Source organism: Papio anubis, chromosome 16, assembly GCF_008728515.1.
Source record: "Papio anubis isolate 15944 chromosome 16, Panubis1.0, whole genome shotgun sequence".
In the NCBI taxonomy this organism is placed as follows: domain Eukaryota; kingdom Metazoa; phylum Chordata; class Mammalia; order Primates; family Cercopithecidae; genus Papio; species Papio anubis.
Window position 1 is genome coordinate 12205388 of NC_044991.1, and position 127668 is coordinate 12333055.

At 51.6% G+C, this 127668-nt stretch overlaps 3 protein-coding genes across 7 annotated transcripts; 2 read left to right on the plus strand and 1 right to left on the minus strand.

Moving 5' to 3' along the window:
• Nucleotides 1-3323: 3323 nt before the first annotated feature.
• Nucleotides 3324-28276, plus strand: DDX17 (DEAD-box helicase 17). Of its 4 annotated transcripts, none has more exons than XM_009217279.4 (13): nucleotides 3324-3388; nucleotides 9861-10011; nucleotides 12223-12322; nucleotides 13146-13279; nucleotides 13582-13647; nucleotides 16207-16348; nucleotides 16788-16948; nucleotides 17032-17204; nucleotides 17721-17831; nucleotides 18081-18142; nucleotides 19742-19801; nucleotides 23708-23950; nucleotides 25248-28276. In XM_009217279.4, the coding sequence occupies exons 1-13, from the start codon at nucleotides 3363-3365 to the stop codon at nucleotides 25751-25753; spliced, it is 1935 nt and encodes a 644-aa protein (XP_009215543.1). In that variant the 5' UTR covers nucleotides 3324-3362; the 3' UTR covers nucleotides 25754-28276. The 4 variants fall into 4 exon arrangements, with proteins under 4 accessions (XP_009215543.1, XP_009215544.1, XP_003905591.1 ...); XM_009217280.2 differs by having other exon boundaries at nucleotides 3325-3388; nucleotides 23708-23944; nucleotides 25248-25753; XM_003905542.4 differs by lacking the exon at nucleotides 3324-3388 and adding an exon at nucleotides 4657-5041 and having other exon boundaries at nucleotides 25248-26038.
• KDELR3 (KDEL endoplasmic reticulum protein retention receptor 3) lies at nucleotides 27452-46589 on the minus strand. 2 transcript variants are annotated; one of them, XM_031656309.1, is made up of 5 exons: nucleotides 46552-46589; nucleotides 37197-37297; nucleotides 31961-32119; nucleotides 30254-30506; nucleotides 27452-29238 (listed from the first exon to the last, which is right to left on the minus strand). In XM_031656309.1, exons 2-5 carry the CDS (start codon nucleotides 37200-37202, stop codon nucleotides 29198-29200), a joined length of 459 nt encoding a protein of 152 aa, XP_031512169.1. In that variant the 5' UTR covers nucleotides 37203-37297; nucleotides 46552-46589; the 3' UTR covers nucleotides 27452-29197. The 2 variants fall into 2 exon arrangements, with proteins under 2 accessions (XP_031512169.1, XP_031512168.1); XM_031656308.1 differs by lacking the exon at nucleotides 46552-46589 and adding an exon at nucleotides 43472-43730.
• A 10809-nt stretch (nucleotides 46590-57398) lies between these two features.
• On the plus strand, nucleotides 57399-86103 carry KCNJ4 (potassium inwardly rectifying channel subfamily J member 4). The gene is made up of 2 exons (XM_003905540.5): nucleotides 57399-57614; nucleotides 84262-86103. Exon 2 carries the CDS (start codon nucleotides 84301-84303, stop codon nucleotides 85636-85638), a length of 1338 nt encoding a protein of 445 aa, XP_003905589.1. The 5' UTR covers nucleotides 57399-57614; nucleotides 84262-84300; the 3' UTR covers nucleotides 85639-86103.
• The last annotated feature ends 41565 nt before the right edge of the window (nucleotides 86104-127668 follow it).

Sequence of the window (127668 nt, forward strand, 5' to 3'; positions counted from 1 at the left end):
TCAATTTATTTATGTATTTATTTATTTTTGAGATGGAGTTTCGCCCGGGCTGGAGTGCAATGGCGTGGTCTCAGCTCACTGCAATCTCCACCTCCCGGGTTCAAGCAACTCTCCTACCTCAGCCTCCTGAGTAGCTGGAAATACAGGCGCATGTCACCACGCCCGGCTACTTTTCTTGTATTTTTAGTACAGATGGGGTTTCATCAGGTTAGCCAGACTATTTCTATTAGGCCCGGCCTATTTTTATTATTATTACACCGTAATATATAATGATGGCCAGGTGTGGTGGCCATGTAATCCCAGCACTTTGGGAGGCCAAGGTGGGTGGATCACTTGAGGTCAGCAGTTTGAAACCAGCCTGGTCAGTAATGGCAAAAGCCAGTCTTTACTAAAAATATAAAAATTAACTTTGTGTCGCGTGCTTGTAATCCCAGCTACTCAGAAGGCTGAGGCAGGAGAATTGCTTGAATCCAGGAGGCGGAAGTTGCAGTGAACCGAGATCGCACCATTGCAGCCTGGGCGACAGTGAGACTGTCTCTAAAAAAAAAAAAGCTACATAGGCCTCTCACAATTTGCCCACAAAGAAATTCCTTGTGGGCCTCCAAGATCTTTACACCAAAACAGTTATGTGGAATTTCACCCTGACAATGTACATGGATGGTTTATCATCACAAGCACAGGACAAAGGACAAAACTAAAAAGTCATCCCTCTGCTCGCCTGAGACAAACACATATCTGACTGCTGCCCTCTGCTCTATGATTATTTTATCTTATGTGAAAATGCAAATTAACTGAGCATGAGCAGAAAGCATCCGTGAAGACTAATCAAAGACTCAGAAGAGGATACATGGACACATGGAGCAGGGAAACAACACACACGGGAACCTGTTGGGGGTTGGGGGAGGGAGAGCATCAGGAAGAATAGCTAATGGATGCTGGGCCTAATACCTAGGCAAGGGGTTGATCTGTGCAACAAACCACCATGACACATGTTTTCTCGTGTAACAAACCTGCATATCTTGCACATGTACCCCAGAACTTAAAATAAAGGTTGATGATAAAGGCCAGGTGTGGTGGCTCAAGCCTGTAATCCCAGCACTTTGAGAGGCTGAGGCGGGTGGATCACCTGAGGTTGGGAGTTTGAGACCAGCCTGGCCAACATGCTGAAATCTCATCTCTACTAAAAATACAAAAATTAGCAGGGCGTGGTGGTGGGCGCCTGTAATCCCAGGTACTCAGGAGGCTGAGGCAGGAGAATCACTTGAACCTGGGAGGCAGAGGTTGCAATGAGCCCAGATCATGCTACTGAACGCCAGTCTGGCCAACAGAGCAAGATTTTGTCTCAAAAAAACAAAACAAAACAAAACAAACAAAACAAACAAAACACCTTGATGAAAGAAATCAACATCATCAACAAAAAAAGACTCAGAAGAATGCAACTGCTTGCCTCTTTTATCTACCCTCCCTATACCTGCTTTTTTTCCTTTCTTCCCTTTAAAAATTGAGGTTCCCCAGACTCTTCTCAGAAAAGAAACATGGACCGCTGCTTTTTCTGTGGTTCTGTGTTCTTTTTCCCCAAGTGCGTTCTTAACCTTGGCAAATGAACCTCTTAAAGTGATTGAGACTTGCCTGGGTCATATTCTTTTTTTTTCTTTTTCTTTGGCTGGAGTGCAGTGTCACGATCTCGGCTCACTGCAACCTCTGCCGCCCGGGTTCAAGCAATTCTCCTGCCTCAGCCTCCCGTGTAGCTGGGATCACAGGTGCTTGCTCCCGCATTTGCCTAATTTTTGTAGTTTAGATGGGGTTTCACCATCTTGGCCAGGCTGGTCTTGAACTCCTGACCTCATGATCCACCCACCTCGACCTCCCAAAGTGCTGGGATTACAGGCATGAGCCACCGCACCCGCCCTGGGTCATGTTCTTTTATTTACCCTATTAACCCTTCGCAATCCTCATCATCTCTTGCCTGGATGACTGCACTTGCCTCTTTTTAATCTGCCTGCTCCTGCCCTCCCTCACTCTGAATTTATTCACACTGCAGTCATAGGGGTCCTTTTATTATGTCACTTTGCTTAAAATTTTCCAGAGGTTTCCACCTTACTGGAAAGAAAAGACAAAGGCCTTACAGCCGCCTACAAGCCCTTCAGGATACAGTCCTCTTCAGTCTTTCCTCCTTGTCCTACTTCAGCCACACTTGGCCTCACGGCCTTCGCACTTGCTCTTTCCTCTGTCAGCAAGGCTAGATACCTCACTTTAGGTCTGTGCTTTGATGTCACTGGATCAGGGAGGCCTCCCGAGACCCCAATGCAACACTGTGTAACCTGCATACTCTGCTCCTTCACATGCACACATGCATTCTCTCTTTTCCCTTTTTCTTTGCTTTCATTTTAGTTAGCAACTGCTTGACATAAACACTTTTTGTCTCCCTCCTAGAGCGTAAAATCTGTGAGTGCAGGAACTTGTTCACCACCTTGACCCAGTGCCTACTTGGCACAGTGCCTGGCCTTTTAGTCATTCCACCCTTGACCAGTGAGTCCGTGACTGTCTCTTTGTGTTTCCGGGGCAACTGACATCTCAACGGCTTTTGTTTTTTGAGACAGAGTCTCGCTCTGTCGCCCAGGCTGGAGTGCAGTTGGCTCGCTGCAACCTCCTGGTTTCAAGCGATTCTCATGCCTCAGCCTCCTGAGTAGCTGGGATTACAGGCATACGCCACCACGCCTGGCTACTTTCTGCATTTTTAGTAGAGACGGGGTTTCACCGTGTTGGCCAGACTGGTCTCGAACTCCTGACTTCAGGTGATCTGCCTGTCTCGGCCTCCCTAAGTGCTGGGATTACAGGCGTGAGCCACCTTGCCTGGCCTCAAGGGCCTTTTTGAAGCTCCTTTTTTAATTCTATTTGCTAAATAATCTGGCAAAGCCTCTCAAGCGGGAGTGCGGTGGCCGGATCTCAGCTCACTGCAAGCTCCGCCTCCCGGGTTCACGCCATTCTCCTGCCTCAGCCTCCCGAGTAGCTGGGACTACAGGCGCCCGCCACTGCGCCCGGCTAGTTTTTTGTATTTATTAGTAGAGACGGGGTTTCACCGTGTTAGCCAGGATGGTCTCGATCTCCTGACCTTGTGATCCGCCCGTCTCGGCCTCCCAAAGTGCTGGGATTACAGGCTTGAGCCACCGCGCCCGGCTGAAGCTCCTTTTTTAATGCTATGTTCCCAATAATCTGGGAAACACTCAGCACCCACACTGAGAGGCCACATCTCCCCGCTTCTAGCCATCTGTTGAATTGAGACGTTAGATGGGCTCGTCTCGAGGGCCCTAACAGCTCAACAGTTGTGTGACGCCATTTGGCCAAGCTTGCGGGGCTTTAAAATGCAGTTTGAGAGGACAGGAAGCAGGTAAGGAGAGGGAAGCCAGTCTGGAAGGAATTGAGCGGAGAATGTGGGCTAGCCTGGTTAAACACTTGTCCTTAGCTTTCACTTTTTATGCATCTAAAGACCATTACTCTGAAACCTTGTTCTCCCGAGAGTGCTGGGGTCTTCTCCGCACCTTCTGAGGAGCGCCGTTTAACGGCAGCAAAGTGCCCACGGAGTCCACTGGGGCTCCAACCAATTTTTTTTTTTTTTTTTTTTTTTGAGACATGGTCTCGCCCCGTCGTCCAGGCTGGAGTGCAGTGGCAGGATCTCGGCTTACTGCGACCTCCGACTCCCGGGTTCAAGCGATTCTCCTGCCTCAGCCTCCCAAGTATCTGGGACTACAGGCGCCCGCCACCATGCCCTGCTAATTTTTGTATTTTTCGTAGAAACAGGGTTGTCCCATTTTGCCCAGGCTGGTCTCGAACTCCGGACCTCAGGTGATCCTCCCGCCTCGGCCTCCCAAAGTGCTGGTATTACAAGCTTGAGCCACCGTGCCCGGCCTCCAAGCACATTTTGTTTCTGTATTAGCAACAGCTGTGCTCGGCCAGAGACGGTGAAAATACACGGTTCAGAAAATGCACCTCGGTGTGAACCAAGTGTGGCTGAGGACCCTTTAACCTGGAGCGGACATCGCCACCTCATAAACTCCCGAAAGAAAGGGACAGGGCGCATCCATCATGGCTGCCGGAGACAGAACAGCGAGAGGCAACGGAAAGGAAATGGCGCCGGGGCCCGCCGCCATTCTCAGCGGGCCGAGGGCTGCGGGGCGAGAGGGCTGCCGGCCCCATGTAGGAAGGCCAGCCAGGGAACTTAAGACCCTCCCGACTTCTGGCACCAGGAGACCCTGAAACTTGATAACAATATGGAGGACGGTTATTGTCTCTGCAAAGCAACTGCCACAAGCCGGCCGCGGGGTCTGTCCCGAGATCGGAATCAGGCAAAATCCTCTATTCTCTAAACAGAATGCGTTACGCATACTGCGCATCTTCGCAACAGCGGGCCGGCTAACGACGCAAAGAATGTTACGTCGCACCAGAGGCGCTTCCTCCCACCGCACCCCACGTTCTAGTTCAGGTGGCGCGAGAACTCTACGCTCGCTCCGTACTTTGTTTTTCTTGTACAGACCGCAAAATACGCCGATCGTCGCAACTGACGTAAAGCGCTTCCAAGAATACCCGTAGTTCCCCGCGGAGCCCTCGGGCTATTCCGAGACGCTGTTTACGTATCGTCTCCGCCGTACGTAGCGTTAAGTTGGAGCCGACTCAGCTGCGGCCGCCATTTTGTGCAGTCGCTGGGAAGGAAGGAGACGCCTAAACCGCGGCACTGCCGGGTTTGAGCGTAGCCAAACCTGCCCACCGGCTTTGTAGCCCCGATTCTCTGTGTTTTGCTCCCGTCTCCGACGAGAGAGGCGGCGACGGTGGCGTCTGCGACGGGAGACAGCGCGTCGGAGCGAGAGAGCGCTGCGCCTGCCGCCGCCCCAACAGCGGAGGCGCCGCCGCCATCGGTCGTCACCAGACCGGAGCCGCAGGCCCTCCCGAGCCCGGCCATCCGTGCCCCGCTCCCAGATCTCTATCCTTTTGGGACCATGCGCGGAGGAGGCTTTGGGGACCGGGACCGGGATCGTGACCGTGGAGGGTAAGGGTGGGGGAGGAGAGGAGAGGAGAGGCCTGGCGTGGGGGTGGGGGTGGGGGAGTTGCTTTCTGGGGAGGCCCAGCGGACTGCGGGCCTGGGAGTCCTGCTCCTGACCCCGGGAGGCGAGGCGACTCGAGGCCAGACAGCGGTTTCGTGCGCGGGCCTCGGCTCCAGGGTCACTCGGGACCCAAGGAGGGCGGCGGCTTGGCGACGCTGGGCCGCTCTTTGCGAAAGGCAGTCGTGGCGCGGCCCGGCTTCGTCTCAGCCCCGCGGGGGGTCGGGAGGGGCGGCCTGGCCGCAGCAGCCCCGGCCCGGGCTTAGGCGCCTCGCCTGGCGTCCCGGCTCTCGGGCCTGGCCGCTTGGAGCGGGCTGTTTGATGTCTTCAGGCCTCGGCGTTCATCTGGAAAAACACGGATCTTCCTAAGAGAAGACTTCAGCCCAGGAAAGCTTTACACGAAATGGCAGCCTTGACGTTCTCTCCCCAGAATTCACTGTTTAAGACACGAGACGAAAAGACCAGCTTCTCATTTTTAAAAATAGGTTTTAATCCTCTTCAGTCGTATTTTAAGTCGAAGGAAATGCATTGGGATGTAAAGCAATGGAGTTGCTTGCCATCTAAATGACCGTGTTTGGGGGAAGGATGTTTTTTTGGGTCGTTAATTTAGTTTTAATATTCCGGCGTTTTTTCTCTAATTGGACTGCAGCATCAACTATTCTGCCTCGCTAGAAAGTTCTTGGTATTGTGGGCCGGGCGCAGGCCTCAGGCCCGTAATCCCAACACCTTGGGAGGCCGAGGCGGGCGGATCAACAGAGGTCGGGAGTTCGAGACCAGCCTGGCCAACATGGAGAAACCCTGTCTCTACTGAAAATACAAAATTAACCTGGCTTGGTGGCGCATGCCTGTAATCCCAGCTGCTCGGGAGGCTGAGGCACGAGAATCGCTTGAACTCGGGAGGCAGAGGTTGCAGTGAGTGGAGATAGCGCCACTGCACTCCAGCCTGGGCAGCAGAGCGAAACTCCGATCGCCCGCTCCCTGCTTCCAAAAAGAGTAATGTGACGCCACTTTATATGTGTGTGTGACCTTGGTCAAGATCCGTAACTTTTGTGAGCTTGTTTCCTCTGAGGAAGGTGATAATAATTGCCTTTACTTTGGTGTGTTGTCAGGAATTAAGAGATAATGGATGTAATAGTCTCGCTGTAGTAGGCACTCTATTAACCATACTTTCCCCAAACGTTTTTGTCTTTTGTGGTTCAGATGCACAACTACTGGATTTACTAGTCACAAGCACTTTAGTTACCAGTTTTTACAAAATTATTTTGATTTATACCTTATTAGGAAGGAAAATATTTGATCTCATTGTTTAAAGGACGAGAGATGGAATGTTTGCTTGTGTTTGACAGTATTGCTGAGTTTAGAAGTGAATTTCAGTACAACCACTTAGAAAAAGAATTTAAGATTATCTAGGAAGATTGAAAACAGCCCAGTAATTCCTCCCTAAGCTTTACACCCTAGACTAATGCCTAGAGAAATCCTTGCACACGTGCCTCAGGATCCTTGTACAGAAAAGTTTATACACCAGCATTCCTGCTAACGGGATATTGGAAACAACTCAAATGTCTCCATAAATTGTGGGTATTCGTGCAATTGAATACAATTTAGTCAGCCGTGAAAAAGAGAAAAGAACTTGGATTAATGTGGATAAGTCACAGACATGTTGAGTTAAAAAGCAAGTTGTGGTAGGGTGACACATTTAAGGATATGTGCAAATATAACAGGAAAGGGAATGGTTAACAAAATTCAAGGTAGTGGTTATTAGGATGAAAGTTGTGAACTTGAAATAGGCACATAGAGGGGATACAAGGTACTAATAGTGTTCTGTTTCTTTACCATGGCTGTTTGGTTTAGTATTTCCTTTCACCATATATATGCTTTAATAAGTTATTTGAAAGGAAAAAAGTGAATTACTGATCCATACTTTAACTCTTTGTATCAGATGACATTTTTTAAAAATTTCAAACGAACTGGCCTTCTTTCATAAGATCTTTGTCACAACTCTCCCTTTCCCAAGAAATGTTCTTGATTATTTGAATTGCTGTTTTACTCTTAAACGAATGCTACACAGTTGAAATGGTGGTTACTTTGAAAAAGGAATAGGTGAGGTCAGTTCATGTGTTTCACGTGTGTGATGCAAAAATGATATGCATTGTACATGTGATGGTTTTTAATGTTTAATATATGAATGTTAATATGTGGTTTTTAATGTTAATATATGAATCTTCAAAGGTGAATTTTTTTTTTTGCAAAGCCAAATTAAACTTATTACTGACTGGATAAAAACATTTGAGCAGCATAGTGTACCAGAGAGTATGATGTGCGTATTTAAAGATGGTATGGATAAGCTCAAAAGTAAGGTTTTCTTGAATTTTGAGGTCATTAATTATGTCAGCATTAATTATAAACATGGAAGACGGCATATTTTCCAAGAACCCCATGTTTCAAATTATATATTTAGTGTAGAATAGTATGTCTTGAATAAATAGCCAGGAAAATAAGGAGAGAGGGAAAAAAATACATAAATGATAATCAGTTTAAAGCCTTAACAGGAATCTTTCAAAAGTTTTAGTTTTTCCTAAATCAGTAAGGTTTGGGTAGCATTGCAGTGCAGCAGTAACAATGAAGTATTTTATAATTTGCAAGAGTGATAATCCAAAGACTTTCTACCTCTTGAAAAGTACCTTATTTATCTGCTTCATTTGCAAGTGTGTTAGGAGTGGCAATTGAGGTGGCCTTTTGGTCTGTTCAGTAATGAGCCTTAAGCTGAGGATCATATTAAAGATGTCCCTGACACGTGTATCCCTGTGCTGTGTGCTCTTCCTGTTCTGATTCTTAATTTGTCTTACTCAGTAGTGGTATAAATGGAATTAGCCAAGTTCTGCCTGTTGAGTGTAGGTATCCAGTGATCCCAATAAAATCTCCTGCCATCAATTTTTGTTACGTGTGTTTTTAGAGGAATGTCTAGCTGGTTAAACCAGACTTCTAAAGGCTTTGAATTTCAGGAAATGAGGCCCTGTAGAATAATACACCTACTTGCCTATCAATGATAAAGTGGAACTTTATATAAGATGAAGTTACAAGTGGGTTAGAGTGGGAAAAGGAAACTAAATTCAGTACAATATTTTACACGGAGTAAAGAAACTGAGTGAAGAAATGGCTATACAGTTTGTGTATGCTGAAGACCTGTACTTCACAAGAAAGAAATAGGGAAAATGAAGGCCATCTTAGTGTTAAGATTCTTCTAGGAAAAGTAGCTTGTGATTTCTTAAATTTTAGCTTTGGCCAGTGGTCATATTTGTATTCCCCTTGGGCTTGTCTGTTGTGAAAGTTTTATAAAAAGCCAGAAGTTGATCTTAAGTAATTAGTTGAGTGTTAAAGCCTTAAGTAAGTCTTGTTAGTGTTTTTTTCCTGCAAAAAAGTAAGTAAAGTAAGTAAAGCCTTAAGTAAGTCTTGTTAGTGTTTTTTTTTTTCCTGCATTTGGGAACAAGAAGGAGATAGAAGGTAAAAGTAGAAACCAAAGAAGGAAGGGTCATAAATCTATGTTCAGCTCTTTTGTTTTTTCTTTTTTTTTTTTTTTTTTCTTTTCTTTCTTTCTTTTTCTGTCTTCCTTTCTTTCCTGTCTTTCTGTCTGTCTGTCTTGACGGAGCCTCTCTCTGTCTACCAGGCTGGAGTGCTGTGGTGCCATCTCAGCTTACTGCAACCTCCACCTCCCGAGTTCCAGCAGTTCTCCCGCCTCAGCCTCCCAAGTAGCTAGGGATTACAGGCGTGCGCCACCACGCCCAGCTACTTTTTTGTGTTTTTAGTAAGAGATGGGTTTTCACCATGTTGGCCAGGCTGATCTCAAGTTCCTGACCTCAAGTGATCCGCCGGCCTCCGCCTCCCAGAGTGCTGGGATTACAGGCATGAGCCACTGACCCCGGCAGGCTCAGCTCTTTTATTAGCGTAAGCTAAATATGAAGACCAGTCTACCAAGTCCTTTCCAGGACCCAGTTTTGCTTTGCAGATTAGCAGACAAGTGGAGTGCTTATCACACGGAGGAGTGGGCCCAAGAAGCTATTCTAAGATTGAGGGACTTGCTTGGAGTATATTTTCCTGCTTGTCCACAATCTTGCCTTTAATTGAAACTTAAACTAATGTCATCCTTTGCCTACATGTCTGTTACCCAAGAGCAAAGACTTGTTTCTGTTTTATTTAGTAACTCCAGCACAGCACCACTTAAAACAGTAAACTGATACATACTTGGTTCCTAATAACTTGGTACCTAATAACTATTTGTTGAATGAAATGATGCTAAATTGTACTGGGTGCTGGCTATGCCAGATAGTTTTATAGCACATTGCACATTATTAGGTCATTTTCTCAGCAGCCTCTGAAATAGGTGGTATTATTTCTGCTTTGCATAGGAAACTAAGGTGTGTAGAAGTTAAATAATTAGCTTCAAATTACACAGTAAGTGGCAGAATCAAAACTCAGAACCATGTCTGGATCCAGAATCTGTGATTGTAATCCCTAGGATGTATTTCTCTCAATAAAGGAGTTTTTAATTTTTCACCTATTGTAGACATACTCATAAAACAGTATTGTTGGGTAGTAAAGGAAGTTTTATACAGTTCTCCATACCTTTAAATAGGAGTAAATAAAATGGTCTTTTTGGAGGTAGGCTGATAGTATCCTTAGAACTCCATCCTTTTTGAATGTTTTTATGGCATGTACGATACATTGCTTTGAAAATACTGATGAACTAACTAAAAATTCTGTTGTTCCTAGATTTGGAGCAAGAGGTGGTGGTGGCCTTCCCCCGAAGAAATTTGGTAATCCTGGGGAGCGTTTGCGTAAAAAAAAGTGGGATTTGAGTGAGCTCCCCAAGTTTGAGAAAAATTTTTATGTGGAACATCCGGAAGTAGCAAGACTGACACCAGTAAGCTTACATGTGTATTTTAATGTACAGATTATTGAACCAAGTAGATACATTGGTTAGAGTTTATTCATACGCTACTGTTGCTGTTTTACATTTTATTCCAGTGTGGTGGTATTTTTCTTACAAAAAACTTGGTTAATTTTTTTTTTTCCTTTTTGTAGAGACTGGGTTTTGCCATGTTCCCCAGGCTGGTCTCGAACTCCCTATCTCAAGCAAACTACCCGCCTCAGCTTTTCTTTTTTTTTTTTTTTGAGACGGAGTCTTGCTTTGTCACCCAGGCTGGAGTGCAGTGGCCGGATCTCAGCTCACTGCAAGCTCCGCCTCCCGGGTTCACGCCATTCTCCTGCCTCAGCCTCCCGAGTAGCTGGGACTATAGGCGCCCGCCACCTCGCCCGGCTAGTTTTTTGTATTTTTTAGTAGAGACGGGGTTTCACCGTGTTAGCCAGGATGGTCTCGATCTCCTGACCTCGTGATCCGCCCGTCTCGGCCTCCCAAAGTGCTGGGATTACAGGCGTGAGCCACCGCGCCCGGCCGCCGCCTCAGCTTTTCAAAGTGCTGGGATTACAGGCATGAGCCACTGCACCCAGATGATTTTTTTTTTTTTTTTTTTTTGAGACAGTTTCACTCTTGTTGCCCAGGCTAGACTGCAATGGCATGATCTTGGCTCACTGCAACCTCAGCCTCGTGCGTTCAAGCGATCCTGCTGCCTCACGAGTAGCTGGGATTACAGGCACCCGCCACCATGCCTGGCTAACTTTTTGTAGTTTTAGTAGAGACGGAGTTTCACTATGTTGGGCAGGCTGGTCTTGAACTCCAGACCTTGGACCTCAGGCGATTAACCTGCCATGGCCTCTCAAAGTGTTGGGATTACACACGCCCAGCCTTTTTTTTTTTTTTTTTTTTTGGAGACAGAATCTTGCTCTGTCACCCAGGCTGGAGTGCAAGAGACAGGGTTTCACCATATTGGTCAGACTGGTCTCCATCTCACGATCACCTAGTGATCCACCCACCTCCACCTCCCAAAGTGCTGGGATTACAGGTGTGAGCCACTGCACCCGGCCTTTCTTACATTCTTAACTAAGACCCCAATACTCATAAAAGGGGACCAGTTTCAATATGCATTGAATTTGTTCTCATTTGTTGATAATGCTTACTAATCTGTTTATTATATATGATTGAAACTATTGTATGTTAGGTCATGTCTTTTCATCTGCTAGTGAAAAATACCATATATTGGCCTTGTCTTTTTTTTTTTGAGATGAAGTCTCGCTGTGTTCCACAGGCTAGAGTGCTGTGGCGTGATCTTGGATTGCTGCAACCTCTGCCTCCCAGGTTCAAGCAATTCCCCTGCCTTAGCCTCCCGAGTAGCTGGGATTACAGACACGTGCCACCACGCCTGTCTAATTTTATTTTTATTTTTTTGTTTTTTTCAGTAGAGGCGGGGTTTCACCATGTTGGCCAGGCTGGTCTCAAACTCCTGACCTCAAGTGATCCACCCACCTCAGCCTCCCAAAGTGCTGGGATTATAGGTGGGAGCCACCGTGCCCAGCCAATATTGTCTATTCTTGTACCTCATTATCATTGTTTTTTGGACTCTACACATGAAATGGTTACTCTTTCAGAAGAAAGTGTAATGGAAAGAGTACTTGGGTCCAAGTTCCACTTTTTTCCTCCTCGTTCTGACCTTGGGCAAGTTACTTACCTGTTTTCTCCTGTAGAAAGTGGAACTCTTGGCCGGGCGCGGTGGCTCACGCCTGTAATCCCAGCACTTTGGGAGGCCGAGGCGGGCGGATCACAAGGTCAGGAGATCGAGACCACGGTGAAACCCTGTCTCTACTAAAAATACAAAAAATTAGCCGGGCGTGGTGGCGGGCGCCTGTAGTCCCAGCTACTCGGGAGGCTGAGGCAGGAGAATGGCGTGAACCCAGGAGGCGGAGCTTGCAATGAGCCGAGATTGCGCCACTGCACTCCAGCCTGGGGGGCAGTGCCAGACTCTGTCTCAAAAAAAAAAGAAAGTGGAACTCTTAATCACCTACATCGTTAATTAACTTGCAAAATTAAAGTGATACACATGAAAGTACCATGTAAACTATTAAACATTTGCCATCGTAGCTGTGGACTGGATAATTGCTCAGCTAGCTTGGAACATAAATTCTGAATGTTTAGAGTAACTAGTTTACTAACTTGTGTTATTTAATTTTTTTTCCGTAGTATGAGGTTGATGAGCTACGCCGAAAGAAAGAGATTACAGTGAGAGGGGGAGATGTTTGTCCTAAACCCGTGTTTGCCTTCCATCATGCTAACTTCCCACGTAAGTATTCTTAAGTCTAGAGCCTTAATTTGTTAAATTGGGTTGAATGGGAGACATGGGTATTAGGTTAAACTCTTTGAGCCAGGCTTGGGGTTCTGTTGAAAGGACAAGAGATTGTTTTTATGGTTTTATGGTCATCAGTTCTTTTGTTCTTGTATTTAGACTGAGAATTTTTTTTTTTTAAGGTTTTTATCTTTTTCTAGGGTTTTGCCCTCTGCCTTTTAGAAAACAGCAGAATGAAATTGCTTTCTAGCTGGACATAATGTGAATTTGGTAAACAATAAATGACTACCATGTTCCCATGTCCTGTTAGATGCTTTAGGGTAACGGTTTTTCAAATTTCTGAGAGAGGTAGACTATTATAGCAGCTTTTTTTTTTTTTTTTTTAACGGAGTCACAACTTTGTCACCCAGTTTGAAGTGCAGTGGCGTGATCTCAGCTCACTGCCTCCTCCGCCTCCTGGGTTCATGCGATTCTGCTTCACCTTCCCGAGTAGCTGGGTTTACAAGCGCCCGCCACCACTCCTGGCTAATTTTTGTATTTTTAGTAGAGACAGGGTTTCACCATGTTGACCAGACTAGTCAACTCCTGACCTCCACTGGCCTCAGCCTCCCAAAGTGCTAGGATTACAAGCGTGAGCCACCTAGCCTGGCCCAGAGCAGCTTTACGGTAAGCTAGTCGGAGATCCAGTAGATAAAGAAAACACTTTGGAGAGATGAAGCTGGGTAAATCTTACTTTAGTGAGCTTAAAAGTTTTTTTAAAAACTCTTTTGGTTTGTGCCCTTAAACACAATAAAATGTGTAAAATAAAATTCTCTTACAGAATATGTAATGGATGTGTTGATGGATCAGCACTTTACAGAACCAACTCCAATTCAGTGCCAGGGATTTCCGTTGGCTCTTAGTGGCCGGGATATGGTGGGCATTGCTCAGACTGGCTCTGGGAAGACGTTGGCGGTATGTATGAGCAAGAGAAGATCCTTGATATTGTGGTAACTTATTTTGCTATTCTGATTATCATGCGTTCTCAGTTCTTCATAGAAATGCTGTTCAGATAGTGTAGGTACTATTTTAGTTATTAAATATATGAAAGCATTTTATGTTCAAATTTGCATCGCCTGCTGTATGTGGCAATGGTGAAGTTCTGTTTTTCACTTTCCTATTTATGCATTAATTCAGTAATTACTAAGATAGTATTAAGTATCTTAGTAAGATTGTACTTCTAAGTATAAGGTTGTCATTCTTTCCCTCCTCCACAGTATCTCCTGCCTGCGATTGTTCATATTAACCACCAGCCATACTTGGAAAGGGGAGATGGCCCAATCGTAAGTGTGTTTCAGTTTCTTTGTAATTCTAAGAAAAACTACAATTTAGCAACTATTTAGGCATGGTGCTTTACATTATCCATTTGTACTCTTCACCACACCCTCCATACATGGAAATGGTTTCACTCTCATCTTACTTGCAGTTAAATGACTTACCCAAGATCACTCAGCAGTTGAATAGCTGAGCTTACATTTGAACCAAAGTCTTACTCCTAAAGAAACTATGCACGCTATATGGGCACTTACTGTGCAGTAAAGTCAAGTGTTTTCTGGGTGTTTTTTTGTTTGTTTGTTTGTTTGTTTTTTTGGAGTTTCGCTCTTGTTGCCCAGTTGGAGTGCAATGGCGTGATCTTGGCTCACCGCAACCTCCACCTCCTGGGTTCAAGCGATTCTCCTGCCTCAGCCTCCTGAGTAGCTGGGATTACTGGCATGTGCCGCCATGCCCAGCTAATTTTGTATTTTTACTAGAGATCGGTTTCTCCGTGTTGGTCAGGCTGGTCTCAAACTCCTGACCTCAGGTGATCAGCCTACCTCAGCCTCCCAAATTGCTGGAATTACAGGCATGAGCCACTGCATCCAGCTTTTTTTTTTTTTTTTTTTTTCTGGGGCGACATAGTCTCACTCTGTAGCCCAGGCTGGAGTACAGTGGCAAGATCTCAGCTCACTGCAACCTCCACCTCCCAGGTTTAAGCCATTCTCCTGCCTCAGCCTCCTGAGTAGCTGGGATTACAGTGTACACCACTACGCCCGGCTAATGTTTGTATTTTTAGTAGAGATAGGGTTTTGCCATGTTGGCCAGGCTGGTCTGGAACTGTTGACTTCAGGTGATCTACCCGCCTTGGCTTCCCCAGGGTGCTGGGAGCCACCACGCCTGGCATTGAATGTGTACTTTTTTCTTTCTTTCTTTTGAGACGGAGTTTTGCTCTTGGTTGCCCACGCTGGAGTACATTGTTGGCACAATCTCAGCTCATTGCAACCTCTGCCTCCCAGGTTCAAGCGATTATCCTGTCTCAGCTTCCCAAGTAGCTGGGATTACAGGCATGTGCCACCACACGCGGCTAATTTTTGTTTTTTTAGTAGAGACGGGGTTTCACCGTGTTGGCCATACTGGTCTCGAACTCCTGACTTCAGGTGATCCTGCCTCGGCCTTCCAAAATAATGGGATTACAGGTGTGAGCCACCACGCCCGGCCTACTTTTTAACTTTAAGAATTAAGCTTGCATTTGTCGTATGTATTTGTGAACATGTACAGTATGTCTCAAGATATTCGCAAAAAGAAATAATGCAGTACTTTATATAATACGTAGTGTATGTCTGACAGCATTATTAATTAATATCTAATGGATCAGTATACAAAGCAAGTTTCATAATTTGGTATATAATACCTTGATTTTTGTATTATTTGGCCAGATTGTACACAGTTTTGTCAGATTACATGTAAATTTTCATTGTTTTTGCCTTATCTACCTGGTGAAGTGCTTAAACTAGAGGTCAGGAATGTGTCCTTCTGCCAGTTTTGTGACTTCTAGTTTAAGTCAGGTTGACCATCCAAAATTTCAAATTTTAGGCCAGGCACGGTGGCTCACACCTGTAATCCCAGCACTTTGGGAGGCCAAAGTGGGCAGATCATGTGAGGTCAGGAATTCGAGACTAGCCTGGCCAACATGGGGAAACCCCATCTCTATAAAAATACAATAATTAGCTGGGCGTGGTGGCGCATGCCTTCAGTCCCAGCTACTCAGGAGACTGAGGCGCAGGAGAATCATTTGAACCCAGGAGGCAGAGGTTACAATGAGTTGACATTGCACCACTGCCCTCCAGCCTGGGCAATAGAGTGAGACAAAACAAAACAAATCCAAATTTTGAGGACCAATATGATTCTCAAAGTAATGCTGGAACATTTTGGTTTTTCGGGTTTAGGATGCTCAACCTGTAAATGAGAATTGTATACTTAAAATCAGGTAATACAATCTGTATACGCACTTAAATAGTACATATAAACTATAATGATTTGATAATGTGTCATAGTAAAAGTGACGAGGATACCAGTATCATTCCAAATGCTAAATATGAAGTTCTTTTTTTTTTTTTTTTTTTTTTTTGAGACGGAGTTTCGCTCTATCGCCCAGGCTGGAGTGCAGTGGCCAGATCTCAGCTCACTACAAGCTCTGCCTCCCGGGTTCACGCCATTCTCCTGCCTCAGCCTCCCAAGTAGCTGGGACTACAGGCGCCCGCCACCTTGCCCGGCTAGTTTTTTTTTTGTACTTTTTAGTAGAGACGGGGTTTCACCATATTAACCAGGATGGTCTCGATCTCCTGACCACGTGATCCGCCCGTCTCGGCCTCCCAAAGTGCTGGGATTACAGGCTTGAGCCACCGCGCCCGGCCTAAATATGAAGTTCTAATAATTTCTTCTACATTCCATTGTACTAATATTCCCTCCTTCTGATCTTCACCCCATCACTTTTAATGTACTAGATTAGACAACAAAGATTTTTGGTTTTTTTGTTTGTTTTTAAACCTTGGGTGGGGTTTCAAATGTCTTTTTGTTGATTTCAGTGTCTAGTTCTGGCTCCTACCAGAGAGCTTGCCCAGCAAGTACAGCAGGTGGCCGATGACTATGGCAAATGTTCTAGATTGAAGAGTACTTGTATTTATGGAGGTGCTCCTAAAGGTCCCCAGATTCGAGACTTGGAAAGAGGTAATAAAATAATATCGTGTAAAAGAATTGTTTATCTTTACCAATTCCTGTGGATGAAATTGGAGAAAAAAGTGGGTTCTTGTGAAAAACTGAGAATTTCAGCAGCTTAGAAATTCTCACATGTGACCAAAATAACTATTTTGAGAGAGAAAGTTCAACATGACTGGAAACTTTGTGAGGATTGGTGATTGTACATAAATCCCGACATCATGCTTTTGCAGGTACTTTGTTAAAATTTAGCTTCTCTGCAGCATTGAGTACAGCCACCAGGGCTGGTGCTGCTGCGTTTTTGTAGAGTCGGGGTCTTGCTATGTTGACCAGGCTGGTTGTGAACTCCCGGCCTCAAGCTGTCTTCCCGCCTCCACTTCCCAAAGTGCTGGAATACAGGTGTGAGCACTGCACCTAGCTGATTTGCTGGATCATTGGTTTTGTTTTACAGGTGTTGAGATCTGCATAGCCACTCCTGGACGTCTGATAGATTTCCTGGAGTCAGGAAAGACAAATCTTCGCCGATGTACTTACCTTGTGTTGGATGAAGCTGACAGAATGCTTGATATGGGATTTGAACCCCAGATCCGTAAAATTGTTGACCAAATCAGGGTGCGTAAAACTAATAATAAGCAGTCTTTATGCCATTTGTCCAAGCTCCTTAGCCTGAAAGAAAGCCTTTCCTTTTTTGATAGCCTGATAGGCAGACGTTGATGTGGAGCGCAACCTGGCCAAAAGAAGTAAGACAGCTTGCAGAGGATTTCCTTCGTGATTACACCCAGATCAACGTAGGCAATCTGGAGTTGAGTGCCAACCACAACATCCTCCAGATAGTGGATGTCTGCATGGAAAGTGAAAAAGACCACAAGTATGAAAGAGATTTTACTCTCTGATTTGATAATACCAATAAACCTTTTCTATTAATAACCCTCCAAAATCAGTATTACAGAAACCAGTATATTTTGAGGCCTGAAAGCATTAAAAGCATTGCTAACTTTCTGATAATCCATCTTTATGTCATTTGTCAGAGCATTATGGTTAAATGCAAAGATTCTGAATTCTTGAGTTTGAATATCAGCTCTGCTGATTACCAGCTGTATAATTTTGCACAATTTTATGTCTTGGTGCCGCAGTTTCTTCATCTGGGACATGGGAATAATACCACTCATTTGAGACTTGCTGTGAGGATGGTATGAGTGGTATGAATTAGTATTTCTTGAGCACATAGCAGAACCTGACTCAGGACTCTATATTAATGTTTAAAATTTTAAAAACGTAATGTGCAAAGAAAGTACTATAGCTTTGGGAGTTGATATTGTAGACATAATCTTCCACATAATAGATACTTTCTGTGTGATGACTGCATTGTTGGTCTTGTTTTCAGATTGATCCAACTAATGGAAGAAATAATGGCTGAAAAGGAAAACAAAACAATAATATTTGTGGAGACAAAGAGACGCTGTGATGATCTGACTCGAAGGATGCGCAGAGATGGGTGAGTATAGCACCAAGGCAGTTAACCTCTGGTTTTATAGTTAACTGGAAATTTCTAAATTGGTATTCCAAATGCTGTGTAATATTTCAATAATGCCTATCCATGCAGTTTGCTCTTTTAATGAGCACAGTCATCTATTCATGAAGCCTGACAAACCTTACAAAAATTGCATTATAGCATTTGGCTTTAAAGTTTGATTTTCCCCATTTTAAAATATTTTTTAAATATTGTTTGTTATTCTTCTGATAGTTGGCCAGCTATGTGTATCCATGGAGACAAGAGTCAACCAGAAAGAGATTGGGTACTTAATGGTAAGTTTAAGCATTTTTTGTTGATTTTTTTTTCCCACCATAAGTGAATGTCCATGCTCTATTTCAGGGATAGGCAAACTTTCTGTAAAGGGCCAGATAGTAAGTATGCTTGGCTTTGTAAACCAAATGGTGGTCTCTGTTATAGCCACTCAGCGCTGCTGTTTTAGGACAAAAGCTGTAGGCCATAGATAATATGTAAAGAAATGGCCTAGACTGGGCACTGTTGGCGGCTCCTGCCTATAATCCCAACACTTTGGGAGGCCGAGGTGCATGGATCACCTGAGCCCAGGAGTTCAAGACCAGTCTGGGCAACATAGTGAAGTACTGTCTCTAAAAAAAAAAAAAAAAAAAAAAAAAAAAAGCAAAACAAAACTTAGCCAAGCTTGGTGGTGCACGCCTGTAACCCCAGCTACTCCGGAGATTGAGGTGGGAGGATTGCTTGAGTCTAGGAGACAGAGGTTGGAGTGAGCCAAAATCGTGCCACTGTACTCCAACCTGGGTAACAGAGTGGGACCATGTCTCAGAGATAACGTGGCTGTGTTCCAACAATATTTATTTGCAAAAGTGGGTGTTGTGCCAGATGTGGCCCAAAGGCCAGTTTGTGTTGCCCCTGCTGTATAGTTAATTGAATTACTGAGGGCACTTTTAGTATGTGCTCATGGTCCATGATGCTGGCTCTTTCAACTTTGTCACAACTTTCACCACCCTCCCTTTATTAATAAAGTCTTCAATTTTTTCCTTCTGATTGTAAAAATATAACTACCATTTGGGGAGAATTAAACTGTTAGTGAAATATTTTTTTAAAATGCTTCTTAATTATTGAGTCATATTTTAGCATATTTCCTTTCAGTCCTTTTTTTCAGGACTACTCTTAAGGGAAGCCATTGAGAAATGGAAGAGGCCATATCTTACTTAAGAAATAATATGCAGCCGGGCGCGGTGGTTCACGCCTGTAATCCCAGCAGTTTGGGAGGCTGAGGTGGGCGAATCACCTGAGGTTGAGAGTTTGAGACCAGCCTGACCAACAGGGAGAAACCCCATCTCTACTAAAATACAAAATTACCCTGGTGTGGTGGCACATGCCTGTAATCCCAGCTGCTTGGGAGGCTGAGGCAGGAGAATCGCTTGAACCCGGGAGGCGGAGGTTGCTGTGAGCCGAGATTGCGCCACTGCACTCCAGCCTCGGCAATAAGAGCGAAACTCCATCTCAAAAAAAAATAGAGAGAAAAAGAAATAATATGCATACCTCTTGGGGCGAAATTCAGTTCTTTTCATTTCGTATCTTTTAAACTTGTTTCCTACCAAACCCCAGCTTTTGATTGTGTCTCATTTGGGAAATAACTTAAAGGGGAAAAAATGTAGCTCATATTAATTATGTAACAAATTGCCACACTATCTTAACAGTATTTCGTTATTAGTAGAGGTGACTATTGTACTGCTGAAGATGAGTGTGATAAAGGTTTTCAAAAGAATAACTGTCTGTCATTATAAGAGCCTGGGATTTTCTGACACCATTATTTGAAATTTTAACATGATGATGTAAACAGATCAGATAGATAGGAATGCTTATTTGATGATGATTATTGTTTGTTTTTACAGAGTTCCGTTCTGGAAAGGCACCCATCCTTATTGCTACAGATGTAGCCTCCCGTGGGCTAGGTTTGTATAGATAGGCGTCTCTGTCAATGGTATATGTATCTTTTGGTTTAAAGATTTGTCATTTCAAATTCAAACTTCAAGTTTAGAAAGTTGTATACACATGTGGTTAGATAAATATTTGAAAGAAAAGAATACAAAGCGTGATTCTCCCCGTTCCCCGCCCCCCACAATTTTTTTAAAACCTTGGTTTCCCCCACCCCCCTTTTATTTTCAAATTCTCTTCCTGCTCCTAACAAACAGGCTTTGGTCTGCAGCAAGGCCTAGGCATGACTATACAAACAGGGAGAGGAGGCAGTCAGTTGAATGGCTCAACTTCTCTCTGGTGGTGTTTTCTGGCTGGATAGAATAAGCCTGACGAAACCTAGCTATTGTAAGCTAGTTTCTTCAGTTATTCTTTTCCCTATCCCTGTCTAAGTTAGATATATACAGAGGTCCAGTTTTATGAATGCTTATTAGATGGAATGTTATAAGTCTAATGCAGTATCAGAATAGCCCCATTATAACGTCAAATTATCATGGGCACTTGGCTATCCCCTCCTCCTACCCATACGCTTATCTATAGGTGTGTTATCCAACCGATGGTTTTCTGGAGTTTTTGACCCATTACCATTTAAGATATACAGAGAATTTTATGGTAGTTTAGCCCACTATTCTGAGCTAAACAGGTCTAACTCAGAACTTTTATATTTTAAAAAAAGATTATCTGTATTACAAGGAAATCCTTAAATCATTGACAAGTATTTAATTTGCCCAGTAAGGTGAGAAGTACCGTATTATTCCCTTATACTATTTAATATAAAGAGAACAGGTATTCAGACTGGAATACAGACGTAATGAAGCCTTTTTATGCATTGCACTCATCATTCCCTCCTTCAGAGGTGGTGACCTGCAGCCATGATGGAAAGTTCTCTCTGCCCCTCTGCCCTCTGAGGTCATGTCTGGATCTGTGCCATTAGAACTTGGGCCTGTTGGGAGAGGAGGCGGAGGCCTGAAAGCAGTTTACATAAAGCTTTCAGTAATGGTTGGTTTTTAAACAGGCTTGCTATGTGCTGGTAGCTTCTTTGTGCATCTTGCCTAGACAATTAAAAATATTTGCTCTACGTCCCCTTGCATTTCTAAACCAAATTAATTGGCTACCATTAGAATAACTTAGACTCTTCATCCCACCCCCACTCATCCAAGTGAGGGGAGAGGGAAGGTACCCGAGTCTGTTTCTTGTTACTCAACATCAGTGCTTGTTTTGGGCCCCTTTGTTTGCTGCCTTGTAAAAAATCAAAAGAGGGAGAAAACCCACCAAAATGGCAGAATTCTGACCAATGTCCTACAAGATCCTGGAAAGTGAAGGCTTCTACCTCATAGACAGGGGTGCAATTTTCAGCTGAGTCACCAGGCCTTTTTTCACTTCCTGTCAAGCGATGGTCTCTTAAATGTTCCCTTCAGGTAAGTTCTTTGATTCCCATAATTTTATAATAGTCATCCTTAGGCTCCCACTTCCCTTTCCACTGGGATATTTTTTATTTTTCCTTTTTTGTGTTTAAACTACACACTGTTAAACTAAAAGTATTGAATTTATTTTGTTTTGTTTTTTAACAGAAGCTTTGATATCAGCTGCAGATCACTCAATACATGGCCGAGACAAATCTACATTGGCCGGAAGCAGCTCTAGATGAGCCTCTTGGCTAGACTTAGTCCCTCCTAATTAGTGATTGGAGATTCAGGCCATGTCATAGGGCCTTTCAAACAAAAAGTTCCTATCCCAGTCAGCTGGCCAAAACATTAACTTTCGATTTCTTACCCTGCTACAGCATCATCTAGAAAGGCAGCAAGATAATATTGTGGCAGTGCACAGATAACATCAGGGTAGACTTGACTGGAGAAAACCAAATTCTACGCTTGCTCATATGTGCCCCCATCCAGCTGTGTGTGCACACACAGGACACCTTTCTAGTATGAAGAACTTTGCATCATGTCTGCCCTCTATTGAACACCCCCAGAAATACTTCCAAGTATTAGCATGTGAACTGTTGACTCCAGCCCCTGGTGCTTTCTGCTAGGAAAGCACACTTAGGCATCCAGTGTAGTAATTGAACTTGTTCTGCTGCCATGGTCATATGCAGTGGGATTGCATAAGGAGCATTATCTTAGCTCTGAAGATACCATGGAGTAGAATTCCCCACCCCCCTGTCTTACATCCACCCTGGCCCTGTAAATTCTTTTTTCCTTTGTTGCGTCAACGACCCTAGCCGGAGACTCAAGCTGCCCCCTGTGATAAGTGCCTTCTCGTCTTTCTGGTGTGATTCAGGACTTTAGGGGTCAGTAAAGACCGAGGAGCCTTTATTGTAATAAGAAACAGACATAATGCCCCTTCTTCACAAGCCTTGTAACAACAGCTAATTTTTTTTTTTTTTAATCTCCCCTTTCTCCCTTGAAATTAATCCAGTCTGGGCAATAGATGCAGTCTGACCCTTTGGATGTAACTTACATTTTTTTTATTAATTATTTTTTTCTACAATCACCCCAATTATCCTTGGGGGAGGCGTTGGAGGACCTGAAATTTTTACCCGAACCCAGGTTCTCCGGCGCTTGGCAACCAAATGGGGCTACAGAGAAGCATCTAAGCCAGTTCACAGAGCGAGCGTGTGTGGGGACTTCTCACTGCCACGGACCCTTGATGCATGCTCCCCGCGCTCCAGTGGTCCCGTGTCAGAAGGCGGAGTTTTCGAAAGGAGGCCGCCAAAAATAAAAGGCAAAGAGACGGGATCGGCTGCAGCGGTTTCCCAAAGGAGGAGGGAGTGTGCATCGGTCTGGTAACAAACAGAGAATGTTTTTTAATTATTTATATCACAAAAATCTGTGTTTTATCTAGGATATTTTCTGAATATTCTTTGTAAAATGCAGATTTTTTTCCACAAAACAGTAGGATTCTTTGTTATATTCTTAAAATTGTTTGTTTAGGTAAAAATATACATTCAGCTGAAAGCATTACACTAACATTTACATTTTAAGCCTTAGGAGGTTATTCAGCCCAATTCCCAGCAGTGGAGAGAATACTAAACTTGTGTCTCAAGGTTTCATGGTTTTCCCACATTCTTTGGCTATTAATTTAATTTCCTAGGTCACGTAGACAATCATTGATAATTGAAACAAGTCCTGAGTTGAAATAACCTTGAGTTGAGCAAAAATATCCTCATTTTGGCAGAAGCTGGGCTTGGTAGTACAGTAAAATTTTAGTGTAATGTGCTCTTGTAATTGAAAGGGGATAGATAATCTGGATGTTTCTGCAAAGGAAAATAGGTGTGTACTTAACAGCTTTGACTCTACTCAGTTTCTTAAAAATATAAGAGCAAAAAAACAAGTTAAATGTTTTGATTAAGTTTCCTTTAAATTGTAGTAATAAAATATATGAAGCTCCTTTTTTTACTTTGCTCTGTGACTGGTTTAAAGGTAAGTTTGTTATGTTGTTGGTAGATTTTGCCAGGCTTCTCCCAACAGAGTAGAAGTGATTAGGCCTTGTAACTTAACAGTGGTTTACCACTTTGTTCTACATTCCAGTTTTGTAAAGGATAGTATTGGAATTTGCGTCTGAAGACCAATCTTGGTGTAACTCCTGTCAGTATATTGGTAAAATGTAGCAGAGGCAGGAGTTTGGATGTTTGGATGGGATTCCCTTAGGATTCTACAGCCAATAAAGATGCTACTTCCCATGCATGTCCTAGGAATCAGTAATCCTCTTTTACTCTGTTGGGATGAGTCTTTTTTTGTTTCTGTTCAGAGTGGTTACTAACTTCACCTTCTTTCCTCTTGCTGTCATCTGCATTCGTGCTTCCCACCTGTTGTTGGCATGTCCTTTACCTTCTCTTTCCCTGCCACATCAACCTACACACTGACTCATCATTGACGTGGAAGATGTGGAAGATGTCAAGTTTGTGATCAACTATGACTATCCAAACAGCTCAGAGGATTATGTGCACCGTATTGGCCGAACAGCCCGTAGCACCAACAAGGGTACCGCCTATACCTTCTTCACCCCAGGGAACCTAAAACAGGCCAGAGAGCTTATCAAAGTGCTGGAAGAGGCCAATCAGGCTATCAATCCAAAACTGATGCAGCTTGTGGACCACAGAGGCGGCGGCGGAGGCGGGGGTAAGGGTAAGTCCTGGAGTTTTCCAGGTACTGCCAAGGTATCCCTTTATGCTTACTGTGCCTTGTTTTAGTTGCTGTTTTTAACCATGCGAAGGCTTTAAGTGTGTTGCTTCATAACAAAGGACACTGCCTAATGCTTTTTATAACCTTTTTCAACTAAGAAAATGTGAAGTTTGTTGTGATAGTTCTATCAGTTAAGCTAAATTGTGAATTTTTTTTTCCTTAGAGACTGGTCTTTTTTGTTGTTGTTGTGTTTTGGTTTTTGTTGTTGTTGTTTCTTTGAGACGGAGTTTTGCTCTGTCACCCAGGCTAAAGTGCAATGGTGCGATCTCGGCTCACTGCAGCCTCCGCCTCCCAGGTTCAAGTGATTCTCCTGCCTCAGCCTCCCAAGTAGCTGGGATTACAGGCGCCTGCCACCACACCCGGCTAATTTTTGTCTTTTTAGTAGAGATGGGGTTTCACCATGTTGGCCAGGCTGGCCTCAAACTCCTGACCTCAGATGATCCACCTGTCTCGGCCTCCCAAAGTGCTGAGATTGCAGGAGTGAGCCACCACACCCGGCCGAGACTAGTCTGAGTTTTAATGTGGTTGCTTTGGCAGGGCGGGGGGCAGAGACAGAGTCTCTGTGTCTCCCAGACTGGAGTGCAGTGGCACGATCTCGGGTCACTTCAACCTTTGCCTCCTGGGTTCAAGCGATTCTCCTGCCTCAGCCTCCTAAGTAGCTGGTATTGCAGGCGTGTGCCACCATGCCCAGCTAATTTTTGTATTTTTTGTAGAGTACTGACCTCAAGTGATCCTCCTGCCTCAGTCTCCCAAAGTGCTGGGATTACAAGAGTGAGCCAGTGTGCCCCCGGTCATGGTTGCTTTTTTTTAATACTTTCAAAAATGCTTAGTAGTATATTAGGTTTACAGTTTTCCATACGGAGAGATCAGTCATTTTACACTGTTTAGTGGTGGGTAGAAACTGAGACATAGCAGTTGGATGTATAGTTGCAGAATATCCGAGGATCTGGGCTTCCTGACTCAAGGTTTCGTATTGTAACACCATGTTTCTTGATCATCCTCAAGTAAAGGGACTAAAAGGGTGAAAAGGTTTAGTGTCCTTTGATATTTACTGTGCTTTTGAATGCGCCCCATTAAATAATCAAATTATGAGTATATTTTTACAGTACTAACTTGGAGGTTGGCCAGCATAACTAAGTATCAAGGAAACATGCTTAATACTTTTGTACCCAATAGAATTTTTATATTATGTTTAGGTCATACATCTGGCATTAAAAATTCCCTTGTATCTTCCCATTAGGTGGTCGTTCTCGTTACCGGACCACTTCTTCAGCCAACAATCCCAATCTGATGTATCAGGATGAATGTGACCGAAGGCTTCGAGGAGTCAAGGATGGTGGCCGGAGAGACTCTGCAAGCTATCGGGATCGTAGTGAAACCGATAGAGCTGGTTATGCTAATGGCAGTGGCTATGGAAGTCCAAATTCTGCCTTTGGAGCACAAGCAGGCCAATACACCTATGGTCAAGGCACCTATGGGGCAGCTGCTTATGGCACCAGTAGCTATACAGCTCAAGAATATGGTGCTGGCACTTACGGAGCTAGTAGCACCACCTCAACTGGGAGAAGTTCGCAGAGCTCTAGCCAGCAGTTTAGTGGGATAGGCCGGTCTGGGCAGCAGCCACAGCCACTGATGTCACAACAGTTTGCACAGCCTCCGGGAGCTACCAATATGATAGGTTACATGGGGCAGACTGCCTACCAATACCCTCCTCCTCCTCCCCCTCCTCCTCCTTCACGTAAATGAAACCACTCAAGTGGTAGTGACTCCAGCAGACTTAAATTACATTTTAAGGAACACTCTTTCCTTTTTTTTCCTCTTCCCCTTTTCTTTTTTTCTTTTTCTTTTTTTTCCTTTTTCTTTTCTCTTTTTTTTTTTTTTTTAATTAATTTTTCTCCCCAACCATCGTGAGTTGTCTTTTCATGCAGATTAGTTAGAATTCACTGCCAGGTTTCTTCTGCCCGCCAAAATGATCCAGTCTGTAATAACATTTTGTAAAAAAAAAAAAAAAAAAAAAAAAAAATACATATATATATATATATATAGCTGACTGGAAGAGATTAATTTCTTCCCCCAACTTCTTGCATGTTGAAGATATTCGAGCTATTTTTCATCTTAAAGAGTAAGGTATTAGGCCCTTTTGTGGGAGCCCATCTTTTGTTTTTTTCTGAGTTGGTGGGGAGGGAGGGAGGGAGGGGGAGGGCTGAATCGTTTTGCAGAGGAAGATGGCATCTGTGCTTTAAATTTCTCATTACTGGGTTAGAAAACAAACAGGGATTTCCCTGCACATTTTCTTTTGTGCTTTTAAATGTTTCTCAAGTTGGAACAGGTTTCCTCAGGCCTGTTTTGACTGATTGCTTGAGTGCATTTGACAGTTAAAAATCACTAATTGGTTTTATCTCCCTTTACACTCTGCCTTTCCCCCGCCCCCATTACTGAAAAATAACCATTTTAGTGTCAGGTTAGAAATTGAAATGCGGAGTCTTGTGTATCCTTTAAATTAAAAACCACAAGTGTTTATTGCAGTGGTTTAACTGTAGCATCTCAGCATCTGGGTGGAAGCTGCCTATATTTCCCGGTAAAACTGGGGACCATCTGTGAAATTAATTTTCCAGCCAGACAGCTGCTGTGAGCAAATGAACATAAATGCTCACTGGAAACTAACCAGTTTTTATATTGACCTGCAGTGTAAAAAGCACATTTAATTATAAACAATATATTCAAAATGGGCAGATTTTCTTTTGAAATGCAGTGTAGAGCTAGAATAAAAACAACTCTTTGCCAGCTACTCTGCCCTTTTGGCAAAGTTACCTTGAACAAAGAATCTTCAGGGTTTATTAAGAACTCTTATTTTCTTCATACCCTGTTCTCTGCAGTGCTTTCTAACAGCTTCTGGGTGCAGATTTTCTTCGGCATCCTTTTGCACTCAGCTTATTACAGGTAGGTAGTGCTTAAGAAAAGTCATGGAGGACTAAAGCCTAAGTCCTTTTCACTTTTCCTCCATCTGAAGGTAGGTGAGTTCATCCTCTTCATAGTAATGCTGTTTTACCAAGACTTTTTATATAGCAGATGAACCCAGAAGGAATTTTCTGCTATTGTGTTCACTACAACAGGATAGAGACATCAGACAGCCCCAGAAACCCCTTTCAGATCTGATGCGGGACTATTAATTTTTATGCTGTTAATTTGTATTCATTCACAATGCAGTTTAAGGCGGAAGGCTCCACTGCATTCTTTGGCTAAGGCTTGAATGCTTACTGATTTGTAAGATCTATATTCGAGGTTTTTGTTTTCCTTTTAAAATTCTTTAGGGAGAGAGGGATGGTTTCTGAGGGGTTCTGAAAGTATGATTCAATGTGCAACATACAGGTAGGTCTTCAGCATAAGCTGAAATGTATGCATGTAAAAACTTTGACATCTTTTTTTTAATTTTCCACTTTCTTCTTTCTTAACTTTACTTCTCTTTTTGTCCCCCCCATCTTATAGAAGTTGAGGCCAAGGGAGGATGGTAGGCACAGACGAAACGTGGCAAACTGCTCTGTGCTTTCAAACCAAAGTGTTCCCCCCTACCCCAAATTTGTCTAAGCACTGGCCAGTCTGTTGTGGGCATTGTTTTCTACAACCAAATTCTGGGTTTTTTTCTTCTTTCTTTAAACATAGAGGTTCCACCACAAGGGATGCCCTACTCTCTCGCAGCTCTTGAAAGCATCTGTTTGAGGGAAAGGTCTCTGCAAGCAAGTGGTTATTTGGATTGCTTGCTTCCCTTTTTCCACCTGGGACATTGTAATCATAAAATAACAGTAAAACCTTAAAAGCTATTATGGTCTGAGCACAGCTGAAATCTAGCAGAGTTTAACTCTTCTGCCTCCATGTCTGTCACTCATAATTCAGGTTCTGCTGTTGGCTTCAGAACATGAGCAGAAGAATCATTTTATGCTAGTTATTGCATTCATGGTTGAAACTCAACTTAGGGAAAGGGTTTCAATGTATTAAGCAATGGGCTGCTTCTCCCCCAATCCTCCCTAACAATTCGTTGTGTGGACTTCTCATCTAAAAGGTTAGTGGCTTTTGCTTGGGATCAGTGCTCTCTATTCATGTTCTTGCTGGTCTCCAAACATTCCTGTTGCATTAAGACTTGAAAGATTTGTAGATGTGTGATGTTCAGGCACAGGATGCTGAAAGCTATGTTACTATTCTTAGTTTGTAAATTGTCCTTTTGATACCATCTTGTTTTCTTTTTGTAGGTATAAATAAAAACACTGTTGACAATAAGGTGTAAGGTTTTATTGCTTAAAAATTCTCTGAATAGTTCAATGTAGACATCTTAAAACAGTTTTTATTTGTTTCAAGACAAAGGTGGGGAATATTGGATTGACTGATTAGCACCTAAAACTGAAAGGAAAGTAGAATTGATTAAACTTAATACAAGAGTTGGAATCGAAAACCCTAGCAGGATACCTAGTAGGTAAGGGTTTGGATGTATCTGTATCTGCTCATAAGTAAAACAGTGATTGCGCAAATGGTACTCACCTAAGTACCATTAGGTTATTGGTATTAAGGTACTAAGTGCAAGGCAGGTATCAGTCACTGGTTTGAAAAAATTCAAACCGGTAAAAGATGAGGCACAAAACTCTTCCAGCCAAACCTGGTAAATTTGGTTTGCTTCTGTCCTGAAGGCAGTATGAAAGTGAAATACGTTTCACACTTAAAACTAGCTGTCACCTTTATATCTTGACCACCTAAATTTGGTCACCTACCTGGAAAGTGGAAATTCACAAGAGCGTACTCTAATATTTTAACTGGTCTTTAGTTGGGACATTCTTAAGAGGAGGGACATTGTTCCAGATTGGGGTTGACTTCCTCATCATGAGTCTTGCCCTTGGGCCTCGGAGAGCAATCATTTATTTGATCTTTTTCGTCAGTAAGGCACCTTAAGGTTTCTTGTTGCAGTCATTTTGAGGCACCGTATTTGTGCAGTTGGCCCAGGTTTTTATGACCTTACAATGAGTCTTAAGGGCAGTCTATTGATGAGAAGGTCTTCTGGGTGGGATGATCAAGTTTTGCTGAAATCCACACTAAGCATTTTTCTGGTTTTAACATTTGATCCCAAATTATGGATAAGTTGCCAAAGAACATTCAAAATAGTTTCCTTCATGTGCTTGTTAAGGTGTAGACTATCTCAGAGCGTCCTCAGATTGGCATTGGAAGACTTAACTTCTTTCCCTTAAGGACTGGAAGAAAATGGAGATGAAATGAGAATTTACCATCTGATGAAAGGACTGCTTTATAACTTGGTGCATAATCTTATTATCATCTCTTAATGGCCGGCTCACAGTATATGTTCGATTGTTAAAGCAAAGGGGGAGTCTTCATCTCCGGTTGACTATGGACCTGCTGATCCCCGACTTGATTACTGGCACCCTTCCCCACAGCTGTAAACTTAGTAGTTGGCCTCAAATTGTCTGTTGTACATCTCAAAGAGTCCATCAGCAGTCCCTCTCAAGTCCCAGAACTTGTGTCCACATCTCTTTCTACCTAGAGCCTTTTCCCTGAACAACTGCAACTGCCCCATAGCTAGTCACTGTACTTGGACTGCTTTTTACCCTACATAGCAGCTAGTGGGTTGGGTTTTTAATGACACAATAGCCGCCCTTGGCAATCAGAACATAGTGCAAACCCCTTACTCCGGCCTATGAGGTGCTAGGTCAAGCTTGTCCAACCCGTGGCCCAGGATGGCTTTATGGCCCAACACAAATTTGTAAACTTTCTCAAAACATTGAGGTTTTTTTTTTTTGTTCATAAGCTATCATTAGTGTATTTTATGTGTAGCCCTACACAATTATTCCAATGTGGGCCAGGGAAGCCAAAAGTTTGGACACCCCTGCCCTATGTGAACTGGTCTTGGTTGACCTGTTATCTCCAGGTTTATAGATTTTGACAGTGCTAGCCTTTTTGTCCATCACCCCAAGCTGTTGCCTTGGGGCTTGTAATAAGTTCTGGAATGTTTTTCACTACTAACCAAGTATTCTGTCAAATGTCATCTCACAGCTGTCTTGCATAGTACACATAACCTATTGACCATGTTTTGATCACATTTCTTGAAAATATTTGTCTTGCATTAGAACACAAGCACTGTGAATGGCAGAGACTTGACTGTTCATGTCTCTATCTGCTGGAATACTTATTGAATGGATGAGTAACTCGTTAGGCCAGTGCCAGCATCAGTGCTGTTATCCCAGGACCTACCTTTGGTCACATACAAGTAGAAGAAGTCACAGTAGAAGATGGTTTGTACTACTCCAGACACCACTGCGATTTGGTCATAGAAATTCTCAGTCTGGTACCGCCTGATCCAGTTAGCCAGGTAGAGTGCCCGGTACAGACCCAGAAAGAACAGGTAGTGAGTAGTAATGGTCTCAGCCTCTCCAGTCTTGCTGATCATGAAGAGCTGGGGCAGAATAGCCACTGACTCCAGGTAGATAGAGAAAGTCCAGAGGATCTGAGCCAAAGAGAAAGCGGCCAGAGACTGAGCAAGACCAAGAAGAGGCCCATCTCCTTAAAAGAACATAATCACTAAAACAATAGCTTGCTGGGGAAGAGGTACAGTAAGGGGGAAAAAAGTTCTCAATAAAAATTATATTTTAATCAGTTTAATGTACCATCTCTAGGTAAATATAAGGGTTTTTTTTTTCTAATTTTTGAAAGATTATACAGTATACTGCTTTTTTTCACAGTGTGGCATGAGCATTTATATAAAAAACTACTTTTAATTGTTTTTTAAAGATGGGGTCTTGCTGTGTCATCCAGGCTGGAGTGCAGTGGCATGATCATGGCGTCCTGCAGCCTCAACCTCCTAGGCTCAAGCAGTCTTTCCATCTCACCTTCCCTAGTAGCTGGAACTACAGGCATGTGCCACCAAACCTGGCCAAAAATAACTTTTTTTTTTTTTTTTTTTTTGAGATGGAGTCTCCCAGGCTGGAGTGCAGTGGTGCGATCTCAGCTCACTGCAAGCCCCGCCTCCTGGGTTCACACCATTCTCCTGTGTCAGCCTCCCGAGTAGCTGGGACTACAGGCACCCGCCACCACACCCAGCTAATTATTTATTTATTTGTATTTTTTAGTAGAGACGGGGTTTCACCGTGTTAGCCAGGATGGTCTCGATCTCCTGACCTTGTGAGCCACCGTGTCCAGCCAAAAAGAACTTAAATGATAGTTTCATAGTATAAAATCATAAATGAAGCCACAATTTCTTAAAATCTAGTCATGTTGCCAGGCTCACACGTATAATCCCAGAACTTTGGGAGGCCGAGGTGGGTGGATCACTTGAGGTCAGGAGTTGGAGACCAGCCTGACCAACGTGGCGAAACCTTGTCTCAACTAAAAATACAAAAATTAGCTGGGTATGGTGGCTCGCACCTGTAATCCCAGTTACTCGGGAAGCTGAGACAGGAGAATCACCTGAACCCAGGAAGCGGAGGTTGCAGTGAGCTAAGACCGTGCCACTGCACTCCGGCCTGGGCAACAGAACAAGACTCCATCTCAAAAAATAAATAAAAAAAGTCATGTCCATAAACACCAGCATCAGAATCTCCCAAGATGCTTGTTGCCTGCAGATTCATGGGCCACAGTCCAAACTTACTGAGCTGAAATTTCTGAGCCTGGACTATGCTACAGGGATTCAGGGATCTGCTAATCATCTGTTGAAGAGAAGGTCTCAACAGCCAGAAGTAGGGCTGTGATGCCTGCTTGGTTTATGGGCATCATGACTATTTAGATGTGCTCATTTCCAAGTAAAGCATTGTAAATAGCCTGTCAATTTCTTCTCAACTTATAAGTGAAGGATACATGAGTAATGGTCACAGTTGTAAGCAGAAGGCAAGCCCAGGGTCTGGAGGGAAGGATACGGGGGAACATACTTCCCTTTGAGAATTGGTACTCAGTCCCTTCCCTTACCTCCAGCGGAGTGAAACTGTAGTTTTCAAGGAAGGAAAGGCCAATGACTGGGACCAGAAGAAACTCCAGGCGGAATGTGTCATTCTCACTGTCAAAAGTTTTACGAAATTTCCCATATATCATGTACACTGTAACATAGGCGCAGAGGAGAAAAACCACCTAAAAAGGGAGAGAGACATGAGAATCTATGAAGTCATTTCCCTGCGTATTTACTAGGCTCCTAGCCTACCAAACCTAAGGGTCAGTGTTCTGCCATAATGTAACATGAAGAGGTGAAATGTGTTTGCAATTTATCTTGAGTCCAGTTGCCTAGAATTTGAAGTCAATGACCCTTTCATTAAATAACTCCATGCTTCTATACTGGGACTGACAGTGCTACCATGAAGAGTCAAAGGTGCCCTTGTCGTCCCCTTCAGTTGTGGAACACTAGGCGAAACAGGATTGGTGTATTTCAGGGGATTTCCCAGAGGCATTCCAGGGCTGTTGAAACAATTTTAAAACAATTTTCTGGATATGCATCAGTGACTTCTGAGCATTATTCCACAAGGACTAGCATCTTTATTATTTTTTTTAAGGTTGCCCAGTCTGGCCTCTAACTCCTGGGGTCGAGTGATCCTCCTGCTTCAGCCTCCCTAGAATCTGGGACTACTTATGTGCCTGCTAACATTCCTTGAATTAACTGACCATTGCTCCCTCAGAAAAGCTCTCCATCTAATCACAGTAGCTGTCCTCTAGCATATAATGATTTCATTTTGATATAGCCTCTAACCTTCCAGGCCAGCAGTTCTCAAACGAGTATGCATCAAAACAGATGCTGGCCGGGCATGGTGGCTCACACCTATAATCCCAGCACTTTGGGAGGCCGAGGCGGGCGGATCACCTGAGGTCAGGAGTTCGAGACCAGCCTGGCCAACATGGTGAAACCCCATTTCTACTAAAAATACAAAAATTAGCCAGGCGTGGTGGCAGGCACCTGTAATCCCAGCTACTCGGGAGGCTGAGGCAGGAGAATCACTTGAACCTGGGAGGCGGAGGCTGCGGTGAGCCGAGGTCATGCCATTGCACTCCAGCCTGGGAGATAAGAGTAAGACTTTGTCTCAAAAAAAAGAAACAAAAAACAAACAAAAAAACCCACAGATGCTATCTCTTCCCTTGCCCCAAGAGCTTTTGATTTCATAGGTCTGGATGGACGTGAGAGTTTGTATTTCTTTCTTTTTCTTTTTTTTTCTTCTGAGATGGAGTCTTGCTCTGTTGCCCAGGCTGGAGTGCAGTGGTGCAATCTTGGCTCACTGCAACCTCCACCTCCTGGATTCAAGCGATTTTCCTGCCTCAGCCTCCCAAGTAGCTGGGATTACAGGTGCCCGCCACCATGCCTGGCTAATTTTTGTATGTTTAGTTTCACCATGTTGGTCAGGCTGGTCTCGAACTCCTGACCTCGTGATCCGCCCGCCTCGGCCTCCCAAAGTGCTGGGATTACAGGCGTGAGCCACTGCGCCCGGCCTTAAAGTTTGTATTTCTAACAAGTTCCCAAGTGACGCTCATGCTGCCGGAGCAGGACCACACTGGCCTAGAACACTCCTATTTGTAGTCCTATTTGGAGTTATTTCCTCGAAACAATCCTTTTTTCTCTAGAATGAGGCACACATTCTGTCGCCAGAGCTCCATGTGAGCATGTTCATTTTCACCCGTGATCACATGCTTTGTAAATGTCTATGTACAAGTCCATCTTCCCTCTAAGAGAGGACTCCATGGCAGGGTCCACCTCTTAATCCCCAGCTCCTAAGTCAGTCCCTGGCACAAAACAAATGCTGGAATGAGTGAAAGAGGTGATCAATTTTTCATTTCAGAAATATAGAAACTAGCCTGTTTGAGCCTCCGAGAGCTCATTCAGCTATGCCAAGGGCTGAGTCTGCCGTCTCTGCCAGGAATGCCCAAGGCTGACTTAGGCTGAGAAATGAACTAGGCAGGTGATGTTTGATACATGTGTGAACTTAAGTAGATGGTGATTTCCAGTCCTCAGATTCACATTCACTAAATCTGAATGAGTTCAACACCTCACAAGTAACAGCAACCTCCACCCTACCAACTAGTAACAACATGCCTGAAATCCCAAAGGGATGTCTCTGATATGGAAGAGAAGGACAACCCACTTTGGTTAAATATTTTCTAGGTGCTGTATGTTATCTCACGTGATCTTCTCAATAACCCTGCAAGATAGAATTCCCCCATGGAGCCCTTCTTTCTTAGAAATAAGACTCCTAGGCCGGGCGCAGTGGCTCAAGCCTGTAATCCCAGCACTTTGGGAGACCGATCCTGGCTAATCACGGTGAAACCCCGTCTCTACTAAAAAATACAAAAAACTAGCCAGGCGAGGTGGCGGGCGCCTGTAGTCCCAGCTACTCGGGAGGCTGAGGCAGGAGAATGGCGTGTACCCGGGAGGCGGAGCTTGCAGTGAGCTGAGATCCGGCCACCGCACTCCAGCCCAGGCGACAGAGCGAGACTCCGTCTCAGGAAAAAAAAAAAAAAAAAGAAATAAGACTCCTAGGCTGGGCACAGTGGCTCTCACCTGTAATCCCAGCACTTTGGGAGGGCAAGGAGGGCGGATCACAAGGTCAGGAGTTTGAGACCAGCCTGGCCAACATAGTGAAACCCCGCCTCTACTAAAAATACAAAAATTAGGCATGGTGGTGCGTGCCTGTAATCCCAGCTACTCAGGAGGCTGAAGCAGGAGAATCACTTGAACCCGGGAGGCGGAGGTTGCAATGAGCTGAGATCACGCCACTGGCACTCCAGCCTGGGCGACAGAGGGAGACTCTATCTCAAAAAAAAAAAAAAAAAAAAAAGGCTGGGTGTGGTGGCTCATGCCTGTAATCTCAACACTTTGGGAGGCCAAGGTGAGCGGCTCACGAGGTCAGGAGACCATGCTGGCTAATACGGTGAAACCTCGTCTTTATTAAAAATACAAAAAAAAAAAAAAAAATTAGCCGGGCATGGTGGCATGAGTCTGTAATCCCAGCTACTCAGGAGCTGAGGCAGGAGAATCGCTTGAACTTGGGAGGCGGAGGTTGCAGTGAGCCAAGATCATGCCATTGCACTCCAGCCTGGGCGACAGAGCTAGATTCCATTAAAAAAAAAAAAAAAGCCAGGCATGGTGGCAGGTACATGCCTGTAATCTACTCAGGTGGCTAAGACATGAGAATAACTTGAACCCGGGAGGCGGAGGCTGCAGTGGAGCAAAGATTTCGCCACACCGCACACCAACCTGGGTGACAGAGGGAGACTCTGTCTCAAAAAAAAAAAAAAAAAAGTGGGGGCAGTGGGGGCTGGGTGTGGTGGCTGCGGTGGGGTGGCTTACGCCTGTAATCCCAGCACTTTGGAAGGCCGAGGTAGGCGGATCACGAGGTCAGGAGTTTGAGACCAGCCTGGCCAACATAGTGAAACCCCGTCTCTATTAAAAAAATACAAAAAATTAGCCAGGTGTGGTGGCAGGCGCCTGTAATCCCAGCTACTTGGGAGGCTGAGTTAGAAGAATTGCTTGAACCCGGGAGGCAGAGGTTGCAGTGAGCTGAGATTGCGCCACTGCACTCCAGCCTAAGCGACAGTGCAAGACTCCATCTCAACAACAAAAAAGACTCCTAGCTGAGCATGATAATTCCAGAACTTGGGGAGGCTGACACAGGCAGATTGCTTGAGCCCAGGGGTTTTAGACCAGCCTGGGCAACATGGCGAAACCTTGTCTCTATTAAAAATACAAAACAATTAGCCAGGCATGGTGGTGTGTGACTGTAGTCCCAGCTATTCAGGAGTCTGAGGTGGGAGGATCCCTTGAGCCTGGGAAGTTGAGGCTGCAGTGAGCCATGACCACACCACTGCACAAGAAATAAGATTCCTATTAGACATTATCTAATAGGAATCAACTAAAATCTACATTTTGGCTGGACACGGTAGCTCACACCTGTAACCCCAGCCCTTTGGGAGGTCGAGGTGGGCGCACCACTTGAGGTCAGGAGTGTGAGACCAGCCTGGTCAACATGGAGAAACCCCATCTCTCCTAAAAACACAAAAATTAGCTGGGCGTGGTGGCAGGCGCCTGTAGTCCTCGCTACTTCGGAGGCTGAGGCACAAGGCAAGCTCCCGGCTTGAAACCAGGAAGTGGAGGTTGCAGTGAGCTGAGACTGCGCTGCTGCACTCCAGCCTGGGCAACAGGCAACAGTGAGACTCTGTCTTAAAAAAAAGAAAAAAGGTGTGTCCTTTGATCTTTACACGGCTAGTTCCTTGTCACTAAGCTGTCAGCTTATATGTCATCTCTTTGAAGAAGCCCTGGCCACACTCCCTAAAGTAGCTCTCTAATCCTTCTCTATCACCTAAACCATTTTTTTTTTTGAGACAGGGTCTCGCTCTGTTGCCCAGACTGCAGTGGCATGATCGTGGCTCACTGCAGCCTTGACCTATCAGGATCAGGTGATTGTCCCACCTCAGCCTCCTCAGTAGCTGGGACCACAGATGAGCACTACGCCCAGCTAAATTTCTTAAATTTTTTGTAGAGGCAGGGTCTCACTACATTGCCCAGGCTGGTCTCAGACTCCTGAGCTCAAGCGGTCCTCTCGCCTCAGCCTCCCAAAGTGCTGGGATTACAGGTGTGACCCTTTATTGAATGTTTAATATATGGCAGGGTTTTTTACATTTACATTTATTATCTCGTTTAATGTTCCCAACCAAACCCTCTGAGCTAATGGTATTGTCCTTTTATTTTATTTATTTTATTTTATTTTATTGTTTTGAGACAGAGTCTCACTCTGCCACCCAGGGTGGAATGCAGTGGTGTGATCTCAGCTCACTGCAACCTCTGCCTCCCGGGTTCAAGCAATTCTCCTGCCTCAGCCTCCTGAGTAGCTGGGACTACAGGCATGTGCCACCACACCCGGCTAATTTTTTGTATTTTCAGTAGAGACAGGGTTTCACCATGTTAGCCAGGATGGTCTCCATCCACCCGACTCGGCCTCCCAAAGTGCTGGGATTACAGGCATGACCCACCATGCCCGGCTCTGTCCTAATTTTTGCATGAGGACACTGATATACAAAGAGGCCCAAGATGAGGTCATGCAGCCACTAAGCAGCAAAGTCAGGATTCAAACCCTGGTCGGCCTGGCTCCACACACTGAGTTTCCAAGCAGGCCACCTCACAGTTTGTGAGGGCTTGGTGGCCTCCCCCGACCATCATCACCCAGCCCCTCACCTTCATTACTGTGTTGTAGATGGAGATGAAGTTGGTGAACAGGTCCAGGTATCTGGTGGTGAAGACGAGAGCAAAAAGGATCTGGCTCTTCCCAGAGATGCCTGTGGCCAAGGGTAGACAGGAGACAATGAGGACACAGACTCCTAAGCCTTCCCACCCTCAAGAAGTGCACAGCCTGGAGCTGGGGAGGCCTTCAGAGTGTCCACTCCCACTCACAGATCTCCTGTCCAGGGCACTGTCGCTCCCTAAGGGCCAGGAAACTCACCCTTCCCATCAGATCACTTGAGTCCTTGTTCCTCTCATTAAGCTGTAATCTGTCTCCCAGTCTCCAAATAAAGACACGAACACCGAGTTCCCAGTCCCCCTGCGTGTGCCTGCCTGGGCTCTTGCTCTGGGGAGGATGTCGGGGGTGGTGTGAGTCGGGCTTGGTGGGGGTTGTTGAGGCTTCTCTTCACTCCACCCCCAGAGTTCCACTGACAATCCCCAAAGCTCAGTCTTAGGGAGAACAACTCACTGACTTTACAAGGTGTTGATTCACCAGGAAGACCACAGCAAGCAGAGGAAGGTTCAGGGCCAGGGGAGTATTCTATTTTATTTTTCAAACTGTAAGATTTTAAAAGCCTTTTCTTTTTTCTTTCTTTTTTCTTTCTTTTTTTTTTTTTGAGATGGAGTCTCACTCTGTTGCCCAGGCTGGAGTGCAGTGACGTGATCTTGGCTCACCACAACCTCTGCCTCCCAGCTTCAAGTGATTCTCCTGCCTCAGCCTCCCAAGTAGCTGGGATTACATGCGCCCACCACCACGCCTGGCTAATTTTTGAATTTTTAGTAGAGATGGAGTTTCGCCAGGTTGGCCATGGCTGGTCTCGAACTTCTGACTTCAGGTGATCTGCCCACCTTGGCCTCCCAAAGTGCTGGGATTACAGGCATGACCCACTGCACCCGGCCAAAAAGCCTTTTTTCTAGTTACAAAAGTTATGCCTATATTTACTCTTTGCAAAACAAAAATCAGACAATATATAAAGATGCAAAGACAGAAATATCCCAAAGCCCTAGGTTCATCCTTCCAGATCTTTGTGAACATGTACACACATGACACCTATGTGTACACATATGATGCACATGGATGCACTGAGTTGACAAAAAAGGTTTCATAATCTCCATGCAGTTTCTTCCTTTTTTATTTTTTCTTTTTAGAGACAGGGTCTTACTCTGTCTCCCAGGCTGGGGTGCAGTGGTGCAATCATAGCTCACTGCAGCCTCGATCTCCTGGACTCAAACAATTCTACCTCAGCTGGGAACTATAGACACAAACCATCAGACTGGCTAATTTTGTTGTTGTTATTATTATTATTATTATTGAGACGGAGTTTCACTATGTTGCCCAGCCTGGTCTCAAACTCCTGGGCCCAAGTGATCCTCTTACCTCATTCTGCCAGTGTTGGAATTATAGGTGTGAGCCACCGCGCCCAGTCTAAATGCTGTTTCTTAACCTACTTTGGTCTCTTTCTTTTTTAACTTTTTATTTTGAAAGAATGTTAGATTTACAACAGAGTTGTAAGGACAATACAGAGAGTCCCATATATCCAGCTTCCTCTAATGTTAACATCGTATTTGGGCTAGGGGTAGTGGCTCATGCCTGTAATACCAACACTTTGGAAGGCCTAGGCGGGTGGATCACCTGAGGTTGGGAGTTTGAGACCAGGCTGACCAACATGGAGAAACCCTGTCTCTACTAAAAATACAAAATTAGCTGGGCGTGGTGACGCATGCCTATAATCCCAGCTACTTGGGAGGCTGAAGCAGGAGAATCGCTTGAACCCAGGCTGGAGTGCATTGGGGGAATCTCGGCTCACTGCAACGTCTGCCTCCCGAGTTCACGCCATTCTCCTGCCTTAGCCTCCCGAGTAGCTGGGACTACAGGCACCCGCCACCATGCCCGGCTAATTTTTGTGTTTTTAGTAGAGATGGGTTTTCACCACGTTGCCTAGGCTGGTCTCGAATTCTCGAACTCCTGACCTCAAGTGATCTGCCCGCCTCAGCCTCCCAAAGTGCTGGAATTACAGGTGTGAGCCACTGCACCCGACCAGCAGTCTTGGTTATCAGATGGAAGAAACAGTATATATATAGGGTTTGGTTTAACCTGTGGTTTCAGGCATCCACTGGCAGTCTTGGAACATATCCTCTGTGGATAAGAGGCAACTACTATGGTGTCTGATTCAGGTCTGGTTCCCCTGTACCCCTGAACTGTGCCTTCTCTAACCACTCCTCTGGTTCCAGACATTTGGGGTGGGAGAACTTTTTTTTTTCTTTTTTTGTGAGACAGGGTCTCACTTTGTCACCCAGGCTGGAGTACAGTGACACAATCACAGATCACTGCAGCCTCAACCTCCCCAGGCTTGGATGACTGTCCTACCTTAGCCTCCTGAGTAGCTGGGATTACAGGCAAATGCTACCATGCCCGGTTAATTTTTATATTTTTTCTAGAGACAAGATTTTTGCCATGTTGCCCAGGCTCGTCTCAAATTCCTGGGCTCAGGTGATCCTCCTCCTTCCCAAAGTGCTGGGATTACATGCGTGAGCCACTGCACCCAGCCTGGGGGAACATTTTTAATGAGCAAGAAGGAACACCCCTGAAGTCCCTAACATTCTGGAGAATGTGCTGGCTTGAGGGCGAGCCTGGGTCTCACATTCCTCACCTGCCAAACAGCCCCTCATGCAGAGTGGCAGGACTGAGGTGAGGAATACACAACGCTCAGTGAGAATCTGAGTCCCTTTGGGGGGTCTGGCTCGTGTGCACGTGCACTTGCCAGGCTGAGGGGGACAGTGGGGCTGGCAGCGGGTAATGAACCCCACTGGGGGAGGCCATACTGACCCGAGGCCAGCTCTGGGATGGCCTGATGTTCATCTCACTGAGCCCTCACACAGACTTTGCCAGAGAAGCCCTTGGCCCCACGTAGGACAGTCTGGGAGGTAGCCCTAGTAGGGGATGCTTGGCCACCTGCATGGGCCTTCCCCTACCCCTCTTTTCTCTTCATCCTCAGCCTGCCAGCCTCTTGGGTTTCACTCACATTTTCCTTAGCGCTTTGGGAACCCTGGTGATCTTTTGTTTTGTTTTGTTTTGTTTGTTTGTTTGAGACAGAGTTTCTCTCTTGTTACCCAGACTGGAGTGCAATGGCGTGATCTCGGCTCACTGCAGCCTCTGCCTCCCAGGTTCAAGCGATTCTCCTGCCTCAGCCTCACGAGTAGCTGGGATTACAGGCACCCATCACTATACCCAGCTAATTTTTTGTATTTTTAGTAGAGACAGGGTTTTGCCATGTGCCAGGCTGGTCTTGAACTCCTGACCTCAGGTGATCCACCTGCCTTGGCCTCCCAAAGTGCTGGGATTACAGGTGTGAGTCACCGCGCCCGGCCCTCTGGTGATCTTGAGCACGATAGTTTTCATACTTTTGAAAACAATCATTTCCACCAGGAAGCTGCACATGGAGACCCGGGACACAGAGGACAATGTGAGCCTGGACTGGCCAGAGTCCCTCCGGGGTCCACTGAGCACAGGTGGACCCCACTGCCGGGGCAGCCCTCACTCCCATTTGACAAATGGGAAAACAGAGTCCCAGGGTCACACAGCAAGTCAAGGAGAGGAGCAAGAGTGAAGCTCAAGTCTCTGGCCTTTGGGACTGGCTCTGTTGAGGTCACCCCAGGCCCTGCCTCCATCCAGGCACCTCACCTCTGATTTCTCTCTGCGCACGCACAGGCCCATCCCTGCCACCCAGCTGCCCTTTTTTTGTTCCCATAGTATTCACTATGGCCTCTAACAAACCATGTCATTTGCTCAGTTTCCTAGGACTATTGTTTTTGTTTTTGTTTTTATTTTTTTTGAGACGGAGTCTCGCTCTGTCGCCCAGGCTGGAGTGCAGTGGCCAGATCTCAGCTCACTGCAAGCTCCGCCTCCCGGGTTCACACCATTCTCCTGCCTCAGCCTCCCAAGTAGCTGGGACTACAGGCGCCCGCCACCTCGCCCGGCTAGTTTTTTGTATTTTTTAGTAGCGACGGGGTTTCACCGTATTAACCAGGATGGTCTCGATCTCCTGACCTCATGATCCGCCCGTCTCGGCCTCCCAAAGTGCTGGCATTACAGGCTTGAGCCACTGCGCCCGGCCTCCTAGGACTATTGTTTATCGATGGCTTCCTACCACTAGAAAGTCAGCTCCACCATTTGGCCGGGCATGGTGGCTCACACCTGTAACTTGAGCCCAGGAGTTCGAGACCAGCCTGGCCAATTTTAGTAGAGAGGCGAAACCCCGTCTCTACTAAAAATACAAAAATTAGCTGAGTGTGGTGGCGGGCATCTGTAATCCCAGCCACTCGGGAGGCTAAGGCAGGAGAATAGCTTGAACCCGGGAAGCAGATGTTGCAGTGAGCCGAGATTGCGCCACTGCACTCCAGCCTAGGGGATAGAACAAAACTCGGTCTCAAAAATGGTGGGTGCAGTGGCTCACGCCTATAATCCCAGCAATCTGAGAGGCCGAGGTGGGTGAATCACCTAAGGTCAAGAGTTCAAGACCAGCCTGGCCAACATGGCGAAACCCCGTCTCTACTAAAAATACAAAAATTAGCCGGGTGTGGTGGTGGGTCCCTGTAATTCCAACTACTCAGGAGGCTGAGGCAGGAGAATCGCTTGAACCTGGGAGGTGGGGGTTGCAGTGAGCCGAGATCGCGCCACAGCACTTCAGCTTCAGGGACAAAGCAAAACTCTGTCTCAAAAAAAATAAAAATAAAAAATAAAAGAAAGTCAACTCCACCAGGGCTGGGCCTCTGCTGTCCGGGCTGTATTCCAGGTGCCCAGCAGTGTCTGGCAGACAGCGGCCAGGTACCAGTGTCCCTTCTTGGTTATGGTTGCTCACTCCGTTCGGCCCTCAGCGAAAGTGCAGGGATAGGTCAGAGCTGATTCTCCCCTCACCAGGGCCTGCTGCTCCGGGTCCCCCACTCAGCATTCCTGGCCACCTCCCCTGAGGAAGAACCTGAAGAGACACCGTCTCTGTACCTGTCTCTCCAGAGACCCCAAACCCAAATGGCCTACAGGCCTAGAACCACTTCCTCCGCACCCTACTATTGTTCATGTCTGCACCCACCCCCACCCTGCCAGGCTTCCCCCAGCTCTCTGTGCCTTCTCTCTCAAAGCTTCCAAAGCGACCTGCTTCAGGCCCCCTTCCAGGCCCCTTTCCTGCTCCCAAACCGTGAAGGCTCCCCAGACCCAACTCCCTGGCCTGACAGAAAAGGCCCTTTCACATCTGGACCAGCCTCCCTCCTTTACTCATCTCCCTCCAGACCACCTCAAATCTGGCTGCCCACCCTTCCGGGGGGATGCCCAGTGCTTGGTGACCTCCGTGCCTCTGCATCCCTAGAGCCCTCCACAGCACACACTTCCTGGATGGACACCTGCTCGTCCTCCAGGACCAGCACCGAGCTGCTTCTTCCACAGGGCCTTCCAGGCCCACTCTCGGCCTCCTCAGCCCCGTGAGGAGCCTGAGTTCATTCCTGCATCCGCACACCCAGTGCCAGGCACAGGGCAGGCACCACGAGGACGCCGGTGGACTAAGATGGCTGCAGGAAGCTCTGGCAGCCTTTGGTGGCTCTGGATCTGTTTGGCGACTGTGAGTCCAGCCTCAACGTTTCTCCAAAGTCCCAGCAGGGCAGCCAGAATGCAAACAGGGTACCCCTCCAGCCCTCCCCAGCTTCCGTTCAGGGGCTGCTCTACACCCACCTAAGCCAGGCTGGTGCCCTCCTGCCACATCACAGCCACCGATACCACACATGTAGGCAGGAGAGGGACGAGGGCTCAGTGTGGGGGCGGGGTGGGGGGGGTCTGGGAAGGGGCAGGAAAGAGAAGACCTTGAGAATCGTGGGCCGTTTCCTGAGTGCATACCAACTTCTCCCCTCAATCGAGGGTGGAGGGAACAATGGGTGTAACTGGTGGGAAGGAGGGGTTGTGACCTCCCTCATACCCCTCCTCTTCCAACCATCAGTGACACTGCCAACCTGAGGGGGCGTCTGTGCAGGAACAAACCCACCCTCCTCCCATCATCTCGAGGGGTCCTCCTTTGATTTTATACAACTTTACATTATTTTTGGAAGTGGAGCTCTGCAAAGTTTCAAGGATCCCCATGCCGGAGTCCCCACCCTGAGCAGACACCGTGGAGCGCCCTACCCTGCACGCAGGAGCATGAGGCTGGCCAGAGAGGGGGTCCCGCACCTCCCTGCCCGGCGTCCCTCACCCGTGCAGCACTTGGACCTCCAGATCTTCCCCAGCAGCAAGATCATGGCCAGGAGGTGGCTCAGGTCGCCGAGGATTCGGAACACGTTCATGGTCCGGCCCTTCGGTCGTGCGCCCGCGCCCAGCAAACTTCTAGGAAACTTTCTAGCGGGCAGGGCGGCTGCCACGTCCCCGGCCCTGGTCTCTAGGTGCCCTAGAGCCCTGCTTGCGCCTCACAGCTCCGCGTTCGCACCCGCCGTGCCGCCGCCCACACACTCTTGGCGGGGCGGTGACGTGGCCAGGGCGGCCGCCGGCGCAGGGTGGGGAGCCAGGAAGCGCCGCGGCCTGGAGTTCCCGCCTCCCGCCCATCCCAGCGCCCGGCTCCCGGGCGGGGCGGGGCGGGGCGGGGCGGCCCGGTGACGCGGGGGGCTTCTGACCTGCGCCCGGCTGCCATGTGCGCCGGGTGCCCGCCACGACCCATGCCGCCCATGCCCCAAGTGTCCTCTGCCTTCCCTCCGCAGAAACCGGAGGCCTGCCACCAAGCCCCTGTCTCTGCCTCAGTTTCCTCATCTGTACACAGGCCCCATAACACTGGTGCCAGCGCTTGGCAGGAGCCAGCACGGGGAAGTGCCCTGTGGGGCGATCCCTGCTATTGTCCTCATTTTCCCAGAGCTGGAGCTCCCTCCTTGGGAGCGTGGGGTGGGGCGGGGCGAGCCGAAGGGGAGTCCCCACTTCTGTCTGTTAATTTGGATGTCCACACAGTCGGAACCCGACCTTGCTGCAGGTGGACAATGGTAATGGCACACCACTCAGCAGCGGAATCAGACTGACCTCAGCTGCAGCCTGGGTCGGTGGGCCTTCCCCTCTCTAGGTCCCAATTTTCTCACCTGTAAAATGGGGTTGTTGTGAGTAGGAAGGAGGTCAAGTTGGTCAGGGAGATCCAGGGCCCTCTCTTCTTGGTGTTACTAGGATATTAAACAGGGATGCACAGGCCAGGAGAGACCCGGGAGGGCTGAGCGGCAGAAAGGGTGGGGAGTGAAGGGCCCCCTGGTGGGAGGGAGTCCTCCACCTTCTCTGGACATAAGTCTCTGCATCTGAAAGAGTGGGCCAGGTGAGCTAAGGGCCCTTAGCCTCCCCTCCTTGACCTGAGTAAGCCCTCCTCCCACTCAGGGCCCTCATCTCTCTCTAAATAACAGACCTCCTCCTTTCACTCCCACCTCCTGCCACAGATAACCAGAGAGGCTTTTCCATGACAAATGTAGTTAAACAGAGATGGGGTCTCACTATGTTGCCCAGGCTAGTCTCAAACTCTTGTGCTCAAGTCATCTGCCTGCCTCAGCCTTCCAAAGTGCTGGGATTACAGGCATAAGCCACTATGGCCAGCCCCTTTTCTGTGATAAAAATCTGTCACTCCAGTGGTCAAGACCCTTCTATGGCCCCCTATGTCCCCTAGTTTCCCTACTTTGACTCCCAGGGAAAGGCAGTCCTTTTTTTTCCTTTTTCTTTTTTTTTTTTTTTTTTTTTTTGAGACAGAGTCTCACTCTGTGGCCCAGGCTGGAGTGCAGTGGCACAGTCTTGGCTCACTGCAATCTCTGCCTCCCGGGTTCAGGGGATTCTCATGCCTCAGCCTCCCAGGTAGCTGGGATTACAGGTGCCCACCACCACGCCAGGCTAATTTTGTATTTTTAGTAGAGATAGGGTTTCACCACGTTGGCCAGGCTGGTCTCGAACTCCTGACCTCAGCTGATTCGCCTGCCTCAGCCTCCCAAAGTGCTGGGATTACAGGCGTGAGCCACCGCGCCCAGCCAAGGCAGTCCTTTGAGACCCCAAATGCAGTCCAAAGACCAGTAGCATTGCTACTGTTTGTTGGGAATGCAGAATCTCAGTTCCTCCCCAGGCATTCCGGGGTGAATCGGACTCTGATGTGCACACGAATGCCCTGGGGACCTTGTTTAACTATAAAGTTCCAAAGGCACTCATCTAAGCAACACTGTGAGGAAGCCCTGGCCTCATTCTCATTTTACACATGGTGAAAGCAAGGCAGGGAGGCGAAATAACTTGCTTGAGGTCACACAGACACTAAGTAGCCCAGATTCCAACACATGGTCTGCCACGAAATCACTACCTTACACTGTGGGTTGCCATGGCAGGTGATGAACACCCTGTCACGAGAGGTGGGTGAGCAGCGGGTGGGAGCTCATTTGTCGGAGATTCAGCAGCGGGCCCTCCTGCCCTGGCAGGGAGGTGGTGATCATAATAGCCATCAAGTATTGAGCATGGGTGCCAGGCATGGGTCAGGCCTGTTACTCAGGTTCTTTCCATCAATAGGCACGCGGTTCCTTGGCCTTCAGAGACTCGCTTTGCAGGGGATGGACCTTGAGGTCCAGGGAGGTGAGATGCCTGGACCAGGTCCCTCTGGGAGGAGGAGCCAGGCGCTCATCCCTGGGCTGTGGCAGGTTCCAAACGGCCCTTCTGTTCCCTGCTCCCCTCCAACCCTGCCCAGATGCCTCCCCCTCAGCCGGTGCCCAGAGAAGGCGGAGGCTATTTAAATCCCTCAGGTGTGGCTGCGGTCCTCTCTGCCCAACCAGCTGGCATTTCCTTCTCAGCGCCCACCTCCTCCCCAAGCCAGGGAAAAGCACGTGCAAGTGCCATTTGGTGAAAACATCTGTCCTCCTGGGAAGCAGCCCCCACTGTGTGTGTTGGGGGGGAGGTGCGGTTGGAATGAGGCTGGATCCTCCCTTTCCCTTTATTTCCTCAAGACCACAGGGAACCTGGCCAAGGCCAGGGATGATTTGAGGAGGGACAGTGGTGCTGGAGGGGAAGAAACCCAAGCTGGATGGCTCCAGGGGCTAGACCTTGTCCCAGGCCTGCCACTGTGGCCTTGAGCCTGCCATGTCCCCTCTCTGGGCCTCAGCTTTTTCATCTGCTAAATGGGAAAAATAAAGACAGAAGTAGGCCAGTCACTTTAGGAGGCAGAGGCAGGGGGATCGCTTGAGGCCAGGAGTACAAGACCAGGCAAGGCAACACAGCAAGACTCGTCTCTACGAAAAATTTAAAAAACAGAAAATAAAGCAAAGAATAACCAGGCATGGTGACACAAACCTGTGGCTCCAGCTACTTGAGACGCTGAAGCAGGAGGATCGCTTGAGCCCAGGAGTCGAATGCTGCAGGGAGCTATGATCACATCACCGTATTCCAAACTAAATGACAGAGCAAAACAAAAACAAAAAAACAAAAACAAAAAAATAAAAAACAAAAACAAAAAAATAAAAAGAGGACAGGCGCAGTGGCTCATGCCTGTAATCTCAGCACTCTGGGAGACCAGGCGGGCAAATCTCTTGAACCCAGGAGTTTGAGACAAACCTGGGTGACCTGGTGAAACTATTGCTACAAAAAAGAAGATAAAAATTATGGCCAGGAACAGTGGCTCATGCCTGTAATCTTAGCACTTTGGGAGGCTGAGGTGAGCGGATCACCTGAGGTCAGGAGTTTGAGACCAGCCTGACCAACATGGTGAAACCCCATCTCTACTAAAAAGACAAAAATTAGCTGGACTTAGTGGCGTGCACCTGTAATCCAAGCTACTTGGGAGGCTGAGGCAGGAGAATTGCTTGAACCCAGGAGGCAGAGGTTGCAGTGAGCCAACATCAGGCCCTGCACTCCAGCCTGGGTGACAGAGCGGGACTCCATCTCCAAAAAAAAAAAAAAAGACAAAAATTAGCCAGGCGTGGTAGCACGTGCCTACAGTTCCAGCTTCCTGAGAGGCTGAGGTGGGAGGATCACCTGAGCCTGGGAGGTCAAGGCTGCAGTGAACTGAGATCACGCTACTCTACTTGAACCTGGGCGTGGGTGACACAGTGAGACCTTGTCTCAAAATGAAATGAAGTATTGCAGGTGCGTAGTCATTGCTTTTTGCATCCAGTTTTCCTGATGTCCCTACTAAATGGATACTATGTCCTCATTTTACAGATGAGGAAATTGGGGCTCAAATTTGTCCATTGCTCCCCAAAGTCACATGGCTCTCCTCTCCCCAAAGTCCAACCGCTCTGTCCTCAGTAATTAGCCCCGCCTCTTTCGTGTCCACTCGGCTCCCAGGTGGAGACTTTTCAAAGCTTCCCATGGAGAAAAGGGGAAACCTTTACTCACGGAAAACATTTGGCTCTAGCCCCTGCCAGCACTCTGGCCACCTGCATGGTTATTCACTATCTGTCCCTGCTGCTGGGTGGATCCCGGCAAGTCCCTCACGTCTCTGAGCTTCAATTTCCCAACATTCAAAAATGTGCCTGCTGCAGAGGAAAGCAAAGAGGGAAATTTCCTTTAGCTCAAAGAGCAAGGACTGTCTTCTTCTAACAAAGCAAATTCTACCTTCAAAGTCAGATGTATGGGAGAGAGAATGGGGGACTTGCTCAAATATTTTTTAAAATAGGTATATATAATCTCGCTCGCTCGCTCTCTTTTTCTGGTCCCAGCCCTTTCTTATATTTCACCAGTTTGGAATATCCTGCAAACTGCCTCCAATTCTGTGTGGAAGGAAATAGGGGTGTAAAGTGAAAATCACTCCACTTAATCGGCTGTCTCTCACCGGGCAGGGGCCTGGAAGGAAAGCTATGTCCCGGGTTTCCGGGGCTCCCCTGGAGCTTCCTCTAGGCCGCTAAGTCTTCCTCTGGCCTAAGCGAGTGGACGCTCCCCGTAGAAGGAATGACCTCTTCCCAGGCAGCCCCTGAGGTCCCGCCCGCCCGGAGGCGCGGACGAGTCCATTTCCTAATCGAGCGCGGGGTGGGCCCAGCCTTCCTCTCCCTGCGGTTCCACCCCAGGTGTTCCGGAAGCTCTTTCCCCGGCTCAATATCTTTGGAGTGACAGGAGGCAGGGGCAGCGCGGGCTGCATTTTACTGAGACACCAAGGTTACAAACACCAAGGGTCAAAACCTCTCTTTTAGTTCCAAGCACATTTACCAGAGACCAGCTGGGCACCAGGCGCCTTGCGAGTTGAACTTAGGTGCAGCCTCCAGGAGCCTTTCTGGTGCTGTGGGAGGCGGGTGCCTATGCACGGACTGGACCGCACAGAGGAAAAAGGGCAATCACTCTGGGTTGGAGGGAGTCCCTGGGAGGATTGCTCTTAAGGCAGGCTTTGGGGGAAATGATGCTCTAGTGGGCTTTGGAGGGTGAATAGGAGCTTGCCTCGGAGACAAAACCTGGGGGAAGAGAGGAGAGTCCCCAGTAGAAACTACTAATTGTGGGCTGGGCGCGGTGGCTCACGCCTGTAATCCCAGCACTTTGGGAGGCCGAGGCGGGCGGATCACGAGGTCAGGAGATCGAGACCATCCTGGCTAACACGGTGAAACCCCGTCTCTACTAAAAATGCAAAAAATTAGCCGGGCGAGGCGGCGGGCGCCTGTAGTCCCAGCTACTCGGGAGGCTGAGGCAGGAGAATGGCGTGAACCCGGGAGGCGGAGCTTGCAGTGAGCCGAGATCGCGCCATAGCACTCCAGCCTGGGCGACTAAGCGAGACTCTGTCTCAAAAAAAAAAAAAAAAAAAAAAAAAGAAACTACTAATTGCACAAAGGCGCGGAGATAAGACAAGGCCTGCCCCCGCCCCCAGTGTTTTTTACTTGTACCATTATTTATTTATCATTATTATTATCATTATTATTATTTTCAGACGGAGTCTCACTCTATCACCCAGGTGGAGTGCATTGGCGCCATCACAGTTGACTGCAACCTCCACCTCCCGGGTTCAAGCGATTCTCCTGCCTCAGCCTCCGGAGTAGCTGGGATTATAGGCGCCTGCCACCACGCCCGGCTAATTTTTTGATTTTTAGTAGAGGCGGTGTTTTGCCATGTTGGTCAGGCAGGTCTCTAACTCCTTACATCAGGTGATCCACCTGCCTCGGCCTCCCAAAGTGCTGGGATTACAGGCATGAGCCACTGCGCCCGGTCTGTAGAAGCCAACGAAGGGAAGAAGGAAGAGATGACCGTCAAGGTCTAGACAGATGAGTTAGACCCTCAAACTCCACCATGTAAGAGCTGTCTGAATTTAGAATCTCTCTAAGTTACAGTGTTCAAATCGTTAACCTGGGTATAAACCAACTACTGACCTCATACAACAGTTATGTGGGTTAAAGTTAGCTAAAGATCTTTTTTTTTTTTTTTTTTTTTTTTTTTTTTGAGACGGAGTCTTGCTCTGTCGCCCAGGCTGGAGTGTAGTGGCGCGATCTCTGTTCACTGCAAGCTCCGCATCCCGGGTACGCGCCATTCTCCTGCCTCAGCCTCCAGAGTAGCTGAGACTACAGGCACCTGCCACCACGCCAGGCTAATTTTTTGTATTTTTAGTAGAGACGGGGTTTCACTGTGTTAGCCACGATGGTCTCGATCTCCGGATCTGGTGATCCACCTGCCTCAGCCTCCCAAAGTGCTGAGATTATGGGCGTGAGCTACCACGCCCGGCCAAAGTTAGCTAAATATGTAAAGCGATTTGCAAGATATAAACCACGCAATGCATGTCACCTCAGCTCCTTGTTTGCCTTGAGAGCCAACTGAGGCCCAAAGAGGGTCTGCCAGAGCAGAGGGGGGCAAAAACCGACAACTCCAGGGTTTCAGATGGTGACCTCTCCCTCACCGGTTTATTCCTGAAGATGTGAGACTTCTAGGGCCTGGAAGTCTTCTGTCTTGATCACGGTGGTGGTAACACGAGTTTTGAGTATGTCTGAAAAATTAATCGGGCTGTATCTTTTTTTTTTTTTTTTTTTTGAGATGGAGTGTCGCTGTGTCTCCCAGGCTGGAGTGCAGTGGCTGATCTCGGCTCACTGCAAGCTCCGCCTCCCGGGTTCACGCCATTCTCCCGCCTCAGCCTCCCAAGTAGCTGGGACTACAGGCGCCCGCCACCACGCCCGGCTAGTTTTTTGTATTTTTAGTAGAGACGGGGTTTCACCATGTTAGCCAGGATAGTCTCGATCTCCTGACCTCGTGATCCACCCGCCTCGGCCTCCCAAAGTGCTGGGATTACAGGCTTGAGCCACCGCGCCCGGCCTTTTTTTTCTTTTTAAGAGGCGGGGTCTGGCTTTGTTGCTCTGGCTGGAGTAGGAGTGCAGTGACAGGAATGATAGCTCACTGCAGCCTCGAACTCCTGGGCTCAAGCCATCCTCCCGGCTCGGCCTCCCGAGTTGCTGGGACTACAGGTGCTCGCCACTACACTGTTATTTTTTTCTAAAAAACAGGGTCTCGCTATGTTGCCCAGGCTGGTCTCGAACTCCTGGGCTCAAGGGAGCCTCCCGCCTCGGCCTCCCAAAGTGCTGGATTACAGGCGTGCGCCCCCGCGCCCCGCAGAGCTGTACTCTTAAGATATTCGCTGTACTGTTTGTAAGTTACACCTCAATTAAAAAGAAAAGCATAATAACCCGGGCCGCGACGCCCCTACCCCTCGCCGCTGGCGACAGGTGTCTCTCGGTGACCGAAACGCGGCTCTCAGCGCTTGGAGTCGTGCGCCGAGCGGAGGCCCTGGCGAGGTTCCTACGGCAACCGCAAGCGGCTCGCAGCGTCTCCAGAGTGACGAGGCGCGAACGAAGACCCGGAGCCCGGATTTAGGAGTCACAGAGCGAGGCTGGAGAGAGACCGCGGCTGGCCAAACGAGAAGGGAAGCGGCTGGGCCACCCTTCGTCCTTGCGCTGGCATTCTGAGGACTTCCAGCAAACACCACTCCCCAGCCCTGACGGTGGCCACAAGCCGCTGCTTGAAAACACCCCTGGGGATTCATTCTCAGCTTTCCAGGTGGGAAGATGGAGGGCCTGGCTGCCCCCCAGTAACTCCGGGCTCATCAGGGGCAGAGCTAGGCCCTGCACCCGGTGGCCTCCTTCCAAGCTCGTGCAGTGCAGCCAAGTGCAAGGCACTGGGGCTGGGTGCTGGCACCCCCTTGGGTTCCGGGTCCAGCTCTTCTAGTAACTTACTGTGTGGCCGTGGAGTTCTCTCTCCTCTCTGAGACTCAGACATGGGGACACCTCCACCAGTATCTCAGAGTAGCTGTTACCAAGTGTGTGAAATAATGCAGTGTAAAAGCGGCTCACCAACTGGAAAGTGCCTTGCGCATGCCACAGACCATCACAGTTGCCACCCAATTGCCATCTTGTCCTCTTTATCACCCCAGCCCCTGGGGCTCAGAAATCTCCGTGCCCAGAGGTTTCCAGTCTGCAGGTGAGAGTCCACTCCACTTTCCCCTTGGAGAAGTGGGTCCAGGGCAGCTCTCTTGAGCACCAGGCATCATCTGGTCCCCAGACGTAAAGGGGTTCACAGAGACACAACCCTCCATCCACCTGCCTGCCACCTCCTTACCTTCTGCCCTGTGGTTGGATTGTAGAAGTTCCCCACTAAGTGAAGATTTCTGGAAACCCTAAGACACAACACCCGGGACAGAGCCTACTGGGTAACACCACTAACTGCCCTTTAGGTGCCACAGGCTGGGCATGTGTTTGGACAGTTGTGTGTATCTGTGAATATGTGTGTCCATGTGCTGTGAGGGTATATGTACACTGGTGTGTGTGTGTGCCCGTGTGCCTGGCATGCATGTATTGGTGTACGTGTGCATTTGGGATGGGTGTGTGAATATGTGGATATAAAAGCATGTCTTTGCAGCTTCATGGTGTGTGTATGCAGGTGGATGTGGTGTAGTTGTGGCATATGTTTACCCGTGCATCTAAGGCATCTTTGCTGATGTGTGTGTACCCCTCGGTGGGCATGCACGGGACTGTATTCGTGGTGTGTACAGTGGATGTGGAGAACTGTGATAATCTGTAATTGTGTATGTGTGGGAGTGTGCTGGGGGGTCTTGGGTGCCGGGAATTCTGCTCCCCTATCTCCTATCACCTGAGTGACCTTCTTCCCCAGCTGAGGACTGTGACTGAAGTCATAGGCACGCATGGGACAGCTCCTGCCCTTCCACAGACCTGTGGCTGCCCAGGTCTTGGGCCAGGGTGGGCACCAGGGGCCAGGATGGGTGGGTGAGCCTGGGGCGAGGACTCATGTGCCACCTCCTCCCTCCCTGGTCTCCTCCCCTCCCCACAGCAGGAGCAGCAGCGGGAAAGGTTGGCGGAGGGGGGCTATTTTGGGAGCGTCTCCTTAGCAACAGCTGCCACGGCCGTCTGTGGCGGTTTTTCTATAGGTGCTAAAATATTCCACCCTGGTGACTACTGAGTGCTGGGGGGTGGGCGAGGGTGGAGGTGGAGGGCAGGAGAGACCCCTACAGTCCTCTGTCCCCAGGGCACAGCCTGCTGGGATGGGTTCTGGGCCTCTGGCCCCCCAGTGTCCCTTTAATCACCTCTGGACCTCACCCCCTGGGAGCTGCTGGGACTTTAGAGCTCTGAGGCGGGCCAGCTGTGTCCTGATCTGATTTCTAATCTAAGTAGCTAGGCTACCTCAGTTTGCCTCATCTGCAGAATGGGCTGGCTGGACTTTTTTTTTTTTTTTTTTTTTTTGAGATGGAGTCTTGCTCTGTAGCCCAGGCTGGAGTGCAGTGGTGCAATCTCAGCTCACTGCAACCTCCGCCTCCCAGGTTCAAGCCTCAGCCTCTGGAGTAGCTGGGATTACAGGTGCGAGCCACAGTGCCTGGCTAATTTTTATATTTTTAGTAGAGTCAGGGTTTCACCACATTAGCCAGGCTGGCCTTGAACTCATGACCTCAAGTGATCTGCCTGCCTCGGCCTCCCAAAGTGCTGGGATTACAGGCATGAGCCACCGCGCCCAGCCCTGGCTGAACTTTAAGACACTCTAGGCCAAAAACCTCTGGACTCTGTGACTCTAGCATTTTGAAGTAGTCTTTTCCCTCTCCTCCCCAGCTGTCCACCTGCCTGGCCCAAGTTGCCCTCCCTTCCACTCCTCTCAGCCCTTTACACAGGCTCTCAGGGCCCCTGTAGGACCCAGGAGGTGTGAGCAGGCCCCCAGAGTAAATCGGTTAGTGAGTGCTCTGCTAGCCTGGAATGACCTTTCCCCAGAAAGTGGAAGTTGAGCCTGGTTCAAATCCTGGCCCAGACAGTTGCTTACTGCCTGACTGACCCCAGACAAGCCACTTCCCCTCTCTGTGTGTCAGTTCAGAGTCCTCAGCTGTGACGTAAAGACAGGCATAGCCTGTACCCCACAGAGATCTTGTGAGAATCAAAGAAGAGAATGGAGAATGGAGATGGCCAGGACATTCTGCCAAAGTGTATGGATGGACAGAGGTTTTACCAGCATTCTCCTCCAAACTTCAGAGCGAACCTCATTCCTCCAGACCATTGTTCCTGGTCACCCCAGCCATGCCACTCATGGCAGTACTGTCTGTGCCTCAGTTTCCCCATTGGTAACAGGTGCCTAGAGAGATCTTGCAAGAATCAAAGGAGACAATCCCTGCAAAGGTCTGGATAGTGCTGAGCTAGGGGTACAAGCGCAGGGGAAGCGGGTTGTCCTCATTCCATCCGGGGGGCACATCTGTGTTGAATCATGACAAAGCCACTTTCCCTTGGGAGACCTAGTCCACACTGTCCCATTACAGACAAGGCCTCTGAGGTCCAGAGAGGACACGCATCTTGCCCAGGGTCACACAGGTTCTGACACCAAAGCCTTTCCTCAACTCCCTCACACTGCCCCCAGGCCTCTGCATGCCCATTTCCATCTCCACCTCCCACCTCACACAGGACTAGAAGCTACTCATGCATAAGGTGAACAACGTGAAGTCTTCCTTTAGTCTTCGATTATCCTCAAAAGAGCTGCTCGACCACGTGCGGTGGTTCACACCTGTAGTCCTAGCACGTTGGGAGGCCAAGGCAGGTGGATCGCTTGAGCTCAAGAGTTTGAGACCATCCTGGACAACATGACAAAACCCCATCTCTACAAAAAATACAACCTGGCATGGTGGCACACGCCTGTGGTCCTAGCTACTCAGGAGGCTGAGGTGGTAGGATGGCTTAAGCCTGGGAGGTGGAAGTTGCAGTGAGCCGAGATGGTGCCACTGCACTCCAGCCTGGGCCACAGAGCCAGACCCCATCTAAAAACCAAAACAAACAAACACACACACATACAGATGCTCAAAGTGGATATTAGATTTATCACTTTACATATGAGGAAACAAAGGCCCAGAGAGGAGAGTTGAGCTGCCCAGGGTCACACAGGTCTGGAGAGGAAAGGACTCTTTCCTGGGGCTTCCGAACCTCTCCCTGCCTGGAGCTCCTCTGCTTGCCTCTCCCTACCTCCTTCCAGTCCAGTTTCCTTGCAGGATGAGCAGCTGCCCCAGGGTTCGGCCCAGGCCCGGCAAGGTGACCCTCCTTGCCCTAGAACCCCCATGCCATCTTCAAGTTTGTGCCCAGGGACTTGGCATCAGGAGACTGATTCTGTGACAGTAGATGCTTTGGATCATCCGTCTCCATTTTCCCCTCCTGCCTGCCCCTTCCTCCTCTCCCTGCACCCCACACTCCCAGGACAGCCCCCAGGTCAGGCCTGTGGCCAGGCAGGTCATTTGTCTCCCCGCATCCTCCCACTTTCAATCCATGGAAAAGACTGAAAAAGATCAGGCACACATCTGTTGCCGACAGGGCACTCAGGCTGCTTGAGTCTCCTCTGCATCCACGCACTGAGCGTTCATGTGATGGAACATCAGTCCTGGCTGTCTGCCTGTGAAGACACAGCAGGGTAACCAGGGAGAGGCGTGGAACAGGACGTGCGTTCTGGAGGTCTGCACAGTCGGAGAGAGCCGTGAGAAACGATGGCCACATTTATTGAGCGCCTACCATGATCTGTGCATCCACCTCACTTAATCTACCCCTGGGGAATGGAGGACATTAGGGTCCTCAATTTACAGACAGATTAAAAAAAAAGTTGTTCAAGGTCAAGTAGCTCCTAGGTGCTTTTGAGCCTAGGTTAGCCTGACTCCTCATCCCACTAAGCAAGAACCATACTTGTGCCCAGCCCAGGGACTGGTACGTGGTGGGTGCCTAGTGCTGGTTGAATGAATGAGTGGGTGATAAATGCCTTCTGCTGGGGTCATCAGGAGGCCTTCTCAAGGAAGTGGCACTGAGGCTGGACTTGGGGAACAGCAGGAATTCTCTGGGCAAAGAAGGTGGAAGGGCATTTTAGGCAGGAGGAACAGTGCGTGCAGGCAGAGAGGTGTGGAGACCCATGGCATGTTCTGGAATCTGTGGAATCAGGGTGTACCTGTGGATTTATGGGATGTGGGATGCCAGATAAGGTGGGGCCTGACTACACCACACTGAGGATTTGGGACTGGATCCTTTTGAGTAGGGAGAGCCCACGAGGAAGGGAAACAGTTGTGGTGATTTGCATGTTGCTCTTCTTATGCTGACATCCTCAAGGCTCAGGAGAGCCAGAAGGGATTTCAGATTTCATCAGTTCTCCACCTGGCTTTGGGGGCCTCTGCACTGGGGCTAGTTGGTGATGGCCAGACTCCCAGGGAAGTTCTGCTGGCTGTCTAACTGCAGGTGTTCTCTCGTCCTACCACCCTAGAAGGAGGAGCACTTTCCCTCCTGTCTCCTCGGAGGGCTAGAGTGACGTGGTAGGATGGTCAGGAAGTAGCTGATTTGACAGGTGCTGCTGGGGGTTCCCTGACACCCCAGACTGTGGGGCCCAGGCCTGACAGCTTGGGGTAATGGAGAACGACAGAGAACAAGAGACTAGGGTTTGGCCTTGTTCTGTCATCTCTGGGTGACCTTGGCCGAGTTTCTGAGCCTCTCTGGTACCCAGTCTCGCCATCTGTAAAATGGGGCAATGGTGACTGAGTGATCGTGAGGGTCCCTCCAACAGGGCCACCTCGGACTCCCGGAGTGGGGTGCTTCGGGTCCTTAACCGGCGGTACTTCGGGAGAGTACGAGGACCGCCAAGGAGAGGGGCCGGACTCCGTGGGACCCCAGATGGACTAGCTCCCACCCATCCCCTTCCCGGCTCAGAGGAACCCTTTCCACCTGCCCCCTGGGGGGGGGCCCACAAAACCCGGGAGCGGATCCAGGAACGGGTTCTGGGAGGAGCGCTCCTGGGGTGAGGAGGAAAACCCGGGCAGGATCCAGGGCAGGAGCGGGGCCAGCAGCCCCCAGCCCCAGCCCCTGCTCAGCGCCGCTGGCCCCGCAGGAAGGGGCCTGAGGCCGGGTTAGGCCGAGGGGCGGGCAGGGCGGGTCCCCGCGGGCCGCCGGGGCTCCCAGGATGGGGGACGCGCGGCCTCCGCAGTGGGGCGCGGGTCACGTGTGAGGAGGGGCGAAAGTCTCGCAAAGCGGGGCGGCGTGCCGCGAGTTGGGAGTTCTCGGCGCGCCGCGGGCGGCGGGAGCTCGGGCTCCCGGGCGAGCCGGGGACGCGGCCGAGGCGGGGGCCGGGGTCCGAGACAGAGGGGGCCGCACGGAGAGTGGGAGGGGGAGAGACAGAGAAGGACAGAGGCCGCGAGGGAGACGGACAGAGACGCGCAGGGGAGAGAGGCAGCGCGGGCAGAGGGAGGCGGGAGGAGGCCAGGGGGCGACCGCGACGGAGACGGAGACCCCGCGGGCAGAGGGCGAGCGGGGCCGCAGGAGGCAGGGAGGCCGGGAGAGGGACGGGGACGCGAGGGCGGCGGAGACCCCGGCGGCGGGAGAGAGACGCAAGAGCGGTCGGGGAGGTGGCGGCAGAGCCCGGCCGGCGGGGGCGGGGAGGGCGACCCCAGGCCGGGAGGCCGAGGGGTCGCGGGGCCGGGGCCGAGCGCAGCGGGGCCGGGAGCGGAGCGCAGGGCCGGGGCCAGAGCGCGCGACCAGCAGCGGGTAACAGCGAGGGAGCGGCGCGCAGCGGGGGGCGGCGGCGGGGAGGGCGCCTGCGGCGGGGGTGGGGGGCGCGGGCGGTGGGGCGCCCCGGGCCCCCGGACCCCCGCGCTCTGAGCCCGGCCGAGCCCGACGATGCTGACGCCGAGGCGGCGCCTAGGGCGCGGCGCGGGGCAGCGCTGAAAGTTGGGCGGCCCGCGGGGAGCGGCGCGGGACGGCCGGGACGCGCGGAGACCCCAAGACCCACGCGCAGACCGAGCGGCAGCCGGGGAGGGGGGCGCGGGCCGGCCGGCCGAGTTCGGAGGCAGGAGGCACCGGGACTCCCCTCTCCGCGCCCGGGACGCCGCCCGCCGGATCCCGCCGTGGGATGTAGCGCCCGCTCGCCGCCTCCCGGACTCTCGTCGGACCCTCCGCCCAGCGGTAAGCCGCGCTCGCCCACCCCGGGCGCTGTCCGTCAGTCTGTCCGTCAGTCTGTCCCGCCGCGTGCGTGTCTGTGTGTCCCGGGCCCGCCGCTCCGGCCCCTCCCGCTGCGCACCTGATCCCGAGCTGGGTCCCGGCTGCCCGGCGCCGCGCGCGCGGTCCCGTGACTCCCCGGGAACGGGCGGGCTCTGTCCGTCTGGGAGCGTCGCGGTCTGGGTTGTGTACTGGAAAGGGGGAGAGAGGTGGGTGGAAGGGGTCTTGACCTCCTGCCCCGGCCATGACCTTTCCCTGCCTCCACCCACCCCAGTTGTCATGCCGGGGAGCTTCAAGGCAGGTGACTTGTGGCAAGGTGGGGGATGGCGCCTTGCCGCCTCCCCAGCTGCAGCCTCGTTGCAAATGGCCCTGTGATCTGAAGAACGAAATCCCACTTCTCATGTTTTGAGCGCCTGCTTTGCGCCACACGACCCCAGGGCGCAGGGGCAGGGATCGGTAGAGGAGGCACTGCACATTCATAGTGATAGAAACTGCGGCTGGGGAGGGAGGCAGAGGCTGCTTTTTCCTCCGAGTGTAGGGAGCACCCCAAGGCAAGAGAGGTCTCAATGAGCCTCCCGCAGGGAGAACTTCCCCTGCAACCGACCAAATATACCCCCACCAGTGTCAGCCTCCCTGCCCCCTACCCACACTTCTGCCCCCAGTGTCCCCGCTTCAGGATGGAGAGGATGCAGGGAGTTGAGAGGTGGCAAGCTGGGTGGGGTGGAGCGGAGGGTATTAGAGGCAGGGCAGCCTTGCCAGCTGACAGAGCAGGGCCTCAAGAGCAGTAGAATGTTCAGCAGCAGGTTTGGGGGAAGTGGGGAACTCAGGGAGGGAGGCCCAGAGAAGGGCTGGAGCTGTGTGTGTGTGTGTGTGTGTGTGTGTGTTCGTTCTCCCCCACATCGAGTCCCATGACCTCCATGGCTTCAGGCCTTTTGGGGGCAGTTAGCAGGACTTTAGGGGCCCAAGAGCATTGCTGTGGCTCTGGCTTGGCCTGTGATGAGGGGAGCAAAAGGTGGAACAGGGCAGCTAGGGTAAGAGATGGGTGCAGCATAGTGGGAACAGAGACTGTTGGCCACTTAGCTGACCCATATCCCAGCTGGAGTTGGAAGGGCTGAGCCTAGAACATTCCACTCCATTCTCATTGGGAGGAGGGACTCTTTCTGGGGTTTTCCACACTGGGCAGTGGGTCTCATATGTCCTCCATTCAGGTTCCCAGAAATTGGCTCAGCTGGCTGGGAGAGCAGCCCTCTGGGCTGGTCACTCTCCTCCCAACTGTCAGCTTCCATGTCTGTGGCATGGGGACATCACTCCTTGCCCCAGTGACCTCCAAGGCGGGCCCTGGGCTCAATGAGAAGAGGGCTGTTCACAGACTGGGGAAAGCGCTGGGGAGATGGGAGTAAAGACTCACTTTATCTTAAAAGACAGATGAACAGCTAGTGGGTGGAGGTGGACGTGGGGCAGTGGGAATATGGTGGAAATAGAGAACTGACCAAGGAGGAGTGTCCAGGATTAGAGTGGGAATCTGGGGTACTATTCCTCATGGCCCTTTGGGTTACCCTTGAAAAGAAAGCTCTTCTCTCAGAAAATCCTCTGGAGTGGCTGTGACCAGGCAGAGCTGGTTGAGTTTCTGCTGGGTGACCTTGGGTGGGTGGCTTGACCTCTCTGAACCTCAGTTTCTTCAACTGGAGAATAGGGATGATGATACTGACTTCATCAGGGTGTTGAGCACTTTCCAGACTGTGTCAGGTCTGTGAAAGCCGCGTGCGCCAGCCTGGAGCATAGTAGGTTCGTAGACATTTGCGAAAGAGAGAATGAAGTAGCTCTGGGAGATGCTGTGAGAAGATGTCTTAGCTTAGGATAAGAAGGAAGGGGAGGAGGAACAGTGTAGGCTTATAGGGCGGGCTGCTTCTTAATGTGGATCTGGGGGAGGCGGGGGCGAGTGCTAAGGGGGGTGTGAGGAGGAGGGGGCCCCTCTGCGGGGACCACTGAGTCACGAGGACATGTAAGCGACATGACAACCAGCAACATGGTAACCAGGAAACTAGCGGCGGTGGGAAACAGAGCTGGAGCAGTGTGGGGTGGGGGTGGCGGGTAGGCCTGGCAGCGCCGGGCTCAAGGGGTCCCAGGAGCAGCCAGGCTGGTCCCTCAGAGTGAGGAGGGGAGGCCCCAGGGCCAGGCGAGCTGGGGAAGAGATGGGGGCCCTGAGAGGAGGGAGGGGAGGCACCTCGGGGCTGTAGGGCAGGGGGCTCCTCCTGCACCACCCCAGGCTCCTCTCTGCTCCTCCACATCTCCACTTTTCATGCCTCTCCCCCTAGGATGCCAAATTTGGCTCACGCAATCTGTCGTCTCTCTTCTGAGATTGGCACCGGGACGAAAGCCGAGTGCATTACATCACCACCGCCGCCGCTCCCCCTGCACGAGGAGAGCAGGAGGGGAGGGCCAGAGGGCCAGGGGCAAGTGGCCAGCCCTCAACTTTCTTTCCTGTCTTCCTGCTCCCTCTTCCCACGTCAGTCCTAGATGCTGGGGGGCTTCTGGGGGTAGCCAAGCAGGGGCTAGAGGCAGGACGTGGGCTCCAGTCTTAGGGAGATCCCAGGACCAGGGCAGAAAGTCAGGTCATGTTGCCAGCCCCCTGTCTGGGTGGAGCCTGGGGGCAGGGGGGGGTTGGTTCAGGACCCTGGTCTGTCAGTGCCTTGCTGTGTGACCTTGGGCAGCCCTTTGCCCCATGCAGAGTCCACATAAGTATAGAGAATGGCCGGTCATTTAATATCTTGGTGATTCTCCTGAAAGAAGTTGCCCTTAAGTTCTGCGGCTCTCCTGGGCCCAGAGTAGGGAGCCCTGGATTTCAGATCACCCTCTGTGACCTTGAGCAATTGGCTTCACCACCTCATGCCTCCATCTCCCCACCTGTAAAATGGGGATGACAGAATCCTCAAAGGCAACAGCTATGAAAGCAGGAGACAGGGATAGAGATAGAGCCTCTGACCCTGAAACAGACACTCAGGGGCCCGTGGATCTAGCATGCTGGCCAGGGGGTGGACATGGTAGAGTGGGAGGGTGCCTGGATTCAGACAGAAGGTTTGGAGCTTAAATCGCTGGTCTGATGCCTTTGTTTTACAAAAGCGGAAACTGAGGCCTGAGGGGAAAGTGGACCCACCAGGGTCACAATGATGGTTTGAGGGTGGAGGAAGCAGAGCTAGGGCCATCGTTTTACAAAAGTGGAAACTGAGGCCTGAGGGGGAAGTGGACCCACCAGGGTCACAGTGATGGTTTGGGGGTGGAGGAAGCAGGGCCAGGGCCTGAATCCAGGGCTCCTGGCTCCCAGCCCCACCTGGAAGCAGACGGACAGATGTCCCTGTGTAACACTGTGGCAAGCCCAGACAGGACCCAGGAGCTTCGAGGGCCCAGCTCTGACTTCGGCTGCCTCCTTTCTCCCTTCCTTCTCTCCAGATCCCCTCACCCCCACTGTCCTTGGGCACTATTCCCCTCCCTCTATTGGTCTCTTTGAAGAACTCCTTTCAGTCTCATTTTAAAGCCAGTTTCAGGCAGTCCCAGGCAAGGACAGGTTGGATTTGGGGTTAAGCTGGAAGCTTATGCTCCATTCTAGAAAATTCCCAGAGCTGGAGGTGGAGAAAGATGGGAAGCAGCTGTGGATGTTTTGTCAGATAGTGAGCTCCTCAATCCCAGAGGTATTCAAGCAGAGCCAGATGAGCACCTGCCAGGTGATTCTCGCCTTACAGGTGAGGCCGAATAACATCCCCACTTCCAAAATCCTAGGAGCCTTTGGTATTTCCCAAAGAGGAGCTGGGAAGCAGTGCTCATCACTTCCCTGCTTCCCAGTGAGGAAACACATTTGCTCGCCAGGCACTGGGCTAGGAGCTTTTGCAAATTCCCATTTAATTCTCCATGGCAATGTTGATTTGATGTCCCCATGTTGCAGATAGGAGAGCCACCGCTCAGAGAATCTATGTGATTGTCCAAGGTCACACAGCAAGAAAGCAGAGGAGCCTGGGTGTGAGTTCAGACTAGTTTGATTCTCGGGGGCTGTCTCTGGGGCTTCCCTGGGGAAAGAGTGGAAAACGTTCCTCCCCTGGGCTGGGGCTTGGCAGGAGATGGTCTAGTCGCCCCCACAGCGTGACACCCCCTCAGGGATCCTCTGACTCCTCTGGGGGCTCCATTCTGAAGACAGATACCACCATGCATCGTAGGGGAGAACTCATTTCATAGATGGGAAGACTGAGGCTCAGAGACAAGGAATGACCTGCCTCAAGGTGCCCAGAGAGTTAGATTAGGGCCAGGCTGCCTGTCTCCTGGCCCAGGGCTCTGTCCCCTGTGCCAGTGAGTGAGGAGGGGCCTTTGGGCTGACGGTGGTGGCATGAGGTGTGAGGTCGGGGATGCAGAGGGCTGAGAGAGGGCTGGCTGCAGGAGGAAAGTTATCAGCTCAGGGCGCAGGGAGAGGGGAGCAGAAGGGAAATGGCACACGTGTTACAGAGCCTGGTGAGGTCAGTGGGACCTGGCTGGCAGGGGAGGGTCTTGGAGACAGCTTCCTTGGGTGCCTCTCTGTGTGACCTTAGGTCAGTCCTTCACCCTCTCCGAGTAATGTCCCCCATCCATGTGAACCTGGGCTGAACGATCTATTTCCACAGAGTAGCTGTGCTTGGGCTGCTGTTGAAAAGCGCTTCTCCCAATGATGAGAGGACTCTGGGTCCTGGGCAAGGGCAGGCGGGAATCCTGGGGGTTGGCGTAACCTTTAAGCCTCCTCTGCGGACTCAGCCCTCCTTGGGGTGTGGGGGATCGCCAGGCACAGCCCTTCTCCTTTTCATCTTTATTTTTCTCCTGTTCCCTCTTCCCCTTGCTACGTGGGCTGATCGCTGCTCAAACTTTTAATTCAGATGGTAATTGAAATAATAATATGGGCTGAGGCCCCTCTGCTTGTGACGCTGCAGCTGGTGGAGCTCGGCTATGAATAGACCTTGAGTCACACACGCGCGCTCCTGCAGGCGCGCACACGGGCGCTCACGGGGTGGTGGGTGGGGTGCAGCATGGGGAGCAGGGGTGGGCTCACGCTCCGGCTTGCTCTGGTCTTGGCCCCCCACTCCCAAAGGTCTTGACCAGTCCTGGCCCCACAGCCCAACACGGGGTCCCTGTCATGAACCTGGAAGACTTTGGACATAGATGGTACACATTTACAGAAGGGGAAACTGAGGCTCAGCAAGGGGAAGTGGCTGTCTGGAAACAGGCTGGATTTGAATGGATGGGTTTTGCCTGATTCTAAGACCACACAAGCTGGGAAACTGGTGGGGAGGAGTGCTAGGGTGTGGCCCCTGCCCCTCCCTCTGCACCCCTTGCCCCACCTGCTCACAGCCCCCTCTCAGCCTGCGCGTGCATGCTCAGGCACAGACACAGACACAGGCACACGCGCATGCGCAGGCATGAGGGCTGCTCAGATGGCTGGTGCCGGTGCTTGGTGGCTGGGGTGAGAGCAGTGTTCTCGGGGTATTGCTGCAGGAGGGAGGCTGAGTGCCAGGCTCTGCACTGGGCTTCATATTCATGATTTCACTTAATTCTCCACCACCCTGGGAGAACCATCACTCCCACTTCTCAGATGAGAATACTGAGGCTCAGAGAGAAGCAAGGATTGGTTCCAGGCCCCTGGGTAGAAACAGCCATGTATGCTTTGTCCTACTGTGCACCAGCCCCTCCAGGACCCTCATTGGCCACCTGAAGGGAGGCGGGTACATGTCTGCCAGCCTGGGCCTCCCCTTTCCCTCCCTGCAGCAGCTCACCCACTCCTCCCTGTGGCTGCTGGCCGGTCCCTGACCAGCCCTGCTGCCAACAGCTGGGACGTCTGGCTTCGGCAGGCAGGGGAGGGTGAGGTGCTCCAGAGAGACACTGGCAGGTCAAGAGGTCTTTAGGGGCTACCAGGGAAGGGGGTCCTTGGTGTTCCCGACCCCAGCAGGAGCTGTGAAGGGAGAAGGCAGCGTTGTCATGGTGACCTATCAGCTGGGAGCTTTGGTCTAGGCCTGTGCGGGCCCAGTGGGAGGCCCCCAGCAGGGCAGAGGGGAGATGGGGCATGGGAGGTGCAGTTGGGCGGAGGAGCTCCCTGGGACTGGGATGGAGGAGAAGCCCCCACCAAGCTCCACCCAGCGGTTCCTGTCTGCCCCTGCATTGGCCTTATCTCCATTACCTCTCCTGGGAGATGGAGAAACCGAGTCCAGAGACCACCGGGGTTTGCCCAGGGTCACACAGCAATGGTGGCAGAGCCTGTCAACCCGGAGCTGCTCCTGACTCTTCTGTGTCCTGATGGCCCCCAGGGCTGCCGGCCCCTCCTCTCTCTGACACTCCCCAGAGCTATGGGGTTTGGGGGAGGGGAGCAGGGTCTGGGCCTCTTTAAGCGCCCTCTCCCAAGAAAATCCCCAGATGGGAGCGAGGGGAAGGGCAGCAGTCCCTGGTCACAGCAGTAGGAAGGGTGGCCTGAGTCAGGGGCCTGGGATCGAATCCCAGCTCAGCCCTCACTGGCTCCGCATGACCTCGTCTAGGCCACTGTTCATCTGGGGGCCTCTCTTTGCCCCTCTGTGTATCGGGGGCCACCCATGGGGATAGGGGGGCGTGTTCAGCCTTTTCCTGTTTCGCCTGTCCTGGGAGAAGCTCATGCGCCAGCGACCTAGGCTGCAGGGATGGGAGGGGTTTTTTTGTTTTTTGTTTGTTTGTTTGTGATGGAGTCTCACTGTGTCTCTCAGGCTGGAGTGCAGTGGTGCAATCTCGGCTCACTGCAACCTCCGCCTCCCAGATTCAAGTGATTCTTCCGCCTCAGCCTCCTGAGTAACTGGGACTACAGGCGTCTGCCACCACGCCCAGCTAATTTTTGTATTTTTAGTAGAGATGAGGTTTCACCGTGTTGGTCAGGCTGGTCTTGAACTCCTGACCTTGTGATCTGCCTGCCTCAGCCTCCCAAAGTGCTGGAATTACAGGGGTGTGCCACTGCACCCGGCCAGGAGGGTTCTTTGGCTAGGCCATGGGGTCAGGGGTGCGTGTGCTGTGGGGAGCTGACCCCATTTTACTGATGGGGAGATTCAGGCCTAGGTGAAGGGCGTGCCCATCTTCAGGCTGGTGGCAGAGTTAGCCCCTGGGACACTTCAGTGAAGCTTTCCCCACCCCGCTGCAGCTCCTCTTCCAGCCCCTACCCTAGACTCCCCGAGGAGCCTCCCCTCTCCACATAGGCCTGAGAAGCCCAGGACCCTCTGCCCTGTGAGTGTGAAGGTACCATTCAGCCTGGGAGACAGATGGGATGGCGTCGGCAATTAGGGGCTCCTTGGGGCCATACAGGGGAGGTGGTGGGCACGGGCTGGAGGGGCCCTGGCTGGGGGTGAAATGGAGCAGGCAGAGGGGCTTTGGGCATCCTTCAAACCTTGCGCCCATGGATACCCTTCTGCAGTTATCCTGACAAATGGGCCTCAAGTCCCTCCTCACTGTTCCTCACGGGGAGCTCCCCGTCTCCGGGGAAGCCCACTCCCGTCTGGAAGGCTCTGCTGATTGATCCCTGCCTCCCTCTGTCCTTCGCCCTGCCTCTGGGGCAGAGAGACCCAGCCTGCTCTCAGCAAGACAGGAGGAGTGGCCCGCCTCCCCCTCCCCTACCCCAAGGCTCCTCCAGCCTCAGTTGTCCCAGGTAAGGCCCATGACTGGGACACAGAAGATCTGGGTTCCTGTTCAGCTCCACCCCTGAGCAGCTGTGGAATCTGGGGCAGCTTTTTCACCTCTGAGCCTTCATCCCCTGCCCTGTAAGGGTGGACTTTTGCCTCTGTTTCTTTCCTTTGTTTTTTTTTTTGAGATGGAGTCTCGCTCTGTTGCCCTAGCTAGAGTGCAGTGGCGCAATCTCAGCTTACTGCAACCTCCGCCTCCTGGTTCAAGTGATTCCCTTGCCTCAGCCTCCCGAGTAGCTGGGACTACAAGTGCGCACCACCATGCCGGGCTAATTTTTGCATTTTTAGTAGAGACAGGGTTTTACCATGTGGGCCAGGCTGGTCTTGAACTCCTGACCTCGTGTGATCCATCCACCTCAGCCTCCCAAAGCACTGGGATTGTAGGTATGAGCCACCGCGCCTGGCCCTTTGTGTCTGTTTCTGAGGGTGACTGGGAAGATCCTGTGAGCCTGTGAGTGAATGAATGTATCACAGCTTGTTGATATGAACTACTTTGTGGCCCAGCCACTCAAGGGCACTGATGGGCCTGATTTCCAGACCCCCATCACCAGCCACTGCTGTGGGGTATCACTTCTCTGAACAGCCAAGCCTCCCCCGGCCCTCCCTCCCCCAGGCCTCCAGAACTGCTTGGGTGGGGCAGGGCTGGCTGAGTGCCAGCCCCGTCATGAGGCTGCAGAGCCTGAGCCCACTTGACCTTGGAAAGGGCCTCTCTCTGGCTGGGCTCCAAGGCTGCCCCCAAGAGATACCGGGTAGTGGCTGGGCAGCAGAGAGAACTGGGTGGGGCAGAAAGAGAACTGCTTGCCAGAGCTGTCCTGGGTCTCTGAGACAACAGGCTAGAGGACAGAGGAGAACGACCAGCCAGCCACGGGAGGGGCTCCGCTTGGCAGCTACATCAGCAGCCGGGCAGAGCCCACTCCTCACAGTCAAGTAGGCTGCCTGAGAAGAGGGTGAGTGCCCTGTCCTGGGAGATGTGTAAGCAACTGCTCAATGGCCTCTGTTAGGGGGGCAGGCGGGGCTCTAATACAAGACCAGGGGAATAAATTGGACCCAGAACCTAAAGAATCCCTGCTATTTGGGTTGCAGAGTGGCAGTCCTGTGAGCTGGGGGGTCTAACAGACTTTTCCCAGTATTTGCCCGTTACATCCAACAATTGCCCCCATGGTTGTGCGTCACAAAGCCCGGGGTCCAAGCACCTCCAGTCACAGCTTCAAGACACATGCTGGATCCCGTTTCACAGCTCCTAACCCCCACTCAGGCCAGTGCTTTAAAAATTGCACACAGGTCCTGCCCCATTAGTGGGCTGGGAAATTGATTTAGTGAGTTGCACTACTTGTTTTCTGAAAATGAAATTAAAAAGAAAATTTCAAAATACTATGCATGTAGTGAGGGTAAATACTATTTTGTGACGCTCTTACTTCAGCTTTAAATATATAACCGGGTGCAGTGGCTCACGCCTGTAATCCCAGCACGTTGGGAGGCCGAGGCGGGAGGATGGCAAGAGCCCAGAAGGTTGCAATTGAGCTGTGATCGCATCACTGCACTCCAGCCTGGGCATTGGAGCAAGACTCTATATCTAAAAAATAAATATAAAGTACGTTAAAATAACAAACAGGATGTTTGCTTTTACTTCGGATTTTGGTCAAAAAGCTTGAAAGCTACTGTCCTGTATAGAAATCCAGGAGGTGCCCCATAGAGCTCTGACGCACAGGTTCCTATTTCCCTGGATGTTTGGTTCCTAAAGATGTAAGTGCCACGACTTCCAGGATGCTGCTGTCCTGCCCTCAGAAGTAGCCTGTCCCTTGCTCAGTGGACCACCCAGGTCCAGGGCCCCACGCTCCTCCAGAGTCACCACCTTTCCCCAGGGCCTAGATCCCAGGCCGGGCCAAATTCCCTGCTTTCCGCTCAGCCCAGGCCCAGCCCTGCTCTGTCCTTGTGCTCTCCTGCTTGCCCCCATCTTCCTGGGACCTTCTCTCTAGGCCTTTTCACGCACACACACCCATGCATGCACACATGGTTGCATGGAGCTCAGCAAAGCAGGTTTGTGACTTACCTGCTTCCCTTCAGCATACAGTAGGTGCTCAATAAATGTTCACTCAATTATTTACAGAGCGCCCTCCAAGGCAAGGCACTCTGCTGTGTTGACACATCTGGCACCTGGCAGGAAGGCAGATCCTATGCCAGCTCAGGGGACGTTTAGGGTGATGAATGAATGGATGGATGGGGGTTGGCTGGAGCTGGAGATTCTCTGGCCTGAGGAGCCAGTGGGGAGGTGGTCAGAAGTAAAGAGGTGCACGCAGCCCGTGGCCCCCCCATGGCAGGCATTCTGTTTTTTGTTTTTTTTGTTTTTTTTTTTGAGACGGAGTCGCGCTCTGTCGCGTAGGCTGGAGTGCAGTGGCCGGATCTCAGCTCACTGCAAGCTCCGATGGCAGGGATTCTGTTAGTGACAGTCCCTTGGGGCTGTGGCCCAGCACTGGGTCATGGGCAGGGGCTGACTCTTCCTCCTGCTGTCTCTGGTCCTTCTGAGGCCTCTGTCTGCTGTGCCTTCTCCCACTAGGTCCTGTACACATGTCCCTGCCACCCATCCTTGGGTGAAGCCAGGACATCCTCCCCCGAGCCCCTGACACCTGGGGGACACCTGGGAAGAGAAGCCCATGCTCCGTGGAGGGTGAGGCAGAGACTTGAGCCCTCTGACATCTTGTCCTCTCTCCCCTCTGTTCATGGCCACTGTGCTCTTGTACAGTGACACAGAGGGTCTTCTGGTCACTGCTCAGAGGCCACCTCCACTGGGAAGTTCTCCCTGACTACTGTGTCAAAAATAGCTTCTCCTTGATCACGATCTGTCACATGGCCCAGTTAGACCCTTCCCGGGAATTGTGACGGGCTGGGTTATCTTGTCAGTCGTTAGATGTTTATGAAGCAGCTACTCTGTGCCAGGCTCTGGGAGTTGGGGTGAAGTAGGGAGGCAAGGTTCCTGCCCTTAATGAGGTTGCAAATGAAACTGCTTTGGCTGCTGAGGGCTGCCAGGAAGATCTGAGAGCTGGATGGGGAGGGCGGGCCTCGGGGCCTCTTGGGACAGGCAGCCTTTGAGTCAAGATCTGAATGGCAGGAAGGCCCGAGTGGTGGAGTCTTGGAGAAGAGAATTTCAACCAGAAAGAACAGCCAGTGCAAAGGCCCATCGATATGAACAAACTTGGTGCGTTAAAGGGATGGGAAGGAAGGTCTCTTCCGGTGGATGGGGAGTGGAGGAGGTGAGGTCAGAGAGGGCAGGACCTCCCCCGAGGCCAGGCATTCATCCCGAGTGCCCTGGGGAGACCAAGAGCTCTGATCAGGGAGTGATGTGGAGATGGACTGCGGGAGGTGGGTGGAGGCTGTGGGAGGAGGCGGCAGGCAGAGGCTGTGGGCTGCAATAGTGATGTGGTTCTTTGGGATGGATGACTGGGTGAGGGGATGCATCCGGGGCCCCGAGGTTCACCTGCTTTGGGCAAGCTCCCGAGTCCGCTGTGGGATGATGATAATAGCACCTGCCTTGCAGGCGTGGACCAGTGAGTGCTTGGCCCTCAGTGAACACTAAGTGCGTGTTAGTTATTATCCCACTGTTATTGCGGTTGGGCTTAGGGAAGGCTGGAGAATGACGCCCAGATGTCAGGCCTGAGCAACCTCCTGGGAGGAGTCACAGACTGAGATGGGGAAGGCAGGAGAGGGGAGGACGGGGGCATGGCTTGGGCTTGGCAGTACCGGGTTCGCGATGCCTCTTTACTGTCCAGCAGACACAGGGAGCGGGAGCCAAGTGGGCTTGTGGCTGCCTGGGGGGGAGGCGCAGGCCGGGTGGTATTTTAAGCCACAGGACTGGATGAGATCACAGGGAGGACTGGGGAGAAGGGAAGGGAGGTGGGCTGGCTGAGCTGGGTACCGCATGGTGTAGGGGCATGGAGAGGCCAGAGGCAGGAGAGCAAGGGGCGACCTGGAGAGGGACCCTCAGGCCTGGAGGACTCAAGGAGAAAGACGAGGGTCAGTCCAGAGCCTCCATCAGAGCTGCTGAGAGGGAAGGGGGCGCAGAGGAGCCCTGGAGGGGGCTGAGGGGAGACTAGGAGGTGAGGAAGAGTGGAGAGTAAGTCATCCCCTTCAAGAAGGGCTGCAGGCCGGGCACGGTGGCTCACGCCTGTAATCCTAACACTGTGAGAGGCCGAGGCAGGAGGATCACTTGAGCCCAGGAGTTCAAGATGAGCCTGGGTAACAGGGAGGGCCTGTCTCTACAAAAAATTAAAAAATTAGCCAGGCACGACGACACATACCTGAAGTATGTGTCTATTTGGGAGGATCGCTTCAACCTGGGAAATCAAGGCTACAGTGAGCCGTGATAGTGCCACTGCACTCCAGCCTGGGTGACAAAGCGAGACCCTGCCCCAAAAAATAAAAAAAGAAAGTCTTCTGCACTTCACAGTTTACAAACCCCTGCCCACACTGTTCGCCTTGGCAGCATGCCTGTACGCTGGGTGTTATTCCTTCCCATTTTACGGATGTGACTCAGGGAGGTTAAGAAATTTTCCCAAAGCCACGCAGCCCATAGGTGAAGTGTTCTCAGACTTTCGGGGTCACAGTCCTTTTTGACAACCTTATCAATGCTATGACCATTCTCTGGAAAATATGCATGTGTACACATTAATTTTAAAACTCTTCATGTGCATTTCCCCACAGGTAATATATTCATACGGTTCTAAAATTCAAAAAGACACAAACGGGAATACAGTGACAGTTCTTCCTCCCACCCTGTCCCCAGCCACCTGCTTTCCCTCCCTGGAGCCTCCAATGTCACCAGCTTCCTGGGTCACCATCCACAGACAAGCAGAGACAAGCAAATATGTGTATCTATAAATTTCTTCTCTCTCCTTTTTTACACAAATGGTAGCTACTATACTCACCGCTCATCACTGTTGCCTTTTTTGCTTAAAAATACATCTTGAAGACCTACATTGCTCCTCACAGAGCTCCCTCCTGGCTTTTTCTGTCTGTGTGCTGTGCCATTCGTGGATGGGCATTTGGGCCGCTTCCAAGCGGCGCCGCTGAAGGCAAGGCTGCTCGTTCCCCACGTGTGAGTCTCGGGCTGGAGTCCCAGGAGGGCCCAGCAGGCGATACCACCCAGTGGCCTCCGCTGGATAAGCGAGGGAGTGGGGCTCTAACTCAGCCCTGACTGTTCCTCACTGCTCCCTGCTCCCGCGCCACTTCTTTAGGGGGCACCTGCTGGGTCCAGCCGAGCATCCCAGGGAAATCCTGTGTGTGTGTGTGAGTGGGGGACATTAGCCCCCATCCCCCAAGGTGCTGGGAGACACCCCCCACCAGCCAGCAGCCCCAGCTCCTGGAGTCTTGTTTGCTGACAGCTGAGGATGACGCAATGGGATGGGGGAGCAGCAACCACCACCTCACCCCCAGCCCCAGCCCCACCCAGGCTGGAGTGCAGGAATGAGGGCCAGATGATGATCACACCTGGGCTGTGCCGAGGTCACCTCTGCTGCAACTTCCCTGACCCCCGCCCAGCACAGCTCCCGGCCCCTCCCCAGCACCTCCCCTTCTACCCGGCCCAGGAGGAGATTTCGCCCTTTCTGGCTGGGGAGGGAGGGAAGCCAAGTGGAGGAGGGACTTGTGGCTGCCATGCTCAGTCCTCAGGTGCTCCAGGCTGGGCAGGGCCTACCGGGCAACTCTGCTGAGAGCTCCCTGTCCTGGCTGTGAGCCCCCTCCCCTGCTGCTCCTGCTCTCTGGCCAATCCCCCTCATCCGCTCCTCAGCTTCTCTCCCATCTGTAGGGCTGCTGGGGCCAGGGCTGAGACCCTCTCTCCTTTTCCATGCCCTTGGCCCAGGCGGTCTTGCCCACCCTCACAACTCAACCTGTCACCAGCGTTCACCGTCTCATGCACCCAGCTCTGCCCGCTCTCTGTCTGGAGACTCAGGATCTGATGTGGGGTAGACATCTGCATTTGGACGTTCAAAGCCACTGCACACGGTAAACCGTCGCTCCCAAAACCTGGCCCCGTTTCAGTCTTCCACCACTACTGGCCACTCGACAACCCCCTTCCACCCCCAAACCCTGCGGACTCTTCACCCAGAATGCGTGTGTCCCAAATTCATCTCCTCTTGAGCTCCATGGCCGCCATCCTGGTAGCTCCAAGCTACCATCATGGTCTTCTCACCAGCCTAATACACTTCATCACAGCGACTGGCGCTGCGCTCTGGACAGTGCAGGCTTTAAAAGCCGGCTGAGACAAGGGCCAGGGTGCCACTGGGATTATATTGGGAATGTTTACCTTTTATTCTTATTCATTATTATTATTATTATTATTATTATTATTATTATTATTTGAGATAGAGTCTCATTCTGTTGCCCAGGCTGGAGTGCAGTGGCGAGATCTTGGCTCATTGCAACCTCTGCCTCCTGGGTTCAAGCGATTCTCCTGCCTTAGCTTCCTGAGTAGCTGGGATTACAGGCAGGTGCCACCATGCCTGGCTAATTTTTGCATTTTCAGTAGACACGGTGTTTTACCATGTTGGCCAGGCTGGTCTCAAATTCCTGACCTCAGGTGATTTACCTGCGTCAGCCTCTCAAGGTGCTGGGATTACAGGTGTGAGCCACCATGCCCAGCCCATTTTTTACGTTTTAGGGAAAAAGTTTCACTATGTTGCCAAGGCTGATCTGAAACTCCTGGGCTCAGGCAATCCACCTGCCTCAGCCTCCCAAAGTGTTGGAATTACAGGCATGAGCCAATACACCTGGCTAGAAATGTATTTCCTTTTTTTTTTTTTTGAGACGGAGTCTCGCTCTGTTGCCCAGGCTGGAGTGCAGTGGCACGATCTCAGCTCACTGCAAGCTCCGCCTCCCGGGTTCACGCCATTCTTCTGCCTTAGCCTCCCAAGTAGCTGGGACTACAGGCACCCACCACCAGGCCTGACTAATTTTTTGTATTTTTTAGTAGAGACGGGGTTTCACCATGTTAGCCAGGATGGTCTCAATCTCTTGACCTTGTGATCTGCCCGTCTTGGCCTCCCAAAGTGCTGGGATTAAAGGCATGAGCCACTGCGCCCACCCATAATGTTGTATTTCTTAAGCCTGGTGGTAGATACACAAGGCTTTATTTTATTTTATTTTATTTATTTATTTGAGACGGAGTCTTACTCTGTCACCCAGGCTCGAGTGCAATGGCATGACCTTTGCTCACTGTAACCTCCGCCTCCTGGGTTTAAGTGATTCTCCTGCCTCAGCCTCCTGAATAATTGAGATTACAGATGCCCACCACCGTGCCTGGCTGGTTTTTGTATTTTTAGTAGAGATGGGGTTTCACCATGTTGGCCAGGCTGGTCTCGATCTCCTGACTTCATGATCTGCACGATCTCGGCCTCCCATAGTGCAGCCATCTGCACCTCACTGGGTTCCAAGCGATTCTCTCTGCCTCAGCCTCCCAAATAGCTGGGAGTACAGACGCCCACCAGCATGCCCAGCTAATTTTTTGTATTTTTAGTAGAGACAGGGTTTCACCATGTTAGCCAGGATGGTCTCGATCTCCTGACCTCATGATCTGCCCGCCTCGGCCTTCCAAAGTGCTGGGATTACAGGCGTGAGCCACTGCACCTGGCCCCCCTTTCTTTCTTTGCCTTTCTTTCTTTCTTTCTTCCTTCCTTCCTTCCTTCCTTCCTTCCTTCCTTCCTTCCTTCTTCCTTTCTTCCCTTTCTTTCCTTTCTTTCCTTTCTTTCTTACAGTCTTGCTCTGTCACGCAGGCTGGAGTGTAGTGGCACGATCTCGACCTCCGCCTCCCAGGTTCAAGCAATTCTCCTGCCTCAGCCTCCCAGGTAACTGGGATTACAGCCACCACACCTGGCTAATTTTTTTTTTTTTTTTTTGAGACGGAGTATGGCTCTGTCGCCCAGGCTGGAATGCAGTGGCGTGATCTCGGCTCACTGCAACCTCCCCATCCCAGGTTCAAGCAATTCTCCTGCCTCAGCCTCCCTAGTACCTGGGACTATAGGCTCCTGCCACCACGGCCAGCTAATTTTTGTATTTTCAGTAGAGACAGGATTTCACCAAGTTGGCCAGGCTGGTGTCAAACTCCTGACCTCAGATGATCCACCCACCTCGACCTCCCAAAGTGCTAGGAATACAGGCGTGAGCCACCGCACCCGACCTCCTGGAGTATTCTATGCCCCACTTTCACAAAGATACACAGTTCTCCTGACCGACTCCCACTTACTACCCAAGTCTTGGCTCTGCCACTTTCTCACAGAGGCCTTTGGAGGTGCCCATCAAACCGGAGCCCCCTCCTCTGTCTCACTCCATCTTGCACTTTTCCTTCAAACTGCTTAACGCCACGCACATCCGGCCACCTGGGATGGCCAATGCCTGCCGTCCAGTGTCTCTCACCAGCTCATCCACAAGCCGGCAGAGTCCAAGGCCTGTGTCTGGCCCGCAGCTAGCGTGCAGTCCATAGTAACTGAGTGGGAGCCCCAGCGAGGCAGTGGGGTGTTGAAGCCCCACCGGCCGCCACTGAGGGAGCTGGGGAGCTGAGGTTGTTCTGGAAAAGAGAAACTTCAGGGATCCACTGACCTTCACATCCCTGTGGGGAAGATGGGCACAGGTATTTGTGGAGGGTGGGAAGCTCCAGCAAGGGCAGAGGCCTGGCATCAGCAATTCAGCAAAGGGCGCGCCCGTGGGTTGAAACAGGTGGCCTCTGGGTCCTCCAGCCCCCAGGGCCTGTGATTTGTCCCTGACAAAGGCCCGCTGGACATTGTGGGGAACTTGCTTGTCAGCCTGCTCCAAGTCGGGGGCATTGCTTGCTTGTTGCCGGCCAAGTGGTTGGGAGGGCCCGGCGGGGTGCAGAGTGGGAGGAATGAGCCGGTTCACCCCCCGCTATTTCAAGCCCCTGTGGAGCCCAAAGCTTGGTCTCCAGGATTTGGCTGGACCTGAAATCAGGAACCTGGGTCCTGGCTCCAACTTGCCCTGTGATCCAGTTTCTCCTTCCCCATAGGACTGACTTCACAGAACCGGACACGTAGTAGGACTGGATGGTTACTGGGTGGAAGCAAGCGTGTGACAGTTATTTCTTCGAGACAGGACAGTAGCATGCCTTGTTAGTGTGCTTTGATGCCATTGCCCAGGCCCACATCCTGGCTTTACCACTTATAAGCTGTGTGACCTTGGGCAAGTTGCTGAATCTCTCTGTGCCTTGCTTTTCTTCTAAAACAGGGATAATGGTAATTTCCTCTGAGATCATTGTGAGGATGATAGGAATCGATCAGTGTAAAGCACAGAGTAAATGCGTGCTCAGTGCTCAGATGCTCAGCCAGGATTTTTGCGATGTCAGAGGGTTGCCTGGTGAGGGAGGGGCTAGGTGTGCCACAGGATTTCCAGGTCCGGAAGAAGGTGGGGAGGGAGACGATTTTCTTGAGTACCCACCATGTGGCATGCGTTTTTGGGACAATCCACATCAGGCCCTGCAGGTAGGCACTGCGATGTTCCTTTCACCAATGGAGATACCGAGGCTCAGAGAATCCAGTGACCTGCTACAGCCAAGTGGGACTGAGCCTGATTCCAGCCCAGCTCTGTGTGATCCAGCGCTGCTGTTCTTGTCCACTTGCTCCCTAGTGCAGTAAATGAAGACAAACTGGGTAGGGCCCTGTGGATGAGGCCCAAGCGGGCTCTGGGATGCTGCATCTGAAATTCAGGGGAGGAAATCAAGAGGGAGCAATGTTCAGCCTTGAGTAAAATGCACCTTATCGATCACTTACTCTGGGCTGGGCACGTGGTGTGCATGATCCCATTTATCCTCATTACAGTCTTAGGAAGTCTGCTCTATTATTAGCTTCTCCTAAACATGGGGCATGCAGGGAGTAGAGAGGTTAAGTGCCTCGCATAAGGTCACCTGGGCACAAAGTTGTTTGGAGGCTCCAGAGCTGAAGCCACTGCACCAGGAGGGGGGTTCCTGAGACTCATGAAGGGGAGGGAGTCAGGCCTCCCAGGGACAGGGGACTGCAGGGCCTGCAGAGGGCAGTGGCAGGTGGGGACCCTGCCACAGTGTCTCTTGTGGCTCAGTCTGTCTTTGGCTCCCCTTACCCTTGGAGGGGTACAGCTCAAAGAGCCATGGCCCCGGGCTCTTGAGTTCTCTTCCTCCCTGCAAAGCTCCACACGTTGGAGTGGAAAGCCAGTCAAATCAGACCTGAGGGCCTCAGCTGGAGTGGAGACAGACTCTGCTCCTCAGGGGCTGGGAAATGGAACAGTGGTGTTAATTCTGTCTGTTTCTTTCTTTCTTTTTTTTTTTTCTCTGAGACAGAGTCTTGCTCTGTTGCCCAGACTGGAGTGCAGTGGCACGATCTCGGCTCACTGCAGCCCCTGCCTCCTGGGTTCAAGTGATTTTCCTGCCTCAGCCTCCCAGGTAGCTGGGATTACAGGCACCTGCCACCATGCCTGGCTAATTTTTGTATTTTTAGTAGACACGGGGTTTCACCATGGTGGCCAGGCTGGTCTCAAACTCCTGACCTCAGGTGATCCACCCGCCTTGGCCTCCCAAAGTGCCGGGATTACAGGTGTGAGCCACCGCGCCCAGCCAATTCTGTCTATTCCTTCTAGGGAAATCCTCCACCCTTCAGGACCCGTCCTGGGTGCGCTGAGTTATGTCCTGGGCTGTGTCCCTCGACCTCCACTGCCCTATGCTGACTCCCTCTGGTGGGATGTTTGCTGGAGAGCCGGCCTCCCCCTCTAGGCCCAGGAGGGCTCAGGGATGGCTGGGGCTAAGGAGACTCAGGAGCGTCCCCCATCTGTCACCTGACTCCAAGCTCTGTCTGAGTGCCTTGTTTTGTACACCTTCCCATCTCTCCTGCCGGGGAGCCATGATGGTCCCCCCATCTCGCAGATAGAGGGAAGGAACTTCTGATCAGAGCATGTTAGTGGTGGAATCAGGAGTGGAAGGGGTTCCCGGCTCCCGGTGCAGCATTCTTGGTCATCAGCAGCTGCATCTTTGTCATCACTGTTATCAACATTAGTTTTTGCACTTTACCTGCAACGTAATAATGCGTGGTGGTTGTCATGTTCACAAGGCAGTGGCCTGATGAGGAAGGTACCAGTATCATCATCTCCAGTTTGCAGATGAGAAAACTGAGGTTCAAAGAGGATATGCTTGGAGGTGACAGAGCTGAGACTGAGAGCCAGGTCTTGCCACCCCAAACATATGGGTTTAACCAGTACATTTTTTCTTTTCTTTTTTTTTTTTTTTTTTTTGAGAGGGAGTCTCGCTCTGTCGCCCAGGCTGGGATGCAGTGGCCGGATCTCAGCTCACTGCAAGCTCCGCCTCCCGGGTTTACGCCATTCTCCTGCCTCAGCCTCCCGAGTAGCTGGGACTACAGGCGCCCGCCACCTCGCCCGGCTAGTTATTTTTTGTATTTTTTAGTTGAGATGGGGTTTCACCTTGTTAGCCAGGATGGTCTCGATCTCCTGACCTCGTGATCCGCCCGTCTCGGCCTCCCAAAGTGCTGGGATTGCAGGCTTGAGCCACCGCGCCCGGCCTAACCAGTACATTTTTTCATATCAAACGGAGGCCAAGTGCTGCAGATAGACAGTGAGGCCTGAGGGCTCAGAGCAGCAGGGTCAGAGAGCCTCAGGGGCTCAGGGTAGGTCTGGAGGGATGGGGAGAGCCTGGGGGTCCCAGGTTGAGCCGGGTGATATGGCAGGAGAAGGGGTCCCAAAGCCAGAGGCTGGGGACCAGGGTGAGCCAAGGACCTGGAACCAGTCAGACTCAAGTTAGAGTTCCAGCTTTGTCACTGCTGCTGTGTGGCCCCCAAGCTCAGCATCATCCCCCAACCCCCCGGCATCTCTGTAGCCTGCAGTTCTTCAGCTGGGGAGGAGAAATAACACCCCTTCTTGTTACTGTGGTAGGTGATTAATAAATACTTGTTAAATACACAAAGGATACAGTGATGCTTCAGTGAGAGAGAGGAGGCAGCGCCTGGCATGGAGTTGGCAGAAATTCCCTGAGAGGGGCTGGAGAGAGAGGATGACTGGTTCCTCAGGTCCCCAAGGCCGAGCTCTGTGACCTCGGGCAAGTCACATCACCTCCCTGGTTGTCTCACCCAGTAACAGTCACCTCGAAGTCTGGGGATGACATGAGATGCATGACAGCCTGGCAGACTGGCACTGGCCACTGCTCCCCAGGCGTGAGCTCCCTGCTGCTGTCTAAAGGAGCAGAGTTTTAGGCAGGGCTGGAGCTGCTGCCTGGCTCCGGCAGGGCCTGGCGGAGGTGCCCCTGCAACAGCCATCATGTGTCTGGTCAGTGGCACGGGTCTCAGGAGGAGGTTTGCCCTCGAAGCCTTCCAGGTGCTGGGACCTGCCGAGGCTGCTGCAAGCTGATCAGCGTTTCTTTTTCTTTTTTTTTTTTTTTTTTTTTTTTGTATTTCTTAGTAGAGACGGGGTTTCACGCGTGTTAGCCCAGGATGGTCTGCAGATCTCCTGACCTCGTGATCACTGCCCATCTCGGCCTCCCAAAGTGCTGGGATTACAGGCTTGAGCCACCGCGCCCGGCCATGCGTTTCTTTTTCAAAGAGGGTTGTGGGCAAGGACAGATAAGTTCGTGTCCTAAAATTATCGGGAAAACCTAAAAGTTGACAGGGTTGGGGTGCTCTTCCTGCCTCCTCTGGACCCCCAGGAGGCAGAGTCTGCAGCCCCTCCCTAATTCCTCAGGATGGGGCAGAATGGCTGGTGTCAGTGGTGAGGCCTGAACTAACTTCCACAGTTGTTGACTTACTGTGCCACCTTGGACACGGTGCCATGCCCTGTTCTCGGCCTTGGTTTCCCCAGCTGGCTAATGAAGTCTGGACTAGAGACCTGCAGATTTTGGATGTTTACAGCACAGTAAAATTAAAAGAAAGCCAGACGCAGTGGCTCATGCCTGTGATCCCAGCATTTTGGGAGGCTGAGGCAGGAGGACAGCTTGAGGCCAGGAGTTTGAGACTAGCCTAGAAAACATAATAAGACCCCCTCTCTATAAAAAATAGTAATAATCGCCGGGCGCAGTGACTCACACCTGTAATCTCAGCACTTTGGGAGGCCAAGACGGGCGGATCACGAGGTCAGGAGATCGAGACCATCCTGGCTAACATGGTGAAAACCCATCTCTACTAAAAATAAAAAAAATCAGCCGGGTGTGGTGGTGGGCACCTGTAGTCCCAGCTACTCAGGAGAGCAAGACAGGAGAATGGCGTGAACCTGGGAGGTGGAGGTTGCAGTGAGCCGAGATCGTGCCACTGCACTCCAGCTTGGGCGACAGAGACAGAGCGAGACTCGGTCTCAAAAAAAAAAAAAAAGTAATAATTTTTATTTTCATTTATTTATTTTTTGAGACAGAGTTTCACTCTTGTTGCCCAGGCTGGAGTGCAATGACACAATCTCAGCTCACTGTAACCTCCACCTCCCAGGTTCAAGTGGTCCTCCTGCCTCAGCCTCCCGAGTAGCTGGGATTACAGGCACCCACCACCACGCCCGGCTAGTTTTGTATTTTTAGTAGAAACGGGTTTCTCCATGTTGGTCAGGCTGGTCTCAAACTCCTGACCTCAGGTGATTCGCCCGCCTTGGCCTCCCAAAGTGCTAGGATTACAGGCGTGAGCCACTGCGCCCGGCCAATAATAATTTTTTAAAAATTAAAAGTCTGGTAACTGGTGTAGCACTGTCACTTCTTCATTTTGCCAAGAAAAGACATTAACATTTTAAAAGCAGTCAGCATCTCCTGTGACCATCACTTTCTAAAAAAATGTTTGCAACTGAAAGAGTCCCAGGATATAAAGGACAGCAGTACCATTGATGTTTTTTTTTGAGATGGAGTCTTGCTCTGTTGCCCAGGCTGGAGTGCAGTGGTGTGATCTTGGCTGACTGCAACCTCTGCCTGCTGGGTTCAAGCAATTCTCATGCCTCAGCCTCCCGAGGAGCTGGGATTACAGGCGTGTGCCACCATGCCCAGCTAATTTTTTTGTATTTTTTGTAGAGATGGGGTTTTGCCATGTTACTCAGGCTGGTCTTGAACTCCTGGCCTCAAGAGATCCGCCTGCCTCTGCCTCCCAAAGTGCTGGGGTTACAGGCGTGAACCACCGCGCCTGGCCCATTGATCCTTCTTAGGCTCATTTTGCCATGGGCTAGTGGCCCACACTGGGGGTTTCAGAAACCTCAGGCCCCACTTCACCAATCCCTCTGGTTCTATCATTTATATGTCAAGCTCTGTGACCTTCAAAAAAGCTGGGGAGGATGAGTAGGCCCTTAATTGGAGGAGGACCTGACCCCAGGGAGAGGAAGAACTTGTTCAAGGTCACATGCAGGGCCGTGGCAGGGGGCCTCCCACAAAAGTAGTTTAATCATAGGGATAAAGCAGACACCTAAACAACCAGGGCTCTTTTTTATTTTATTATTTATTTATTTATTTATTTTGAAATGGAGTCTCACTGTGTCACCCAGCCTAGAGTGCAGTGGCTTAATCTCGGCTCACTGCAACCTCCGCCTCCCAAGTTCAAGCAATTCTCCTGCCTCAGCCTCCCTAGTAGCTGGGATTACAGGCGCCCACCACCATGCCTGGCTAATTTTTTTTTGAATTTTTAGTAGAGACAGAGTTTCACCAAGTTGGCCAGGCTGGTCTTGAACTCCTGGCCTCAAGGGATCTGCCCGGCCTCCCAAAGTGCTGGGATTACAGGTGCGAGTCACCGTGCCCAGCAGGGCTCTTTTTAAAAAAAATATCTCTAGTCAGAGGAGGATGGTACTGAATTGTCAAGGCCTTTTGACCCTCTCCTGCCATCGTCAGCCTTCCCCAGGAAGCCCTATGTGACAAGGAAGAGAAAACCTGGCCATCTCCTGGTGGTTGTCACATGGGAACACAATGCCCAGCTCATACCCTTCACTTTTTGGCCAGGCCTTGCACAGGTCAGCCTCGAATTAGCAGCGGAACCGCTCTCTCTTGCTAAAATGGTCTGTGGTGGCAGCAGCATGCACTTATTTGAGCGAGTCACTGCAGACCAAGGGTTCTCAGGGGGATGGGGTGTCCCAGGGGCTGCTGCATGGGGAAGGGTGCCAGGTCTGAGGAGTGCCAGGGAAGCAGCTTTCCTGCTAAGCTCCAGGATGTGCTGGGGGCACTGGGAACCCAAGACAGGACCCAGCACATAGCAAAAGCTCAGGATACCTGCTGTAAGCTGTCGGGGAGGTGTCAGGGTGAGGGGTAAACTATGTCCCCATCGGGCTGCACTGTGGAGCCCAGTGGGCTGGAGGGGCTGGGGAGTGAGTGTTGCCGTTGGGGCTGGGGATTGTGGAAGCTCAGGGTTGACCCTGGGCACTCGCTAATGGGGAGGCGTGGGCACTGCTGGCAAGGGGACGCCCAATCTCTGTAGCCATCAGGGGATCGGCTCCCTTAACCCCAAGGCCCCTCCCAGAGGTGGGGAAGCCCATGAAGACATCTCATCTGCAGTACCAGGTGAACTCGCCAGGTCAGGAGCCAATCCCACCGGGCAGAGAACCAGGGATGCCCTGGAACCCTGGGCTTGTGTTTGGCCTTGGGCAGGGGCCCCCACCCTCTCTGGAACTCAGTGACCTCACCTGTTGAAGGCCTGGGCCGCCACACCCTGTCCCCTCTGCCTCTATCCTGCACACCTGTGGATGGTGGTCCAGTTTGGACTGGCTGGTTTCTTCCCTGCCTTTGCCCCAAAACCCACCCCAGCCCCCTCCAGGGAGGAAGTGGATGAGGAACCCAGGGGTGGGGGTGAGGCCTTGTTCAGGGCTGGCCCACCTGGCCCCACTCTGGGACTCTTAGCAAGTCCTTCCTATCTCTGGATTTCCTTGGCCTCAGATGTAAAATGAGGGTCCTGAACTCGGTGACCCTATGCTCCTCCTGTCCTGACAGTCCGCGGTGCTCCTGGAGCCGTTTGAGGCAGTGGGACAGAACAGGAGGAATATGTTTAGCAAAGAAAGGCCTCCCTGAAAACTCTATTTATAGAGCAGAAGGTGTGCCTGGTCCCAGAACCCCAAGGTTTCCATCTGGAGTCCTGGCTGCTGGGATGCTGCGGGAGGGGGCAAAGAGGGTCTAAGCCTCCAGCTCTGAAAGGCCAGCCTTGCATTACAGGCCATGCCTGCATGACCTGTTAGGTCTCCAGCATGATATCTCATTGGCCCATTTTCTCTTTTTTTTTTGAGGCAGAGCCTCACTTTGTTGCCCAGGCTGGAGTGCAGTGGCACGATCTTGGCTCACTGCAACCTACGCCTCCCAGGTTCAAGCGATCCTCCTGCCTCAGCCCCCCTAGTAGCTGGGATTACAGGCATATGCCACCATGCCTGGCCTAATTTGTCTGTGTTTTTTTGTTTTTGGTTTTTTTGGGGTGGGAGTTTAGGCTCTGTGCCCAGGCTGGAGTGCAGTGTGGCGGATCTCAGCTCACTGCAAATCCATGCCTGCTGGGTTTCTGGCTATTCTCCTGTCTCAGCCTCCTGAGTAGCTGGGACTACAGAGCCCGCCACCACACCGGCTAGTTTTTTGTATTTTTTAGTAGAGACGGGGTTTCTCCGTGTTAGCCAGGATGGTCTCCATCTCCTGACCTCGTGATCGGCCCGTCTCGGCCTCCCAAAGTGCTGGGATTGCAGGCTTGAGCCACTGCACCCAGCCCTAATTTGTGTATTTTTATAGAGACGGGGTTTCTCCATGTTGGTCAGGCTGGTCTCAAACTCCCAACCTCAGGTGATTCACCTACGTCAGCCTCCCAAAGTGCTGAGATTATAGACGTGAGCCACCGCGCCCAGCCCTAATTTGTGTATTTTTATAGAGACGGGGTTTCTCCATGTTGGTCAGACTGGCCTCAAACTCCCAACCTCAGGTGATTCACCCACCTTAGCCTCCCAAAGTGCTGGGATGACAGGTGTGAGCCACCGCACCCGGCCAGCCCCATTTTCAAGATGAGGAAACTGAGTTTCAGAGTAGTCAGTAGCTTGCCCAAGTCACACAGTGGATCTAGGACTTCAACCCAGGACTGTAGGAGCTAGGGAGCTCTTTGGGAACAAGGGGAATAGGGAGAAGAACTCGGAGTCAGGGTGGGTGACCGCGGGGGAGGAGGTGGGGGCAGGGCTCACTCTCCCTGGGCCCAGAGAGGGAGTTTCTCTTGGGAAAAGGCAGGCTCTGAGGCTGTTGATCTCTAAATTATAGCGTTGGCGCGTACCGGTTGCTGCAGCAACCGAGTTGTCCTGAACCGGGGAAGTGTATAAACATTGCCACAGATGCACAATTAGATCAGGAAGAAGAATAGAACAGAAAATAGAAACTTCCAGCCTTATGTAATTCTGGGCCAAAATGTTATTGGGAACCCAGGCCCAGTCCTGGCCCTGCCAGCTGCTGGGGGCAGGGTAGCACCATGTCTTCCCTGGGGACCCAGTGGCAGGGAGGGGTGGAGAGAGGGTCTGTCCTCTACGGCCCGAGGCACATCCCGCCACCCAGTGCGGTGAGGGGCCTCTTCTGCTGCAACAGCTGGGGATGCTTGACAGGCAAATCCTGCCTGTCACCAGCTCCTGGGAAGTGTGGGAAGGCAAGCAGGAGGGTGATGGCTTTACCCCAGCGCCTGCTGTCCCCGTAGGTCCCATGAGGTAGGGAGTTTTGGTGCCCATGTTACAGGTGAAGACGTGGAAGCTCAGAGAGGTGAACTGAGTGTGTCCTCCCCTCCCACTCCCTGTCTCCCCGCCATCAACTCATTCATGTTGGTGCCACGCAAGTTTGTATCCACTGCCAGCTTTGTGGCTGGCAGCTGGCTTTCCCTCTCTGAGCCACCCGGGACATGGGAATAGCGATGTCTACAGAGGAGTCAAAGCTGGGGACTCCCCCTTCCTCCACGGGGCACTGGGCAGGAATTTGGGCTCAAGGACTCAAAGCAGCACTGGGAGGGAAGAGTCTAAGAAAGTAGCTCAGACCCAGGTGGGGCTGCGGGTTCCAGTAGAACTTTCTTTTTCTTTTTTCTTTTTTTCTTTTTTTGACATGGGGTCTTGCTCTGTGGCCCAGGCTGGAGTTCAGTGGGATGATCACAGCTCACTGCAGCCTTGACCCCCTGGGCTCAATAGATCCTCCTGCCTTAGCCTCCCGAGTAGCTGATGCCACAGGCATGCACCACGATGCCTGGCTAATTTTCTTATTTTTTGTAGAGATGGGGTCTCACTATGTTGCCCACGCTGGTCTCAAACTCCTGGCACAAACAATCCTTGCATCTCGACCTCCCAAAATGCTGAGATCACAGGCATGAGCCCCTGTGTCCGGCCGGAAATTTCTCAGTGCTAGAACTCTCCTATATGTCTTCTCTGTCCAGTGTGGTGTGGTGGCCATTGACCATATGTGGCTCCTGATCACTTAAAAAGTGGCTCATGCAAGGAAGGAGCTATAGTTAATATTTTATTTAGTTTTAATTAAATGTAAAGAGCCACAGGTGGCCAGTGTCTATCTTACAGGAGGATGTCCAGCCCCCAAGAAGCCCAAAAGTCCATAGATGGAATCCAGGGAGGGGAGCGGGCCCAGAGCCTCCGTGGCTCCCTATGCTCAGGGCAAGCAGGACAGAGGGACAGGGAGGAACCGAGATGGGCCTCAGGAAGCTTCCAGAACAGTGAGCATAGGAGGGCCGGAGGGGCAGTGTTGAGGGGCAGGGACTAGGACCTGGATCCTTGTGGCTTTAGCTTCCTGGTCTGTGGACCCCTATCTCTAAGCTGGGCCGGACTCAGGGGCACTGGCTCAGACCCTGTCATCAGAACCCCCTCCGCTGCCACCCTCCACCTGCTGCGGCAGAGGAAGTCTTAGGTCCTGGTCCAGGCTCACCTGCTTCTGAGAGTCTTGGGGCTGAGTCTGGGTGGCCCTGAGGAGGCCCCTCGCTCCCCAGCATCTCACCTGTCTGGCTTCTCCTCTGCAGGCCCTGCGTCTTCCCAGGTGACCACGCCGGCTTCAGGACATGCACGGACACAGCCGCAACGGCCAGGCCCACGTGCCCCGGCGGAAACGCCGCAACCGCTTTGTCAAGAAGAACGGCCAATGCAATGTGTACTTCGCCAACCTGAGCAACAAGTCGCAGCGCTACATGGCGGACATCTTCACCACCTGCGTGGACACGCGCTGGCGCTACATGCTCATGATCTTCTCCGCGGCCTTCCTTGTTTCCTGGCTCTTTTTTGGCCTCCTCTTCTGGTGTATCGCCTTCTTCCACGGTGACCTGGAGGCCAGCCCAGGGGTGCCCGGGGCGGGGGGGCCGGCGGCGGGCAGTGGCGGGGCAGCCCCGGCGGCCCCCAAGCCCTGCATCATGCACGTGAACGGCTTCCTGGGTGCCTTCCTGTTCTCGGTGGAGACGCAGACGACCATCGGCTACGGGTTCCGGTGCGTGACGGAGGAGTGCCCGCTGGCAGTCATCGCTGTGGTGGTCCAGTCCATCGTGGGCTGCGTCATCGACTCCTTCATGATCGGCACCATCATGGCCAAGATGGCGAGGCCCAAGAAGCGGGCACAGACGCTGCTGTTCAGCCACCACGCGGTCATCTCGGTGCGCGACGGCAAGCTCTGCCTCATGTGGCGCGTGGGTAACCTACGCAAGAGCCACATTGTGGAGGCCCACGTGCGGGCCCAGCTCATCAAGCCCTACATGACCCAGGAGGGTGAGTACCTGCCCCTGGACCAGCGGGACCTCAACGTGGGCTATGACATCGGCCTGGACCGCATCTTCCTGGTGTCGCCCATCATCATTGTCCACGAGATCGATGAGGACAGCCCGCTCTATGGCATGGGCAAGGAGGAGCTGGAGTCAGAGGACTTCGAGATCGTGGTCATCCTGGAGGGCATGGTGGAGGCCACGGCCATGACCACCCAGGCCCGCAGCTCCTACCTGGCCAGCGAGATCCTGTGGGGCCACCGCTTTGAGCCCGTGGTCTTCGAGGAGAAGAGCCACTACAAGGTGGACTACTCGCGTTTTCACAAGACCTACGAGGTGGCCGGCACGCCCTGCTGCTCGGCCCGGGAGCTGCAGGAGAGTAAGATCACCGTGCTGCCCGCCCCGCCGCCCCCTCCCAGTGCCTTCTGCTACGAGAACGAGCTGGCCCTCATGAGCCAGGAGGAAGAGGAGATGGAGGAGGAGGCGGCTGCGGCGGCCGCAGTGGCCGCAGGCCTGGGCCTGGAGGCCGGCTCCAAGGAGGAGGCGGGCATCATCCGGATGCTGGAGTTCGGCAGCCACCTGGACCTGGAGCGCATGCAGGCTTCCCTCCCGCTGGACAACATCTCCTACCGCAGGGAGTCTGCTATCTGACCTCCAGGCCCGGCCCTCACCACTGCCCACAAGAGCCTCTGCCGGGGGTAGGATGCCAGGACACCCCCTCCCACACTCAGGACAGAGCCAACCCTGGCTCCGTGGACCTTCTGGAGGAAGGTGGGGGTTTCAAAGACTGGGGGACCCCTTCCTCCTGACTCCAGCACCCCGGCCTGGGAAGAGCTCGGCCCAATCAGCCTGGGTTCCCCCAGCGCCTACTCCTGGTGGCTCTGGGTCCCCGGATCCACCACCCTTCCCCCACTGACTCGTCAAGGACATGCCCTCTTTGCTCTCAGAACCTTGGGGAAGGTGACTGGACTGCTGGGTGGGAGACATCTCGGGGTTTCAGGGTGGGCAGGGGGTTAGTTTGGGGAGGGGGGTGCGTTTCTTTTGCATGACTGTGGCCTGTTGCTCATGACTTTCTTTTGTAAATATCTATAAATGGAGACAGATGGAGACACCAAATTCACCTTCTGCCGTTTTTACCTGCCAGACAAGGAGATACGGTCCCTCTCTGTGCACCCTTCCCCACCCTGCCCATCAAGCCTAGCCCCTTCCCCTGCCCAGCTGGCTGGCCCCTTGAGGCCCGCAAAGCCAGCCACCTTGGCCCCTGGATGGTGTTGAGTTTGGGTGCAGAGGAGGGACTCTGAGGGGTGGGATGAGGGATCATCCCTCCCTCCCTGCAGTCCCTCTGGCCCCGGGTCCCAGCCCAGATTGACAATAGAGTTTGTAACTATATATATATACACATTTGAGATGGAGTTTGTAACCATATATATATATATATATATTTGAGACGGAGTTTCACTCTTGTTGCCCAGACTGGAGTGTAATGGAGCAATCTCGGCTCACTGCAACCTCCGCCTCCTGGCTTCAAGCGATTTTCCTGCCTCAGCCTCCTGAGTAGCTGAGATTACAGGCATGAACCACCACACTCAGCTAATTTTTGTATTTTTAGTAAAGATGGGTTTCACCATGTTGGCCAGGCTGGTCTCGAACTCCTGACCTCAGGTGATCCACCCACCTTGACCTCCCAAAGTGTTAGGATTACAAGCGTGAGTCACTGCGCCCGGCCGTAACTATATATTCTTAATAAAGTATATTGTCCATTGGGGTTGGCTGGTTGAAGATGGAGGGGTGAGAAGGAGAGACAGTGAGCAAGCACACATGTAATTGTGGCGCCTGTGTGTCATGTGTGTGCCTGTGTAGTATGTATGCCTATGTGTTAGGTGTGTGCCTGTATGTGTCATGTGTGTGCCTGTGTTAGGTGTGTGCCTGTGTGTGCCTGTGTGTCATGTGTGTGCCTGTGTAGTATGTATGCCTATGTGTTAGGTGTGTGCCTGTGTGTGTCATGTGTGTGCCTGTGTGTGTATGTGTGCCCTATGTGTTAGGTGTGTGCCTGTATGTGTCGTGTGTGTGCCTGTGTTAGGTGTGTGTCTGTGTTATGTGTGTGCCTGTGTGTGCCTGTGTGTCATGTGTGTGCCTGTGTAGTATGTGCCTATGTGTTAGGTGTGTGCCTGTGTGTAATGTGTGTGTGCCTGTGTGTGCCTGTCATGTGGAGTACTTATATGTGGTATGTATGCCTATGTGTTAGGGTGTGTGTGTATTATTGTCATGTGTGTGCCTGTGTAGTATGTGTGCCTGTGTGTTAGGTGTGTGCCTGTATGTGTCATGTGTGTGCCTGTGTTAGGTGTGTGCCTGTGTGTTGTGTGCCTAAATGTGGTGCCTGTAAATGATTTATCTAGTAGTGGTGCCTGTGTGGTATGTTGTGCCTTATTATTGTTGTGTATTGTTGCTTGCCAGTGGTATGTCGTGTGTTGTTGCCTTATTGTGAGTATGTTATGTGTGTGTGCCTTATTGAGTATGTTGTTGCCTGTGTGCCTGTGTGTTAGGTGTGTGCCTGTGTGGTATGTGTTATATTATTGTGCCTGTGTTAATTTATGGGTGTGTGCCATATTATTGGTATGTGTGCCTGCGTGTGCCTGTGTGTTATGTGTGCCTGTGTGGTATGTGTCATGTGTGTGCCTGTGTGTGTCATGTGTGTGCCTGTATGTGTGACTATGTGTTAGGTGTGTGCCTGTATTTGTCATGTGCATGTGTATGTAATGCACCTGCCTATGTGTTGGGTGTGTGCTGTAACATGTGTCATGTGTGTGCCCTGTGTGGGTGTGTGCCTGTATTGTGCCTGTGTGTCATGTGGCATTGCTTACCAAGTAGTAGTATATGTATGCCCTATGTGTTGGGTGTGTGCCTGTATGTGTCATGTGTGTGCCTGTGTAGTATGTATGCTATGTGTTAGGTGTGTGCCTGTGTGTGTGTCGTAATGGTACTGTGCTTAGTATGTATGCCTATATGTTGGAATTATTGTGCCTGTATGTGTCATGTGTGTGCTGTGTTAGGTGTTAACACCAGCAGTATTGCACCCCTTGTGTGGTATCAGTAAGTGTCATGTGTGTGCCCTTGTTATTATTGTTATGTGTGTGCCTGTGTATGTAATGCCTGTGTGTTAGATGTGTGCCTGTGTGTGTTGTGTGCCTGTGGCATGTGCAGCGTGGTGGCTGTGTGTTATGTGTGTGCCTGTGTAGTATGTGTGTTATGTATGTGCCTGTGTGTTATGTGTGTTGCCTGTGTAGTATGTGTATGTGTGTGCCTGTGTAGTATGTTATGCCTGTGTGTTAGGTGTGTGCCTGTGTAGTATGTGCCTGCATGTGTCTGTGTGTGTGGCCCTTTCTGAGTGACTGACCCTTGGAGGGAACTTTATCACCCTGCCATTCTCCTTCCTGCGAGTCAATAGAAGGATCTGGAGTTGGCATCAAAGAACCAAAAGCTTTGATGTCAGAGCTTTGTTACCTAATAGCTGTGTGACTGTCAGTTCTTGGCCTCAGTTTCATCTTCTGCAGAATGGGATTAACCATCCCTCCCGCCCGCGATAATGGGCAGGATAGCCCTGTGTGGATGTCAGCCAACCCTTCCTAACTCAGGTGGAAGGGGGAAGGGCCCACCCGATCCACACCTCCCTACATATATGCAGATCCATACACCGCTGGTAGAGCTGGTGGCAGGACACTGATGGGAAGGGCCCAGGGGCCGGGAAACCTGGTCACAGACTTGACCAAGACAGGCTTGGTCTCTGCTCTCTGTGGAACCTTGGGTAAGTCCCTTCCCTTCTCTGGCTTCGGTTAGCCTATGCTATGTAACCAGTCAGCGCAAAACGGAGAGCAATGATGCATCCTCTGTTAGGGTCCTGTGGGTGGGCTGGGGTTCCTAGCTGATTTCTCCTGGGCTCACCCGGCAGCTGTGCTCAGCTGGACCGTCAGTGGGCCTGGAAGACCCCCAAAGAACATGTTGGCAGCTGGTCTGACTGCTTTCTGGGGGGCTTTGGTTCTCCTCCAATAGGCTACATCACATTCCTTCATGGCGACTCCGGGCAGCAACCTAAGAGGGCGAAGGTAGAAGCTGCAAGGTTTCTGGAGGCCTAGCCTTGAACTTGGATAACACCACTTCCACTGCAGTCTATCGGGCAGAGTCCAGGTCACAAGGCCAGCCCAGATTCAAAGGGTGGGAAATTAGACTCCACCTTTTGAGAAGGAGGCAAAGTCACATTGCCAAGGACATGCCGAGCAGGAGGGAGCTGTGGCCATAGTTGGTCATCTATCCCAGAGCCTTGGAGTTTGAGGGTTCCTCCCACCCGACCTCTATTCTACAGGCCGACTGTGTGCCTTGGGCTGTAAGGAAGCAGAAGGCACCCTTCTGGGTCCCAGGGATCTTCCACACAAAGGTGCCAGCTGCCTCGAGAAACAGGGAACCAGCCGGCAAGCTTGCCTTGTGAATGACCACGTCTCACCAGCCCCGGCAGTATAGCTGCCGTTTGGGTGAATCACTGTGCACCCCGTATGCTGCGCTGCTGCAGAAGGAAACTGGAGACCTCTTTCCTGGAGATGGAGCCTCGTTCGGGATCCAAGCCTCCCAACAGATAACTCATAATGTCTCTGATTTGCATAACACCTTTCACGTCCTTGGGTTCATTGAACTCTTACGAAGCTCCAAGAGGAAGCCAGGACAAGGATTATGGCCTCCTTTTACTGATGAGGAAATAAATGGTGGCCCAGAGAACCAGGGGACTGGCTGGAAACAAAGTGAGGACAGTCAGAGGCCCAGGACCCTGCTTCTCCTTCACTCCATCCTCTCCCAGGTGGGGGCTCAATGAGGGGGAGGGGCTGCTTCCTTTCCTCTTCTGCCCCCTCTCAGATTTCCCAGAGTGCACCTGTGGTCTTTGGGGGCCCCCCCGAAGAGCCTGTGGGGGCCGCTCAGGAAGAAAGAAATTCACATTCTGGAAGGACCCTTGGTCCTCTTCTGTCAGCTGAGTACCCCAGGGTCTCACTCCTGACCCTGGAGGCTCATGAGAGATGTCCCGCTATCCAGCCCCGCAGGCCCTGGGTGGGTCTCGCCAGGTCTCCCCGGTCCTCCCTCCACATCCCCAGGATGCCACGGCTCCCGGGCTACAAGCAGTAACTGAAGAGGACTCAGGCTCAGGTGCTCCCAGACTCAGAAGCCTGCACCTGGAGCCCGTCTTCGGGGATGTCCACCCTCCTCTAAGATATGCGAGAGGCCTGGATGCAGGGTGAGGAAGGGGTACATGTGGGGTTACCTCAAAGAGGGCCCGTCATCCACCATCCAGAGCAACATGGGGCGTTCCAAGGTCCCTCCAGGCCCTTCACCAGCTTGCGGCTTGCTCATATGCTTGTGGTAGTTGCTCTTTTTGGAGGGGCCTGGTCTCTCTGGTCACATGCAAGGTGACCTGTGGCAGGGTCACACAGAAGAGGCAAGTGAAAGCCCAAAGCCAGGACTTCTGGAGTGCCAAAGGTCAGCTCCAGTGTGGGCACTGGGGGAGAGGGCCATGAGGTGCCGACAGCCCGCAGCTGCAGGGAGGCTCCCAGGCCTGGCTGCGCTGCAAACTCCTGCTGGCTCAGCTCTGCTTGGGGCTGACTCACCTTCCCTCTCCCACCTGTTCCCCTTTCACAGCCCTCCCACCTGCCTCCCTCCTCGTGCGGCTCCTCTGATCTCTCACTCCACTCCGGCTCCTGCGGCACTGACATGGGGGGAATGCTGCGTCTGGGGGTGTAAGAACCTTAGATGTCACGGAGCCTAGAATTGCGCACACAGGCGGGCTGAAGGGGCCGTAAAGTGCTGCCAAGCCCTCCTCATGCCACACCAGCTTCCCTGCAGAGTCAGGGTAGGGAGACCCCCCTCTGCCCTGCCCTGCCCTCTCTTCCCCAGTTTGGTCACAGCCTCTGGGGGAGCAGGAGTGGTGGGCGGGATGGAGAGAATGACGAGGGTATCATGCATGCAGAAGAAAAGGAGGAAGACAGGGAGGGAGGAAGAGGAAGAAAGGGAGGCAGACAGATAGGGAGGAAGAGGGCGGGTCTAATGGGAGCAGAAAACCCCACCCTCATCTGGCCACGCCTGCCTGCCTGCCTGCCTGCCTGGAATCCCACAGTTGAGACCTAATCCTTGTAGATTCACCATGGCTTCCTTCCCACCAGCTTCTGGAAGATTTATCTTCCTTATGAACTCAAATAGCTCATAGAAGAATAGAGAAGAACTTAGGAAGCATCCAACTCAGCTATTTCACCTCATCGCGTTCACCCCCATCTTTGTTAGATCCCACGACTGCAATCAGAGGACTGCTTCCTGCGTCTGGCTTTTCTCATTGCAGTTTTTTCCAGGTATTGACTTTTCTGGGTATTGATGAATTCTACATCTTTTCAATTTTTTTTTTTTTTTTTGAGATGGAGTCTCACTGTGTTGCCCAGGCTGGAGTGCAATGATGTAATCTCGGCTCACCACAACCTCCACCTCCTGGGTTCAAGAGATTCTCCTGACCAGGCATAGTGTCTCATGCCTGTAATCCTAGGACTTTGGGAAGCCGAGGCGGGCAGATCACCTGAGGTTGGGAGTTCAAGACCAGCCTGACCAACATGGAGAAACCCTGTCTCTACTAAAAATACAAAATTAGCCGGGCATGGTGGCACATGCCTGTAATATCAGCTACTCGGGAGGCTGAGGCAGGAGAATCACTTGAACCCGGGGGGTCGGAGGTTGCAGTGAGCTGAGATCGCGCCATTGTACTCCATCCTGGGCAACAAGAGTGAAACACCATCTCAAAAAGAAAAAAAAAAAAAAAAAAGAGATTCTCCTGCCTCAGCCTCCCAAGTAGTTGGGATTACAGGTGCACACCACCATGCCTGGCTAATTTTTTTGTATTTTTAGTACAGATAGAGTTATGTCGACCAGGCAAGTCTCGAACTCCTGACCTTGTGATCTGCCCTCCTCAGCCTCGCAAAGTAGTGGGATTGCAGACATGAGCCACTGCGCCCAGCCTTCAGTTTTTAATGAATATAGAATGTTCATCAAATTGTACAGGATCAAAAATTATAGACCATTATGGATCATCAAGGCAACCCCTCATTTACAGAGAGAGAAACTGAGACCTGGAGCAACGCAGTGACGAACATCTTTGTTCACTGTTTTTTCTTCTTGTGCCTGTTTGCATAAGCTGAGTACAAGTTTCAAAAGCTAACAATTCTGGGCTCTGTGTGGCAGACTGTAGAAATGCACCCTACCATCCTGGCGAACACGGTGAAACCCCGTCTCTACTAAAAAATACAAAAAACTAGCCGGGCGAGATGGCGGGCGCCTGTAATCCCAGTTACTTGGGAGGCTGAGGCAGGAGAATGGCGAACTCCTGGAGGCGGTTTGCAGTGAGCTGAGATCCGCCATCGCACCCAGCCTGGGCGCATAGACAGACTCCCTGTCTCAAAAAAAAAAAAAAAAAGGGCCGTAAGCGTACTCAAGCCTGTAATCCCAGTGACTTTTGGGAGGCTGAGACGGGTGGATCATGAGGTCAGGAGGATCGAGACCATCCTGGCTAACCCGGGTGAAACCCCTGGCCTCTACTAAAATATAAAATGCCGCCGGCCGTGGCCCAAGCCTGTAATCCCAGCACTTTGGGAGGCCGACGGGATGGATCACGCAGGCTGTGGAGATCGGCACGATCCTGGTTACACGGGTGAAACCCCGCCTCTACTTCAAAAGTACAAAACTAGCCTGGCGGGAGGTGGCGTGGCCTGTAGTCCCAGCTACTTGGGAGGCCGGAGGCGGAGTGAAATGCATGCTTGAACTCCCTCGGGAGGGGCTGAGCTTGCAGTGAGCTGAGATCTGGCCACTGCACTCCAGCCTGGGCGGGACAGGAGCTTGTGACTCCGTCTCCAAAAAAAAAAAAAAAAAAATACAAAAAACTAGGCCGGGCGAGGTGGCGGCGCCTGTAGTCCCAGCTACCTCTTGGGAGGCTGAGGCAGGAGAATGGCGGGAACCCGGGAGGCGGAGCTGCAGTGAGCTGGAGATCCGGCTACTGCACTCCAGTCTGGGTGATGTGAGCTGAGACCTGTCTCAAAAAAAAAAAAAAAAAAAAAGAAAAAAAAAGAAAAGAAATGCACCCTTCAGTCTTCGAATCTTTCTACAAGGACAATGTAGACCTGGGTCCCAGGAATTGGAAAGTGAAGGAGCTTTAAATCCAATATCCTGGCCAGGCATGGTGACTCACACCTGTGATCCCAGCACTTCAGGAGGCCGAGGCGTGTGAATCACGAGGTCAGGAGTTCAAGACCAGCCTGGCCAACATGACGAAACCCTGTCTCTACTGAAAATACAAAAATTAGCCGGGCGTGGTGGCGTGGGCCTGTAATCCCAGCTACTCAGGAGGCTGAGACACAAGAATCACTTGAACCTAGGAGGCAGAGGTTGCAGTGAGCTGAGATCATGCCACTGCACTCCAGCCTGGGCAACAGAGTGAGACTCGGTCTCAAAAAAAAAAAAAAAAAAAAGAGGAGCTGGGACCTGATGACCTCCAGGGTCCTGATGTGCCTGACCACCTAGAATTTTGTTCCTGTGACCTTCAGAAGCTGGCAGGATGTATGGGGAAGAAGTGAGGACAGACAGAATGGGCACTTGGCAAAATTGGCCAAGCCTAGTTCTGCCCCTCCCCCAATCACTGGCCACCCCTTACTCCACTTACTGCCTGGAACCTGGCAGGACATTCCTCACACAGCCCTGTGGGAATCCGACAGCCAGAAGCAAGTGCCTGGATCCTGGTCCTGAGCTCACACGCCGGCCCCACCCACTACAGATTCTAAAGGGCATCTCCAGGTCACACAGTGAATACCTGTTGAGCACCTTCTGTGAGTAAGGAAGGCCCTGTTTTAGCAGAAAGCATTCAGCACTGAACCAAACCGACAAAGATGGAGCTGGGACCTGGGCCCCCACCCTTCAGCCCTGGGCTGAGTCCTGAAGCTGGCCTCTGGCCTGGGCCCTGCCACTAACACCAGGTGGGACCATGGGCAAACACCTGCCACTACCTGCTCAGGCTTGGGACAGCAGCCAGGGCTCCTTGGTCATGGTTGCTGGAGCTGTCCGCTGCAGTTGCAAGGGCTTTGTAACGGGGCAGGTAAGCCAGAGCCCCTGCTGGGTGGAGGTTGCTGTCAGCTCTCACAGTGCCCACAGCAAGAAGGAGGCCAAGGAGAGACCCTTGGTTGTCCCTAGTTCAGAGGAAGAGAGGGGAGGGGAGGGGAATTAGAGACATCACACAGGGGCACAGCCACAGAGCCCTATCCAGAGCCAGGCTCCTGACCCCCTGCCTGTCACCAGGGTTACCTTCTGGGATGTGGCCCCTTGGGATGAGGGTCTGGAGGCCAGCACCTGCCCCTCTGGCCTCCTGGGGCTCCTGCTAAGCAGGGCAGAGGCTCAGCTCACTGTCCTCCCCTTGCCATCCCTGGAACCTCCCCCAGGCCTATCTGAGCCCCTCCTGCCTCACCTCCCCCCGGGGCCTCTGTCTATACCTGGTGCAGGGCCTAAGGGTGAGTGCACACAGGCAGGAAGGGTTCAGGGAGAGGCGACAGAGCTGTGAGGATGGAAGGGATATTACACACTGATGTGGGAGGAGGTGACAGGGACAGGCTGTGACAGAAATGAGGAGGGAGAGGAGAAACACAGAAGAGACACTGAGAGAGTCAGAGACAGAGAAAGATAGAGAGACAAGGGCTGAGAGAGGGAGGCCTACTGAGAACCAGCGGCCAAGAGTGAGTCCGAGGGAGGCAGAAGAGAACACGAAACAGATCAAGCGGAGCTCCAGCGGAGGAGGCACTGGCTTGTGGATCCGGAGACACCACACTGAGTCACAGGCGGACAGCAACAGTTGTCGGGGCACAGAGGGAGGGGAAATGATGGCCTCCCACCCCTACAAGGCCTGGCATGTCTGTGGGGAAGCAGCTGGGTGCTCAAGGACCCCAGGATGGCAAAACCCTAGGACCGCATGCAGCCAGGCAGAGAGGAAGGTGGGCGTTAGAGAAAAGGAGCTGGGGCTGAAGAAGGGATGGCCCCAGCAGAATGCCGGGGGGCGCTGAGTGGTGGGGGAGCTGCACGGGAAAGCCAGAGGAAGCTAAGGAGATGCAGAGACCAAGGCAGCCCAGCAACTACGGCAGTGGCTGGAGCTCCTGCTGAGGCCTTGGCCTCCGAAACCCAAATCGGAGAGAGGAAGGCCAGGCACGGCGGCTCATGCCTGTAATCCCAGCACTTTGGGAGGCTGAGGTGGGTGGATCACCTGAGGTTGGGAGTTTGAAACCATCCTGGCCAACATGGTGAAACCCCGTCTCTACTAAAAACACAAAAAAATTAGCCAGATGTGATGGCAGGCGCCTATAATTCCAGCTACTCGGGAGGCTGAGGCAGAATTGTTTGAACCTGGGAGGCAGTTTGCAGTGAGCCGAGACTGCACCATTGCACTCCAGCCTGGGCAACAGAGTGAGACTCTGTCTCAAAAAAAAAAAAAAAAAGGAGATGAAGAAAATTCAGAGGCTGCAGGGGACAACGAAGCCCCGCTGTGTGTGTGTTGGGGGCAAAGGACAAGCCTATCGCCAATGCCAGTTCTGCTTGGCAGCTGTGTGCCCCGAGCTTCCTCTCTTCTTCTCTGCAGATGGGGACACTGATGTCTGCCCTGTGGGCTGGAGCAGGTGGCGACTCTGTCCCAGCTGTGAGATCTCCACCGCCCCTGACTCCTACCCTGTCGGGCCCGCCCCCAGGCTCTTATCACCACTGGAGGGGAATCTGAGCAATCCCCTACGATCAGGGTCACAGTGAATGCTGCACTTTCCAGGGGACGGAGCCCCTTACTCTCTGATTTCTCATTTGACACTCCCATCTGCCCTGTGAAGGGGGTTCTGTGATCCCCCCATTGTACAGATGAGGAGGCTCTGAGGGGTGACACGTCTTGTCCAAGGCTTTCTGGCCTTAAGGTTGAAGACTCTTCAGCCTCTGCACCGTGGCAGAGGCGGGCTGGGAGGAGAGTGAAGCTGAAAGGGGGTACATGGCATGGGTGGGGCCGTACAGGGGGCTGGGCCAGGTGAGCAGGTGAGGACGACACACTAATGACCTGGGACCTTTTCCTGCAGGCAGTGGGGAACTCTGGGCAGTCTGGGAGCAGAGGAGTGGGTGACAGAGGTGGCATTCAGGAGCTGCACGTGGCAGCTGAGTGGCCTGGAGTAGGGGCTGGGCAGGGACGGGAAGCCGGCAGACCCGGGTGGGCAGAGTGGCAGCCTGGACGGGGCCAGCCTTCTCACAGCCTCTGCCAGTCCCCAGGTGTCTGAGGCTGCTGAGGGACACTGAATGGGGCAGCAGGAATAGGAGGGGCCATTTTCGGGGTTCTGAAGCCAGTCAGGGAGGACCTGGGAAGCTGCCAGAGGCACCTCAGTGGGGAGGAGGGCGCGAGACAGATGAATGACGGGCAAATGGCAGGTGAGAGGAGGGAGGATATGGACAATTGAGCATGGGGACAGCAAAGGTGGGACAGGGGAGAGGACGGGCCAGATTGGTCACAGCCCAGTCACTGCAGAGAAGGAGGGGGTGCGGAGGGGGCCACAAATGGCCTTGCCACCTCCTGGCAGCCAAAGACCAGCTTGGGGGTTGGGGGGATAATGAAATCAGGCTTTGGCTTTGTTGCGTCATGAAGGTGGCGGCAGAAGGGCAGGGCCTGGAGCCCGCAGCCTGGGTGAGGGGCCCAACCATGCCGTCCCTCTCGGGTGGTCCTGGGCTCAGCGACTTCCCAGCCCTGGGCTTCAACTATAAAAATGGGGTGATAACAACAGTCCCTCTCTCACAGGGGCGACAACATGCAACTACATGGCATCGTGACGTGGATCCACCGCAGCATGGAGCGGGGTCTGCATCACGAAAGACACTCCTCTCTTCGCCTGGCCACAGGCGGGCCTCACCGGGAGACCTGGAGAATGGGTTTGCTGGACCCCTGGCCGTGGACGGGCCTTACCGGGAGACCTGGAGAATGGGTTTGCTGGGGAAGGCAGGCTTCGAAAGCCCCGGGTCATTACAGCGCCTCCCAGCCCAGCTCTCTGCCAGCCTCCCCACGGGACATGTCATAAACATCAGAGTTGGACGGGCCTTGGCCAGGCACGGTGGCTCACTCACGCCGGTAATCCCTGCACTTTGGGCTGCCGAGGCAGGTGACTCACCTGAGGTCAGGAGTTTGAGACCAGCCTGGCCAATATGGTGAAATCCTGTCTCTACTAAAACAAAAATTAGCTGGGCATGGTGGTGGGTGCCTGTAATCCCAGCTACTTGGGAGGCTGAGGCAAGAGAATCACTTGAGCCTGGGAGGCAGAGGTTGCAGTGAGCCGAGATTGCGCCACTGCACTCCACCTGGGCGACAGAATGAGTGGCCCCATCTCAAAAAAAAAAAAAAAAGTTTGATGGGCCTTTTGGGACTGTGGTCCTATCTCACGGAAGTACACATGGGGACACTGAGGCCCAGAGAGGAAAGGGGCTTGCCTGCGTTTGGGCAGGAACTCAGACGCCCACCTGAGGCTGGAGCTTCCCAGGCCTGCCTTCTTGGCTTCAGGCCTATCTGTGAGAAGGGGCAAGACTGCGGCCTCCTGTGGGGTGGGACGCAGGGCCTCACTGAGCCGTCACGCATGCAGAGGGCCAGGCACCCGGCAGGTGGTCAGGAAACAGCTGCTCCTTCTGCCTGTCGAGGTCCCGCTGATGCCCACTGCTGGGGTTAAGAGCATATCTCAGGCGTCATCTAGACCTGGCTAAATCCGGGCTCTGCCCCTTGCTACTGACTGACCTTGGAGAGGCGACTTGGTCTCTCAGAGACTCATCTGTAAGATGGGGAAGCCCCAGCTCCCACCTCACACGGCTGCCCTGAGGACGGAGGGAGGTGATGTTTTGGGGTCCCCAGCCCCTCAGCAGCCACGGTCCTCTCCCACTCCTTGGCCAGCGCCCTCTGCCTCAGGCCGCACTCACAGGGCCCACCCCCTGCCACTCCCGCGTAGGGGAGGGCCTGCCCTCGTACAGGCTGAAGCAACTTCTCACTTCTGGCAGGGAAGTGACTCCTGTTTGCCTCAGGCCCCCAAAATAGAGTCCTATTTTAGCTTCCAGCTCCTCCATGGGGAGGCCCAGAGTGCAGCGGGAGGGTGTTCGCTGCTGAAGCCTGTACCAGCCACCGTCACCCGCCCTCCCGCGCCCTGCCCCGCTCCCCCAGGCACTGCCAAGTGATGTGCTTGGGCCTCTCCTGCCTCCTGGTAACGTCCCTGTCACCCAAAACCCTCCACCAAAGCCTGGGCTGCCTGTTCCTCCTGGCTGGGTTCCAATTCGAATTCCAATCCGGGGTCTTCATTCCCCCCGACTCACAGGTCCCAAGACCATCGTGCATACCAGAATCTCAGCATTCCCCTTCGCATGATTCAAATTAGGTCACCTGGGCCCACCGGCCAGTCCGTCCTTCCACAGCCCCATTCCAGGGAAAGCAGAAGTTCTTCCAGGGGCAGAAGGAGGGAGACAGGACTGCTGAATTAGAACTTGAGCCATAAAATGTATTCGTCCAGCTCCACAGAACCTTCCCCCTGAGCTACCCATGCCTTCCCACTCCAGAGGCTTCCCACCTGCAGTTCCCCCAGCACAGAATGCCCTTCATCATCTCCAGCTGGGACTGGATTGCCAACTGCCCAGGTCCAGTCATGCTCTTACCCCCTCTAGGGACACTAAGGAAGGACGTCCAAGCAGAGACAGCATATACAAAGTCCCCTTATAAAAGAGGGGGCTGGACCGGGCCCAGTGGCTCATGCCTGTAATCCCAGCACTTTGGGAGGCCAAGGCAAGTGGATCACCTAAGGTCAGGTGTTCGAGACCAACCTGGCCAACACAGTGAAACACTGTCTCTACTAAAAATACAAAAATTAGCTGGACGTGGTGGCAGCCACCTGTAATCCCAGCTACTCAGGAGGCTGAGGCACAAGATTCGCTTGAACCCAGGAGGCGGAGGTTGCAGTGAGCTGAGATTACGTCATTGCACTCCAGCCTGGGCGACAGAATGAGACTCCATCTCAAAATAAATAAAATAAAATTAAAAAGGGGGCTGCCATCATCGGGCAGGGTGTTTCTGGCTTCCGGAGGAGGTAGGGGGCTTTCAGCCCTTTGCCACATTTTACAAATAAAAAACAAAGGCAGGCTGGGTGCAGTGGCTCACGCCTGTAATCCCAGCACTTTGGAAGGCCAAGGCGGGCGAATCATGAGGTCAGGAGATTGAGACTATCCTGGCTAACACGGTGAAACCCTGTCTCTACTAAAAATACAAAAAATTAGCCAGGTGTGGTGGCGGACGCCTGTAGTTCCAGCTACTCGGGAGGCTGAGGCAGGAGAATAGTGTGAATCCGGGAGGCGGACCTTGCAGTGAGCCGAGATTGTGCCACTGTACTCCAGCCTGGTGACAGAACAAGACTCTGTCTCAAAACAAAAAACAAAACAAAACAAAAAAAATCAAAGGCACAGACAAGTGAAGTAGCTTGCCCAAGATGATACGCTGGTCAGTGGGGAGGCTGGAATTTGAGCTCTGTCTGTCTCCAGAGCCTGGCCCCTGCATTGTCATACTTGCCTCTAGCAGAAGCTCAGAACACGTGCATCGGTGCCATTCCAGGCTGCTAGGCTGCTGCTCACCAACTGTGCCTCTCTTGGCGTATCGCCTCACTTAGCACAGCTGCTTACCTGTAAGAGTGGAGCCAAGCCTTCCTTTCTGGTGGAGGCAAGGGGTTGTGAGGGACTCCTCAATGATCAGATTCTAGATTTGGTGAGTCAATGTGAGGTGCAGATGGATGGGAGGGTGGGAGGCGGACTGTGGGCACAGAACTGGGGTTGCAGGCAGGTGGAAGGCTGGAGGTGCTTTGGCTGCATTCCATAGCACAAGACCACAGTCAGCAGCTCCTCTGCTAAAGGGGAAGCCAAGTAGGGTGTGGTGGTGCACACCTGTAGTCCCAGCTACTCAGGAGGCTGACGTGGAAGGATGGCTTGAGCCAGGAGTTCGAATCTGATTGCCCTGTGAATAGTCACTACCTGCCAACCTGGACAACATAGTGAGACCCTGTCTCTCTAGAAAAATACAAAATAGAAGGTGAAGACAAGACTCAAGCAAATCTCCCAAGGCCTCTGGGCTCCAGGCTCCCAGCCCCTAGGCCTCCAGGCAGGTTTCCCAACTGCTCTAGGCACCAGAGTCCCACCATCCAGCCACCCTGGCTAGGCTTGAGTCCCATGCGTGTCTCGAAATCACCATTACGGCCAGAGGACCACTCTGACTGGCTAGGCCTGAGCTGTGGGCATGGAGAGGCTTCTGATCTTAATGGGGACACTGGGGGTCCTGGCTGTGGGCCCTGGCAACCTTTAGGGAGGGGAGGGGAGGCCAGAGGGTCTGAGAGCCCAGGAGGGGAGGGAGGAAAAAAGCCGTGGGTCGGGGGTGGGTGTTCAGCAGAAGGTTCATCCAAATCCATCTAAGCCAAGGTCTGGTCAGAAGGCATCGCAGAGCCCTGAAGTCAAGGTCCCACTCTGCTGGGCCGGGTAAGGCCACACCAGACCTTGGAGGCCAGGCTTCCCCATCTGTCAGATGGGGGCAACAGTCATACCAACCTCACGGGCTGTTAAGAGAGTGCAAAGAAGCGTAGGCATTTAGCTCAGCACCGGCAGCTGTTATTTTTGGCCTCATCTCTCAAAGTTCGCCTCTCAATCCCAGGCACGCACTGACTCTGGCTCGGCACCAGACAGTTGGCAACGCCCCTTTGCAGCCGGCATCTGCAGGGAGGCACAGGTGTCCCGTCTACAGGTGGGAGACCAGGCCCAGCAGCCCGAGGTCCCTCAGAGGTCAGAACCAGGACCTCACCCAGACCCCCCGACTCCAAACCCGGATCCTCCCATGGCCGCAGTGTTGGCCGACTTGGATTAGGTGGGTTGGGTGGGGGATGCGCTTCTTTGACTCTTTTCCCTCCTGTCACAGAGGGACCAGAGTGACCTCATTATCCCCTCCCCTGGGAAGTGCACCCCAGACAGGCGGTTACTAGTTATTCTCGCTTCTCCGCGGGCTCCGGCGGGCCCCGGGGTCCCTGCTCCACAGCGCCGCCCGGTGGCCGCCTCCGGAGCTGCGGGCTGCTGCGGGCGGACTGGCGCGGCCCCCGCGGAACCCCAGCACCCGGAGCCCGTCTGGTTCCCCCGGCTTCAGTCCTTGCCCCAACACCCGCCCGCAGGCTTCACGCCTTCCTGCCGCGAGCATCCCGGGGCCCCTGACTCCCCGCACGCGTCTCCCCGTGCGCGCCACCGCTGCCGCCAGCAAGAGTCACCACGCCTGTTTCTCAGGTGTACAGGTCAAGGCTCTGGAGGCGAAGGGACTCCCAAGGTCACGTGGCCAGGACGGGACTGAAGGGCCTTGGGGCAGACAGCGAGGAGTGGGAGGCGGAATTGGAGTCCAGGTATGACTTTGTCCTCTTATTTTCTTTGGCGCACCGGAGTCTGCAAAGTGAGTTTCACAGACACCATCCAGCCCTGCGCTGCTCCCAGCATGGCCCCCAGGCTACCCGGATCAGCCTCCCCGCTGCGCTGTGCAACACAAAAGCCCCGACTCACACTGCGCACTTGAAGTGTGGCTGGTGTAATTGAGGTGTGCTGTGACTGTAAGATACACACCAGATTTCAAAGACTTAGTAGTAAGAAAGATTGCAAACTATCTTTAAATTATTGGTTACTTTTTTTTTTTTTTTTAGAAATGAAGTCTCCCTCTGTCGCCCAGGCTGGAGTGCAGTGGCGCGATCTCTGCTCACTGCAACCTTGGCCTCCCAGGTTCAAGTCATTCTCCTCCCTCAGCCTCCCGAGTAGCTGGGATTACAGGCACGCACCACCATGCCCGGCTAATTTTTTGTATTTTTAGTAGAGACGAGTTTCACCTTGTTGGCCAGTCTGGTCTCCAACTCCTGGCCTCAAGTGATCCTCCTGCCTTGGCCTCCGAAAGTGCTGGGATTACAGGCGTGAGCCACCACGCGCCTGGCAGGTTACATTGTTTAAATATAATATATCTGATATATTTGGTTAAATAAAATATATAATTAAAATTAATCTCGTGTTTCTGTTTACTTTTTAATGTAATTGCTAGAAAATTTAAATTGATGTGATGTGGATCATTTTGTGGCTTACATATTGTAGGACAGGGCTAGACTCAATTGGCAAAAGGTGCCCACCCCTGACATCCTGAGATGGGTCCTGAGATCTGCATTTTAACAAGCTCTCTTCAAGGATTCTGCAAACTACCAAATCTCAGATTGAAGCTCCAGATAATAACTGTAGGCCGGGCGTGGTGGCTCACACCTGTAATCCCAGCACTTTGGGAGGCCGAGGTGGGTGGATCATGAGGTCCAGAGATCGAGACCATCCTGGCTAACACGGTGAAACCCTGTCTCCACTAAAAATACAAAAGAATTAGCCGGGCGTGGTGGCAGGCGCCTGTAGTCCCAGCTACTCAGGAGGCTGAGGCAGGAGAATGGCGTGGACCCGGGAGGCGGAACATGCAGTGAGCCGAGATGGCGCCACTGCACTTCAGCCTGGGCCACAGAGCAAGACTCCCTCTCAAAACAAATAATAATAATAATAATAATAACTGTAGGCCAGGTGCAGTGACTCAGGCCTGTAATCCCAGCACTTTAGGAGGTCGAGGTGGAGGACTGCTTCAGCTCCAGAGTTTGAAAGCTATATATATACAAGGAAATATAATATATATTGTATAATAATAAAATATATTTTGTATACTTATTTTTAAAATCATTAAAATTTTTATTTTAAAAATTGACATAAAAATTATGGTTATTGTACACAACATGTTGTTTTGAATTATGTATGCATTGTGGAATGGCTAAATCGAGCTAACTAATGTAGGTGTCACCACATACTTATTGTTTTATGGTGAGAACACTTAAAATGTACTCTCAGCGGCCGGGCGCGGTGGCTCAAGCCTGTAATCCCAGCACTTTGGGAGGCCAAGACGGGTGGATCACGAGGTCGGGAGATCGAGACCATCCTGGCTAACATGGTGAAACCCCGTCTCTACTAAAAAATACAAAAAACTAGCCGGGCGAGGTGGCGGGCGCCTGTAGTCCCAGCTACTCAGGAGGCTGAGGCAGGAGAATGGCGTAAACCCGGGAGGCGGAGCTTGCAGTGAGCTGAGATCCGGCCACTGCACTCCAGCCTGGGCAACAGAGCAAGACTCCATCTCAAAAAAAAAAAAAAAAATGTACTCTCAGCAATTTTCAAGAATACAATACATTGTTATTAACTGTGGTCACCATATACAATAGATCTCTTGTACTTATTCCTCCCATCTAACTGAAATTTTGTATCCTTTGGACCAACATCTCCCAACACTCCCACTCCCTCTGCCAGCCTCCGCACAACCACCATTCTCCTCTCTCCTCTCTCCTTCTGTGGAGTTCAACTTTTTATTTTTTTGAGACAGAGTTTCGCTCTTGTTACCCAGGCTGGAGTGCAACCGCAGGATCTCGGCTCACTGCACCCTCTGCCTCCCGGGTTCAAGCGATTCTCCCGCCTCAGCCTCCTGAGTATCTGGATTACAGGCGTGCACCACCACGCCCGGCTAATTTTTTATATTTTTAGTAGAGACGGGGTTTCTTCATGTTGGTCAGGCTGCTCTCAAACTCCCGACCTCAGGTGATCTGCCCGCCTCGGCCTCCCAAAGTGGTGGGATTATAGGCGTGAGCCACTGCGCCCGGCCAAGTTCAACTTTTTTAGATTCCATAGTATAAGTGAAATCATGAGTACTTGTCTTTCTGTGCCTGGGTTATTGCAGTTAACATAACGTCCTCCAGGTTCATTCATGGTGCTGACAGTGACAGGACTGTCTCTTTTTTTAAGGCTGAATAGTATTCCATGGTGTATATATACCATATTTTCTTGATCCATTCATCCACCGATGGACATTTTTGGTTGTTTCCACAGCTTGGCTATTGTGAATAAAACTGCAATGAGCATGGGGTGCAGATGTCTTTTTGACATACTGATTTCATTTCCTTTGGATACACACCCAGTAGTGGGATTGCTGGATCATATGGTAGTTCTATTTTTATTTTGTTTTTGAGGAACCTCCATACTGTTTTCCATAATGGCTGTACTAATTTACATTCCCACCAACCATATGCAAGGATTCCCCTTTCTTCGCGTCCTCTCCAACACTTGTTACGTCCAAGATGTATTTCTAAAGATCATTACCTATATAATTTCATTAAACAAAATATTTTTATAGAAAGGACAAATGACCTAACAAATTGCAAGGAAATAAAAATAAAAGAGATGGCCGGGCGCGGTGGCTCAAGCCTGTAATCCCAGCACTTTGGGAGGCCGAGGACGGTGGATCACGCAGGTCAGGAGGATCGAGACCATCCTGGCTAACACGGTGAAACTCCCTGCCTCCTACTAAAAAATACAAAAAAACGAAATGGCTTAGGTGGCAGGCTCTGCAGTCCCAGCTACTGGGAGGCTGGAGGCAGGAGGAACGAAAGGAACCTGAGGCGGAGCTTGCAGTGAGCCGGCATCTGGCCACTGCACTCCAGCTCATGACAGAGCCAGACTCTGTCTCAAAAAAAAAAAAAAAAAAAAAAAAAAAAAGAGATGGAGTAGGAACCTATAGGATTGAATGAAATTTATGACATTTGAGGCCGGGCAATGGGTGGCTCACGCCTCTTCGTAATCCCAGCACTTTGGGAGGCTGAGGCAGGCGATCACCTGAGGTCAGGAGTTCCAAGACCAACCTGGGCAACATGGTAAAACCACATCTCTACTAAAACTACAAAAAAAGGTGGGGCCATGGTGGTGGGCACCTGCAGTCCCAGTTACTTGGGAAGCTGAAGCAATGGAATCATTTGAACCTGGGAGGGCAGAGGTTGCAGTCAGTCGAGATCATGCCACTACACTCCAGCCTGGGCGGCAGAGTGAGACTCCTATCTCAAAATAAATAAATAGGCCGGGCGTGGCCCAAGCCCGTAATCCCAGCACTTTGGGGAGGCCGCAGACTGGCGGATCACAAGGTCAGGAGATCGAGACCATCCTGGCTAACACGGCCAAACCCCGCCTCTACTAAAACACACACACAAAAAAATTAGCCGGCTTTAGGTGGCGGCTCTGTAGTCCCAGCTACCTCGGGAGGCTGAGGCAGGAGAATGGCGTGTCCCCAGCGAGCTTGCAGTGAGCTGAGATCCGCCACTGCACTCCAGCCTGGCGACAGATGACTGGCCTCAAAAAAAAAAAATAAATAAATAAATAAATAAATAAATAAATAAATAATACTAATATGGAGAGAGTATAAAATATTATACTCAAATATTTACAAATTAACTTACGTAACATATGAGATTTGCTTCAAAATAATATGGAAAGAGCATAATCATGTTGATTTGGCGTATACCTAAGCTGGTTGATGGGTGTGTGGGCTGGGGGGAAGTTATTTTATACTATTTTGTAGTTTTGTATATGTTTAAAAGTTTCTGTAATAAAAATATTTTTAAAAAATAAGAAATTAGGCCGGGCGCGGTGGCTCAAGCCTGTAATCCCAGCACTTTGGGAGGCCGAGACGGGCGGATCACGAGGTCAGGAGATCGAGACCATCCTGGCTAACACGGCGAAACCCCGTCTCTACTAAAAAATACAAAAAACTAGCCGGGCGAGGTGGCGGGCGCCTGTAGTCCCAGCTACTCTGGAGGCTGAGGCAGGAGAATGGCGTGAACCCGGGAGGCGGAGCTTGCAGTGAGCTGAGATCTGGCCACTGCACTCCAGCCTGGGTGACAGAGCGAGACTCCGTCTCCAAAAAAAAAAAAAAAAAAAAAAAGAAATTGAGTCATTTCTCACTGAGGCCAACTGGTAGTTTGGAAGTTATTTGATTCAGATAAGAAGAGGGGGAGAAAGGCCGGGTGCAGTGGCTCACTCCTGTAATCCCAGCACTTTGAGAGGCCGAGGCAGGTGGATCACTTGAGGTCAGGAGTTCGAGACCAGCCTGGACAACATGATGAAACCCTGTCTCTACTAAAATACAAAAAAAATTAGCTGGGAGTGGTGGTGTGTGCCCGTAATCCCAGCTACATACTCGGGAGGCTGAGGCAGGAGAGAATTGCTTGAACCCGGAAGGCGGAGGTTGGAGTGAGCCAGGATGGCAACACGGCACTCTGGCCTGGGCAACAGAGTGAGACTTCGTCTCAAAAAAAAAAAAAAAAAAAAAAAAGAAGAAGAAAAAGAAGAAGGGGAGAAAATAAATTGTTTTTCTTTGTCTGGAAAAAAGATTAAAATCAGGCCAGGTGTGGTGGCTCACACCTGTAATCCCGGAACTTTGGGAGGCCGAGGCAGGCAGATCACCTGAGATCGGGAGTTTGAGACCAGCCTGACCAACATGGAGAAACTCCATCTCTACTAAAAATAAAAAAATACAAAATTAGCTGGCCGTGGTGGCGCATGCCTATAATCCCAGCTACTTGGGAGGCTGAGGCAGGAGAATCATTTGAACCCGGGAGGCGGAGGTTGCGGTGAGCTGAGATCACACCATTGCACTCCAGTCTGGTAAACAAGAGCAAAACTCTGTCTCAAAAGAAGAAGAAGAAGAAGATATAAACAAAATGGATATTCAATATCATTAGTAATAAGGGAAGTGTAAATTAAAGCTGCAGTGGGTTGGGATTTTACTCTCACTGGCTTGGCAGATATTATGAAATTGAACGGTTTTAGATTTGGCAAGGAAATGAATCAGTGAGAACTCTCATCTGCTTTGGGCAGGAGTATGAACTGGTTCAAACTCCTTCGAAAATAGTTTAGCCTTGCCTAATAAAGTTGAACATGTTGCACACACAATAATTGAGCAATTCTCATCTTACACTTATTATTTAAGGAACACATATGTGGCCAACAGTAAGAAAAAAGAGAAATACAGCCAGGCGTGGTGGCTCATACCTGTAATCCCAGCGCTTTGGGAGGCTGAGGAGGGTGGATCACCTGAGATTAGGAGTTGGAGACCAGCCTGGCCAACATGTTGAAACCCTATCTCTACTAAAAATACAAAAAATTAGTCGGGCATGGTGGCAGGCACCTGTAATCCCAGCTACTTGGGAGGCTGAGGCAGGAGAATCACCTGAACCCGGAGGTGGAGGTTGCAGTGAGCCGAGATCACACCATTGCACTCCAGCGTGGGCGACAAGAGTGAATTAAATAAATCAATGAATAAATAAATAAGAGAGAAAGGAGGAGGTGCAGGCATAGAGATGTACAGGGGTATAATTCAGGTGTTAGCAGTTTTTATGGGTGGTGAGTACATGGTATCTCTATTTTTTTAAAATTGTAGCTCTTTTGCATGTATATCTTACAATAAAAATTCTGTGTATATATTTGCATATATCATGTCTGTAGTTCAATGCATAAGAGGTCTGGAAGGAGACCCCAGACTGTTCACAGTGGCTCTTCCTGGAAAGTGTTATTGGGGGACAGGTGCATTCAAGGAGGAGACTCATATTTTACCCAAATATTCCTGGATGGTTTTAATGTTTTTACAGTAAGTGCAAATGACTTGCATAATTTCAAAGACCTTATTACAGCAAGTGAAGCAAAACAAAACCTAAATAACATTCACTTGAGATGAGCAAAAATGCCACAGGGACATTTTAAGAGGCAGGTTGATAGGATGGAAAGAGCTGCCACTTTCTGGCAAGTGATAGGACCTTCTTGAGGCTCAGTTTCTTCATCTGTAAAATGGGCCCAGTGGGGTCCTGTCTCACGGAGTCCCTGGAGGACTAGGGAGAATTAGATGGGCAAGGGGCCTGCCTCAGCCCTGGGTGCTCAGTGGATGTTTAGGAGGACACAGAAGCACTGAAAAGAGGGGGACCTGGCCAGGTGCAGAGGCTCACACCTGTCATCTCAACACTTTGGGAGGCCAAGACAGGTGGATCACCTGAGGTCAGGAGCTCGAGACCAGCCTGGTCAACGTGGTGAAACCTCGTCTCTACTAAAAATACGAATTAGCCAGGCGTGGTAGTGCACGCCTGTAATCCCAGCTACTCCAGAGGCTGAGGCAGGAGGATCCTTTGAACCCGGGAGGTGGAGGTTGCAGTGAGCCGAGATTGCACTATTGCACTCCAGCCTGGGCAACAAGAGTGAAACAGTGTTTTGGGAGTTCAGAGGAGGGGGGCTAAAGATTGTGAGACTGGGCTGGGCACGGTGTCTCACTCCTGTAATCTCAGCACTTTGGGAGGCCGAGGCGGGAGGATCACTTGAGTCCAGGAGTTTGAGACCAGCCTCAGCCACATAGCGAAACCCTGCTTCTACAAAAAATACAAAAATTGGGCCGGGCGCGGTGGCTCAAGCCTGTAATCCCAGCACTATGGGAGGCCGAGATGGGCGGATCACGAGGTCAGGAGATCGAGACCATCCTGGCTAACCCAGTGAAACCCCGTCTCTACCAAAAAAAAATACAAAAAACTAGCCGGGCGAGGTGGCGGGCGCCTGTAGTCCCAGCTACTCGGGAGGCTGAGGCAGGAGAATGACGAGAACCTGGGAGGCGGAGCTTGCAGTGAGCTGAGATCTGGCCACTGCACTCCAGCCTGGGCGACAGAGCGAGACTCCGTCTCAAAAAAAAAAAAAAAAAAATACAAAAATTAGCTAGGCATGGTGGCGAGGGCCTGTGGTCCCAGCTACTCGGGAGGCTGAGGTGGGAGGATCACTTGAGCCCTGGAGGCAGAGGTTACAGTGAACTGAGATCACACCACTACACTGCAGCCTGGGCAACAGAGTGAGACTCTGTCTCAAAAACAAAGCAAAACAAACAACAAAAAAAAGCGTGGGACTGAGAACAAGCTTTCAGCTCTGGGGTGGAGGAGGTGAAGTGCGTGTGCCGGGCCTTGGGGGACTAGGAGAAAGTGGAGAGGGGGTCAAAGGATGACACATTTGACTGGGGCTAGGAGGTGAGGAGGACAGGGTTAGTCCAGGCCAGCCAGGTCTGGGCAGGGGCAGTGCTAGGGGAGGGCGGGAGGGGAGAAGCTTTGCTCAGCACCCAGCAGAAGTGAGGAGAAGGACTAACAGGCTTTATTTGGAACCAGGGAAGTCATGCAAATATATGCAAAAGATCATGCAAATGAGCCTGGCTGGGTGGCCGGTGGGAAGAGGACCCAGCTGGCGATTTTGTTCCTAAGTGTGGTCCAAGGCCACCTGTGACAGAATCACCCAGGAGCTCATCCTGGCCCCTAACACCCGCAGCCCCACTGCTTCCTCCCTTTGGGGCCGCAGCCCAGGCGTCCACATGCCCAGGGAGCTCCCGGGTGATGACTGACTTCCGCATTCATTCATGGACCTGCGTGTGGCGATGCATTATAATGATTCCACATTATAATATATAACACAGACATTCAATCAGAAAAGTACGTCTCCCTCCCACCCCCATTCCCAGACGCAGCCCCCGGTGCCAATTCCTGTGTGTCCTTTTTTTTTTTTTTTTTTGAGACAGAGTCTCACTCTGTTGCCCAAGCTGGAGTGCAGTGGCGTGATCTTGGCTCACTGCAGCCTCCGCCTCCCAGGTTCAAACAATTCTTCTGCCTCAGCCTCCTGAGTTAGCTGGGATTACAGGTGTGCACCACCAAGCCCGGCTAATTTTTATATTTTTAGTAGAGACAGGTTTCACCATGTTGGCCAGGCTGGTCTCCAACTCCTGACCTCAGGTGATCTGCCTGCCTTGGCCTCCCAAAGTGCTGGGATTACAGGCATAAGCCACCGTGCCTGGCCCTTTATGTGTCCTTCTGGAAGCTACTCTATACATTCCCAGGTGATGCAGCCTCCGACTGTTCAGATCCACCGCGTCTTTGCATCTTAGGGAGATGCCTCTGGGTCACTCTGAAACTGAACTGTCACCCATACATGTCTGTATTCACTCACTCAAAATTCCTGAGGGGACTGCTGAATGCAGGGCCCACGCCAGGCACAGGGGAGACTCCGCTTTGCTCTCAGGAGCTCACAGGAGACGGAGAGCCATTCATTTACGAAAGGCAGTAGCGCAGTTGTTAGAGCCCCAGCTCTGCAGTCAAGATGCTGGATTCAGCAAGACCTCTCCTTCCCTCAGGATAGTAATGGTACTTGCATCCCAGGGCAGCAACGTCATGGTCAAGAGGCTCACGCAAGCGTGAGAGCAGAGCAGTGTCTTCAATAAATGCTGGTTTCCTTCCAGAAAATAAGACTTTGTCTAGAGCAGACGCAATGGGGTCAGCTTTTTGAACATTCGCTGGCCAGGCTTGGGGCCAATCGGTATGAGCTGCTGGTGGCAATCAGGGCTTGTTTTCTTTTCTTTCTTTCTTTTTTTTTTGGTCGCCCAGGCTGGAGTGCAGTGGCGCGATCTCAGCTCACTGCAACCTCTGCCTCCCAGGTTCAAGCGATTCTCCTGCCTCAGCCTCCCGAGTAGCTGGGACTACAGGCACGCCCCACCACGCCCAGTTAATTTTTGTATTTTTAGTAGAGACAGGGTTTCACCATGTTGGCCATGATGGTCTTGATCTCTTGATCTTGTGATCCGCCCGCCTTGGCCTCCCAAAGTGCTGGGATTACAGGCGTGAGCCACCACACCTGGCCAGGCTTGTTTTCTTGTCCCGCTCTCAGGCAGAGCTCTCTCAGGCTGTGGTTCCAGTGTCCTGGGGCCTGGGTGGGCAGCTGTGACAACAGCAGAAGGTCCACAGCCCTTGGCCTGTGTTCAGGGGCCCCAGAGGGTGGGGGAGCTCGGCAGTCTCTCCTGTGCTCACTCTGAGTCTCTCTGAATCAGCCCTTACCTTCGAGGCCTGCCTCCTCCGGGCAGCCTTCCAAACTGCTTCAAGCAGAAGGGGAAGGAGAGGACATGCTCACCGCCCGCTGGGCTTACTAAGTACCTGCTGCTGGGTCCAGCGCTATGACATTAAAAAAAAAAAATCTAATTTAATCCTTCCAACCCTTATGGAAGGAGGCATTTCACACCCACAGGTGTGGCAACTGAGCCTCAGAGAGGTGAACAGACTTGCCCAAGGCCGCCCAAAGAATCAGCCTCTATGCGGGCTCTGAGCCTGCCCTGTGCCTGTCTTTGGGACTCCCGCCCAGAGAGCCTGAGCCTCTCAGCAGCAAAGTCCCAGGGACTGTGGAGGGACCAGGATAGTTGGACTCTTGTCGGCAGGGATGCTCATCACTCGGTGACCTTGGTGACATGGCCTGCTCTCCTTCCTCCCTGGAACTCGAGGATCTCATCTATCAAATAGTGCCTGACCTGCAACCCAGGGAAGCTGGGAGCATGTCTTGTCTATACCTCCAGTCCCTCTAGGCCCCTCCCCCGGCCTCCACACACTTCTCCAGCTCATAGGGCGCCAAACAAGCTCAGCACCCCCCCGCTCCTCCCCACCAGGCCCCTTCCAGTCCCACAGCCCCCATCTCCTGGGCCAGAGTCCTGAGCATGCCCTTGCGGTCTTCCTTTTCTTGCCCCCACATCCAGTCACCAGGTCCTTTAGCTTCTCCCAACAAAGGGCCCCAGCTGGCATCTGTCCCCACCAAGCTTTGGGCTCCCCACAGTCGGGCTCGGGTTGGCTGAGCTCAGAGAAAGTCAGCTGCAGGACAGGCGCGCGGCTCAGCAGCAGGTGCTGGCGGAAGGTGGTGACCCTCCTAGTCGGCTCCGCCTGAGACACGGTGGGAGTCTTAGATCACTTTCAAATCCACACCAAGTGGAGGCGATGTGCTGGATGCGCGGAGCGCAGGCTGGTTCCAGGCCTTCCTGTTCCTGGCCCTGCCGCCACCGGGCACGCTCAATTTCTTCCCCTCACATTCACCCAGAATGGGTCTATGTCCAGCCTGGGCTGGGGGCTTGTCTCCCCACCAAAGAGGAGACACAGCAGGTACAGGCTCCAGCACATGGCGGGGCTCAGAATATCCCCGCTGGATTGAATGTGTGACTTAAGTGCATAGAATGAGAGGCTCCTGGAAGGGCGCAGTGGCTCACACCTGTAATCCCAGCACTTTGGGAGGCTGACATGGGCAGATCACGAGATCAAGAGATCAAGACCATCCTGGCCAACACGGTGAAACCCTGTCTCTACTAAAAATACAAAAATTAGCTGGGCGTGGTGGTACGCGCCTGTACTCCCAGCTACTCGGGGGACTGAGGCAGGAGAATCACTTGAACCCAGGAGGCAAAGGTTGCAGTGAGCCAAGATGGCGCCACTGCACTCCAGCCTGGGCGGCCTCACCTGTTGATTAGCGGTATGTAGAGGCTTTCTAGTGCTGGCTTCGGATCTTGTCACTCCACTGTCACCTTTGTGGTCTCCAGTGTGAGCCTCTAAACTATTTTATTAAAATTACAGAATAATAGGTTTTTAAATCAACTTGCTTTTTAAAATTTGAACAATTTGGCCGGGCGTGGTGGCTCAAGCCTGTAATCCCAGCACTTTGGGAGGCCGAGATGGGCAGATCACGAGGTCAGGAGATCGAGACCATCCTGGCTAATAACACAGTGAAAACCCGTCTCTACTAAAAATACAAAAAACTAGCCGGGTGAGGTGGCGGGCGCCTGTAGTCCCAGCTACTCGGGAGGCTGAGGCAGGAGAATGGCGAGAACCCGGGAGGCGGAGCTTGCAGTGAGCTGAGATCCGGCCACTGCACTCCAGCCTGGGCGACAGAGCGAGACTCCCTCTCAAAAAAAAAAAAAAAAATTTTTTTTGAACAATTTTATTATTTTATTTTTGAAACTGAGTCTCACTCTGTCACCCAGGCTGGAGTGCAGTGGCGCAATCTCAGCTCATTGCAACCTCTGCCTCCCAGGTTTAAGTGATTCTCATGCCTCAGCCTCGTAAGCAGCTGGGATTACAGGTGTGAGCCACTACGCCTAGCTAATTTTTGTATTTTTAGTAGAGATGGGGTTTCACTGTGTTGGCTAGGCTGGTCTCAAAATCTTGACCTCAAGTGATCCACCCGCTTCAGCCTCCCAAAGTGCTGGGATTACAGGCGTGAGCCACTGTGCCTGGCCTGAAAAATTATATTTTAAAAGGAAACTTCCTATCCCTACATAAGTGGAAACCAGTATTATTAACTTGCCACATATGGAGGGTAAAAGTGAAAAGAAACACAATGAAGTCAAACAAGGAGTTTCTATTCTAGTCAGGTACTCCTGCTGGTCAGTGCTGGGCCCAAGGCCCAGGACCTGCCTCTCTGGCTTTTGTTTTGTTTGTGTTTGTTTTTTAGGAAGACAGGGTCTCACTCTGTTGCCCAGGCTGGAGTACAGTGGTGCGATCTTGGCTCACTGAAACCTCAAACCCCCCAGCTCAAGCAATCCTCCCACTTCAGCCTCCCAAGTAGCTGGGACCACAGGCGCGCACCATCACGCCCAGCTAATTTTTGTATTTTTTGTAGAGGGCTTCATCATGTTGCCCAAGCTGGTCTGTAATTCCTGGGCTCTAGTGATCCGCCGCCTCAGCCTCCTGAAGTGCTGGGATTATAGGATCACAGCTGACCTCTGCCTCTCTGTTGATGAGGTTGATGAGAAGGTGCTGTAGATGGCTAGCACTCGATGGAGACCTCCTGACCCCATCAAAGAGAAGGGGAGAACACAGGAAGCTCTCCCACTGTGTGGTCAGGGCTAGTTCCAGCTCTGTTCCTGGGCCTTGGCAGGGCCTGGAGACACCTTTGGGAGGAGGAGTTCCAGCTCCAACTCCTGCAGTTGGGGGGATGGAGAGAGGGGAGGCTGGGCCCAATGCTTTGAATACCAACTTAATTAATCTTCACAACAGTCTGTGAAGGGGGTGTGTGTGTGCGTGTGCACGTGCGTGTATGCCTGTACGCCAATTTCTTGCTGAGAAAAAGGAGGCTCAGAGAGATTAAGGCACTCGCTGGAGTCCACGGCAACCAAGCCCCTGGAACTTCTCTGCCGGGTTCCGAGTGCCTCGCTGTTCTCAGGCCAGCGCAGAATTCAGCCCTGGGCTGCACTCCTCCAGGTAGGGCACCCGGAGCACTCCCAACCACCTGTTCCAAGGACACCGCCTCCCAGAAGGGTCCCTGGTTTCCCTTTGGAGGTGAACTCGTTCAGGACACTTCTCGGGGTCTCAGGCTCAGGTGGCCAGGGCAAGCCTTCTCCCTATGGGTGCTCCCCACGTCCGCCCTGGGCTTGGCAATGAGAAGCAGCCCCGCCCCGCGCGACCAGGACCCGCCTGCAGCGCCCGCGGCGGCCACAAGGGGGCAGCAGGCAAGCGCCGCCCGAGTTCCCGAGTCCCCACCTGGGCTGGACCGGAGGGCGCTGGCGGGTCGCCTAGCCCCAAGAGCCTCAGTTTCTCTGTCTGTATAATGGACTAGGCTGTTTGCCAGGGTCTTTTTCGTCCTAGCAATCTGACCCCAAGCGAGCTTTATTAACAAATAGAAAAAAGAAGACCTGAAAACAAATAGCCGGGCGCGGTGGCTCACGCCTGTAATCCCAACACTTTGGGAGGCCAAGGCGGGCGGATCACCTGAGGTCGGGAGTTTGAGACCAGCCTGACCAACGTGGAGAAACCCCGTCTCCACTAAAAATACAAAATTAGCCGGGCGTGGTGGCACATGCCTGCAATCCCAGCTACTCGGGAGGCTGAGGCAGGAGAATCGTTTGAACCCAGGAGGTGGAGGTTGCAGTGAGCTAAGATTGTGCCATTGCACTCCAACCTGGGCAACAGGAGCAAAACTCTGTCTCAAAAATAAATAAATAAATAAAACAAATTTAAAGGGGCGTTTGCTGGGTGTCCCTGATGGCAGAGTGGGGTCCCACCCACCTGGGTCCCACAGAAGAGTCCAGGCCCAGGTGGAGACCAAGAGCCAGGAGAGGACCATGAGTCCCCTGAGGTACACCTGACTCCCAGCCCAACTCTGGGCCAGTGGAAATCCCCATGTATAGATGGGGAAACTGAGGCCCAAATGGTAAGGGGACTTGTCCAAGCCCTCACATGGAGGATAGGGCAGAGCCGAGCCTGGGACTCTGACCCACGTGGTCTCCGGGGACCTCCCTCTAGGTCTAAGGACTTAGCAACCCCTTCGCTCATGTTTTTTGGATTTTTTTTTTTTTTAATTTTATTTTATTTTATTTTTTTGAGGCAGAGTCTCCCTGTCGCCCAGGCTGGAGTGCAGTGGCACGATCTTGGCTCACTGCAATCTCTACCTCCCAGGTTCAAGCGATTCTTCTGCCTCAGCCTCCCGAGTAGCTGGGACTACAGGCGCCCACCACCATACCTGGCTAATTTTTGAATTTTAGTAGAGACGGGGTTTCACCATGTTGGCCAGGCTGGTCTCGAACTCCGACCTCGTGATCTGCCTGCCTTGGCCTCCCAAAGTGCTGGGATTACAGGCATGAACCACCGCCCTGGCCTGTTTTTTGGATGTTTGATGGAACCAGAACTGGCAGTCCATTCTGTTTATGGACCCATGCACACAGCAGGAGGGAGAGGCTCCAGTGGCCCTGGACTTGGGAACAACCCTCGCTTCATCACCCTGCCTGAGGGTCCACCGTAGCCAGCCCTGGGCCTTCTGCCCCTTTCACTCCAAGATCTCCGGGCTGACCTTCACCAGCCCCTTCCATCCTCCTCAGGAGGTAGGGACAAGGCTGGGAGTGGCCTTTGCAGCCCCTGAGAATGAATACTGTCCTGCATACACAGCCCAGTAGCCACGAGAGGCAGACGAAGATACTGAAGGTCAAAGAGGGCCAGAGGCGGGGCCAGGACTTAAGCCTCCCTCTCTCCAGGCCTGTCTATACCATTGGGTTGCCCCCTTCAGACCTCCGGGCAGGAAAAGAAGAGAGAGGGGATATTCGCTGAGCTCCTGCCTTGAGCCTGGTCCCGACCTGGGGTGTTTGCCTTACTGGCCGTTCCAGCCAGCGTGAGAGGCTGCGCTATCATGCACCCCACTGACGGGTGAGGAAGGCGCTGTGGCCACCAGAGGAGCGAGCAGACTGGAATTTGAGCCAAGGTCTGCTCGGCTCCCACACCCGGCACTGAGCTTCAGGTCTGACCTGGCTCTTGGGCAGGGGCCCTGCAGGCCGCCTCTCTGTGTGGCCCCAGAGTCCAGAGAGCAGCAAAGAGAGTGGCCTTCTAGGGTGACCTGGGCAAATTAAGACACTACCTGTGCCTCAGTTTCCCCAGGCCTCCCCACTCACAGCACAAAAAGAAACACTGAAGAGGGCCCTCCAGCCCACCTGGGTCCCATGTTCCTGTGTCAATGTTGGGGACAGCCTGGGGCCCGGCCTCAGGCAGGCTGTGTGAACAGCTTTCCCAGCTGGGAAGTGAGAGCAAGACTGGGAAGGCCATTCAGCCACTGGATCTGGGCCCATGTTGGGGGGCCAGTGAAGGAGGCGCACCAGGCTAGTCTTCCAGGAGCCCCCTGGTTGGGGGGACAAGGAAGGACACAGGCAGGGACAACCAGGGCCACATTCAGGGCCATTGTGAGGGACAGGGATGGGGCTGTTGCCATCACAGTGACGGAGATGTGGTACGCTCCTGCCACCCTACATTCCAACCCAGGCCAGTCCCACCTTTGGCAGAGGGTGGGAAAAGACATGATCCTGGCTTCCAGAGACTGCCCTGGTCAGAGAAGGACATCAGCAGGAGAGCCAGAGATTCCTCCTTCTCTCCATCATCACCATTACCATCATCCTCATCATTATCATCGCCATTATCACCATCATCACCACTGTCACCATCATCATCATCACTATCATCATATCATCACCACCATCGTCACCACTGTCACCATCATCATCATCATCACCATCATGGACTTCAAAGAAGTTCAAAGAATTTCCTCCTCTGGCCAGAGTGAATCCCATTCTGTGGAAGCAGGAGGCTGGGTGGGAAGCCCTGTGGAGGCTCCGCCCATGTTTGGGTTCTGGGCAGGGATCTGGGGACAGGCGAGGCCTAAGGCTTATTGCAGAAATTCTCTGCCTGGGAAGACAGGACCACTCCTTGGAGGAGGCAGCCTGTCCTCTGAGCTCTCAGGAAGGAGCTGGTTGTGTGGTTCCCTGTAAGTTCTGGAGATGGGGCGGGCAGTTCGGGGAGCAGAACAGTAGTGTAGATGTATTAATACTTAGCGCCGGCCGGGTGCGGTGGCTCGCTCCTCTAATTCCAGCACTTTAGGAGGCCGAGGCAGGCAGATTACCTGAGGTCAGGAGTTCGAGACCAGCTGAGGCAGGAGAATCGCTTGAACGCAGGAAGCAGAAGTTGCAGTGAGCCAAGATCGCGACATTGCACTCCAACCCAGGCAGCAGGAGTGAAATTCTGTCCCCCTCCCCGACAAAAGAATACTTAGTGCCACAGAACCTACATTTAAAACCGGTTAAAATGACAAATCTTATATGATAGGTATTTTACCACAATTTTAAAAATTAATTATTTCCTGGCCAGGCACAGTGGCTCACATCTACAATCCCAGCACTTTGAGGGCCACGGCGGGAGGATCCCCTGAGGCTAGGAGTTTGAGACCAGACTGGGGAACATAGACCCCATCTCAACAAAAAATATTTTAAAAATTAGCCAGGTGTGGTAACATGCGTCTGTAGTCCCAGCTACACAGGAGGAGGTTGAGGCTGTAGTGAGCCGTGATTGCACCACTGCACTCCAGTCTGGGTGACAGAACAAGAACCTGTCTTAAATATAACAACAACAACAAAAAATGAGGTCTTTCTGCCCAGGGGCCCGTTATCCTGCTATCTCCCAGTCTTCCCCACACAGAGTCATACTGGACAAGATGCTACATGCTCACAAGGCCTCTTGGTCACTGTAACTCAGGGAGTCTTAGAGTCTTACCATTCCCCCCACCCCTACTCCGGCTGTCACGCACATCCCTGCCATCTGGGAAGACCCTGAGATCTGTCCTCTGCTAAAAACCTCCTAGGACCCCTATGGTCTACAAGACACAATCCAGAGTCTTTGGTCTGGCATTTAAGGCTCCTGGCACTCGACCTGCTGACCTCTCCCATCACTCCTTGCGCAGGCCCTGCCCTAGCCCTGTGGGCACCTGTACCCAGCTCAAGGAGCAGCTTCAGAGCAGCCTCCCAGCAGCCTCTACTTCCATCTAGACCATGCCTTGCCCGTCCCTGCTACCCCTTGGCCTTCGCCCTCCCTTCCTCTAGGAATGCCCTTTCCCAGCCTGGCAGGCTGACTCTGCTCTCTCCTCTGCCCCCTGGATGGCTCACAGGGGCATCCTCTGAAGGCCGTCTTGACAAATTCCAGGCCCTTCCTGGAGCCAACACAAAGTAGGGGCTCAGTTGGAATCGGTCGAGGGATTGGTTGATTGCAGCCTTTCTGTCCAACCTCTGAACTCCATGGAGGAGGTGGGACTGGTAGGGACAGCCCCACAGAGTTAGGAGTTCTGGGTTCCTGTCCTGCTCTAGCTTTGCTGTGTGACCTCAGGGAGGTGTCTCCCCTCTCTGGGCTTTGGGTACAACTTTCTAGGGAATGTGGCCTTCTGGGCAGCCAATCCCACAGGATGTGCTCCATCAGAGAGCAAAGGTGGGGACAGGGAATTATCAAGGCCATGACCCAAGGGTGGGGCACGGTCAGGTGACAGAGTGACAGGTGCATCATCCCCATAGCAGAGTTAGCTGGGTGCTCACCCTCACTCACCGCCTCCCGCCCCCCAGAGCTATGCTCAGCGCTTAGCCAAGCCTGTCCTGGCCTGCCTGAATGTCAGGGAGTGACCAGAACTTAGTCACCAGAATTACCCTCTTCGTCACCGCCTTCATACTCATCCCCATTCTCCTCATCACCACCATCACCCCCACGCTGTCAGCATCTGGAGGTTCAAAGAATTTCCTTCTCTGGAGGATGCCTCTGGCCAGTGACAAGCCTGCTCTCTGTATACAAGGTGGCCTGGACTAAGAGACCTTTCCGGACTCTGTCCCTGACCTCCCCAGGGGTGTGAGGGGGGACAGGAACCCACTTTCCTGAGCACCTGATTTGTACACCAGGCATTGGGTTTTGTCTTCATAAGCTTCAAGGCGGGAATCTTAGCCCCATCTTACAGACTGGAAGACTGAGGCTTGGAGAGGTGGAGTTGCACAGTCGGAAGCTCACATGGTGGGGATTCAACTGAGTCTGCTCACCTCCAGCTTGCTCCTCCCTCCGCTTCTAGGCAAAAAGCAAAAATGAGTGGAAAAACCTGTCCTCTGAAAGCCGCCCATTCCCAGCCCCATGGGCTTGCTCTTGCTGTCCCCTGCCTGGGAGTCCTCTGTGCCCCGAGGCAGCTGGGGTCAAGAGCTGGGCCCTGGAGCCCCCCTGCCAGGGTTCAAGGCTAGCCTTGTGACCTTGAGCGAGTCACTGACCTCTGCCACTAGGGTTCTCCAGCCATTGTTAAGTGGGGATGCTAATAGCGCCAGCCTCCAGGGGCAGAGTGTGAAAAGCATTTAGGACAGAGAGGGGCACGGGTTGGCCAGGAGAATGATCATTTCCCCACCAGGTCAACGCCACCTCCTCTGCGCAGCCTTCCTGGCCATCATCCCAGGTAGAGCTGCCCTCTTCCTTCTTTGCAGCCTTTCTCATCCTGCAAAGCACGGGTGAGTGGCCTCCCAGCCTCCTCCTCAATCCTGGCCCTGCGTCTCTTGAGGGCAGCAGTCTGGGGGGGCCGGCCAGGCTCCTGCTCACGCCCCTGGCAGGCCCTCAGATCTGCTGATGCTTGAGTGAGCAAGTCGCCTTCCATTTCCCCCTCCCACTCCTGTGGCCACCTCTCACCTCCTAGGAGTGCCAGGCATCCTCTCTGACCTTCTACTGGCCCCAGCTCAACTGAACCTCGTGCTCCAAGAGCTAAGACCCTCCAGCCCTCATCCCGCCTTGCTTCTAGCACAGGATGAGTCCCCCGTATGATCTCTGCACACCTCCTGGGCTCAGCCTGGAGTCCTGATATTCCCTGCCCACTGGCCATGTGACCTTAGGCAAGGCCTTGCCCCTCTGGGAGCCCGGGGCCGTTCAGCTGTAAGAGAGAAGCGACCCCCTTGCCCTCATGGGCTGCTCTGAGGATTACAGAGAGAAGGTGGGAGCTCTTTGTAAACTGTAAAGCCTGGTGCACTTTGGAGATCTGGCCTTGTGGGTGCTCAGTGCTGGCCGGAATGGGGTGGGGTGGTGGATGACTGGAGTCAACTGGGAAGCACCTGCCTTCTCTGAGAGAAGAACTAAGCTCGGTGTCCCATTGGGGCAGAAGCGTGAGTCCCTCAGCCTTGGAATCAGGAGGCCTGTGGTCAGTTCCACTGAATTCACTCCCACCCTGCCCAGCCCCTGCTCTGAGCTAAGACCTCTGCCCAGCGCCCGGACCCAGGTGAGCCCCACAGTCGCTGTCCCAAAACAGCTGAGAGCCTGATAGGGAAGCAGTCCTAGAAACACCTTGCTAGCACCCAGTGTGGACCAGGAGGAAGGGGCTCCTAGGAGACGTGACCCAGGGCCCAGCTCGGAAAGCAGCAGCCTTCGGAATCAGCCGCTGAAGCTGCGGGACTCACCCACGGCCCCCAGGACTCCCTGGTAAGGTCCACGGAAGCGTCAGGGAAGAGGCAAGTGAAGTCTTCCAAGAAACTGCCGTAATTGTATCAGAAAAAGAACTCTGTTAATTTAGTCAAAGAACCGGTTAATTGAATTTCTTTCCAAATCCAGGCCCATTCAGAAAGCCAGTGAATTCAATGCCTACTAAATTTAAAGTCAACTCCCCAAGTAAACTAATGAATGGCATGGCTAGCCGAGTCAAGTCCCCAGTAAATCTGCCTTGAAATTGTCCAGTCCCGTGACCATTCATTCCATTGGCTTAGCCTTTTTTTTTTTTTTTTTCCAATAAAGTGTAATTTGGGGAAACAATTGTCCACTTTGGTCAAACTACCAGGAAGTTCATACTGAAGAAGGCCGGTGCCAGTAAAATGAGAACTTGGTCATGCCTCGCTGGGGGTGGCATTGTGTGGTGACGGGGCTCGGGGAGGGTGTTGGATCCCCACTGTACCCCAGCCAGTGAGCCTGGGGTGTCCTTCTCCCACTCTGTGCCTCCGTTTCCACATCTGCAAACTGGAGAGGCAGCTGAGCATTAAATCAGGAAACCAAGGGGAGCACCCTCCCGAGGACGCCTGGTGGCAGGTCCTCTTCCCGTCACCCTGGGCCTTGTGGGAGAGGAGCCTGCAGATTCTGTTGACCCACAGTTTCCTTCTCTGTAAAATGGGAAAATTGGTCATTTAATTTAATTCAATTTATGGAATGGAAAATGTTTTCACATAGATCAAAATTCAAAAGTTGGCCGGCACATTGACTCACGCCTGTAATCCCAGCACTTTGAGAAGCTGAGGCAGGAAGATCACCTGAGGTCAGGAGTTCAAGACCAGCCTGGCCAACATGGTGAAACCCCGTCTCTACTAAAATACAAAAAGTTAGCCGGGCGTGGTGGTGCACACCTGTAATCCCAGCTACTTTGGAGGCTGAGGCAGGAGAATCGCTTGAACCTGGGAGGCAGAGGTTGTAGTGAGCCAAGATCACACTACTGCACTCCAGCCTGGGCAACAGAGCAAGACCCTGTCTCAAAAAAAAAAAAAAGTTACCAAAGAGGGTACAGTACAGTCTCCTTCCCTCTCAGTTTCCCTTCCTCCCTGTCCCCTACCTTTGTATTTTCTTTCCTAGGAACAGTCTCTTACTATTCTTAGTCATTTTTATATTATATTGGTGGTATTTTTCTTATTGATTTGTAGCTGTTTTTTATATATTAAAGAAAGCATGACTTGCAAATATTTTTCTTCTGGGCCCATCCAGAGATACTGTATGTACGTAGAAGCAAATACACATATATTGCAAGGGGCACTTTGAATCCGGGTTTGCTGGGGCTCTTTTCAAGTCAATGATTCTGATAACTGAGGTGAATCTCTCTGGTCCGAATCTTGAAGCTGGAGCTAGGACGAGAGCTGGGTGACCTCTCCCCCTTCTGGGGTAGAAACAACTCACCCCCAGTTCCATAGCCATCCGTTTATGTTAGGCCTTCGAGGGCAGGGACCGCATGTGAGTACAGCACCCAGGCGTCTTCTGCAGCCCACAGAAGGTTCATCTTCAGGGCTGGGCACAGCGACTTACACCTGTAATCCCAGCACTTTGAGAGGCCAAGGCGGGCAGATCATCTGAGGTTGGGAGTTCGAGACCAGCCTGACCAACATGGAGAAACTCCATCTCTACTAAAAACACACAAAAATTAGCCAGGCGTGGCGGCGCATGCCTGTAATCCCAGCTACTCGGGAGGCTGAGGCAGGAGAATCACTTGAACCCAGGAAGTGGAGGTTGAGGTGAGTCAAGATCGCACCATTGCACTCCAATCTGGGCAACAAGAGTGAAACTCTGTCTCAAAAATAAATAAATAAATAAAAGCAGAAGAAGAAGAAGGTTCATCTTCAGACTCATAGTCCAGTGCTCTCAGCAATCCTCATCTTGTAATGTTGTCTACAAACTCCAAGTATGCAATGGGCCAAGTCACACCCTCTCCCTCTTCCTCCTGCCCAAGGGCAGACATTCACGGGACGTTGTCTCTGATGAGGAATGGAGTCGTTGCCCCATTGCCCCGACTCGAATCACACCTCAGGCCTGACTCAGATGGTGGGCCTCTGCCTTTACTGCCATGGCAAATTCCTACATATACTTGAAGGCCCAGCTGCAGTGAAGCTCCTCTGGGAAAACTTCTGTGACTCCCATCCCTTCTCTCTATGGCTCTGATCACCTTGTCCATGTCTACACTTAACAGAGCAAGAACTGTGTTTTCTGGTTTCTCGGTCCTCCAGGATCTCTCGACGTGAATTAGCAAACGATGCATCAAAGGTGGCACCTCCACCATTTTGGGGTCTCCTCAGTCTCCTCATTTGAAAAGGAGGAACATAACATAAGGCCAACCGCAGGGGGTTGTTGAGAGGATTAAATGAGTCAGCCCATGATAAGCCCTTAGAACAGTCCCAGGCGCAGAGCAAGGGCCCAATGTGTAGTTGCTATCAATTATGACTAGTCTTGGGACCTTGAGCAAATCCCTTCTCTTCTTCTTGACCTCTGTTGTTTGGTTTTTGTTTTTTGTTTGAGATGGAGTCTTGATCTGTCGCCCAGGCTGGAGTGCAGTGGCACCATCTTGGCTCACTGCAACCTCCGCCTCCTGGGTTCAAGCTATTCTACTGTCTCAGCCTCCCAAGTGGCTAGGACTACAGGCGCCCACCGCCACGCCCGGCTAATTTTTGTATTTTTTAGTAGCGACGGGGTTTCACCATGTTGGCCAGGCTGGTCTTGAACTCCTGACCTCGAGTGATCTGCCTGCTTCGGCCTCCCAAAGTGCTGGGATTACAGGTGTGAGCCACCACTCCTGGCTAGTTTTTGAGGGGTTTTTTTGTTGTCTTATTTTTTTTTTGTTTGAGATGGAGTCTTGCTCTGTCGCCCAGGCTGGAGTGCAATGGCAAGATCTTGGCTCACTGCAACCTCTGCCTCCCGGGTTTCAGTGATTCTCCAGCCTCAGCCTCCCGAGTAACTGGGATTACAGGTGTCCACCACAACTCCCAGCTAATTTTTGTAGTATTTAGTAGAGACGGGGTTTCACCATGTTGGACAGGCTGATCTCGAACTCCTGACCTCTGGTGATCCACCTGCCTTGGCCTCCCAAAGTGCTGGGCTTACAGGCGTGAGCCACCATGCCCATCTTGGCCAGTTTTTTAATCTGTAACTGAGGGGTAAAATTGCTGGCCTGGTCAATGATCACCAACAGATGCTACATCCACCGGGTAAAAGATTGATGAGAAACTTTGCAGCAGAAGGATGAGGCTAACAACACCTAAAGCCATTGATTAACCTTAAGGTCACTAAAAGGTAGGGCAGCCCGCACCTATGGGTCTCCTGCTCTGGTGCACCAGGAAGGACACAATATCATCTATGAAATACTCTTTTTTTTTTTTTGAGAAGGAGTCTCGCTCTGTTGACCAGGCTGGGGTGCAGTGGTGCAATCTCTGCTCACTGCAACCTCCCTCTCCCGTGATCAAGTGATTCTCCTATCTCAGCCTCCCAAGCAGCTGGGATAACAGGCACCCACCACCATGCCCTGCTAATTTTTGTATTTTTAGTAGAGACAGAGTTTCACCATGTTGGCCAGGCTGGTCTGGATCTCCTGACCTCAGGTGATCCACCCTCCTTGACTTCCCAAAGTGCTGGGATTACAGGCGTGAGCCACTGTGCCTGGCCAAAATATTCTTGATAAAGTCATTGGATTCAAATCAAATCAAGCTACCAGCCTCTAGGGTCTACACTTGATTACCAGCTTAAGGGAAATATGGAGGTAGTGGAGCATGTTTTTAAAAAAACCTGAGGGCTGGGCGCGGTGGCTCATGCCTGTAATCCTAGCATTTTGGGAAGCTGAGGGGAGCAGATCACCTGAGGTCAGGAGTTCAAGACCAGCTTGGCCAGTATGGTGAAACCCTGTCCCTACTAAAAATGCAAAAATTAGCTAGGCGTGGTGGTGAATGCCTGTTACACTAGTTACTTGGGAGCGTGAGGCAGGAGAATCTCTCGAACCCAAGAGGGAGAGGTTGCAGTGAGCTGAGATTGCACCACTGCACTTCAGCCTAGGCAACAGAGCAAGACTCCTTTAAAAAAAAAAACACAAAAAAACATGAGGGCTGGGCGTAGTGGCCTGTAATCCTAGCACTTTGGGAGGCCGAGGTGGGCAGACCACTTGAGGTCAGGCGTTCAAGACCAGCCTGGCCAACATGGTGAAACCCTGTCTCTACTAAAGCTACAAAAATTAGCCAGGCATGGTGGCAGGTGCCTGTCCCAGCTACTTGGGAGGCTGAGGCAGAAGAATCGCTTCAACCCAGGAGGCAGAGGTTGCAGTGAGCTGAGATCACACCACTGCACTCCAGCCTGGATGACAGAGTGAGACTCCATCTCAAAAAAAACAAATAAAACAAAACAAAACAAACCCCACAAGGATGCAATCGACTAAACCAGACTGTGGGGCTCAGTCTAGAATCTTACTCGGTCACAAAAAGGAAGGAGGACTTGACACACATTACAACATGGATGAACCTTGAAAACACGATGCTGAGTGAAAGAAGTCAGACATGAGAGGCCACGCGCTGATTCCATTGACACGAGATGTCCAGAAGAGGCAAATCCAGAGACAAAAGTCCATTAGTGGTCCCCAGAGGCTGGGGGGAGGGCTGAAGTGGGGAGCGACTGCGAGTGGGGATGGGGTTTCTTTTTGTTTTTTCTTTTTTTGAGACGGAGTCTCACTCTGTCGCCCAGGCTGGAATGCAATGGCGTGATCTCGGCTCACTGCAAGCTCTGCCTCCTGGGTTCACTCCATTCTCCTGCCTCAGCCTCTCGAGTAGCTGGGACTACAGGCGCCCGCCACCACACCTGGCTAATTTTTTGCATTTTTAGTAGAGACGGGGTTTCACCATGTTAGCCAGGATGGTCTCGATCTCCTGACCTCATGATCTACCCGCCTTGGCCTCCCAAAGTGCTGGGATTACAGGAGTGATCCACCGTGCCCAGCTGGGGTTTCTTTTTAGGTCAATAAAAATATTGGGGAATTAGGCTGGGCATGGTGCCTTACACCTATAGTCCCACCGCTTTGGGAGGCCGAAGTGGGCATATTGCTTGAGGTCAAGAGTTCAAGACCAGCCTGGCCTACGTGGTAAAGCCCTGTCCCTACTGAAACTACAAAAATTAGCCAGGCGTGGTGGCACGTGCCTGTCCCAGCTACCCGGGAGGCTGAGGCAGGAGAATTGCTTGAACCTGGGAGGTGGAGGTCGCAGTGAGCCAAGATGGCGCCTCTGCACTCCAGCCTGGGTGACAGAGTTAGACTCTATCTCAAAAAGAAAAGAAAAAAATTGGGGAATTAGAAAGTATTAGTGGTTGCAAAACCTTTGAATATACTAAAAACTATCGACATTTTTCTTTTCTTTTTTTTTTTTTTGAGACAGAGTTTTGCTCTTGTTGCCCAGGCTGGAGTGCAGCAGCGTGATCTCGGCTCGCTGCAACCTCTGCCTCCCTGTTTCAAGCGATTCACCTGCCTCAGCCTCCTGAGTAGCTGGGATTACAGGTTCCTGCCACCGTGTCCATTTAATTTTTGTATTTTTAGTAGAGACGGGGTTTCACCATGTTGGCCAGGCTGGTCTCAAACTCTAGAACCTCAGGTGATCCACCCGTCTCGGCCTCTCAAAGTGCTGGGATTATAGGCTTGAGCCACTGCTCTCGGCTATATATATGTATACATAAAATAATATTGGTGGATATATATTATATACATATGATGTATTTTATATAATATATATTATATACATATCATATATTTTATATAATACATATTATATGCATATATATTATAATATTGGTGGATAGGGCTGATAGCTGACCTCTCAGTCTTGCAGCTTGACCTCTGGGAAGCTCTGTCCTCTCTGGGTCCTTCCTGGGTGGGTACTGCCAGCCTCAAAGCCCCCCCTGGGTGGGAGGAAGGGGGCAGGAAGAAGGCAGGGTGGGACTTCTGCCCCTCACACTCTGTGGTTTCCTTCCACACTGCCTTTTTTTGAAGCTGTTGCCCAAGGGTAGACAAACTCAGCTCCCCGGCTCCCTTTAGCCCAGTGGGGGCCGGTAGCCTTTTAGCCTGGTGGCTAACCAGGAGTCTGCCTCAGAGGCCCCACTGGGCTTAGAACAGAAAGGCCTCTGGCCCTTTCTACACATGTGACTTTGGGAATCAACTCTCAGACCCTCCTTTCCTCATCTGTAACATGAACAAATAAGAATTCCTACCCCAGGGCTATTGCAAGGATTACATGAAAGGAGCTTATCCTAGATTATAGTAGGTGCTCAACTAATGGGAACTTTGGTTTTTTTTTTGAGTCTCACTCTGTCATCCAGGCTGAAGTGCAGTGGTGTGATCTCAGCTTCTGCCGCCTCTGCCTCCTGGGCTCAAGCCATTCTCCTCCTCAGTTTCCTGAGTAGCTGGGATTACAGGTGCCCGCCACCATGCTTGGCTGATTTTTGTATTTTTATTTTTACTTTTTTATTTTTTAGATGGAGTTTTGCTCTTGTCACTCAGGCTGGAATGCAGTGGTGTGATCTCAGCTCACTGCAGCCTCCGCCTCACGGGTTCAAGCGATTCTCCTGCCTCAGCCTCCTGAGTAGCTGGGATTACAGGTGCACGCTGCTGTGCCCAGCTAATTTTTGTATTTTTAGTAGAGATGGGGTTTCATCATGTTAGCCAGGCTGGTCTTAAAGTCCTGACCTCAAGTGATCCACCCGCCTTGGCCTCCCAAAGTGCTGAGGTTACAGGTGTGAGCCACCACACTCTGAAACTGGGAACCTTTTTTTTTTCTTTTGAGACAGAGTCTTGCTCTGTTGCCCAGGCTGGAGTGCAGTGGCGCGATCTCGGCTCACTGCAAGCTCTGCCTCCTGGGTTCACACCATTCTCCCGCTTCAGTGTCCCAAGTAGCTGGGACTACAGGCGCCCGTCACCACGCCCGGCTAATTTTTTTTTTTTTTTTTTTTTGTATTTTTAGTAGAGACGGGGTTTCACCGTGTTAGTCAGGATGGTCTCCATCTCCTGACCTCGTGATCCACCCGTCTCGGCCTCCCAAAGTGCTGAGATTACAGG

Excerpts from the sequence above, each read along its gene's own strand:
- DDX17 (XM_003905542.4), top strand. The coding sequence starts at position 4,992 with ATGCGCGGAGGAGGCTTTGGGGACCGGGACCGGGATCGTGACCGTGGA. Across the intron at positions 5,042-9,860 it reads CGGGATCGTGACCGTGGAGG|ATTTGGAGCAAGAGGTGGTG; the intron begins GTAAGGGTGGGG and ends TGTTGTTCCTAG. Across the intron at positions 19,802-23,707 it reads TGTAGCCTCCCGTGGGCTAG|ATGTGGAAGATGTCAAGTTT; the intron begins GTTTGTATAGAT and ends TTGACGTGGAAG.
- KDELR3 (XM_031656308.1), bottom strand. The coding sequence starts at position 43,562 with ATGAACGTGTTCCGAATCCTCGGCGACCTGAGCCACCTCCTGGCCATG. Across the intron at positions 30,507-31,960 it reads ACAGTTTCACTCCGCTGGAG|ATCCTCTGGACTTTCTCTAT; the intron begins GTAAGGGAAGGG and ends TCTTTGGCTCAG. Across the intron at positions 29,239-30,253 it reads CTACTTGTATGTGACCAAAG|TCCTTAAGGGAAAGAAGTTA; the intron begins GTAGGTCCTGGG and ends ATTTTCTTCCAG.
- KCNJ4 (XM_003905540.5), top strand. The coding sequence starts at position 84,301 with ATGCACGGACACAGCCGCAACGGCCAGGCCCACGTGCCCCGGCGGAAA.